Raw genomic sequence first — 135,189 nt, 5'->3', positions numbered from 1 at the left:
TAATGCAGTTCTACAGCATTCTTATGAAGAGAACTTGAGGCTTAGGGCTAAGTGGTTAGTGACATTTTATTGAAACCACTAAAAGATACTGTTTAAAGAACCTTGCAGGTTACTCGCAGTATATGATACACTTTGTAACATTTCTATTCATAACTGGGCATAAATTTCATTTTTTTCTTCATATGCAGTGTGGATATATACAGCTTAATGCAGCCCATTTGCTACCATTTGGATACTTAGACACTTTGAGCAAGATTGTGGCAGTTTTTGCACAACTTTGAAATAGAAATACCTGGTACCCTATATATCTTGTATATTGTTGCCATCTTAGAAGAAAAGTGTAAAGGTAGGTAATACTGTATACTGTATACTGACAGCACCAAATAAAATATATAAAACTGCAAAATAAAATTCCATTAGTTTATAAGTATTACAAAAAAGTCACCTTTCACTAAGGGGAAGTTTGCACCCCACTGATTCTTGGTGCCTTCAGAATAGAGTAGATTTTAAGGGCCTACTTGTTTGAGGGTTTTGCTGTATTGTTTTCCATAATGTCCTCTCTAGCCACCTTGGATTATGTAGAAAAATACAGTATAGAGAAACATAAATATGATTAACAATAACAATGCTGAAAAAGTATTAGCCTACCAAAGACACACTCAGGCTTTAGTGAATAACTTTACATAACCTCAGTTTTTAGCACATGTATATCTTCTCCAATCATGAAATCAAAGCATGGTGCAGAGTTTGTACCAAGTACTAAGGAGGGGTCTGTATATGGCTGGCTTTATTTTCCTTTGCTTTTGTTTATGGAAGATGTTCAGCTGACATAAACAGAAGTTGGCCAAAATATTGCCTATACCATTAACTTCCAGTATAATTCACTTAAATAAAACAGGCTAACCTCAGTGATAGCAGTTAAAATATTCCATCTTATGTGTTTCTTTTAAGTATTACCATTATGGTGCTACAGAGCTTTTTCTTCTGATAAAAAGAAAAATGCCATGGGCTGCAGTCTTTCATCATTTTTCTCACCAGGCCCATTAATATGCTTATAACACTAGTGCCAGTTATTTTATTTGATAATGCTTATTATGGTATTTGTATATTTGTCTGCATTCAAATTTTGTTCAATAGTGTGTAAACTGCATACATGAAATAAATGTAAATACTAATGTATCGCTGCCTATGGTTTGTGCACTGACGTTTTTATAAGAACAGGAATATTCATTTGCCATGTGACAAATTCGTAAATATTGCAAGCCACTGAGAGGATTCTGCATTCTAGTCTCAGCCTAGAGGGAAGCATCTGCTGAACTTCTCAACAAATAATGTTAGAAACTATCCTTTCCTCATGTCGAATACCTGCCTTTCCTCCAGAAAGAACATCAACATAAATTCATTTTTTTAAAGTATGTTGGTTGAAAAGTAAATAGATCTATCATTTAAATTGTGAAGAGATAAGCATTATAAATCCTCATCTTAAAAGAAAAGTAGGGTTTCCCTGGTGGTGCAGTGGTTAAGAATCCGCCTGCCAATGCAGGGGACACGGGTTTGAGCCCTGGTCCAGGAAGATCCCACATGCCGCAGAGCACCTAAGCCCGTGCACCACAACTACTGAGCCTGCACTCTAGAGCCCGTGAGCTACAACTACTGAGCCCGTGTGCCACCACTACTGAGCCCGTGCACCTAGGGCCTATGCTCTGCAACAAGAGAAGCCACTGCAATGAGAAGCCCGCACACCACAACGAAGAGTAGCCCCCGCTCGCCGCAACTAGAGAAAGCCCGTGTGCAGCAACGAAGACCCAATGCAGCCAAAAACAAATAAATAAATACATTTGTAAAAGAAAAAGATTAAAAAAAAAAAGTAAAAAGGTCTTAAAAGACTGTTTTAAGAGATTCTACTCTGGCAACATTAGATTATGAAACTAGAGCCATTTAAATTCAAGCTAATAATTGTAATGAAACGCTTTCTATTCTCATAGCCTCTATAAAATACATAGATGGTTTTTCTGTTTTCCTGTTACATAGGTAATACTTCATGAAAATAATATGTATGAATATGTTGACTGCCTTCTTGACATTTCTGTAAAAAGCTAAAGAGTAAATGGAAAGCTAAATGATCTTAGGAGGAATACAGCAAAGGCAGTGCCGAGTTAGGAGGCCTGTGCATTCAGTGCACCCCATCCCTCTCCTGGTTGTACCCCAACCAGTACTGCCTCAGTCTCACTTTAAAAATGGTCTAATCCTTTCAACTGACTTAAGAAGTTCCTTCAAACTTGGATTAATTAAGGACCAAACCAGATTCCTCTGGAGCTCAACCTTGGGCTACCATAGCGTAAGAGAATACTCCACAGTTCAAGACAGGCCTTAACACATCAAAATCTTTTAAAAGCCCTTTACACTTTGCTTTCCTTAAGGGGAAAATCGCGTAGTAGTGAGAGAAAGAATACACAGATAGTGATCATATACCCTACTGTTCATTGTGTGGGCTACCAGTTTAACTGAATTCTCTTAAATGTACAAATTTCCAGCTTCAGAGCACTGAATTAGTAAGCTTTTTATGTTAAATATATACAGTTCATCTTTCTTAACTTATTTTCACCAGAAATTGGGTTAATTTGTAAATATGTAAGATTTTCCATAGCATATTGTCTAGTTAAATACAAATTTTGGAGAACTTCCCCATGATGATGGACAAGGAAGACTCTCAACTCACCTCCTCCCACGGGCACACACCAAAATTACAGTGACGTACAGAGTAATTATCTATGAAAATGACCCGAAGACTAGCAGAGAAGATTTTCCACAGCTAAAGATATAAAGAAGGGGCCACAACAGATGCGTATAAGGGGTGGAGACTCGGTATAGTCAGGACTCACACCCCCAGGTCAGTGACCCACAAATGGGAGGAATATCACAAGCACAGAGGTCCTCCCCAAGGAGTGAGGGGTCTGAGCCCCATGTTGCGCTCCTAGCCCAGGAGTTCTGCACCAAAAGATGAGCCCCCCCAGGACATCTGGTTGTGAAAATAGGGCTTTTTAAAAACAGGCTGATTCTTAAAAGCAGAGCTTATGTTTGAGAGCTGGAGGGCTATAGGATAGAGAGACTCTGCTCTTAGAGGGCACATGCAAAGTCTCACGTGCTCAGAGTCCCCGTGCAGAGGGAGAAATTCGAAAGGAGCCCAGGTCCTAGACCCACGCGCTTTTGCACAGCAAAGGAAACCATCTATCAAGTGAAAAGGCAGCCTACTGAGTGGAAGGAGATATTTGCAAATGATATGTGATAAGAGGTTAATATTGAAAATATATAAAGAACTCATACAATTGAATATCAAAAAAAATTCCGTTAAAAAAATGGGCAGAGGAACTGAATAGACATTTTTCCAGAAAAGACATACAGGTGGCCAACAGGCACATGAAAAGATGCTCAACATCACTATCATTAGGGAAATGCAAATCAAAACCACAATGAGATAGCCCCTCACATCTGTCACAATGACTGTAATCAAAAAGACAACAAAAACAACAAGTATTGGCGAGGATGTGGAGAAAAGGGGACCATCCTGTGCTGTTGGTAGGAATGTAAATTGGTACGGCCACTATGGAGAACAGTATGGAGGCCCCTCAAGAAACAAAGTGGAATTACCAAATGATCCAGCAATTCCACTTCTGGGTGTTTTTCTGAAGAAAAACATGTTCATAGCAGCATTATTTACAATAGGCAAGATACGGAAGCAATCTAAGTGCCCATCAGTAGGTGAATGGATAGAGAAGGTGTGTGTGTGTGTGTGTGTGTGTGTGTGTACACACACACACACACACACACACACACATGTTGGATTGGCCAAAAGTTCATTCAGGTTTTTCCATGTGAATGTTAGCCATAAAGAAGAATGAAATTGTGCCATTTGCAGCAACATGGCTGGATGTATAGGGCATCATGCTAGGTGAGGTCAGTCAGAGACAAATATCATATGATCTCACTTATATGTGGGATCTGAAAAAGCAAAATGAAAACAGACTCATAGATAAAGAGAACAAATGGGTGGTTGCCAGATTCGGGGGAAGGAGGGTGCTTTGGGCAAAGTAAGTGATGAGGATTAAAAGATACAAACTTCCAGTTATAAGTGAGCCCCAGGGATGTAATATACATCATAAAGAATATGGTCAATAATATTGTAATAACTTCGGAGACAGATGGTTACTAGATTTATCATAACGATCATTTTGTAATGTATGTAAATGTCAAATCACTATGTAGTACACCTGAAACTAACATAATATTGTATGTCAACTATATTCAATTAAAAAATAAAAAAATAAACTTTGATCACCAAAGGATAAAATATATGTTGAAAACCATCAGAGCTATTAATTCATATATAACATGAGCAAAATACTTAAACTCCTACTCCTTATATCATTTTGCCAATTTTAGAGTCAATTAAGATTTTCAGCTACATTTTATATGGCTCTTTTAATGGGCTTGTTTCATTTATTTCCCTTAATTAAGTATGAGATATCATTGCTTAAAGCCAGTATTTACATACTGGTTGTTTCTGGATGCCCAAAATAGTATTCTAAACCTGGAGAGAGTTATAGCATTTTGGTAGCCATCATTTAATATATGAATAGTGAAGGAGACTTTGCAATTTATAAGTTTAGTTCAAATTTAATCACTACATTTCCTATGCCAGTGAGAATCTTTGTGATTTCTGCCAATTTATTCATTCAACAAAGAGTAAATCTGGAGATACAGCATTGTACTAAATAAACATTCTCTGGTTTCAGCAAGCTTATAGTCAAGAGAGTGACATAAATAAAACATATACACATACCTTAAAATAATGTCAGATAATGGATGCTATGAAAATACGGGATGGGGGGAAAAGTGACCAGAAGTATTGGGTAGTGCTGTTTTATACAGGGCAAACTGGAAAGATGTCTTCTTAGGTGACGTTGGTACAAAGATCTAAAGGAAGTGAGGGAGGAACTATGAAGACATACCTATTGGATGAGCATTCCAGAAAGAGATCTTCCCCCAGGTGAGTTAATGGACGAGTTAGACATCAGTCTTGGAATTTGTCTGGTATCTAGAAATATGTTGGCCACCTTGTTTTTCTTGGAGAGTGTCTTGACTGTTCTTAGCACTTTACATTTCCATAAACATTTTAGAATAACCTCGTTGCATTCCATCAATTTTGGTTGGGATTGCGTTGAACCTATAATTATTCCTCTAGAGATCTTTCACATCTTTTTTTAAGTTTTATTCCCGGGTACTTGATTTTTTAGGTATCATTTTCTGTTTGTTAGTATATAGAAATGTGGCTAATTTTTATGTAATGATTTTGCATCTGGGGAACAGTACTCTTAATTCCAAGAGTTTATCTCTAGATTCTTTGAGATTTCTCTATACACAGTCATCATCTGTGAATAATTATTTTTTTATTTAACAAACACTTTTACAGTGCTTTGTAGTGTCAGACACTTTCTATGTACTTTTAAAATATTCTCATTTACTCTTTAGAACAACCCTGTGAAGGAGGTACTCATTATCCCCATTTTACAGATGAGGAGACTGAAATACAGAGTTAGCATTTTGCCCAGAATTACATTGCTGGTTAGTGGCAGAACAGGGATTCAAATCTTCCTCTTTGATCGCCGCATCATATATTTCTTTTTCTGGCCCATTTGGACTGGCTAGGACTTGAAGTGCATAGTGCTGAATAGCAGTGGTTTTGGGGGTATTGTTAACTCGTTAATAATCTCAAAGGGAACCCTTTTAACATTTCAACCATTAATTATGATATTTATATTTCAGTTATATTTGTAGATATATTTGTAGATACACTTTATCAAAATTATTAAGTTCTTTTCTAACTCTTAGTTTGCCAAGAATGTTTACCTTGGGAAATATGCTGAATTTTATTGGCTGCTATTTTGGGGGGAGGGTCATCTATCATGTAATTGTGATTTATTCCTTTAATGTGTTAACATAGTGAATTTGATTCTTCAAATGTTAAACTAACCTCCTGGGATAAACTTCAATATCAGAGTATGTAAGACTGGAATTATGTCTTCCTTGAATGTTTGGTAGAAATTGTTATTAAGGCTGTCTGGACCTTCTGAATTTTTTTTTTTTTTTTATACCACGGAGGTCCACATTTTCAGGGTTAGTAAGCAATTCCTTTTCATTTACATAATAGGAGCAGCAAGGCATGGCTAGCTCTTTCCTCTGTGATCACAGAGTTTGCTAATCCTAGAGTGTGGCAATTTGCTGGTTGTCTGGTGCTGACATATTCCTGCTTTTATTGTTTTTCTTTGCAGCTTTTTGCCTAATAATGTTGGAGCACCTATTTCTGCTACCTTTTGGCCTGCATGAAGGAGGTAAAACTTAGATATTTCACAACCCCATGTGTACCAGGTGCCTCCAAATTCTGAGTTCAGGATACTAGGAAACCAGAAACCTTAAAAAGAAAGAAACTGTAGGCTCGGAGACAAGAACCGTATCTTTACTTTTTCCTATTTGTGTGCTTAATAAGTACTTCATCTACGGAGAGGGAATTGAGGATAAGCTTGCTATGACGGGACAGAACAACTGAGCAAAGACATGAGAATATTTGTGGACCAAGGCCTCAGAGTTGGTGACCAGTCACTTCATTACATTGTCCACTAGAATACGTTTTGAAACAAGATAGTGGCTGAAACTTTTAACAAGGTTTTATGCCAAATAGGTTAATTCATAAATATTCTAGGATGTATGACAGCCACTGGAACATCTTTTTTCAGGGTTGGAATAGCCAAGGCATTTTACTTTTGTTTCCGGGGGCTTTTTTTTCTGTTTAAGGAAAATGTAATACATTCAGCTAAATAAAGAAATCATCGTTGCTTTAGAGGTAATGTGCAAACTGATGTTTTAGAGACAAGTACTACTGAGAGTTTAAATAAACTGTGCACAAAAGACTTTCTTTCCCCCTCCCCCTTTTTCCTTTCTCTTCTTTCTTTGCTCCCCCCTTCCCTTCTCTACCCTTCTTCCCACATTACCTTCCCCCATAACCACTGCAAATGACCAAGTATGTGTGATAGCATAGCTTTCTCTACATTCATATAATCTTACACAGTGCGTACATGTATTGATTATTGTCACGATTTTCTCAATATCTCAGAAATCAGTCCAAGTCACGTGATATAGCTCCAGTTCATTCGTTTTGATGGCTGCATGTTCATGGGTATTCACTTTGTGTCTCTTTTGTTTTGTTTTCCTCTCTCCAAACACTGCAAGAAACATCCTCATACATAAGTCCTTGTTTTCTGGTGGCTTGGAGTATGGGAGATGGATTCATGGCAATCAAATAGCTACATTGAAAAGTATATGTATTTTTAATTTTAATAAGATTATCAGATTGCCTTCCCAAAAATGTTGTCACAATTTCCAATTCCACTAACAATACACGAGTCCTCTTTCCCCTGTATTCCACCAACAATAGATATTAGGAGCTTTATAGTTTTTGCAAGGCTGTTTGGTATAAAGTAATACCTACTACTTGATTTTTCATATCCCTATGAGCGAATTTGTACATCTTTTTGTGTGGTTTTCTTTTTTATGGGGGGAGGGAAATGATGGTATTTGATTTGCTGTTCTCTAAAGTGACTTTAATATTTTTTGCCTATATTTTTTTAGTTGTTTTCTCCTTGTCAGTTTGAAAGATATCTTTATTATATATTATAGCTATCATAATAGCTATATATTATATATATTACTATTAAGTTACATTTTTATTATATTTTTCTCTAAATCTAGTATTTGATTATTGACTTTAACTTTTCTTGCTGTGCATTTTTTTCTTCAACTTTATTTAGATTTTTTTTTTTTTGGCCGGGTTGGGTCTTCATTGCTGTGCGTGGGCTTTCTCTAGTTGCGGTGAGCGGGGGCTACTCTTTTTTTTTTTAACATCTTTATTGGAGTATGATTGCTTTACAATGGTGTGTTAGTTTCTGCTTTGGGGGCTACTCTTTCATTGCGGTGCGCAGGCTTCTCACTGCGGTGGCTTCTCTTGTTGCGGAGCACAGGCTCTAGGTGTGCGGACTTCAGTAGTTGTGGCACGCAGGCTCAGTAGTTGTGGCTCGCAGGCTCCAGAGCGCAGGCTCAGTAGTTGTGGCACACGGGCTTAGTTGTTCCACGGCATGTGGGATCTTCCTGACCAGGGCTCGAACCCGTGCCCCCTGCATTGGAAGGTGGATTCTTTAACACTGTGCCACTAGGGAAGCCCTAGAATATTTTTAAACTTAAAGTTGCAAAGTAATTCAGAGGCTCCCCATACACTCTTTACTCATATATGTTATTTTTTTGCCATATGAAAGCTCTAATTTTCAAATGTGTCTGATGGTATATTTCAGGCCTCTAATCGTGGTTAAGGTCTCCCTTACTCCTAAATGATACTTAGTCTCCTAGGTTTCTTGAGAGATTGTTATTTAATTTTTTACCTTTGCTTTAATCTGTATTGAATTTATGTTTAGTATGTAATATGGAGGTCCAAACTTATTTTCTTCCGTTTAGAAAGCTGTTTGTGATGACACTGTTATATAATCTATCCTTTCCCTGTGATCTGAATACTGTTTTTATACTGGAATTTCTAGATTTCTACAAAAAAGCCTGCTGGGATTTTTATTGTGATTCAGTTGAATCTATAGATCAACTGGGGGAAAATTAGCATCTTAATATTGACTCTTCTGATCCATGAATACATTGTATCTATCCATTTAGTTTTTTAAATTTCTTTAAACAGTGTTTTTTAGTTTTCAAAAAACTGTTTCTGCAGATTTTTTTTTAATCTCAATTTCTGATTTTTCATTAACAGTATACAGACATACCTTGTTTTATTGCACTTTGCTTTATTGTGCTTTGAAGATATGGTGTTTTTATAAACTGAAGTTTTGTGGCAGATGATGGTTAGCATTTTTTAGCAATGGAGTATTTTTTTTTAATTTATTTAATTTATTTTTATTTTTGGCTGCGTTGGGTCTTCGTTGTGGTGCGCGGGCTTCTCATTGCAGTGGCTTCTCTTATTGCGGAGCACTGCCTGCAGGCTTCGGTAGTTGTGGCCCACGGGCTTAGTTGCTCCGCGGCATGTGGGATCTGCCCGGGCCAGGGCTCAAACCCATGTCCCCTGCATTGGCAGGCGGATTCTTAACCACTGCACCACCAGGGAAGCCCATCAATGGAGTATTTTTTAATTACGGTGCATACAATTTTTTAGACATAATGCTACTGCATACCTAATAGACTACAGTATAGTGTAAATGTAACTTTCATATGCACTGGGAGACCCCAAAATTCATATGACTCACTTTATTGTGATATTCACAATAAACCTGCAATATCTCCAAAGTTGCCTGTATAGCAATACAATTTTTGTAGATTGATCTGGAAATCCTACAAACTTCTAAGTCACTTATTAATTCTAATAATTTTTTGGCAGATTCTCTAGGATTCTTCTACACAGACGATCATGTCTACAAATAAAGACAGCTTTATTTCTTCCTTTCCAGTCTGGAAGCCTTTAGTAACTTTTCTTTTTTTCCTTCTTTTACTGGCTTCAACCTCCAATACAGCATTAAATGGGAATGGTTAAGAGTAGACATCCTCGGGCTTCCCTGGTGGTGCAGTGGTTGAGAGCCCGCCTACCGATGCAGGGGACACGGGTTCGTGCCCCGGTCTGGGAGGATCCCACATGCCGCGGAGCGGCTGGGCCCGTGAGCCATGGCCGCCGAGCCTGTGCGTCCGGAGCCCGTGCTCCGCAACGGGAGAGGCCACAACAGTGAGAGGCCCGCGTACCCAAAAAAAAAAAAAAAAAAAGAGTAGACATCCTCGTTTCCCATTGTAGCATGGAAGTATTTAGTCTTTCACTCATCCATAGCTTTTATTCCTTCTGATAAATTAAAGGGGTGACCATGCTTAAAGGGGTGACACACTTAAAGGGGGTGACCTGTTTGAAATGATTGGAATTTGATCCTAAGTTGTTGTCTGAATTGGATGGTTTGCTTTTTTTCCCCTCAATTTAAAAAATTGAGATATAGTTCACATATAAAATAAGAAAAATAGAAAACCAAGTTTGGTTTGTAAGTATCCTGACTGGTTTCTGACCACTTTGCAGTGAAGCATGCCGACAGTGGCAGAGTTTCAAACTAAGTTTCCAGTGCACTGTGACACTGGAAATTCTACAGTAAAGTAATTCAATCAGACTGAGCTCTTTCTTCTCATCAACCCAAGTCAATTTAAAAATATGGCTTAGATTTTACCTCTTCCTGAAAATGTTCTTGATTAACTTTGGCCCTTTTAATAACTGACACTTGAACGTTATATTGATGCTTTTTTTTTTCCTACTAGAGTCTCTTGAACTTGGTTTTATTTTCCGTTTCTTCCAAATTAGTCATAAGCTCATTAAAAGCAGGTGCTATCTTTTTATTTATCCCCTACAATACTTTATTCAGAGGGTCATAAATAGTTTAGTTCACTTAGATGCTTATGCAACTCAGATATTAGTTAGTTATTACACACTCAGCTTCTAGGACAGTGGGTGTATATTCCAACTTGCGTAAGAATCACAAGAAATATTTTAAAATTTAGATTCCCAACACCTGGACTCTTAAGATTTCCAAGTGATTCTGATGCAAGTATTCCAAGAACTACTGTTTGAGAAATATTTAGAGTGTCACTGTAAAGTTCTCAGTAATAGGAACTTCTCTAATCTGAATTTTGGAAACCAGGGTACCTTTTAGGGCAGTGTTCTTTAGATTCATTCATTCAACATTTGCTAAGCACCTACCAACCTATGCCAGACTCTGAATATACATCTGTGTTGGCTCACTCTCAAAACAGTGACAGGTTGGAAAAGACACATGCTATTACAAATAGGTTGTTAAACTCAACATGTGGAGTAATCTCTTGGCTGTTGTGACCTGACTGATTTCCAGGAGATAGCACCAGACCACTTCTCTGGCTATCCCATTTCTATTGGTATGGTCTTAATGTGTGTGAGTTACCCAGTAAGTAAATATAAAGGTGTCCCTAATATTTGAAAATAGCTTTATTATCCTTTTCTAACAATATAGATGAGATCATTATACTTATGGGAAGAAAGGAGTTCTATACATAGAAGGTAAGATAAGGAACTTATGAAGTAACACCAGGCATTTTACAAGAACTACATAATCCTACAACCCTGAGTGGTAGGAAGGTATCCCTCCTCATTTTGCAGATGAGGAATCTAAAGTCTTCAAGTTTATACAGCTCCTGAGTATCAATTAAATCCTGAGTTGGGATTTAATTCCAGGTTTATCTAATGCCAAAGTCTATGCACTAAAGCAGTTTCCCAGAAAAAAAGAAGGGGCAGCTCTGTCTCCTGCTTTTTCACTGATCTTTATTATTAATTAACCTTCAACCATCTCTTTTATTTGATTTTTGGCAAAAGGTATCAAAACTGATAAACTTGACGAAATGCATTGTATTCTGGAGACAGATTTCGTGCTAACAGACGTCTTTTGTGTGGGAAATTGAGAGAGGCAGCAGCCCATGACTTCCACATCAGTCCTTAGGGGTCCTTTTGGTCTGGGTGGTGCCCACTGGCTAATAGGAGAGTAAAACAAATTCCTAATGAACCCGCTTTGCTTCACCCTGTTTCTAGATAGCAAACCCATGAAATAATAGAAAAGCAAGTATAATAAACTATCTTTGAACTCACTCTAATGTAAGTTTTGCTGTAACTCATGATTAATCCCTTTGCACACAACATAGCATCAAACCTTTTACTTCCTTCTGAGAAGGCCTTTAGTGAGGAGTCCACCATCCCTAATAGCGAGGCACCACAAACTGGTCACATGAAGGGAATTTTCACCAAGATGTATAAGTAGAAATGAACAGGCTAAACTTAAAGCTCCATGTTTTTGAAGCTTTCCTGACAAACATCAGATTCTCAAAATATTCACCACTTTGCAGTGGCAGTGTGTACAGCCCTTTGCATTTTGAGATCTTGCTCATGAAGGAGGTACTCTCTGAATATGCCTAAATAGACTAGCGCTCATTCTGAGCAATTCAGAAGTATAATAGCCAGTTTAGATTCGGTATTATGGCTGCTCTTAAAGCTTTGCTTCTTCACCTTCCAGTTTCACCTCCTTTGCCCACAAGGCTCAGCAAAAGGGCAAAACCAATGCAGTCACCACTTCTCAGCGTTTCATACTATACAATATTCTGTTGTGTTCTTATTTGGGCTTCAGTATAAATAAAGGGATTAGCTTTAGGTGAGACTATCTCTAAAAAATTTCTTTAGGCTACAAGAGTATAACACAATTCTATGACTAAGAAAAGGCAGAATTCTGGATTTGATCCAGGTTGTTGAGAGCAGTTTCAATAGTGATGGGAGGTAGAAGCCAAATTTCTTTCAAAAAAGGAAATTTAGGAGGTGGGGAAAATGGAGAAAATTATCTATTTTTGAAAACATGATGGTGTAGAAAAGGATGGAAGCTTGGATGTTGAAAGAGGGGCTCTTCTTTAGGTGGGAAGAGTTGAGTCAGTTTGTAGGCTGAGGGGGGCAGTAATAGAAAGGGACATATTGCAGATGCAAAAGAGGTTATTCTTGGGGGTGGGATAAGGATCAGCATCAGGAAGGAGAGGAATACTGCTTTCTGGGAGAGAGAAGGAGCAGGGAACATTTGGTCATAAGCCAAGAGGAAGGGAAGCTGATTGGAGCAGTCGTATGGGATGGCCTCAGTTATTTCTGCTAAGGTCAGGAGGCTGAGGGTGGCCAGGGCAGTGGACCATGGGATCATGTGGTAACAACTGCAGAGGCTGGACATTAACTGATGGGCCATAGTTAGGAGACGTAGAATCCTAGACTCAGGTTCTATACAGAGGGAGCTTTCGTATTGTCCATGAACCAGAAATAATGATAGCCTCTTGTGTCGTGTATAGCTTCAAAGGTATTTTCATAGGTTATTCCACAACAAACATGATTGTCAGCGAGACGGTAGCTACTAATCATTTAAAAATATGCAAACTTAATGATTATGATTTGCTCAGGTATATTGTCATGTATAGTTTTCAAAGCCTGTGGTTTTTTTTTCTCCTTTTCTGTTTTACTATTTTGTCCTTCACTCCCAGTCTAGAAACTGCTTAAAAAGGTCCCTAAGGCATGAGTTTAAACTTTGATGATAAATCAGCCTCACTCCAATAGAGGATTACTCTGAGACTTTTCTACTTCTGGATGCATGATTTACAGCAACCCATCAGATATAACAAGTGAAAATATTCTGCTGAAATACTTTAATATATGTACCCTAACATATAATGATAAAGTTAGCAATGCTTCTCATTCATTCCTTGCAGATTTATTGAGTCTCTACTGTGTCCGGCATTTTGCTCATCAAGATAGGCAACAGAACTAAACCAGACATTTTCTGTCATAGACAAGTCAACTCAGAACACCGCAGCAGTGCTTAGAGCTATGATAGAACTGTGCACATGGCACCGTGAGGAAACAGACAGATCATCTAACTCAGCCAAGGGAGGTGAGGAAAATCCTCTGGATTTTAAAATCCATTTGAACTGGATTTTAAAAGATGACTAAGAATTCACTCTTGTGGGTTTTTTTGGAGGGAAGAGAGAAGAGCATCGGGAGCAGGGAAACATTCCGTGCGAAAGCAGTCAGTGTTTTTTTGTTTTGTTTTTTTAAGTTATTTATTTTATTTATTTATTTTTGGCTGCGTTGGGTCTTTGTTGCTGCACGTGGGCTTTCTGTAGTTGCGGCAAGCGGGGGCTACTCTTCGTTGTGGTGCGCGGGCTTCTCATTGTGGTGGCTTCTCTTGGTTGTGGAGCACGGGCTCTAGGCACGTGGGCTTCAGTAGTTGTGGCACGTGGGCTCAGTAGTTGTGGCTCGCGGGTTCAATAGTTGTGGTGCACGGGCTTAGTCACTCCGCGGCATGTGGGATCTTCCCGGACCAGGGCTCGAACCAGTGTCCTCTGCATTGGCAGGCGGATTCTTAACCACTGTGCCACCAGGGAAGCCCTGAAAGCAGACAGTGTTGAGTGAGTGCGCCATACTGGGTAATGAAACAAGTTGCCTGGATGAAGTATTGGATTGGAGTTTGAGAGAGCAAGGAAAGTCTAGGATGAAGCCAAAGTTCCTGGCCGAGGCCAGTGTATGAATGCTGGTAACTTCCACCAAACAAGTGAAGCCTAAGTTTGAGGGAACAGAGTTTAGTTTGGGGGACATTACATTTGTAGTAATGAGACATCCAGGTGGAGATGAACCATTTGAAGTTGGCTTTACAGGCCAGGAACTCATGAAAGATTTAAGGACTTAAGGTGGAAGAGATACAGAAACAGACTGTGAGAGGTTAAGTCTTTGGATATAATTACAAACAATCCAAAATCTCAGTGGCCCAACACAGAAAAGCTTCTTTCTTGTTTATGCTCTCCGTCCAGGGCAGATTAGCAGGCCTCTGCTTCAGACCCACACTCAAAGCACCAGGCTGCTGGAGGGGTCATCATCTTGTGACCCACTAACTGGAACATGAGGCCTTCTCAGTCACTGCAGCGAGGGAAAAGGCTGAGCGTGAGGGCTCTGTGCCAGCTCGTGCATACTCTGGCCCAGGAGTGACGGACAGCTTTTACCTCTACCCCAGCGGTCCCCAACCTTTTTGGCACCAGGGACCCGTTTCGTGGAAGACAGTTTTTCCACTGACGGGGGTGGTTCGGCGGTAATGTGAGCGAACGGAGAGGATGGTCCAGGCGTGCTGAGTGCGAGTGACGGGGATTGATGGGGAGCGGCAGTGAAGCCTCACTCGCTCGCCCGCCACTCACCTCCTGCTGTGCAGCCCGGTTCCTACCAGGCGCGGACCAGCACAGGTCCACGGCCCGGGGGTTGGGGACCCCTGCTCTACCCTATTGGCAGAAAAGGTCACCTGGCTCCAACCAATCACAAAGAGGCTGAAAAGTACCGTTTTGCGTATGCCCAGAAGGGGAAGAAAACAAGGTACTGGTTAAGAGTGGTAATGCCTGGCTAGGAAAAGAACTATTTGTATAATTAAAACTCCGATATAGCTACCATTTCATGTGCAGCATGCAGCTATCTACTTTATCCAATTATAATTCCTTCAGGCTTTATCACATAGGCTCCACTAGTACTAAGATGAAATACAGTTCCCCAAACAGGTCCAGATATTTCACCCTTTCATTCAACACGCACCATCACTATGCATCTTTTTTTTTTTTTTTTTTTTTTTTTTATTAGTTTCTGCTTTATAACAAAGTGAATCAGTCATACATATACATCTGTTCCCACATCCCTTCCCTCATGCATCTCCCTCCCTCCCACCCTCCCCATCCCACCCCTCCAGGCGGTCACAAAGCACCGAGCTGATCTCCCTGTGCTCTGCGGCTGCTTCCCACTATCTATCTACCTTACGTTTGGTAGTGTATATATGTCCATGCCTCTCTTTCCCTTTGTCACAGCTTACCCTTCCCCTTCCCCATATCCTCAAGTCCATTCTCAAGTAGGTCTGTGTCTTTATTCCCATTTTACCCCTAGGTTCTTCATGACATTTTTTTTTTTAAATTCCATATATATGTGTTAGCATATGGTATTTGTCTTTCTCTTTCTGACTTACTTCACTCTGTATGACAGACTCTAGGTCTATCCACCTCATTACAAATAGCTCAGTTTCGTTTCTTTTTATGGCTGAGTAATATTCCATTGTATATATGTGCCACATCTTCTTTATCCATTCATCCGATGATGGACACTTAGGTTGTTTCCAGCTCCAGGCTATTGTGAATAGAGCTGCAATGAACATTTTGGTACATGTCTCTTTTTGAATTATGGTTTTCTCAGGGTATATGCCTAGTAGTGGGATTGCTGGGTCATATGGTAGTTCTATTTTTAGTTTTTTAAGGAACCTCCATACTGTTCTCCATAGTGGCTGTACCAATTCACATTCCCACCAGCAGTGCAAGAGTGTTCCCTTTTCTCCACACCCTCTCCAGCATTTATTGTTTCTAGATTTCTTGATGATGGCCATTCTGACTGGTGTGAGATGATATCTCATTGTCATCACTATGCATCTTGATGCTTTTTGTCTCCTATCTCCTGTGCCTGGCACATCCTTTTCTCACATCCAAATGGCAAACTCAAGCTGCAACATTAACTCCTTGATACCTCTATTTGGGTACCAAAGTTGGTAAATTTACATATCCATTGCCTCTACTAAGCTGTAACTCTTAAAGGCCAGGCACCTTACTCATTATTCCATTCATATATTTAAAATTTTCCATTACACAGCACAGTGCATATGAGTTCAAAAGAAAGACTGCCCAGGTTTGAATCTTGGACTGGCCATTTGCTGCATCTGTAATCCTTGTTAATTCATAAGGATTTAATTTAACTTAAATTTTCTGTTTTTAATTTTCTCTGTGCCATGGTTTCCTCATCGGTAACAGAGTTGTTATTAGGATTAAACTAGACAATGTATGATAAACTAGGCACAGTGCCTGGCACAAAGTGAAGCTAAAAAAAAATATCACCTGCAATTTTTTTTACATTGAAATATATTTGACATACAACATTGTATAAGTTTATAGTGTACTACATGTTACTTGATACATTTATATACTACAATATGATTGCTGTGGTACTGCTAGCTAGCACCTTTATCGCATCACATAATTATTATTTCTTCTTTGTGGTGGGACTAATTAAGGTCTAGTCTCTTAGCAAGTTTGATGTTTATAATACAATACTGTTGTCTATAATCACTACGCTGTGTTAGATCTCCAGGACTTATTTATTTATCTACTAGTTGTTAGTTTGGACCCTTAAACAACATCTCTTCTGTTCCCCCACCCCTAACCCCCTGATACGCACCATTTTACGCTGTTTTTATGAATTCAGCTTTAAGATTCCACATATAGGTGGTATCACACAGTATTTGTCTCTGACTTACATCACTTAGTATAATGCCCTCAAGGTCCATCCATGTTGTCACAAATGACAGGATTTCCTTCATTCTCATAGCTGAATAATATTCCTTTGAGTATATATATTCCATATCTTCTTTATCCATTCATCAGTTGATGGGCACTTTAAAGTATCAGGTCTTATAAGTCCTTGATCTATTTTTAGTTAATTTTTCTGAGTGGTATAAGAGGAGTCCAATTTCTTTTTTCTGCATTTGTTTACCCAGTTTTCCCAATACCATTTGTTGAAGAGACTACCCTTTCCCCATTGGGTGTTTATGGTTCCCTTGTCTAATATTAGTTGGCATATATGTGGAGGTTTAATTCTGGGGTCTCTGTTCTGTTCCATTGGTCTGTGTCTGTTTTTATGCCAGTACCATACTGTTTTAATTACTGTGGTTTATTGTACAGTTTGAAGTCAGAAAGTGTGATGCCTCCAGCTTTGCTCTTCTCGCTCATAAGTGCTTTGGTTATAGGGGTCTTTTGTGGCTCCATACAAATTTTTAGGATTTCTTTTTCTATTTCTGTGAAAAATGCCATTTGAATTTTGATAGGGATTGCACTGAATCTATAGATGGCTTTGGGTAATACGGACATTTTAACAATATTAATTCTTCCAATTCATGAGTGTGGGGTATCTTTCCATTTGTTTGAGTCATCTTTGATTTCCTTTTTTTAAAATTAATTAATTTATTTATTTTTGGCTGTTTTGGGTCTTTGTTGCCGTGCACAGGTTTTCTTTAGTTGCGGCGAGCAGGGGCTAACTTCGTTGCGGTGCGTGGGCTTCTCATTGCGGTGGCTTCTCTTGTTGCAGAACATGGGCTCTAGGCTCAGTAGTTGTGGCTCGCGGGCTCTAGAGCACAGGCTCAGTAGTTGTGGCGCATGGGCTTAGTTGCTCCACAGCATGTGGGATCTTCCTGGACCAGGGCTCAAACCCATGTCCCCTGCAGGTGGATTCTCAACCACTGCGCCACCAGGGAAGCCCATCATCTTTGATTTCTTTAAACAAAGTCTTGTAGTTTTCGTTGTACAGATCCTTCACTTCCTTGATTAAATTTATTCCTGGTATTTTGCTTTTGATGCTATTGTGAGTGGGATAGTTTTATTTTTCAGGTGTTTCATTGTTAGTGTACAGAAATGCAACTGATCTCTGTATGATGATTTTGTATCCTGCAAATTTACTAAATTTGTTGATTAGTTCTAACAGTTTTTTTGGTTGAGACTTTGGGATTTCCTATACGGTCGTCCCTTGGTATCTGTGGGGGACTGGTTTCTGGAATCCCCACCAATACCAAAGTTCACAGATGCACAAGTCCCTTATATAAACCTCTCATGGATTCTAAATCTGTAGATTCAATCAACCCCAGAATTCAAGCCATGGATACGGAGGGCTGACTGTATATAAAAGCATATCATCTATCTGCAAATAATGAAAATTTTACTTCTTCCTGTCCTATTTGGATGCCTTTTCTTTCATTGTCTTGCCTAATTGCTCTAGTGAGAACTTCTGATACTAGTATTGAATAAGAATGGTGAGAGTGTGCATCCCTGTCTTGTTCCTTAGAGGAAAAGCTTTCAATTTTTCACTCTTGAGTATGTTTGCTATGGGCTTGTCACATATGGCCTATATTATGTTGAGGTATGTTTCTTCCATATCCAATCTGTTGCGGGTTTTTATCATGAAAGGATGTTGCATTTTGCTATATGGTTTTTTTCTGCATCTGTTGAGATGATCATGTGATTTCTTTCTTTCATTCTGTTAATATGGTATATAGATTTATTAACTCACGTGTGTTGAACCATTCTTGTATCCCAAGGATAAAATCCCACTTAGTCATATATTTAGGTGTTCCTACGTTAAGCCCATACATCTTTATGATTGTTATAAATTCTTGCTTACTGACCCCCTTTATCATTACATAATGACTTTCTTTGCTTCTTGTTATTGTTTTTGGCTTAAGGTCTATTTTGTCTGATATTAGTATGGTTATCCCCACTTTTTGTGGTTTCCACTTGCATGGAATATCTTCCATCCCTTCATTTTGAACCTGTGTGTCTTTAAAGCTGAAGTGAGTCTCCTGAAGGAAACATATAGTTGGGTCTTGTTTTTTTAATCAACCCAGCCACTCTGTGCCTTTTAACTGTTGAATTCAATCCATACATTCAGAGTAATTATTGATATGTACGGACTTACTATTGCCATCTTATTGATTGCTTTCTGGTTTCTATTTCCATTGTTTCTTTCCCCTCTGTTTCTGTTTTTTCCTTATGTTTCTTTTTCCTTTTGTTTCATCTTAGTAAACTGGTGATTTTCCATGGTGATATGCTGTTTTCCCTTTTTGAAATCTTTCATGAATCTGCCCTAGACTTTTGCTTTGTGGTTACCATGAGGCTTAGCTAAAACAGCTCATAGGTGAAACAGTCCATTTTACACTGACAGCATCTTCACCTATGAAGACTCCTCCCTTCACTATCCCCCCTTTTACATTTTTGATGTCACAATCTATCTTTTTATGTTGTGTATTTAACAAATTATAGTAGCTATAGTTACTTTTAATACTCTTTTCTTTTAACCTTTATCTGTAATTGAGTGGCTAATACACCATCTTATTATAGGATTAGAATTTTCTAAATTTGAACATGTATTTTTCACCTTTACAGGCATAAAGGTGTTTTCATGTCATTGATGAGCCTCTTTTCATGTCAGCTTGAAGAACCCCTTTCAACATTTCTTGCAAGGCAGGTCTAATGGTGATAAATTCCCTCAGCTTTTGTTTGTCTTGAGAAAGTCTTTATTTTTCCTTCATATCTGAATAATAACTTTGCTAGATAGAATATTCTTGGCTGTGAGTTTTTAATCTTTCAGTGCTCTGAATATGTAATCCCACTCTCTCCTAGCCTGCAGGGGTTTTGGTGAGAAACCTGTTGATAGCCCAATGGATGTATCTTTGTAGGTTACACTTTTTTTTCCCCCCTGGCTGCCTTTAGAATTCTTTATCTTTGATTTTTGGTAGTTTCATTACAACGTGTCTTGGAGAAGGTATTTTCACATTTAGATAATAGGGTGATCTATTAGCTTTGTGAATTTGGATGTCCAAGTCTCCCCAGATCTGGGAAGTTTTCAGCTATTATTTCTTTAAGTAAACTTTCTGTCCCCTTCTCCCTCTGGATCCCCAATTCTTCTAGTATTGATATTTGCTCTCTGTCTCAAGTCCCATAGAGCGTGCATGCTTTTTTTTTTTATTAGTTTCTGTTTTATAACAAAGTGAATCAGTCATACATATATATCTGTTCCCACATCCCTTCCCTCATGCATCTCCCTCCCTCCCACCCTCCCCATCCCACCCCTCCAGGCGGTCACAAAGCACGTGCATGCTTTCTTTGCTCTTTTTTATTCTGATTTATTTCAAAATTCTCATCCCCTAAGTCATTTATTCTGTCTTCCATCTGCTCTGCGCTACTGCAGAGGCTCTCCAGTGCATTCTTCATCTCATTCATTGAATTCTTCAGCTCCAGAATTTCTGTTTAGTTCTTTTTTGTGATTTTTTGGTAAGGAGTTAATTTTGTTCATGTATTTTCCTTCCTATTGTCATTAAGCTGTCTGAGTTTTCTTGTAGCTTACTTCAGAACAGCTTCTTCAGAAGACTTTCTTCAGAACAGCTATTCTGAACTCTTTATCAGCTACATCAGAGTATTCTGTCGCTTTGAGCTCGATTGTTGGAGAATCATTGGTATTTTTTGGAGGTGACATATTTTCTTGATTTTTCATGTTCCTTGTATTTTTGTGTTGCTGTTTTTGCATTTGAAGTAGCAGACACCTCCTTAAATCTTTACTGGTTGCCTTCAGTTGGGATACTAATCATTGGTGTTGCTCTATGAGGGGTTTCCTCGGTTTCTGAATGGGTAGACCTGCTCCACTCTTCTTGTTCTGCCTTGTGGCAGAATTCTTAACCTTTTATGTTTCTCCTTATTCTTAGAACTCACCAGACTGGCTGCTGGAAACCTCTCTTTTGTCTTCCAGAAGGTAGTGTTATAGCTCCAGTTGCAATTTCTCCCTTACCCACAGACTGTGGTCCATCCTTCTGAGATACTCCAACTACTGCGCCTGCTCTCACTGCTGTAGCACTCAGGAGCATGCAGAAGGATCTGGCCACAGAATGGCAGGAGGTGTGGGTTTAGCACTTGGGGTGTTGGGGATGCCCACGGACCCAGTGGGGAGATCCCTAAGTAGGGTATTCCCAGAGGCTTGTGGGAAGACTTCCTGCTGAAGTCCTGAAGCTGTCTGCAGGAACTGTGCTCCTTTAATGCCCTTGATATTCTTATCTGCTTCCTTCACTTTCTCTTCCCTTCCTTCAGTCATGGAGGTCCCCCCTCAGGACTCTGGCTGGGGAGAAACAAGTTTCTCCAGGTGTGACCCAACAGTTGGGACAGCCCGGCACTTGCTCACTGCTTCCCACCTCCTCCACGGGAGAGGCTGCCCCGTGCAGCTAGTACTGGGTATGTAACTGTCAACAAAAGAGAACGTTCCCTTTTTATGTTTCTACTGTAAAGTTACTAACACACTCCATCATGTACTTGCACAGAAACTTAGTATCATTCAAAAGGAGAAGACTGTTTTGTTCATTTGCTTGAAGACTAGAGTTAAATAACCATCACAGCAGATTTTCATTTATGAGCTTAGGAAAGAATAGTTTTTTTAAAAAATGGCACAGTTTGAAACCATTTACCCACAATACTTTAAATATTCTTTAATTATTAAATATTAGATAACAATGGATATGGTAATAATGAATGTGAGAGTCATCTTTCCTCTGCTCTTCTAAAGAGCAAGAAAATGCTTCAGAAGAAGAAACCTGACCAAAGACTACAGGAATAAATGACAGCACACTGATAGAGACCTGAAGGTTTTATCGTAAGAAACACCTTTACTCTGACCCAGTTAACAAGGGAGCTCTCAATATAGAGTTCTTCACTTTCCCTTTTGCACGAAGGGAATAAATATGATCATGCTTAAAGGAGGGGGGAGAAAAAGAAAAAAAGTGGAAGAAGTCATTTAAAATGGGGGAAGTGTGGGAGTGACAATTCAAATAGAAATGCAGGCTTAGTTGCTTTTATATAGTGGTTGTTGTTTCATTACTGCTTATATAAGCAACACATAAGGGAAACTTGCCTTTAAAAATCTAGTAAAAAGTGTAGAATTTCGGGCAATTTTTGTTCTTAATTATTAGGCAATGCTTCCATATTAGAAAAAAATAAGTTCCTCTTATAGCTCTAAATTAATAATCACTATTTAATAATCATTTCATATTATAGACTTAAGTGTTACATTTTATCTTAGAGGCCTGTAATCCACAAGTAGTAGAAAATGGGATTTATATATATCTTAGCAGGAAATAAAAGTGATGTAATAATCACTGTTAATGATTTTCACTTTTAAAAATGAACTGTAAAGAAATACATTTCTATCAAACTTAACAGTACTCCTTCATAGCCCAAAAAAGTGTAATTTAACTCAAAATTTTAACAAGTAAGTTATTAAAAGAAAATGTATAATATAAATTAAAATGCATCTTAAGTTCCAGATATACTTATTATTAAATATAAAGATGTTAGCTCTGGTACATAAGAAAATATTTACAACTAATAAAAAGCAGATTGTAGAATATATGTGTTCTATGTATAAAAATAAGTAAAATATTTTATAGCCCAGACCAAGGAATCTTTTCTAAGCCAGGTTTTATCCATGCAACTCTATTACAATACCATCTCATTAGCATTACTGGAACACATACATGCATGGAAGAAATCTAACAATAATCTTTATTTAAAGCTCATACTGCCTTTTGAGGGCCTGCACATCTTCTAAAGTAAAATGTTTGTTTGGTGTGTCTGAGAGGTCATCAAAGAGCTGTTTAATCTGCTCCTTTTGGCCCTTGCTAATCAGTGTCAACATCATCTGAAAGAAGGAGAAAAATTATATTAGCATACAAACTGGCATTTTAAAGTTGTTATAAAAACCCTAAAAAAAAAATCAATCTCCATGAATAACATAGTTTGCCATTTACCTTAAACCTTTCTGCTTTACTCAGATATAAAAGATGCTGATATACCAAAGAAGGATCTTTATCAATAAGATTATTTTTCAGAGACTGGATGAGAAGCAGGAATGTATCCCCTTCAAGTTTGTTACTCAACAACTCTGGCAAGTCTTTCGGTTCAGTGATGGCTAACAGGTGTGCACAGGCTTCTTTATCTTTCCTAGTACTGAATGCGTTTATAACCTGGCCAAATTCATAGGCATTGTTAGGCTTGGGGATTGGTAGTTTCTCGTAGAATTCTCGTGGCCCGTTGCTTGTGTCCCCCTTCTCAGAAGCACGGGAGTCAGTGGAGACGTCCTCCGAGGTCCTTTCAGGCTCCTCTTTCTGGCCTTCATTCACCTTCAGGGGGAGACAGATTACACTGTGACACAACGGCCATTGCATACACCCCAAGTTACGTTTATTAAAACGGGAAGGGGGCTTCCCTGGTGGCACAGTGGTTGAGAGTCCGCCTGCCGATGCAGGGGACACGGGTTTGTGCCCTGGTCCGGGAGGATCCCACGTGCTGCGGAGCGGCTAGGCCCATGAGCCATGGCCGCTGAGCCTGCACGTCCGGAGCCTGTGCTCCGCAGTGGAAGAGGCCACAATAGTGAGAGGCCCGTGTACCGCAAAACAAAAAAAACAAAAAAACAAAAAACGGAAAGGAACTGAAAAACACAAGTGGACGGTAGTTTAGTCAAGTTCTAAGTGAAAATATATAACCTGTAATAATCATAAAATCTACTTTTTTTTAGGAAGAGAACTTTTAAAGTATAAGTATCCATTCATAAAAGCATTCATTTTTAAAGTTAAAAAAATGTTGACACTGAGAATATGACAGTGAAATTTTATAATTTTCCACAAGTAAAAGCTGCTGCATAAAAGAAGACCTGTAACAACTTTATATCTCTTCTTCATGATAAATTTTACGTTTACTTGTTTTGTTACATTTGATAGAGAAGTCAACTTACATTTTTCAATTCTCTTAAAACAGCTTTTTCCTTCCCTCCGTAGAGGGAAAAACTCTCTAGCTTCTTTCACATATTAGCCTCTAACTCTTAGTAGAAATGTAAGATGATAGGTAGCTGATATAGTATTCAGGAATACACAGGAATCCAAGAGCTGACATTCTTCACTAAAGGCAAAACAAAAGGCTACAGCACAAGGCATCGAGTTGTTGTCTGGAATCACAGAGGTAGGTTTGATTCTAGGGTAGTGCAGGACCCCTGATGAGGCCAGTCTTGTTTACAAGTTTACTAAAAAAGTCTAAATCAATCATGAACCCTCTATGGGGTGTGGCGTGCAGGACCACTGAAATTGAATCAGTCCTGTAGGGTTCTCTGGGTCGACCAGGAAGCAAAGCTCAGTGGCCACAGGCTCGCAGGGCAACCTGGAGTGGAAGCAATAAAACCACAGGCCACTGGTACTGGGTACTGGTACTGGGGGAGGGGAGCACAGAAAGGAAGAATGCAGACACCCAAGGGTCCTTGGACCCAAGTTGAGAAATGCAGTGGCTAATTATCACAACAAAAGAAAAACCTTATTATAATTTGTTAAAATGTCTTCATTGATCATCAGAATAAAAACACGAAAAATTTTAGTCATAAGAATATGACCTCAGAAATCCCATATGAGTATAGGATCTCCAAAAGAGTACTTTCAGAGATAATCAAATATACATACCTCTTGAATCTCAATTTTTCTTCTCTCCTTTTCTTTGTTGAATGATGCTGCATTATCCTGAACATTCAGGATTCTGGTTACCTCTTCCAGTTCCATTTTTGCCTCAATAATATTTGGGTCTAGTAGGAGAACTTTATGGAGATCGTTTAAACTTTTCTGATAATTCTGAAAGCAGGAACGCAGAGAAAATAATTTTCATACATAAAATGAGAAGGGGCACAGATGAGCCCGGGTGGGAGTGAAATTGGTGAGACGAGTACACAGAGTTTGTGCAGTGGGCTCCATTAGTACCGCAGTAGTAAAGTTAGGCCTATGAGATAAGTCTTGGGCTAAAATATTGTAGCCCACGACACAGTGGCCATCCTCTACAGAAGAGTGAGCACAGAATCTGGGGCTAGAAGGCAAGTTAAGTTCTGTACCACCACAGCTTTCATAGTCCCTGGCACACACAGGCATTTCTGGTCTGCTGAATGAATAGATGAAAGAGCGAACGGCCTCACGTCAGCACCTACTAGCATGAAAGCTTGAGCAAGATCCCACTTAACCTTTTGAGCTTCAGTTCTCTCATCTTTAAAGTAAGGATGAGAAGAGATTCTCTAGTTTTCACGAGGTTGTGCCGAGTAATCAGCACATTAATAAAATAACATGGGAGTGGCTTAGCCTTAGAAAGAGCTGGGCCAGTGTTAGCTGTTACCATGATGCCCTGTTCTGTAACACCCTTCGAGTTGCCTACTGCTCAGACAGCCTAGAGTCAACCTTTATTCCTCCATAAAGAGTCAGGCAATACACTGGAGAGGTTGAGAGGAAGGAGAAAGGATCTACGCTTAACCAGACACTGCACAGAATCTGCTGGCAGAGACGGACACCACAGAATCACAGTCTGCTGTGACAAGCCACATTCTAGAACTACAGACTAGACCCATGTTTTGATTAAGCCAAAATTAATTCTGTGAGGAGGCCAGGAATTCCAGTGACGTGTAACCTCTCAAGTATTCACGACATATAATAACAGCACGCACTGGACGCTGAAGCAGAGGTAAAATAAGCTGGTGGTTATGTGACACTCCTGGGGGACGAGCTGTAATGCCGCGGCCCTTGCCACTCCACCCAGCAACATACTAGAGCAAGAGTGATGTGTTTAAAAGGGATAACCTTACACCTGCTCTTAACTTATTTTTTAAAAAGGTAAATTATTTACAAACTGTAGTACATCAGCGCTATTAACAACAATCTCCACACAGCACTTTGTCACAACAGCGCAGTTGGAAAACCTGCTACAAAAAACAAATGACACTGTGTTTCCATCCTAGGTGTTCCAGGCACCGAATCATACTGAAAGGCAAGAAGGGTGGGGGGGGGCAGCGGGGCAAGTTGAGGGAGTAATAATAGCTCTTACCCGTCTCAACATTTTGCAAGTATTCTTATTTTAGTCCCACAATAGCCCTATAAATACTGTTACTGTCCCCATTTAAAGGTGAGGAAACAGGCATAGAAAGATAATCTTTGAGATGATGAAAGCAGCAATGAGCAGAAGGTGAATGATAAGACAGTTGTGGAGCTCAAGTGAGAGGCCTGAAAATGGAGACTTGTGAGCTGCAGCCTTGGAAATAGAAGGCCACCAGCAAGGAGTTGACATGACTATTTTTTCATCCATTCAAGGAAAGTCTGTGCCTAAAGACCAATCTGTCTGGTTGGAAGAAACCTAAGAAAGCAAGAAATACACTTTGATAAATGTTAAACAGGCAGGCAAGTGTGAAGAGAGGGCCCGACAGCAGAAGGCGCGGGGACGGCCATGGAGCAGGGAGGCGGCGGCAGAGGAGGGTCCAGGGTGCCGGGTCAACATGGCGTCAGACCCAATCCGGCCCCTCCGTGGGCCGGATGCTAGGACACCATGGGAGAAAGGACAGCCAGGGCCCCGACCCTCGTGGAAGCTTACGTCTTATGAGGGGAAACAATAAGAAAACAAGTGAACAAATGAAAAAGTAAGCGTGCACTGCCATTTATGCAATTAAGAGAAGCAAGGATGGAGACGGATGCTAACGAGGGGAAGGAGTCTCCTTTGACACGGGCGTCAGAGAACACAGGACCTGAAGGGAAGCCAGCCACGCAGAGCGGGGGGCAGAGCAGAGCTCACACAGAGAGAAAAGTGCGGCTCCAGCAAAAAGGAGGACGTTACAAGTCGCTATGACCTTATTAGGCCTCAAAAAAAAAAAAAGGTAAAGTATAATCACATGTGTTTGTGATAACATTTACTATTAATAAATGTGCTTAAACTACAATAACAGCAATTATTTTAGACGATATTACTCTTTTTGATACTTTTGGCCTGATAGCATCCCCAGTTGGCTGTGAATTCCCTAAGGCAGGCACTATGTCTTACCACCTCTATGCTCCCAAAGCCTAGCACGTGAGTGGCACTCGATAGAAGATATAAATTGTAAGTAAAAGCAGAATGTTCAATGATCTTTTCTTATGAAGAACAGCTGAACATTAAGGAAAGCCCTATATTTTTCAAACCTGGCACACAGAAAAAATAAAAGTAAAATAAAGCAAGCTAGAAAACAAACAAAATATCTGAGAAAGCACAGGCAGGGCCCCAGCTCCCTGTGAGCCCCTGTGCCACTTCCTCACCAGTCACACAGAGGAAGCCGATCCAGGTGTGAGTTCTGATGCGTTTTATAAGCAGTGGTAGCCTTTGAAGATCCTGAAATTAAATTCACTTGGCACATAACTCAAACTACAGGGTATACAGATCAAGTTACAAGAAATCAAACCAGGAAAGCTGTCAGCCTCATACTCTAGTGGGATAGCATTACTAAAAATTGGGATTATCTTTCTGCATCATAATACAATTTCTAGAATTCATTCCAAGGAAGTATAAAATTCTGGTCTTTCATTAGGTACAACTTCTGACTTTGAATCAAGTACACAAGTTCAAAGAGTCAGGCAGGCAGTATGGGATAAACCTGTTCTAAGGGTCTGGACATATATAAACTCATGAGTCATGCAGATCATGAGTACCTCACGGACCCAAATCCATTAAGTTCAAAAACAGTTGAGTAAATTTTCATGAAGCCTCTTTTAGTTCATGGTGCCACACACCACCTAGGAAATCTTTACATGAGGTTTACAAATGAGTATGTTGCTAACAAAAAAAAGGGGAGGGGACTGGTCAGGTCGCCTGGGCCCTGGGAATACAGTGAACACACTGAATACAGGACACAGTGCAGCTGTGGAGCTGCTGGGCTGGTGAGTGGGGCATCCACATGCTGGGAGGGTGACACACCCCAGTTCCATGGGGACAGAAGCTCCTGCGCTCAGGACATTTCTGGACCTTGCCCTACACAGCTCTTCACTTGCCTGTTCATCTGTGTGCCATATAACAAACAGGAGGGCGGGGGAGGGGAGGAAAGGGAGGGCAGCTGCATGGCCCTGCTGGTAAGGGGTAGAGGTGTGGCTCCACTGCAGCCTGAGGGGATCTAGGATCTAGAAAAGCCTGAGCACTCAGTGCACACAGGTCGTACTCATTTGATACAGGACACAAAAACATGACCACCCTCTCTCAACAAAACCTAGGTTTTATGGAATATATTTTTAGATATTTCCCTGTCAGTGATGGGCAGGGAATTACAAGAACTCTCTCAAACTCAATAAAGTCAACACTTCTCCCTCAAATCTCTCCCTCCTGCTGTACACCCTCCCTTATCACACTGTACTGCTCAGCCACCTGAGACAGAAACCTGTATTTATCCAAAGCAAACGAAAACACTAACTTGAAAAGATACTCCCATGCTCACGGCAGCATTATTTACAATAGCAACCTAAGTGTCCATCAGTGAATGAAGAGATAAAGAAAATGTGGTATATCTACACAATGGAATATTACTCAGCCATAAAAAAGAAGGAAGTTCTGCCATTTGTGACAACATGATAGACTTTGAAGGCATCGTGCTAAGTAAAGTTAGTCATACAGAGAAAGAATTACCTTATGATCTCACTTACATGTGGAATCCAAAAAAAACAAAACCACCACCAACAAAAAAACAACCACCTGAACTTACAGAAACAGAGAACAGATTGGTGGTTGCCAGAGGCAAGGTGGGAGTTGGGGTGTGGAGGATGGGTGGGAAAGGTTGAAGACCCTCAAAAGGTACAAAATTCCAGTTATAAAATAAATAAGTCATGGAGATGTAAACAGCATGGTGATTCGAGATAGTAATCATGTATTGTATATTGGAGAGTCTCTAAGAGAATAAATCTTAAAAGTTCTCGTCACGAAAAAAAAATTAACTGTGTGGTGAACTACACATATTGTGATCATTTCACAGTATATACAAATACCAAATCACTATGTTGTACACCTGATATGGATATAAAATGTCAATTATATCTCAATTAAAAAGTCAATGACCTGTACACTGACAATGTGTGAATTTCATTGTATTAAACCTTAATCAACTTGATTCTTTAAAAATACCATTTCAGGAAATGCCATTTCCCAGTATGTTCTGATTTTTCCTTGTCATGTTATTTTCTACAAATATGAACATTCACTCAAGTTTTCCACACAGAAGAATCATCATAAAGAAAAAATGTAATTATACAATAGTTTCCTTGAAAATAATGGTGTGGTTTTCTTGGAAAAGAATGCCATCCTATAGCCTCACACTGACCACCGGCCAGTTTAAGGCCCAAATCACAACGAACTTCCCAGCCTCTGCCATGTCTCTACCAACGTCCATGGGGTGAACACACCTTCCGTTCTGATACCTCCCTCCCACCCTACAGACAACCCCAGTCCCCTGCTAGAGGAATCCAGTGGCATTGATGGTGGCCTTCAGTAATTCAGTAACAAACCTTCCTGTCCTTTAAAGTGGACCTATTATAACTAACAACACTCCTTAGAAAATCAGGAAATAAATCATCGTTTTTGAGCTGGAAGGAATCTTAGAAATTATCTAGCTCCACATTATAGTTCGGGGGAATCTGAGGCATCTTCCAAGGTTTTGGGACTGCTGAGTACAGAACTGGGATTAAATCCCAGGATAATGTCACTGCCATTCCTTGAGCCCACAATTTATGTTCATGAAAACCACATGATCTGTTCAGAGCTGACATTTATATATTAAAATGAAGATTTCCTCACCTTGAGTCCTTTGTGAGCAAGAGCTCGTCTATAGCATGCTTTCACATTCCCGAGATCTATCTGAAGCGCCTGGTCACAGTCCTGCTTTGCCTCTTCAAACTGGCCCAGCTTCAAGTAACAGAGGGCTCTGGTATGTAATGGAACTCAGCATTATGAAAGTAAAAACAACATATCTATAAACTTGGGCAACTAACAGAAATCAGAAAATAGCTAAATAAGTCCGTTTCTATACCACAGCTGCTGCAATTGAAACCTAACATTTTCCTCCAATTATGGAATTTTCTTGCAATACTTGCAATTAGGGCCCTGGGGATACAACCGCAATCAAAACAGTCCCGGCCCTCAAGGAGGCTGCAGTCTAGGGGAAGAGACAGTCAAAAGAAGCAAACACAATAAAATCTGTAGAGGATGCTCTGGTAGCACAGAGCTGAGACACTCATCACATTTGGTGGAGCTGAAGCAAGGGGAGGAATAGTCAGGGAAGACTTCCCAGAAGAAGTGACGTTTAAGTTGAAGCCGAGTATAAAGTGAGAATTATCCAATGCGAAGGCACTGGGCTGAGATTTAATGTGTAGGGAGGACACAGCACGTGCAAAGTCCTATGGTGACAGAGAACACGGTGCTCTTGATGGACTAAGAAAAGAGCGCTATGGTAGTGATGAGGCTGGGAGAGTGGGAGGCCAGATCAGAAAGGTCCCGGCAGGAGGCTGAGCTTTATCCCAAGGTTAATGGTAGTCCAGTGATGGGTTTTTAAGCAGAGGCTGATCCGTTCACCATGTTTTAGGAAGATTGCTCCAGCTGCAGCATGGAGAATCAGAGGGAACAAGACTGTGCAGGGATACCTGGGAGGGCACTGCAGACGTCTAGGGAGAGCCGGTGTCAGCCGGAGGAGGGGCTGACGGTGAGGGTGGACAGAAAGGCTCACGCCCAAAGGAATTCAGAAGGTAGGACATCTGAGCTGCCGACAGACTGGAGAGGGAGGCGTGGGTCAGGGATGATAACCCACCGTGAGTGCAGAAGTGAGGGAGGTGCTCAGGTCCGGGGCTCAGAGACAGAGATTTGGGGGACATAATTGGAAGGTGGTAAACAGAGCTGGGGAGAGGATTAAATGGCCCAGAGAACATTAGAGCAGACAAGGGATCTATGCCTTTAGAAGCCTGAGAACACCAGGGAAAGAGAAAAGAAAAGTGAGAAGGGGAGAGCCAGGCTAGTGAGCTGTCTGCACCACAGCCAAGAGGGGAGGTGGTCTCCAGGAAAAACTGAGTGGCCACTGATGCCCAAGGCCACCAAGGCTGAACAGGAGAAGGGTAGAAAAATACCTGTTGGGTTCAGTGACAGAATTTTTCACAAAAAAGGTTGCCAAAAGAGGAAAACATGTAGAAAAACAAAGCAGTGCGAGATTAAGTTTAAAAGTTTTTTCTGAAATGGCTAAGAGAACCCATGCTGAGCCCCTATTCTTTAGGAACCATACCTTATTCTTCCTTGTCACTGCAGACCCTACCTACGCCCTAAAAATCCCCAAATCACCATATTCTAGGTAACTATCTTTTTTACCATAATGTGTTAAACATGGCACCTGAGCAGCATTCTGGAAAAATCTGCCCATTCCTACTACACATTAGAAGATGCTGGGCCCTTCCCTTAGCACTTCAAGAGAAAAGGGGCACTGAAGACACTAGTTTGAAAGGCAGCTGATTCCTGCTCCCACTCTGGAAGACCGCGCCGAGGCCTCCTCACGAGCCGCGGTGAGGCCACGCACCACGGAGAGTCAAAGCAGCACCAGCCAAGGCAGCCATGGCCATGCGGGAACCTAATGCAGCCCACGTCAGACCTCCCAGCTCCAAGACACATCATGTTTTCAATCTCTCCGATAGCCCCACCTCTTTAAAAAACACTCACTTAAAACAATTTGCTATATAGAGTCTCAGAATCATGGGTATAAATTTTGGCAATTAATTTATCTATAATTTTTTCATCAAAACTATTAACATAAGAAATATAGAAAGTTACAAAGAACTTGCCTGTTTGTATAAATGGCACATTCCTTGTTGTTAATCTTTAAGCATTCACTGTATTTACTAAGGGCATCTTTATAGTTTTTGTCCTTTACACATTGATTTCCTTCTTCTTTAAGGGTTTTAAACATTTTTTCATCTATGGGACACACACACAAAAGAGCAAGTATTCATATAAGCACCTTTACAAAACTTTAAGTATACTGTAAATTAAGTGACCACAAACCATACAGAGCTAAAGTCTAAATGGAACAAAACGTTGTATACAAATTAAGATAAATTGGCTATAAGTAAAAATGATTATACAATTATGACACTATTTTTTCAAATTAGAAAATAAAATACAAGTGATTCTATCCTTTTATCCATATTGGCACGCCTTCTTTTCTCTGCTGGAGATAGAAATATCTAGTGTTTGGTGTAGTAACTATTTCATGAAAAGTGAACAGACAAACCCATTAAAGCCTGAATTAGACATCTTCCAACAGTCCAAGTTTCCTTGGAATTACACCTCCTCCACTCTCTGTTCCTAAGGTTTAAGTAAAGCAAATCCCACCCTAGCCCTACCTTTTGGAGTAATCTTTGTTTTACTAACCAGCACACTATGTTCCCTTGGCCACAATAATCTAATTGGTCAGGAATGGACCTATGAGAGCCAATGAGCTACAATAAGATTTTAGTGGCAGCTTCTGGTAAGGTAATTCTTGCTCTTTCCCATGGAACATGAGGATAAAAGGAGGAGCTATTCTGCCATCGTGCGATGCAAGGGGAGAATCTGTCTGAGAATGGGGCCAACAGAGCAAGAGAGAGGCCAAGACAGACAGCTAACGAATAACCTCTGAGTGCCCAATCCAGCCATCCCTGCAGCTCTCCTACTTGTGGCCTTTTCCACAAGGGGTGCCGATAAACAACCTCTTTTGCTTAAGACATTAATGGCTGGGTTTTCTGTTATCTGCAATCAGTCCCAACTATTACTATTGCCTATTATGTTGCAGTGAGCATGGCTGACTCCTCAACTCAGGACCCATTTCCTTCTTCCTAAGGGTACCTCAACATTCATTCAGCTATCACTCCTCTCCTACTCAGCCCATGTGTCCAGGGGAAGCTGACCCCACTGATCAGGAACTCATGGCATGGCATTTCTTCATTACAGGGAGTGGTTCAGCAATGGGCACATGACCCATTAGAATAAATACCGACAGAGCTCAGCCAACAGAATATAACAGGCTAAAAAAGCTGGGTCTTTGGGGCAACATATCTCCTCATTCTTAAATTAATGCCACCAAAAGCAATGGTGTCTCTCTCCCTTTGGACATTGATATGTGCACACATGAAGTCTAAAACTGCTACAGTTCTATTATTTCTGGCCAGAGCCTGAGCCCTGACAAGTTGTGCCTGATTTTAGAGCCTGTCTGGGCCCTTTCAGTTACTTGAGCCAAAACTATTCCTTACAGTTATAAGTCAACAGATTTTCTGTTACTTGCAACCAGAGTTTTCTAACATACATAAAATGTTAAAATTTAAAGTTTTAAATCTATGTAATAACTTTAATCTATGGAGTATCTTGATATAAAATAAAATTGCATAACAAATTTTAAAATATGCCTTTAAGTTCTGTGATCTAAAAATCTTGATAGATGTACTGAATTTATAGTATAAACTTGGAATGTAAAAAATAATCTTATTTGTCCCTCTGCACAAATGGCATGACATATTAACTTTTCATCCTTTATTTCAAATTACAGAATATTTCTGCCTAATGTTTCATGTTTCAAAAGAACTCACACTATGTGGCCGAATGACAGTCCCCATAAATCTTGGTATATCTAAGCTCTAAAACAGAATATTACAGAGGATATTTTTTCTTCCAATTTGCTGAAAAACTTTCCTCAAGCTTTTCTTCCTACATTGTTTTTAAGTCTTTGGTATCCAGTCTCACTAATAATTAGTACACAAATATGAACAGAAAGAGCTGATTATTCTTGTGCTTATGATTCACTATCACACATCTATAGTATGGTTAGTATATGCACGTTATTAGTAATGAACAGCTACCCTTTATTGAGCAAATGCTTTGTGCCAGGCCCCATTATTAATGGATTCTAGAAGCTAGAGATCTCCATGCTGAACCATCTAAAAGCCTTGGCAGAAGTTCCCTGCATCTTCTTTCTAGGCAATGAAAAGGGTGAGCCATTGGGACATCACGGCTCAGCGTGTCTGCAAGATGAAGCTCGACACAGACACACATGGGGTTCCTAAGCAGGCAGGAGAAATGGAGCCTCAGCCAGCTTTCAAGCAGGAGGCAAGCGTGAAGCCACATTAAACACTCGGCACAAAGTTCTGAGGTAAGCACTGTGGGGATGTAGGTATGGATGTGAACAACTACGATACAGGCAGGAGGAGGTACTGCTAGATATATGTTGTAGGGCTTTTTTTTTTTTTTTTTTTGAAAACTATAGTTTATTTTATAAGAAAATTGGGATTAAATTACAAGGATCCATGTGACCCCAACTTTTGTCAGTCATTTCATGATTTGTGAGGCTCTGGCCCCTTCCCTCGGCATGGTGGCACAGCCTGAAAAAAATGTATACTTTCTTGTTATTACTTAATAGAGATCTTCCTGGGCATGTTCCCCAAAACAAACTCCACAGGATGGGAGAAAGGTGCTACTACAGAGTAACAATCCTTGTTCCTACTCCCTCTCGGCTTTGTAAAACCAAAGTCAAATGTTATATAGCCCCATCCCCAACCTTAAATGTAAACAACCAAACGATGTTTTAAATTAAAGGCTTGCATTTTTGACATTCTAGAATTTCTGTATGGTGAGATTTATAAAATTCATATGGAAGTACATAGAAGTTCTTATAATAAATGATGGCATTCCCTAAGACTTAATCTTTAGATCTCTCAATTACACTCTGTACAACCTTGGTGATCTCATCTAACCTCACAACTTGAAATATCATTTATAACCTGCCTGCTTCCAAGTTTATATGTCAATACAACCTCCCTCCCCTCTCAAACTCTAAGTTCTTTTGAATGTCTAGTAGGTTTTCTGAACTTGATGTGTCCAAAACTGAGTTCTTGATTGTTCCAAATCTAATTTTTCTGCCGTTTTCCCATCTAATAAATGGCACTTCCATCCTTCTACTTTCTCAAGATAAAAACCCTGAAATTATCTGTAGCTCTTCTCCCACATCCAACTAGTCAGCTCTACCTTTAAATTGTAACTAGAATCTAATAATTCTCACTACCTCTTCTACTACCCTCTTTATTCAAGCCACCCTTATCTCTTGACTGGATTATTATGGTAGTTTCTTAATGCCCCTATCTCTTCCTTCCTTGGCTTTCTATAACTGCATCTCATCACAGTAGCCAGGGTGATTCTGCTCAGCTGTCAGTAGCTTTCTATTTGTTGTAGGGCTTTATTTTGCTTTATTATTTCAAAAACATCAATCTCATTAAACTAGCCTTGCCACATACATGGTGTGTAGAGAACTATATGCTACTCAATTCTTTTTTCTTATTTTTAATAATAATGCTGACTTAACGTTTATTAAGAGACTGCTATAAGCTTACACAGTCAGCACATGTGCTAAGTATTTCATATGCATCTCTCCATTTATTCCTGAGAATAACTCCATGAGACAGTTACTCATATTTCCCCCTTTCATATACACTCAAACACTGGAGGTATGCGACAACTTCTTAAGACTCTGCAGTTAGAAAGAGGGAGAACAGGTTCTTAACTTAAACCCACAGCAGACGCCTGAGTTCACGCACTTATCCTTCTGCTTTACTGTGAAAATATATGCACAGCTCACGATAACCCTCAGAAGAAATAAGTGTAGACTTCCCCTACCTGTGATGCCCGGTTGGTGATGGCTGCAGGAATCTCCCACTTGGTCTGGGGGCGTCTCTGCCACAGGCCGCCAAGCTCGCAATTGTGCGGAAGTGGGCACAGCAGGAATGGGTGACAGCTTCTCCCGCCAGCTTGGTCCATCCAGGGCCATTAAAATTTTTGTTATCCTGAAAAGAAAAAGAAAAAAGTTTTCTCTGTTGATCATGCAATTTGCTTTCTACATTACTGGAGGTCATATCAGGAGTAAAATTTACAAATGCTATGCACTTCTGTACTTCCCTGTAGAAACCACACAATCAAGCTATTTGCTGTCCATATAAACAGTCTTAAAAAGGACTCTTAAAAATTGCCCCAAACTATGTAACTTTAGATCCTTTTTGCATCACAAGAAACAATTAAGACATTTCTAATTAGTTTAAAAAATTTTTTAATGTATATGCAATAAAATTTTAATTTTAAAAAAAGTGAAGTATAAAACTAAAATTTAGGAGGCCTAGAAGAAATATCCCCTGCATAACATTTCATATAATTACTAAATTGATAATGTATTACTCTTGAGAATAATCAGAAATACTTTAGAATTTCTGTGCCCAAAGTGTATATGAAAGACAGGTCTATAACAGTGGCTGCTAAAACTGATGAGGAGTAGCAGTTACATGGAATAGTGCTTCTTTTTGAAACATTTACCGATGGTTAAGATATTCTTTACCCTGTGCTTTTTTCCATCTCTAAAATTATCTACTCTTCTTGTTTTCATATGCATAAAGATGAAAGAATAGGATATTGGAGCCTACTACAAGGGCCCTTGTATTAATGACATTTGCTAATGGCTATCATAATATTGAGATAACATCCCTGATTATCACTTTCTCATCACTTTAAACTTACAAAATATCATACTTAGATTTTAAAACAAAACTGAATTATGTCAAGTATCTTTTCCAACCACAATGCTATGAGACTAGATACTAATTACAGGAAAAAATCTGTAAAAAATACAAACACATGGAGGCTAAACAATACACTTAATGACCAAGAGGTCACTGAAGAAATCAAAGAGGAAATCAAAAAATACCTAGAAACAAGTGACAATGAAAACATGACGACCCAAAACCTATGGGACGCAGCAAAAGCAGTTCTAAGAGGGAAGTTTATAGCAATACAATCCTACCTCAAGAAACAAGAAACATCTCCAACAACCTAACCTTACACCTAAAGCAATTAGAGAAAGAAGAACATAAAAACCCGCCAAGTTAGCAAAAGGAAAGAAATCATAAATATCAGATCAGAAATAAATGAAAAAGAAATGAAGGAAACAATAGCAAAGATCAATAAAACTAAAAGCTGGTTCTTTGAGAAGGTAAGCAAAAATTGTTAAAACCATTAGACAGACTCATCAAGAAAAAAAGGGAGAAGACTCAAATCAATAGAATTAGAAATGAACAAGGAGAAGTAACGACTGACACTGCAGAAATACAAAAGATCATGAGAGATTACTACAAGCAACTCTATGCCAATAAAATGGACAACCTGGAAGAAATGGACAAATTCTTAGAAAAGCACAACCTTCTGAGACTGAACCAGGAAGAAGCAGAAGATATAAACAGACCAATCACATGCACTGAAACTGAAACTGTGATTAAAACTCTTCCAACAAACAAAAGCGCAGGATCAGATGGCTTCATGGGCGAATTCTATCAAACATTTAGAGAAGAGCTAACACCTATCCTTCTCAAACTCTTCCAAAATAAAGCAGAGGGAGGAGCACTTCCAAACTCATTCTACGAGGCCACCATCACCCTGATACCAAAACCAGACAAAGATGTCACAAAGAAAGAAAACTACAGGCCAATATCACTGATGAACATAGATGCAAAAATCGTCAACAAAATACTAGCAAACAGAATCCAACAGCACATTAAAAGTATCCTACACCATGATCAAGTGGGGTTCATCCCAGGAATGCAAGGATTCTTCAATATACACAAATCAAACAATGTGATAAACCATATTAACAAACTGAAGAATAAAAACCATATGATCATCTCAATAGATGCAGAAAAAGCTTTCAAGAAAATTCAACACCCATTTATGATAAAAACCCTCTGGAAAGTAGGCATAGAGGGAACTTTCCTCAACATAATAAAGGCCATATATGACAAACCCACAGCCAACATCGTCCTCAGTAGTGAAAAACTGAAACCATTTCCACTAAGATCAGGAACAAGACAAGGTTGCCCACTCTCACCACTATTATTCAACATAGTTTTGGAAGTTTTAGCCACAGCAATCAGAGAAGAACAAGAAATAAAAGGAATCCAAACCAGAAAAGAAGTAAATCTGTCACTGTTTGCAGATGACATGATACTATACATAGAGAATCCTAAAGATGCTACCAGAAAACTACTAGAGCTAATCAATGAATTTGGTAAAGTAGCAGGATACAAAATTAATGCACAGAAATCTCTTGCATTGCTATACACTAATGATGAAAATTCTGAAAGAGAAATTAAGGAAACACTCCCATTTACCACTGCAACAAAAAGAATAAAATATCTAGGAATAAACTTACCTAAGGAGACAAAAGACTTGTATGCAGAAGACTGTAAGACACTGATGAAAGAAATTAATGATACAAACAGACGGAGAGATATACCATGTTCTTGGATTGGAAGAATCAACATTGTGAAAATGACTATACTACCCAAAGCAATCTACAGATGCAATGCAATCCCTATCAAACTACCAATGTTATTTTTCACAGAACTAGAGCAAAAAATTGCACAATTTGTATGGAAACACAAAAGACCCTGAATAGCCAAAGGAATCTTGAGAAAGAAAAACGGAGCTGGAGGAATCAGGCTCCCTGACTTCAGACTATACTACAAAGCTACAGTAATCAAAGACAGCATGGTACTGGCACAAAAACAGAAATACAGATCAATGGAACAGGATAGAAAACCCAGAGATAAAACCATGCACCTATGTGTCCTTATTTTTGATAAAGGAGGCAAGAATATACAATGGAGAAAAGACAGCCTCTTTAATAAGTGGTTCTGGGAAAACTGGACAGCTACATGTAAAAGAATGAAATTAGAACACTCCCTAACACCATACACAAAAATAAACTCAAAATGGATTAAAGAACTAAATGTAAGGCCAGGCACTATAAAACTCTTAGAGGAAAACGTAGGCAGAACACTCTATGACATAAATCACAGCAAGATCCTTTTTGAACCACCTCCTAGAGAATTGGAAAAAAAAACCAAAAATAAAAATAAAAAAACCCCAGACATTTCTCCAAAGAAGATATACAGATTGCCAACAAACACATGAAAGGATGCTCAACATCACTAATCATCAGAGAAATGCAAATCAAAACTACAATGAGGTATCACCTCACACCAGTCGGAATGGCCATCATAAAAAAATCTACAAACAATAAATGCTGGAGAGGGTTTGGAGAAAAGGGAACCCTCTTGCACTGTTGGTGGGAATGTAAATTGATAAAGCCACTATGGAGAACAGTATGGAGGTTCCTTAAAAAACTACAAATAGAACTACCATATGACCCAGCAATCCCACTACTGGGCATATATCCTGAGAAAACCATAATTCAAGAAGAGTCATGTACCACAATGTTCACTGCAGCTCTATTTACAATAGCCAGGACATGGAAGCAACCTAAGTGTCCATCGACAGATGAATGGATAAAGATGATGTGGCACATATATACAATGGAATATTACTCAGCCATAAAAAGAAATGAAATTGAGTTATTTGTAGTGAGGTGGATGGACCTAGAGTCTGTCATACAGAGTGAAGTAAGTCAGAAAGAGGAAAACAAATACTGTATGCTAACACACATATATGGAATCTAAATTAAAAAAAAAAAAAGAAAAGGTTCTGAAGAACCTGGGGGCAGGACAGGAATAAAGACACAGACATAGAGAATGGACTTGAGGACACGGGGAGAGAGAAGGGTAAGCTGGGATGAGTAAGAGTGTGGCATGGACATATATACACTACCATATGTAAAATAGCTAGCTAGTGGGAAGCAGCCGTATAGCACAGGGAGATCATCTCGGTGCTTTGTGACCACCTAGAGGGGTGGGATAGGAAGGGTGGTGGGAGGGAGACGCAAGAGGGAGGAGATATGGGGATACATGTATATGTATAGCTGATTCACTTTGTTACAAAGCAGAAACTAACACCATTGTAAAGCAATTATACTCCAATAAAGATGTTAAAAATAAATAAATAATTTTAAAAAGGTGGTCCCCAAGACTGAGAAAGTTACTGGTAATTAGTAGAATGCATTCAAATTAGTTAGCTCAGTAGTACTTTTTGTGTGAAAAAAATTTTATATTTATATAGAGGCAAATGTAATACATACATTTTTCCTGCAATTTCATAAACCGAAATTTCAATAGTGATCTTTGGTTATGATAACCACATCTCATACATTTTAGTGTAAAAAATAAATTTGAAAAAATAAATGTATAACCACCCACAATAGCAGAAGAAAAAGAAAGAACATTTTAGAAAAAAAGAATTTACAAGCAAAACTTGTATTACCAGCAGAGAGGTAAGGAAGAAGCAGCTGAAAAGAGATGATGTGTTGCCTGGGAATAAATAAGTATAGGCAGGGAAATGTAACACATAATATTCCTGGACAGGGATATGGTTAATGGAAGACACGTACAAAATAAGCACAGATGTTTACATTTAAGGGGAAAAAAAGCTGCTGTGGCTTAGGTGGCAAAGCAAGCATAAATATGGGAATCATGAAAAGGAATAGTGAAATTTTCTAAATGGATATTTTATAGAAGATATATATGGCAAAACCAGACAAAGCCTCCTCATCTTCTTATAAAACGATGTATCAGCAAGAGCCATTCAATTAAAAAAAATGAATGAGTCTTGGGCTTCCCTGGTGGCGCAGTGGTTGAGAATCTGCCTGCTAATGCAGGGGACACGGGTTCGAGCCCTGGTCGGGGAGGATCCCACATGCCGCAGAGCAACTAGGCCCGTGAGCCACAACTACTGAGCCTGCGCGTCTGGAGCCTGTGTTCCGCAACAAGAGAGGCCGCCATAGTGAGAGGCCCGCGCATCGCGATGAAGAGTGGCCCCCGCTTGCCACAACTAGAGAAAGCCCTTGCACAGAAACGAAGACAGCAAATAAATAAATAAATAAATAAATATTGTACTTTAAAAAAAAAAAAAAAAAAAAAAAAAAAATGAATGAGTCTTAAAAGTCAATTTGTGTAAAAGAACCTTCCTGAGTACATATAAAAATTACAATACAATCCTCAAAAAGCTAAACAGAATTACCATATGACCCAGCAATTCCATGCCTAGGTGTATGCCAAAAGGAACTGAAAACAGGTATGCAAATAAAACCTTGCACGTGAATGTTCACAGCAGCACTATTCACAACAGCCAAATGGTGGAAACAGCTGAAAGGTCCATCAACGGATGAATGGATAAACACAATGTGATACATCCATACAACAGAATATTATTCAGTCACAAAAAGAAGTGACGTCAACACACATGCCACACCGCGGACCAACCTTGAAAACATTATGCTAAGTGAAATAAGCCAGACACCAAAGGCACATATTGTATGATTCTATTTATATGAACTATCCAGAAAGGGTAAATCCATAGAGACAGCAGATCAGGTGCTTGGAAAGGGAGAATGAGGAGTGGATGCTTAAGGGGGACAGAGTTTCCCTTTGGGGATGAAATATTTTGGAACTAGTTAAAGGTGGTGGCTGTACAACACTGTGAGTGTACTAAAGGCCACTAAATTGTACACCTTAAAATAGTTAATTTAGCTGTTATGCGAATTTTACTTCAATTTTTTAACAAAGTATAATGCAGAAGGCTCAGAAATGTGAATGACCACAGTCTCTCAGACATAAATTCCTCCCTTCAGACCATTCAGCCTATCATTATGAACCAGATTTCCTAAAACACCGCCTCAACAGGCCCCTTGTCTCTCTGTCAGATACTTCTTTGTTTCACGAGAACCCCTAACCCTGGGAGAAGATCCTACTTTCCCCAACCATCTCGGAGACTCCCAGACAGAGGATGGGCAAATTAAGAGCAGAATTCCACAGTATGGGGTGAGCCATGCTCTGTCTGTTGGAGAATGCATTCATTCCACACAATTTTACTGAGGATGCCTACTGTACAAAGTACCGCAACTACAGAGACAGAGAAAACACAACCCCGACCTCCAGGAACTCCTAGAAGAATGAGAGAAAAAGAACTTTACAAAAAGAGAAGGCAGAGAATTTACAAACAATACAGAAAGAAGGCACAGGTGGTAGGAGAGGAGCCTGAAGGGCACGTGTGCTGGGGAGATGGTGGATCAGGGAAAGTCCTCTTCTTCGGGACAAGAAGGAACCAGACAAAAAGGGGGAAGAAGAGCCTTCAGACACATATGAGGAGGCAGCAGATGACGTGCAGCAAGGCAGCTGTGCAGCGGGAGAAAAGGCTTGGAGAGCTCTCAGTGACACGCCTGATTTTACAGGATGGAGACCAAGCCGTGAATGCCCACGGTTCCATCTGGTCCCACTCAGATCCAATAACCAATGTCTACCCTTTACTTCTGGACAGGCTGGGACCAGACAGGTCCTGAGCGACCACAGAGTAGAAGCACCAAGGAATGGCTACCCACTCTCCACACAGATCTTTCCAAGAGTTTTTCTCCAAAGTGCAGTGGGACCAGGTGGGGAGGTAAGGCAGTATCTCAAAAAAAGAATTAATCCAAAACCTGCCATTCTCATTTTCCATAGCTTTGTTCAAGGTCCCCTCGTGGTCTCTCAACGCCCTTCACCTCTCCAACAACTATGGCCCACACAGACAGAGGCAGCCTGACCTCTCTGTGATCCCCACCTCACTAATGTTCACACTTGGGGAGAATCTGTCTTATGTTGAGTTGTTCCCCCTAGCTATGTTCTAGTTTGCTTAAAGACAGAGGCTATGCCATTTTTTTTTTCCCTTTCTGTCTTTTTGTGGGGAGTGGGGCATGGTACACTAGACCAACACAAGGCTCAGTGTAATATACACATACTTGGAAGAAATTATACTTCGGACAAATGGGATCAGAAAATATTCTACATAACTAAAAATGTTATCCAAGTAGTAATTTTCAAAGTTCACCTGAAAGCAATTTATGAAGTCTGGAAATTCTTACCTTCCCATTCTCACCCAGGGTGTAAATAGGTCACAATATAAATTAGAACCAAATTCTGTGCTATTTTACCATTTTAAGTTAACACTCATCCTAGATGAGTGTCTATTTAAAGGGCACATAACCCAAATATCTAGCAGGCCCATGAAGACATCCATCAAAACCATTTGGTTTTGGGCTTCCCTGGTGGCGCAGTAGTTGAGAATCTGCCTGCTAACGCAGGGGACACGGGTTCGAGCCCTGGTCTAGGAAGATCCCACATGCCGCAGAGCAACTAAGCCCGTGAGCCACAACTACTAAGCCTGCACGTCTGGAGCCTGTGCTCCGCAACAGGAGAGGCCGCGATAGTGAGAGGCCTGTGCACCACGATGAAGAGTGGCCCCCGCTTGCCACAACTAGAGAAAGCCCTCGCACAGAAACGAAGACCAACACAGCCAAAAATAAATAAATTTTTTAAAAAACCATTTGGTTTTGAAGGAATGAAAGAAGACAATCATTCATGTAATGCCAATAACGAAGAACACGTCTACACTTTGACATCATTCTTGAAGGAGGGGAGGAAAATAAAATCTCATTCATTAGAAAACAACTAGACCTCAGGCGGCTGCCTCTGATTAGGTTACCTGTTAACACTGTCATTTGCTATCTGGATTCCGCAGTCTATTTGCAACACTGTTTTATAATCCACATAAGCTTTCTGATACTGCTCCAAAGTTTCATAGGCCTTTGCTCGTCGAAGAAGAGGCTTGATTGAGAATGGATGAAGTTCCAGAGCCCTAAAGGAGACAGAAATATTACACTGTCATTTGTTTTGAAAATTACTCCCTAACTTACACTTACTGAATGTATCCGATAGGACTGGACTCTCACATACATTCATATCTGATATTTTACTTTGGGGATCCAGCAACATACCAGAAAGGCAAACCCAGAGTAGCAGAGCAATCAAATCTGTGGTTACTTCCTTTCTTTTAAACCAGTATCTAAGCCCTTTGGCATTTACTCTTTCCCCCAGTGAGACTGAACTCCCTGACAGCAGGCGGTGCCCTCCCTCCCACTCCCCTGTGTACTAGCAGAGCCCATCATGGCACCAAGCACAGAGTAGGCTTTCAACAGGTTCTTGTTATTGACAGATTAAAAGGAAAATTTTTATTTGCACCTATGTATTTAGTAAGGCACTTAGCACAGAACCACAAAACCTACACTGCATTTTGAAAATAAGCTCTCCAAAACTTAATACAGTTGGATTATGATTTACTTGCTGCCAAAGGGCTTCAAACATAGACCCGAGGAAATCAAGGGAGTAAGTATCCAAAGATTTCTTGTAAGTCATGAATTTTCACCTTGCACTTTTTAGTCTATGAAGCATTTCCAATATCACTAGAGATGTATTTCAAGGTTATGTTCCTTGGTTTTGTCTGAAGTAACTGCTTAAAGCTACCTCACTACTTAAGGCACTTCACTGTATTCTGAAATAAAGCATACAATCAAAAGATTGTATTTATGAATGAAAACTATTGTACTCTTAGTTTTAACAAAATCAACTGAAACTGTAAAGAAGTACTCCGTGCAGAGATCCTATGAAGAGCTAATAATCCACTAACAAATCTCTGTGCCAGACTGTCCACAGTGGGGATAAAGGTTTGCTCTTCTGGTAATTCTTATGCATGAGCAGTTTATATATCAGACATTTAACTTGCTTCAGGAAAAGCACGAGTGAGGGCTTCTTGACTTTTTCCCCAACAGTCCTGGAGATCTGCTGTCTATTCCTGTCTACAGTGATCTGGAAGGAGGAAGCTCCGACAACATCTGCCGGTGCTATTCTCTGCAGACGTTCTCATCTAATGTCACAACAAGCCTGCAAGGTTAATAGTAATATGTTCATGTTGCAGGTGAGGAAACAGAGACACACAGGGAGCAGTCTGCCCACGTGCCCGTTCTTCTGAATTTAAGCTACAGGAAAGCAAGGGCGTTGCGGGAGCTGATCACCACTGTATCCCAGTGCCTAGATCACTGCCAGGCCACTGGAGGGGCTTGGCAAACCCCTCCCAAATGAACCTGAGGGCCTACACTCTTTCTACCACGAACAGAAACAAGAGCACCACAGATAAAGGAACTCGGAGTCACCTGCCATTCAGGGGTCCCCAAGCCCTGGGCCACGGACCGGTACCAGTCCACGGCCTGTTAGGAGCCGGGCTGCACAGCAGGAGGTGAGCGAGCGAAGTTTCATCTGCCGCTCCCCATCTTCCCAGTCCCTTGCATTACCTCCTGAACCATCCCCCCAATCCGAGGAAAAATTGTCTTCTGCAAAACTGGTCCCTGGTGCCAAAAAGGTTGGGGACCGCTGCTCTACATTGTACAGATACTCAACTGCACGTGCGGGTGTATTCCTCAGCTGCGTACCATAGAATTTGTTCTAGAGGGCTTCCCTGGTGGCGCAGTGGTTGAGAGCCTGCCTGCCGATGCAGGGGACACGGGTTCGTGCCCCGGTCCGGGAGGATCCCACATGCCGCGGAGCGGCCGGGAGCCATGGCCGTTGAGCCTGCGCTCCGCAACGGGAGAGGCCACAACAGCGCGAGGCCCACATACAGCAAAAAAAAAAAAAAAAAAAAAAAAAAAAAAAAAAAAAAAAAAAAAAAAAAGAATTTGTTCTAGAAATGTCATTAAACCTAATTAGCTTCATTTCTTTGAAAAATAACCAATTTTGCTCTGCCTAGGTGTTAGGATTGGGGATGATTTTAATGATCTCCTTTGCGTTGTACTGGGTTTTAAGATGTTTTTCTATAATAGGTATGTATTACTCTTGTAACCAGTAAAAGTTATTTTAAAAATAAAATTAAAGTCTATTAAAAACACTCAAACACTAGAAAACAGGTTTCTGGGCATCTGTACCAGTGCCTTAAATCTACCTTAGTTAAATGCTTAGGGGATATTAGCTACACAGTGATTATAAATATAGGTCACAACACAAGACTACCCCCATTTTACAAAGACTTCCAACACCCAAGGTGCTATTTATCCACAAGAGAGACCTGAGGTAGGCGTGGAATCTAAAACTGAATGAGATGATGCATTTGATTTTTAGCATTGCCCAGCCAAGTAAATGCAAGGCTTTTTCTCTTTAACCGCAATCCTGAAAATGAATGCGAGCTTTTTTTTTTTTGAATGTGAGCTTTTAAGTGGGAATTCCACTAGAAGAAAAAAAGAAAAAAAAAAAGCACATCCATTCATAAAAACAAACACAGAGAACTTTTAAACCAGAGTTTACAAAAGCTTAACTATTCAAGTTAACACAGTTAAGATTCTTAAATCGTCTTCTAATTTCAAGTCCGTCTGTGAGCAACAAAGATGAGAAAAAGCAGAGAATTACTAGGCAACATTCATTCGTCTTGATTCTGTCAGAATACCATCAATGGAAAATCAGTGAAAGATTTTTGATATGGTTTAGATAACCCAAAAAGATTATCTGACAGATGGGAACAGTGAAGATTTTTCTTTTAGCTGATAAGCAATTACGAGAATGACAAGTAATTTCTAGAAATAATTCTAGAAATTCTAGAATTATTTCTAGAAATTGTTTTATTGTTTAAAATCATTTGGTTTTAAACTTTTCTTAGGTGTCATAACCCTGTTTCGTGCTTCACCTGGGAGCCTAACCTAGAAACCTGGAGATGCTGAGGCGAGGAGAGGGCAGGGCTTGCAGCCACTGAGCTCCTCAAACAGCCTCATGCTCCCAGCAGCTGCTCTCCATAAGCCCCTGGGAAAGAGCTCAAGGGAAGTGCTTCAGAGTAGGCCCCAGGAGTGTAGACACTTAAAATCAAAGACTTTTCCCCCAAAATGCATACAAAGTTATTTAATAGGTTCCCCCTCTCCCTTATTTTAAACTTTGCCCTGGGGAGTTTTTCTTTTTCGCTGTTTGAATCCTGCTACCACTTGTTTTGTAATAAGCGCTCCTGCAACAGGAAACAACTCTCCAAGGAGCAAAGGTAATTAACTGAAAAACTAAAAACTAGGCTCCCTTTAAAATGTATGTAATCTTTTTGAGGTGAAGAGAAAACAGTCATCCTTCTGCTAATAATTGGTTCCTAGTTTATACAGATTTAAATACAGCCATATTTCAACATGTTCACATAAGTAAATCATGGTTTCCCTGGCACTGAAATGAGTTTGAGAATCGCTGCTTTGGAGTAAAATCACCCCATGCCCCTTATGCTAAGACTCATACACCAGGTATCAAAGAAAACATCTAAGTAGGTCAGCTTCTAGAAAGGTCAGTACTGACCAGCAGAGCCAGATTCCTTGCCCTAGAACACAGCTCTTAACTAAGGACACCTTACCTAAACCACCACCCACCTCCCTCCCTCCATCCCCTGCAGGCAATCTCCCGCTCTCCTCCAGGGCAAACCTCCGTTCTAGCGCCCACCCCCACTCTGGACCCCAGAGTCTCCTCTGTGACTTCCTCCTGGGTCTACACTGAAATACAACACATCTTAGCAAGAAAATGTCTGCCACCTTACTCTCTCTCACTTAAGGATAAAGTTGAGTCCACTGTTTTTAACTAGAGTCCTGAACTCACTCCCAGACCTAAGACAAGTCTGAAGGGTAATATATTACCATCACACACTTGAACTGAAAGGTCCTTAGCTGCAAATCACAACATGCCTGATAATCTGCAAATACACGTGGTCTTGTTAGTTATGGGCAGCGGTAAATGTTTAACAACCGGCTCTCCTGAGAAAAAAGGCCCAGATTTGGGGCATTTGCCAATTTTCATGGTATTAGTAGTACTCCAACCATGGCAGATTTCAACTACCAACTTGACTTCAACCAACTTACAAGATCCTGAAAACGTAACAATTAGCTAGTGTGAGATAGCACAGCAGTAGGTGGGGTTTAGAGTCAGACCAAAGTGAATATAAATATTATTGATTTTAAATATGAATATGTAAAATCGGCAAAAAATCCAGGCAGCTCACGGCCTTCTTTTTAAACTGCAGGCACAGATACCAGCAAGATTTTATCCATATCAATAAACAGATACTATCAGTTGAAAAAAAATTGTTTACCTTATAATCAAGGTGTCCACATATGCTACTGTCCAAACTAGGGCTTCTGAGAGTGAAAGGGGGTGATATTAACAATTATACCAGACTACAGGAGTAAACCAAAACTGTGAAGGTTAAACCAGTACATATGGCTTCTTATTTTTTAGATGCACTACTAGTAGCTTATTTCCAAAGGGCTCCTGAAGCAGGCTTATTATTTAATGGTAAAATGATACTTTTTATTCACGTAAATATATTCATCCATCTCAGCATGTAACTTGTTGAGTACCATGGGTGACTAATGTGCTTGAGGGATGCAACCCTATAATACATGATTCTTGACCTCAGGGAGCTTAAAATCCAATGCAGTGGATGACATAAGTACCTACAGGTGTGAGAGCGACAGTGCAAGCATTACAGCCATGCAGATGACCAGGGAGCCTGAGGTGACCAGGAAAGCAGAGAGGATGGGGAAGCTGAAGAGGAAGGATTTCTGAAAAGCAAAGATGTGCAGAGGACATTATAGATATGGACCAAATGGGAGCAGAAAGCTTTTTGGGGGGGCAGTGTGGTGACAGAGGCGGTTATAATTATCTAGAAGACCATACTGAGCCACTGAACACCCGCTGAAACAGTCTGCACAAAATAATGCTTCAGGAAAAGCTATTCTGATGCCACAGTGGATTGGAGGAAGCAGAGAGACTAGTTAGAAGGCTTGTCCAGTACTCTGGGGTTGATGTGAAAAAGAGTATGAATTAAGGTGATAGAAGTGGAAGTGAAAAAAGTTTGCACAATCTTCTATAATTGTCTTCATATATGTGAAAGGATTTACGAGTTTTATGTATTAACCAATTAACACATCTTAAATGTCTTAAGAAATTAGACTCTTATGCAGAAAATTCAGTATATTAAATACTGCATTCATCACAGTGAAATGATAATCTCTTGACAAAGCTGAAAACGGGCAGTTTACCTGTTACAATCTTGAATGCAGCCACTGCAATTTCCGTCTTTTAGGTAACATGCTGCTCTATTTGAATATAAGATACTTAGATCATCTGCACTTCCACTTCCTAAAATCACATTTAATTAAATACAGTTAAAATCCATTAGCGAAATCACAGTTCACCAGACGACTGAGGTCTCCCGCGGCACTGCAGTCCTACATACACCCCGCTGCTAATGCAGCTCCGAGGACCTCCCTGTGCCCGCAGTGGCCACAGAGGCCAAGCCCGTAAGGGACCGCTGCAACCCTGCCCCGCCCGGGCACACGCTACGCGTTCCACAAGGTACAGCTCCCGGAGGTGGAGTCGCTCCCGCCCTGCCCTCAGTTACTGGGAAGGAACCTACAGGGAGAGCGCCTGTCAATCGGGAGGTGGCCCGCGCCTCTCCCGCGGTGGCCCCTTTAGGTCCCGCGAGCCGCAGCCCGAGGGGCCAGGGGCCCCGCGGGCGCAGCTCACTCACCTGCAGGCTCCAGCTGCGCGATCGCCGCCGAGTACCTGAGAGCCGCCTCGGCGAACTGTCCGTTTTTAAAGAGCTCGTTGCCCTCGCTCTTCAGGCCGGCGGGGCCGACTGGGGCGGCCGGCGCCGGCGGCGCGCCAGGTCCGGGGGACGCGCCGGCCGCGGGGTCCCCGGCGCCCTGCCCGCCGCCCGGGTGCCCATTGGCGCCGCCCGCCGTCGCCGGGGCCCGCGGCCGGTTCCGCTTGTCCGCGCCGGCCTCCAGCGCCCGGCCCCGCCGCGGCGCGCCCCTCTCCGGCCGCTGGCCGCCCTCGCTCTTGCCAGTCAGTTTCTTCTGTATGTTGCCCATGGCGCGCGGCTCGGCGGCGCGCCCGGCAGGCGCCGGCTCCGCGGCCTCTGTGGGGAGTGGATGCGGGAAGTGAGTGTTTGCATCATCGCGAGCAACTACCAGGGAGGCCGCGGCTGTGCCGGCGCAGGGGCGGGGTCGCGGGAAAAGCCGGGCAGAGTGGGCCCGCCCCTCGGGCGGAATCCGGCGGTTCCGGCGCCTTTGGGGGGCCGGTCGGCCCAGACGGTTAACAGCGGAGGCCGCGCTCCGAGCCCTAGTGGCTTCCCGGGCTAGGGACGGAAGCCAACCCCGGATTTAACTCTTCAAACGCTGAAGAGCTTGGGACGTGAAAACCGGCATTTCAAAATCATAACCTTCATCAAAGCATACTTATCGAGGTAGGTCTTACAAAATATGTACTTTTCTTCCATTTACAGTTTAGAAATGAATGAATGAAGTTACTAAAACTTGAATACAATAATTGAACCCAAAGTTAGGGCACCCTTTCCTTATGTTAAGGGACTGGGAGGAGATAATTTGAAAAAAAAAAAAAAAAAGTCCAAGTGATTTTTAAGCCATTTAAAAATGATTTTAGCAAAGAACTCACATAAAACAGGCACCTAGTTTTTAAAGTGAACCTTAAAAAGACAGTAAAATTTCCAGTACAATACCTTATTCAAACTTAAAAATTCTTTTGATCTTGATTGAAAGATTTCAGGTACTTATCAGAGCTTTAATAATTGATTATTGAATTGGTATTTAAATAGGCAAATGATGCATAAATATTTCATTGATGGGTGTCTTAATGTTTAAAACAAAGCAATTCATCATTTCAAAGCACTAAATGCAGAGACTTCCCAGCTTTCTCTTGTAACAAATTCTAATCTGATTTTTAATGAATCTATTTCCCATTCTGTTTCATGAATGGTAAAGCCAGAATTTGAAGCACAAAGACAGAGGAAGTAGACAACCACTAGTACTTAAATAAAAATCAGTGGATGGATGATCACCTTAAGGCAAGCAATGAGTATAAAAACACACTAATTAATAAATAGTTTTCTATACAGCAGAATAACATCCAGTTTTGGATCACTAACCAAAAGGGGCTTAACAATAAAAAGATGATCTTATTATAGAGATAAATCCCCAAATTGGACCCAGAGCAAGGCTCCAGTACTCTTCATCTGGTTCTGCTGCTCAAGTCCCACCCACCATAAAAATGGATGGAAGCTTAAGTCAGTGTCAGTAGAAACGATGGACAGCTAGTATTATTTTCTATTCCCTTGTATGTCTGACCAATACTATTACTAAATAGCTGCCATTTATTTAGAACTTAACATGAGTCAAGACCTTTACATACATTATCATTTTTCATTATCATTAATCTTCATACCAAGTATTGTCCCCACATTACAAATGAAGCAAGAGAAACACAAGGAAGAAGTTAAGGAATTCTCTCAAGCATGAAGAGCTAGAAACCAACATAACTGAGATTCAAATGAAATGAATGCTGTACCTCTTTCCTTAAGACTGAAATGACCCTTAACATTCTCCTGCAAAGGTAAGCAGAGGCCTGAATATGAAAGACCTGTGAGTCCTGTTGGGTATTTAACTACCTGTGGGACATTCCAGAGGAGCTGTTCAGGAGGTAGCTCCAAATGTAGATCAGAGGCCTTATCTAGAGACATTGACTTGGGAGTTGCTGGCATAAAAAGGATCACTGAAGTTTGAGTGTGAATGGAGTCACTGAGATCTTCCAAAGGATCCCTAAGAAATAAACACTTAAAGGCGGGTTTCCCTGGTGGCACAGTGGTTGAGAATCCGCCTGCCGATGCAGGGGACACAGGTTCGTGTCCTAGTCTGGGAAGATCCCACATGCCGCGGAGCGGCTGGGCCCATTGAGCCATGGCCACTGAGCCTGCACGTCTGGAGCCTGTGCTCTGCAACGGGAGAGGCCACAACAGTGAGAGGCCCACGGACCGCAAAAAAAACCCCAGAAAAACACTTAAAGGATGATCAGAATCTCCAGTGGAGATGGAGGAGTACCTAGAAATGAGAGAAAACAGGAGGGTGTACTGCCTCAGAAACCAAGAAATAAGAGTATTTCAGGGAGAAAGGAGTCAACAGTGACAAATATCAAAGGAAGGAATGGCCAAGAGTTTTGACTGCATAAGAACTAAAGAAAATCATTAGATCTGAAGACCACAGAGACTTCAGTACCCTGGGGTGGGGTGGTTTGGGTAGCTGGTAGATACAAAAATCCTCAATGAAATACTAGCAAACTGTTAAAAAGATTATACATCATGACCAAGTGGGATTTATCTCAGGAATGGAAGAGTAGTTCAACAGTAGAAAATCAATCTATGCAACACATGACATTAAAGGACAAGGGGAAAAACTGACACCATCATAACTGACACTGAAAAGGAACTTGACAAAATCCAACACCCTTTCATGATAAAAACACTCAGAAAACTAAGAAGTAAAATTTCTCAACATGATAAAGTACTTTTATGAAAAATAGCTAACATCATACTCAATAGTGAAATCCTGAAAGCTTTCCCCTGAAGCTCAGGAATAAGACAAAGATGCTGTTTTCACTGCAGCTACTCAACATTGTACTGGAAGTTGTAGCCTGATCAATTAGACAGGAAAAAGAAATAAAAGACATACATATTGGAAAGGAAAAAGTAAAACTATCTCTATTCATAGATGACATGATTATCTACAGATTATCTATCTATATATACCTATATATATATATAAATGTACATATATTCCCAAAGAATACACACACACACAAACCACTACTAGAGCTAATAAGCAAATTCAGCGATTTCAGGGTACAAGATCTACAAAAATCAGTTGTTTCTATAAATTAGCAATGAAAAATCCTGAAAGGAAATTATGAAAATAATTCCATTTACAATAGCATCCAAAGGAATAAAATATTTAGGAATAAATTTAACCAAGGCAGTGAAAGACTTGTATAATAAATATTGCTGAAAGAAATTAAATAAATGGAAAAACATCTCTTGATCATGGATAGGAAGACTTAATGTTGTTAAAATATTAATACTATATAAAGCAGTCTACAGATTCAACATAATCCCTATCAAAACTCCACAGCTTTTTGGGCAGAAATGGAAAAGCTGATCCTCAAATTCATGTGGAATTTCAAGGGGCCTAGAATAGCCAAAACAATCTTGAAAAAGAGAACAAAATCAAAGGACTTACACTTCAGATTTCAAAACTTATGGAAAGCTACAGTAATCAAAACAGCGTGGTATGACATAAGGATAGACATATAAACCAATGAAATAGAGAGTCCAGAAATAAACCCATGCATCTATAGCCACGTGATTTTTTTTTAGGGTAAAATATGTTTGAATTTTTATCAAATGCAAATCAATGAAACATCTAAAAACCACAGCTTTGGACCATGTCAGTCAGTCAGGTGGTTTTTTTGTTTGTTTTTTTCAATACATCTTTATTATTATTTTTTTTGAGGTATAGTTGATTTATAAGTTTTAGGTGTACAAGATAGTGATTCACAATTTTTAAAGGTTATATTACATTTATAGTTATTATAAAATATTGGCTATATTCCCTGTGCTGTATAATATACCCTTGTAGCTTATTTATTTTATACATGGTAGTTTGTACCACTTAATCCAATACCCCTACCTTGTCCCTCCCCGCTTTCCTCTCCCTTCTGGTTTGTTCTCTATGTCTGTAAGTCTGTTTCTTTTTTGTTATATCCACTATTTTATTTTAGTTTTTAAATTCCACATATAAGTTTTATCATATAGTATTTCTCTTGCTCTGACTTATTTCACTAAGCATAATACCCTCCAACTCCATCCATGTTGTTGCAAATGGCAAAATTTCACTCTTTTTTTTAAGACTGAGTAGTAGTCCTGTGTGTGTGTGTGTGTGTGTCACATTTTCTTTATCTATTCATCTGTTGATGGACACAAGTTGCTTCCATATCCTAGCTATTGTAAATAATGCTGCTATGAACACTGGGGTGCATAGATCTTTTCGAATTAGTGGGTTTTTTTTAACATCTTTATTGGAGTATAATTGCTTTAAAATAGTGTGTTAGTTTCTGCTTTATAACAAACTGAATCAGCTATACATATACATATATCCCCATATCCCTTCCCTCTTGTGTCTCCCTCCCACCCTCCCTATCCCACCCCTCTAGGTGGTCACAAAGCACCGAGCTGATCTCCCTGTGCTATGCGGCTGCTTCCCACTAGCTATCTATTTTACATTTGGTAGTGTATATATGTCCATGCCACTCTCTCACTTCATTCCAGCTTACCCTTCTCCCTCCCCGTGTCCTCAAGTCCATTCTCTACGTCTGCATCTTTATTCCTGTCCTGCCCCTAGGTTCTTCATAACCATTATTTTTTTAGATTCCATATATATGTGTTAGCATACGGTATTTGTTTTCATTTTATTTGAATATATACCCTGGAATGGAATTGCTGGATCATATGGTAGTTCTATTTTTAGTTTTTTTGAGAAACCCGCATACCGTTTTCCACAATGGCTATACCAATTTACATTCCCGCCAACAGTGCACAAGGGTTACATTTTCTCCACATCCTTGCCGACATTTGCTCTTTGCGATCTTTTTGGTGATAGCCATTCTGACAGATGTGAGGTGATATCTCCTTGTGGTTTTGATTTGCATTTCTCTGATGATTAATGATGTTGGTCATCTTTTCATGTGTCTGTTGGCCATTTGTATATCTCCTTTGGAAAAAAGTCTATTCAGGTCTTCTGCCCATTTTTTAATTGAGTCTTTTTTTGACATGGGTTGTTGGAGCTGTTTATATATGTTGGATATTAACCCCTTATTGATCTTATCATTTGCAAATATCTTCTCCCATTCAGTAGGTTGTCTTTTTGTTTTGTTGGTGGTTTCCTTTGCTGTGCAAAAGCTTTTTAGTTTAATTAGGTCCTATTTGTTTATTTTCGCTTTTGTTTCCTTTGCCTTAGGAGACAGATCCAAAAAAATATTGCTACAACTTATGTCAAAGGATGTTTTGCCTATATTTTCTTCAGGAGTTTTATGGTTCCTGGTCTTACATTTAGGTCTTTAACCCATTCTGAGTTTATTTTTGTATATGGTGTTAAAAATGTTCTAATTTCATTCTTTTACATGGAGCTGTCCAGTTTTCCCAGTACCGCTTATTGAAGAGACTGTCTATTCTCCATTATATATTCTTGCCTCCTTTGTTGTAGATTAATTGACCATAAGTGTGTGGATATGGCCAACTGATTTTTGACAAACGTGCCAAGTCCATTCAATGAGGAAAGAACAGTTTCTTTAACAAATGGTGTTAGGACAACTAGATTTCTACATGTCAAAAAACAACAACAAGGGCTTCCCTGGTGTCGCAGTGGTTGAGAGTCCGCCTGCTGATGCAGGGGACATGGGTTTGTGCCCTGGTCCGGGAAGATCCCACATGCCGTGGAGCGGCTGGGCCCGTGAGCCATGGCAGCTGAGCCTGCACGTCCGGAGCCTGTGCTCCACAACGGGAGAGGCCACAACAGTGAGAGGCCCGCGTACCGCAAAAAAAAAAACAAAAAAAAAACAAACAAAAAAAAAATCAAAGCTAAGTTGGACTCCTTCCTACCTCAACTAATCAAAATAAATCAATGACCTAAATATAAGAGCCAAAACCATAGCACTCTTAGAAGAAGACATAGGAGTAAATCTACATGACCTTGGATTTAACAGTGGATTTTTTTTGGCCACACCACGTGGCACGCAGGATCTTAGTTCCCTGAGTAGGGATCAAACCCATGCCCCCTGCATTGGGAGCAGGGAGTCTTAACCACTGGACTGCCAGGGAAGTCCTAATAGTGGATTTTTACATATGACACCAAAGGTATAAGTAACAAAAGTAGATAAATTTGACTTCATCAAAATTAAAAACTTTTGTGCATCAGAGGATATTATCAAGAAAGTTAAAAAAACCCCACAGAATGGGAGAAATTATGTGCAAATCAAGTATCTGATAAGGGTCTAATATCCAGAATACATAAATAACGGTTACAATGCAACAATAAAAAGACAACCTAATTTTAAAATGGGCAAAGGACTTGAATAAACATTTCTCCAAAGAAGATATACAAATGGCTAATAAGCACATGGAAAGCGGTCAACATAATAAGTCATTAGAGAAATCCAAATCAAAACCATAAGGAGTTACCACTTTATAACCATTAGGATGGTTATACTCAAAGAGGCAAACCATAACAAGTGTTTGCAAGAATGTGGAGGAACTGGAATCCTTATATATTGCTGGTAAGAATATAAAATGGTGTAAATACTTCGGAAAACAGTCTTGCAGTTCTTCTGGAAGTTAAACATAGAGTTACCATATAACCCAGCATTCTGCTCTTAAGTATATATCCCCCCAAAATTAAAAACATATGTACACGCATAAACACAAACCAAAAATACTTGTACTTGAATGTTCACAAAAGCATTATTCATAATAGCCAAAAAGTGGAAACAACCCAAATGTCCATCAACAGATTAATGAATAAAGAAAATGTGATATTATCAATGTAAGAAAATTATTTTTCCGTAAAAAGGAGTGAAGTACTAAGACATTGTTCTTAGTAATATTTTTTTGGATATGTCTCCTCAGACAAGGGAAACAAAAGTAAAAACAAACAAATGGGACTACATCAAACTAAAGAGCTTTTGCACAGCAAAGGAAACTATGAAAAAATGAAATGGCCACCTACTGAATGGGAGAAGATATTTGTAAACAATATATCCGATGAGTTAGTATTCAAAATATACAAACAACTCATATAACTCATAGCAAAAAACCCCAAACAACCCAGTTAAAAAATGGGCATAGGATCTGAATAAACATTTTTCCAAAGAAGACACACAGATGGCCAACAGGCACATGAAAAGATGCTCAAAATCGTTAATCATCAGAGATTAAAACGACAATGAGCTATCACCTCACACCTGTCAGAATGGCTGTTATCAAAAAGACAACAAATAGGGGGCTTCCCTGGTGGCGCAGTGGTTGAGAGTCTGCCTGCCGATGCAGGGGACACGGGTTCGTGCCCCGGTCCGGGAGGATCCCACGTGCCGCGGAGCGGCTGGGCCCGTGAGCCATGGCTGCTGAGCCTGCACGTCCGGAGCCTGTGCTCCGCAACGGGAGAGGCCACAGCAGTGAGAGGCCCGAGTACTGCAAAAAAAAAAAAAAGACAACAAATAATAAGTGTTAGTGAGGACGTGGAGAAAGTGTAACCCTTGTACACTCTTGGTGGGAATGTGAGTTGGTACAGCCAATATGGAAAACAGTATGGAGATTCCTCAAAAAATTAAAAACAGAACTACCATACAATCCAACAATTCCACTCCTGGGTGTTTATCTGAAGAAAACAAAAACACTAATTAGAAAAGATATTCAGACCTCTATGTCCATTGCAGCATTATTTACAATAGCCAAAATATGGAAGCAACCTAAGTGCCCACTAATAGATGAATGCATAAAGAAGATGTAGCATACATATATAAATAAATGTACATAAAATATATAATAGAATATTACTCAGCCATAAAAAAGAATGAAATCTTGCCATTTGTGACAACATGGATAGATGTAGAGGGTATTATGCTTAGTGAAATAAGTCAGACAGAGAATAACAAATACTGTATGATTTCACTTATATGTGGAATATAAAAACAAAACAAATGAACAAACATAAAACAGAAACAGAGTCATAGATACAGAGAACAAACAGATGGTTGCTGGAGGGGAAGGGGCTGAGGGAAAGAGAGAAAAAGGTGAGGGACATTAAGAAGTAAAAAATTCCACTTGCAAAAATAAATGAGTCACAGGTATGAAATGTACAGTATGGAGAATATAGTCAATAATTACGTAATATCTTCATATGGTGACAGATCATAGCTAGACTTACTGTGGTGATCATTTTGAAATGTATAGAAATACAAAATCACTAAGTTGTGTAGCAGGAACTAACATGTTATCAGTCAATTATACTTTGAAACCAAATAAACAAGCTCATAGAAAAAAAGATCAGATTTGTGGTTACTAGAGGTGGGGAATGAGGGGAGGGGGAAATGGATGAAGGCAGTCAAAAGGTACAAATTTCCAGTTATAAGGTAAATAAGTACTAAGGATGTAGTGTACAACATGATAAACATAATTAACACTTTTATATATGAAAGGATAAATCCTGAGTTCTCATCATAAGGGAATTTTTTTTTCTATTTTAAAAATGTTGCATCTATATGAGATGATGGATGCTTTCTAAACTTACTGTGATAATCATTTCATGATGTATGTAAGGAAAATCATTATGCTGTATGCCTTAAACTTTATACAGTGCTAATGTCAATTATATATTAATAAAACTGGAAGAAGAAGAAAAAAAAGGAACGAAGTACTGATACATACTTCAACATGGATAAACCTTGAAAACATTATGCTGAGTGAGAGAAGCCAGACACAAAAGGCCACATATTGTATGATTCCATGTACATGAGATATTCAGAATAAGCAAATCCGTAGAGACTGAAAGTGGATTAGTAGTTGCCAGGGGAAAGGGAGATGGGAGTGACTGCTAATGGGAATGGGATTTCTTTTTGTGATGATAAAAATGTTCTGGAATTAGACAGTTGTGATGATTGTACAACCTTGTAAGTATACTAAAATCTACTGAATTTGTAAAGGATGAATTTTATGATATATGAATTATATCTCAAGTTTTTAAAAAGAATGCTTATTTTACCTTACCCTTGACAACAAAGAATATTTTTTTTCCATCTCAGTCAATTTGATGGGAGAAAAAAAATCTATATTTAACTTTCATCTTTTTATTAGCAATACAAAAATGTATTGATCATTTAATTTCTTCATTAGTGATTTCTCTGTTCCTATGCTTTGTTCATTTTGGTACTAGGCTCTTTAACTTGGTCTTATTGTTCTGTAAAAGTTCTTCATATTTAAGGTCATAAACCCTTTGCCATTTTACTAACTTGTCATTTGCCTTTTATCTTTTTATGGCATCTGTCTTATACAAGTTTTTAATTTTTACATAATCAAAATAATTAATCTTTCTCTTTATGATTTTGTCTGTTGTTTTAACTCTTTGAAATCCCCACCCTTCCACCCTCCTGATCCCACCAATACTAGGACAAGAGAAATATTTACATTTTATTCTTCTGTTTGTCAATGACTGTTTAATTTTCTTATATTTCATTTTTAAGTGGAGAATAAGCAACAACACTACAAGGGAGTCTAGAGGCTTACTTTCCTCTGACGGCCACTTCTAAATATTCTCTACTAGGGAAAGAAAACACAAATAGGGAAGTTTCCGAGCAAGCCCATGAACTCAAATCCCAGATCCAATCAGCCTGGCGAGGACAGGTATTTCTTCATAGCAGTCCTCAAAAGGACAGGTGAAGAAAGCCTATCAATTGTCTTATCTCAGTACCTGACACAGAGTAGGTGCTCAGTAACTGTCAGCTGTTAAATTAAACCCGTTGGTTATGTTGTACCTCAGTCTGGGTGAACTGGGCCTGGCCAACCCAGGTGGAGCCCGCAGGGGAGCAGCATTATCAGCCGAGGATAGAACACACTAATTGCTGCATTTTCCCATGGTCTTCAGGGCTCCCTGCATCATACCCCATAATGACTAAGAATTCTTTCTTGGAATGTGGTGGGAGCGGAACCACAGACAAAGATTCCAGTTTGATAACCTCCCTCTGGGCTTTCACATTATTTTCCTAAAAGTGACTTGGATTTCTCCTGTCTTGTCCAAGGCTCCGGGACCTCTTGTTACATATTACCTAACAATGGAACTTGGTAAAAATGAACATAATATAGTCCCATTGTTCTTACTTCATCTTAAAAGCACTACTTCTGGGCTCAGCCATTTAACCTACCTAATCTTGACTTGCTTCTGATAAAAGGGAACTAACTGGTCTTAAAATTTATATCCTTCCTAATCAAGACATTTTTGTTTTCTGAATCTTGCATACTTTTATATATTCCCTAATCTACAAAATAATTATGGGGGAGCGGGCATGAATGACAGGATCAGAAATGGTTCTCTTAAAGCTCTGCCTGCTTGGAAATCTGAATGGGAATATTGCTTCCCTATGGGACTTACCTTAGGGATAACCACCTAATTCAGAGAGAAACATATCAATCTGTTAAGTGACATTACACTACAGTAATCCTAACCCAGATTTTTAATCATGGAACCATATGTATTACTAATTTTTGATTAGCCCTTTACTGTTTATCTCTATTTGTGAAGAGGGCATTTTAGTATGTTTATTGAGATGCAGTTGACACATAACATTGTTTAAGTTGTACAACATGGTGATGTGATACACATATATACTGCAGAATGATTACCACAATAAGGTTACTTAATGCATCCATCACAGAACTACTATTATTTTTGTAATAAAAATATTTAAGATCTACTCTCTTAGCACCTTTCAAGTATATAATACAGTATTGTTAACTATAGTCATCATGCTATACTGAATCCCCAGAACTTATTCATCTTATAACTGGAAGTTTATACCCTTTGACCAACTTCTCCCCAATACCTCCAACCCCTCAGCCCCTGGAAACCACCATTCTACTCTCTATTATTATGAATTTGGCTTTTTTAAGATTCCACACCATAAGTGGGATCATAGAGTATTTGTCTTTCTCTGTCTGACTTATTTCACTTAGTACAATACCCTCAAGTTCCCTCCATGTTGTCACAAATGTCAGGATTTTCTTCTTTATGATGGCTGAATAATGTTCGTGTGTGTGTGTGTTGTGTGTGTGTGTTTGTATCACACTTTCTTTACTTATTCATCCTTTGGTGGACACTTAGATTGTTTCCATATCTTGGTTATTGGGAATAATGCTGCAATGAACAATGGATATCTCTTCAAGATAGTGATTTCATTTCTTTTGGACATATACTCAGAAGTGGGATGGCTGGATCATATGGTAGTTCTATTTTTTAATTTTTTGAGGAACCTCCATACTGTTTTCCATAGTGGTTATATTCCCACCAACAGTGTACAACAGTTCCCTTTTCTCCATATCCTTGCTGACACTTGTGATCTCTTGTCTTCTTGTTGATGGCCATTCAAATAGGTGTGAGGTGATATCTCATTGTGGTTTTGCTTTGCATTTCCCTGATGATTAGTGATGTTGTGCACCTTTTCATGTACCTGTTGGCCATATAAATGTCTTCACTGGAAAAATGTCTATTGAGTTCCTCTGCCCATTCTTTAATCAAAAATGATCATATTAGTCATTAACCCACTTGTTTCTCAACATACGTTCAACATCTGATAAGAGTTCTTAGTACAGCGTCAGCACAAGAGTGGATAAACACCAAATTATATCTGTTTCTTTGACAGTGTAGCCCGGTGATATTCGGCCTGGGTTTTATAGAACCTGTACTTCCTTAGTTGGTATCTAATAACCATGTTTAAGAGATAGACTTTGGAATCTCACAGATTTGGGGCCATATCCTAACCATATGACTTATAACCTGTGCAAATGTGGCAAATAACCTTTCTAAGCTTCTGTTTCCTAATCTATAAAAGTATGGATATTATAGCTTCCTTGAGGATTAAGTGAAATAATATAAGTAAAGCACTTTCACAGTTCTTCAAGTGTGCTAATTGTTCAAAAAAAAAAAAGTAATGAGAAGAGCAATTCCTGTCAAGATGGAGTAAACATAATCCACCCTGTCTCTCACACTGAATACAACTAAAAACCTGGGACAGAATTCATGTAGCAGTTGTATGAGGACACTGAAAAGTAAATGGTAGCAGGCTGATTGGGGAAAGGAACTAGAATTGGAAATACCCCCCAAACAGCAGTGAGTTTCTCATTTTCCTTTCCTCTGATATCTCCTAGCCTCTGTCAAAGTCAGTTTAAAACCCAAAACAGGGGCTTCCCTGGTGGCGCAGTGGTTGAGAGTCCGCCTGCCGATGCAGGGGACGCGGGTTCATGCCCCGGTCTGGGAGGATCCCACATGCCGCGGAGCGGCTGGGCCCGTGAGCCATGGCCGCTGAGCCTGTGCGTCCGGAGCCTGTGCTCCGCAACGGGAGAGGCCACAGCAGTGAGAGGCCTGCGTACCGCAAAAAAAAAAACAAAAACCAACAACCCCAAAACAGTGCACTGGGTATGGAGAAAAAGAGCTTTAGGAGATCCCCTTTATTATTTATCTTAAGAAAAAAAAAAAAAGTTGGCCCCTATGGGGAAATTCCCTATTTCTGTTTGTTTGTTTGTTTTGTTTTTCCTTTCTCTCCAATTCCAGCTCCCAGGCAATCCTTCAGCAGCTGCAGTAGCAATAGCAGCCAAGTAGATAGCTAAAACTTTGAGGGAGAGGAACTCTTATCTCTGGTCAGAGAAACTGTGGTCCCAAGGATATCCTCATTGCTTTCTTTTTTCTCTTTCCTCTTGCTGCTCAGTACTGGAGGCACATAGTCATGGGAAGTGTACAGTAGAATTAAAGTGTGCTTTCTAGCCAAAGGAAGAGGAAGGAAAACCTCTGGGATCCAGAAAGAGTAGGGAAGAATCACAGAGAGGAGGGAACTTAAGAAAACAATTGCATAAAATTGTAACTGAAATGAGCTTACCCACCAGGTGATCCATATGCATAAATGTGACCTTAAACATCCTACCAAAAATTTTGAGAAGTGAATTCCGGGGGAAACCATTACCCAGGCCCCAGTTGGTCATGGGGTGGTGCACAAGTGGGACAGATCCAAATAGTGCTGCAAAGGTTTTGAAACTAAACTGACATTAGAACCATAGTCCATGGAAGTCAGGTAGGAGAACTGTTACCCAAAACTAAGCAGATTGATTAACTGCTTTAAAATAAAAGTTCCCCATCAGATTTAAACAAAACTAAAAATCACATATAATAATATTAAAAATTGCTAATATACAGTACAAAATTCCTTACAAGTGAAGAAGAAAATCTCAACATGTGCCAAAGAAAAAGGCAATTAAGTAATACTAAACCCTGGATAACCAGATGTTATGAATTCTCAAACAAAGACTTTAAAGTGGCAATACTAACCATGCTCCAAGAAATATAGGCAAACATTCTTAAAACTAATAGAAAGATTAAAAAGTTTTGCTGCAAAATAGAAGATTAAAAAAAAAAAAACAAGAACCAAATGGAAACATTACAATGGAAAAATACAATAACCAAGATAAAAAAATTCACCAAATGGCTACAATAATACAATTGAGATGAGAGGAAAAGGTCAGTGAACTTGAATATATAGATCAAGAGAAATTTCTCAATCTTAACAAGAGAGAGGAAAAGTAACTGAGGGAAAAAAAGAACAGAGCCTCAAAGTCTTGTAGGACAATACCAAATGGTCTAACAATTGTGTCATAATAGTCCCAGTAGGAAAGGAAAAATAGTGTTGTCCAGAAAAAAATTTGAAGAAATTAGGGCTGACAACTTCACAAATGTGGCAATGACATGAACTTATAGATTCAAGAATCTCAGCATGCCCCAAAAGGATAAATTCAAAGAAATGCACATCAAGACATATCATAATCAAACTGCTAAAAAAAAAAAAAAAAAAAAAAAGGAAAAAGTCTTGAAAGCATCCAGAGGAAAACAATGCATCAAATATAGGGGAAAAACAATTTGAATAACAATGGAATTCTCATCAGAATCATGAAGGATAGAAGGCAGCAGGGCAAAATGTTTAAAACGCTGAAAGAAAGAACTGTCAAACCATAATTCTATATCCCTCAAAAATATCCTTCAGAAATGAAGGTGAAATAAAGACATCCTCAGTGAAGGAAAACTAAGAGAATTCATCTCTAGCAGACATTCCTTAAAAGAAATGCTAAGGGAAATACTTCATATGTAAAGGAAATGATAGCAGGAAGAAACTTGTACCACTAGGAATGAAGGAAGAACAATAGAAATGATAAATATCTGAGTAAATAAAAGACTGTTTTTTTCTCCTCTTAAATTCTTTAAAAAAAATGTAGAGAGGTTGAAAGCAGAAAGCATAACATTGTCTAATGAGATTTCCAATGAACGTAGATATAACACATATGATAACTACAATATAAAGACAGTGGATAAAGGGACTGATTTGGTGGTAAGATTTTTTTTTTTTTTACATTCCAGTGGAAGTGGTAAAATATTAATTCTAAGTAAAATGTGGAAAGTTAAGTATGTATATATAACTTCCTAGTGGGACCATTAAAAGAATGTACAAAGAAATACAGTAAAAAACATAATCAATATATTAAAATGTAAAACTAAACAATATTTAAATAACCCAAAAGAAGGTATAAAAGAAAAAAAGTTGAACAAAAAACAGAGGGAAGAAACAGAAAAACAAATAATACAATGTTAGACCTACTACAAACAGCAATAATTAATTGTAACTGGTGTACATATACCAGTTATAAGACAAGAGTTAGTAAGATTAAAAACAAGACCCAGGGGCTTCCCTGGTGGCGCAGTGGTTGAGAGTCCGCCTGCCGACGCAGGGGACACGGGTTCGTGCCCCGGTCTGGGAAGATCCCACATGCCACAGAGCGGCTGGGCCCGTGAGCCATGGCCGTTGAGCCTGCACGTCCGGAGCCTGTGCTCCGCAACGGGAGAGGCCACAACAGTGAGAGGCCCACATACCACAAAAAAAAAAAAAAAAGAAAAACAAGACCCAACTATTTACTGTCTAATAGAAAACCACCTTAATTATATAGGTAGGTTAAAGTAAAAGCCTAGGAAAATATATACTGTGAAAATATTAATCCAAAGAGAGCTGAAATAGTTATATTACTGTCAGACAAAGCAGACTTAAAAGCAAGTAAAATTACCAAAGATAAATATTATATAATGATAAAAGGATCAACTGACCAACAAGTCACAGAAATCCTAAACGTGAATATTTCTAACAACAGAGCCTCAAGACACATGGAGCAAAAACTGGTAGAACTAAAAAGAGAAATGGACAAATCCACAACTGTAGACAACAATACTCCTCAATAAGGAATATAAAAGTAAGGAATATAACAAGTAAACAAAATCAGCAAGGATAAAGAACTAAGCAGCACCATCAACCAACTTAATTTAAATGACATTTATAAAACACTCCACCAAAAAACAGCAGAATAACATTCTTTTCAAGTGCACATGGAATATTCATCAAGAAATAATATATCCTATATCATAAAAAAAAGCCTCAACAAATTTGAAAGTAATAATGTAACACAAGTGTATTCTCTGACCTTAACGGAGGTAAACTTTATGTTTATTTATTTATTTATTTTATTTCCATTCTTTAAAAAATATTTTTATTTAAAAAAAAATTTAACATCTTTATTGGAGTATAACTGCCTTACAATGGTGTGTTAATTTCTACTGTATAACACTGAGGTAAACTTTAAATCAATAACAGAAAGATTACTGATATCTCAAAAAAATTGGAAATTAAATATGCCATATGGGTCAAAGAGGGAGCCTTGAAGGAAATTAGAAATTATTTCCAATTGAATGACAATGAAAATACAACATGTCAAAATGTATGGGATGCAGCTAATGCCACACTTAGAAGAAAGCATAGCATCAAATGCTTATGTTAGGGGAAAAAGGTTCAAATCAACATTCTAAGCTTCCATTTGAGAAACTATCTTAGAGAAAGAGGAGAAAAATAAACCCATAACAAACAAAAAGAAGGAAATAATAAAGAGCAGAAATTCATGAAACTGAAAAAGATAAAAAAGCAGAAAAGTGAGGAGAGCTTCAAGATGGTGAAAAACTAAGATGTGGAGATCACCTTCCTCCCCACAAATACATCAGAAATACATCTACATGTGGAACAACTCCTACAGAACACCTACTGAATGCTGGCAGAAGAGCTTAGACCTCGCAAAAGGCAAGAAACTTCCACATACCTGGGTAGGGCAAAAGAAAAAAGAAAAAACAGAGACAAAAAATAGGGATGGGACCTGCACCAGTGGGAGGGAGCTGTGGAGGAGGAAAGGTTTCCACACACTAGGAAGCTCCTTCACAGTCAAAGACAGGGGTGGCGAGGGGGAAGCTTCAGAGCCATGGAGCAGAGCGCAGGAACAGGGGTTCAGAGGGCAAAGCAGACAGATTACCGCACACAGGATCAGTGCCAACCAGCTCTCACCACCCCAAGAGGCTTGTCTCCTCACCCGACGGGACGGGTGGGGGCTGGGAGCTGAGGATCCTCCTTCGTAGGTCAGATCCCAGGGAGAGGACTGGGGTTGGCAGCGTGAACACAGCCGGAAGGGGGCTAGTGTGCCACAGCTAGCTAGGAAGGAGTCTGGGGGGAAAAGTCTGGAACTGCCGAAGAGGCAAGAGACTTCTTCTTGCCTTGTTGTTTCACAGTGCCCAAGGAGAGGGGATTCAGAGCACCACTGAAACAAGCTCCAGAGATGGGCATGAGCCATGGCTATCAGTGCAGACCCCAGAGATGGGCATGAGACACTAAGGCTGCTGCTGCAGCCACCAAGAAGCCTGTGTGCAAGCACAGGTCACTATCCACACCTGCCCTCCCAGGAGCCTGTGCAGCCCGCCACTGCCAGGGTCCCATGATCCAGGGACAACTTCCCTGGGGGAACACACGGCATGACTCAGGCTGTTGCAACGTCACGCCGGCCTCTGCTGCCACAGGGTCGCCCCACATTCTGTACCCCTCTATTCCCCTGGCCTGAGTGAGCCAGAGCCTCCGAATCAGCTGCTCCTTTAACCCCGTCTGGTCTGAGCGAAGAACAGATGCCCACAGGCAACCTACACGCAGAGGCGGGGCCAAATCCAAAGATGAACCCCAGGAGCTCTGCAAACAAAGAAGAGAAAGGGAAATCTCTCCCAGCAGCCTCAGGAGCAGCGGATTAAATTTCCACAATCAACCTGGTGTACCCTGCATCTGTGGAATACCTGAAAAGACAACAGATCATCCCAAATTGAGGCAGTGGATTTTGGGAGCAATGATGTATATATATATAGATATATTTCCTTTTTCTCTTTTTGTGAGTGTGTATGTGTATGCTTCTTTGTGTGATTTTGTCTACACAGTTTTGCTTTTACCATTTGTCCTAGGGCTCCGTCTGCCCCTTTTTTTCTTCAGCATGGTTTTTAGTGCTTCTTATCATTGGTGGATTTGTTTTCTGGTTTGGTTGCTCTCTTCTTTCTTTCTTTGCTTTTTAATTTTTTAAATTTTAATAATAATTTTTTATTTTAACAACTTTATTTTATTTTACTTTAATTCTTTATTTCCTTTATTCTCTGTTTTATTCTGAGTCGTTTGGATGACAGGATCATGGTGCTCCGGCTGTGTGTCAGGCCTGTGCTTCTGAGGTGGGAGAGCCAAGTTCAGGACATTGGTCCACCAGAGACCTTGCAGTTCCATGTAATATGAAATGGCAAAAATCACCCAGAGATCTCCATCTCAGCACCAAGACCCAGCTCCACTCAACAACCAGCAAGCTCCAGTGCTGGACACCCTATGCCAAGAAACTAGCAAGATGTAACACAACCACACCCACTAGCAAAAAGGCTGCCTAAAATCATAATAAGGTCACAGACACCCCAAAAAAACACACCACTAGACGCAGAGCTGCCCACTAGAAAGACAAGATCCAGTCTCATCCACCAGAACAAAGGAACCAGTCCCCTCCACCAGGAAGCCTACACAACCCAATGAACCAACCTTAGCCACTGAGGGCAGACACCAAAAACAATGGGAATTATGAACCAGCAGCCTGTGAAAAGGAGACCACAAACACAATAAGTTAAGCAAAATGAAAAGACAGAGAAACACACAGCACATGAAGGAGCAAGGTAAAAAAACCCACCAGACCAAACAAATGAAGAAGAAATAGGCAGTCTACCTGAAAAAGAATTCAGAGTAATGATACTAAAGATGATCCAAAATATTGGAAATGGAATGGAGAAAATACAAGAAATGTTTAACAAGGACCTAGAAGAACTAAAGAGCAAACAATGATGAACAACACAATAAATGAAATTAAAAATTCTCTAGAAGGAATCAATAGCAGAATAACTGAGGAAGAAGAATGGATAAGTAACATGGAAGATAACATAGTGGAAATAAGTACTTCAGAGCAGAATAAAGAAAAAGAAAAGAATTGAGGACAGTCTCAGAGACCTGTGGGACAACATTAAACACACAAACATTCGAATTATAGGGGTCCCAGAAGAACAAGAGAAAAAGAAAGGGACTGAGAAAATACCTGAAGACATTATAGTTGAAAATTTCCCTAACATGGGAAAGGAAATAGTTAATCAAGTCCAGAGAGCACAGAGAGTCCCATACAGGATAAATCCAAGGAGAAACATGCCAAGACACATATTAATCAAACTATCAAAAATTAAATACAAAGCAAAATATTAAAAGCAGCAAGGGAAAAGCAACAAATAACATACAAGGGAATCCCCATAAGGTTAACAGCTGATCTTTCAGCAGAAACTGTGCAAGCCAGAAGGGAGTGACCGGACATATTTAAAGTGATGAAAAGGAAAAACCTACAATCAAGATTACTCTACCCAGCAAGGATGTCATTTAGATTTGATGACGAAATTAAAACCTTTACAGACAAACAAAAGCTAAGAGAATTCAGCACCACCAAAGGACCTTTAAAACAAACGCCCAAGGAACTTCTCTAGGCAGGAAACAGAAGAGAAGGAAAAGACCTACAATAACAAACGCAAAATTTAGAAAATGGTAATAGGAACATACATATCGCTACTTACCTTAAATGTAAATGGATTAAATGCTCCAACCAAAAGACATAGACTGGCTGAATGGATAAAAAAGAAAACCCGTATATATGCTGTCTACAAGAGACCCACTTCAGACCTAGGGACACATACAGACTGAAAGTGAGGGGATGGAAAAATATCTTCCATGCAAATGGAAATCAAAAGTAAGCTGGAGTAGCAATTCTGATATCAGACAAAATAGACTTTAAAATAAAGACTATTACAAGAGACAAAGAAGGACACTACATAATGATCAAAGGCTCAATCCAAGAAGAAGATATAACAATTGTAAATATTTATGCACCCAAGATAGGAGCACCTCAATATATAAGGCAAATGCTAACAGCCATATAAGGGGAAATCGACAGTAACACAATCATAGTAGGGGACTTTAACACCCCACTTTCGCCAATGGACAGATCATCCAAGATGAAAATAAATAAGGAAACACAAGCTTTAAATGATACATTAAACAAGATGGACTTAATTGATATCTATAGGACATTCCATTCAAAAACAAGAGAATAAACTTTCTTCTCAAGTGCTCATGGAACATTCTCCAGGATAGATCATATCTTGGGTCACAAATCAAGCCTTGGTAAATTTAAGAAAATTGAAATCATATCAAGTAACTTTTCCGACCAAAACGCTATGAGACTAGATATCAATTACAGGAAAAAATCTGTCAAAAATACAAACACATGGAGGCTAAACAATACACTGCTTAATAACCATGAGATCACTGAAGAAATCAAAGTGGAAATCAAAAAATACCTAGAAACAAATGACAATGAAAACACGATGACACTAAAACTATGGGATGCAGCAAAATCAGTACTAAGAGGGAAGATTATAGTAATACAATACTACCCTAAGAAACAAGAAACATCTCAAGTAAACAACGTAACTTTACACCTAAAGTGATTAGAGAAAGAAGAACAAAAAAACCCCAAAGTTAGCAGAAGGAAATAAATCATAAAGATCAGATCAGAAATAAATGAAAAAAATGAAACTATAGCAAAGATCAATAAAACTAAAAGCTGGTTCTTTGAGAAGATAAACAAAATTGATAAACCATTAGTCAGACTCATCAAGAAAAAAAGGAAGAAGACTCAAATCGATAGAATTAGAAATGAAAAAGGAGAAGTAACAACTGACACTGCAGAAATACAAAGGATCATGAGAGATTACCACAGGGAAATATATGCCAATAAAATGGAGAACCTGGAAGAAATGGACAAATTCTTAGAAAAGCACAACCTTCTGGGACTGAACCAGGCAGAAATAGAAAATATAAACAGACCAATCATGCACTGAAATTGAAATTGTGATTAAAAATCTTCCAACAAACAAAAGCCCAGGAGCAGATGGCTTCACAAGAAAACTCTATCAAACATTTATAGAAGAGGTAACACCAATCCTTCTCAAACTCTTCCAAAATATAGCAGAGGGAGGAACACTCCCAAACTCATTCTATGAGGCCACCATCACCCTGATACCAAAACCAGACAAAGATGTCACAAAGAAAGAAAACTATAGGCCAATATCACTGATGAACATAGATGCAAAATCCTCAACAAAATACTAGCAAACAGAATCCAACAGCACATTAAAAGGATAATACAACATGATCAAGTGGAGTTATCCCAGGAATGCAAGGATTCTTCAATATATGCAAATCAATGTGATACACCATATTAACAAATTGAAGGAGAAAAACCATAGGACCATTTCAACAAATGCAGAAAAAGCTATCGACAAAATTCAACAACCATTTGTGATAAAAACCCTCCAGAAAGTAGGCATAGAGGGAACTTATCTCAATATAATAAAGGCCATACATGACAAACCCACTGCCAATGTTGTCCTCAATGGTGAAAAATTGAAACCATTTCCACCAAGATCCGGAATAAGACATGGTTGCCCACCCTCATGACTATTATTCAACATAGTTTTGGAAGTTTTAGCCACAGCAATCAGAGAAGAAAAAGAAATAAAAGGAATCCAGATCGGAAAAGAAGAAGTAAAGCTGTCACTGTTTGCAGATGACATGATACTATACATAGAGAATCCTAAAGATGCTACCAGAAAACTGCTAGAGCTAATCGATGAATTTGGTAAGGTAGCAGGATATAAAACTAATGCACAGAAATCTCTTGCATTCCTATACACTAATGATGAAAAATCTAAGGAAACACTCCCATTTACCATGGCAACAAAAGAATAAAATACCTAGGGATAAACCTACTTAAGGAAACAAAAGACCTGTGTGCAGAAAACTATAAGACACTGATGAAAGAAATTAAAGATGATACAAATAGATGGAGAGATATACCATGTTCTTGGATTGGAAGAATCAACATTGTGAAAGTGACTATGCTACGAAAGCAATCTACGGATTCCATGCAATCCCTATCAAACTACCACTGGCAGTTTTCACAGAACTTGAACAAAAAATTTGTATGGAAACACAAAAGACCTCGAATAGCCAAAGCAATTTTGAGAAAGAAAAACGGAGCTGGAGGAATCAGGCTCCCTGACTTCACACTATACTACAAAGCTACAGTAATCAAGACAGTATGGTAGTGGCACAAAAACAGAAATATAGATCAATGGAACAGGACAGAAAGCCCAGAGATAAACCCATGCACATATGGTGACCTTATCTTTCATAAAGGAGGCAAGAATATACGATGGAGAAAAGACAGCCTCTTCAATAAGTGGTGCTGGGAAACTGGACAGCTACATGTAAAATGAAATCAGAACACTCCCTAACACCATACACAAAAATAAACTCGAAATGGATTAAAGACCTAAATGTAAGGCTACACACTATCAAACTCTTAGAGGAAAACATAGGCAGAACACTCTATGATATAAATCACAACAAGATCCTTTTTGACCCACCTCCTAAAGAAATGGAAATAAAAACAAAAATAAACAAATGGGACCTAATGAAACTTAAAAGCTTCTGCACAGCAAAGGAAACCATAAACAAGATGAAAAGACAACCCTCAGAATGGGAGAAAATATTTGCTAATGAAGCAAATGACAAAGGATTAATCTCTAAAATTTATAAGCAGCTCATGCAGCTGAATATGAGAAATCAAACAACCCAATCCAAAACTGGGCAGGACCTAAATAGACATTTCTCCAGAGAAGATATACAGATTGCCAACAAACACATGAAAGAATGCTCAACATCAGTAATCATCAGAGAAATGCAAATCAAAACTACCATGAGATATCACCTCCCACCAGTCAGAATGGCCATCATTAAAAAATCTACAAACAATAAATGCTGGAGAGGGTGTGGAGAAAAGGGAACCCTCTTGCACTGTTGGTGGGAATGTAAATTGATACAGCCACTATGCAGAACAGTATGGAGTTTCCTTAAAAAACTAAAAATAGAACTACCATACGACCCAGCAATCCCACTACTGGGCATATACCCTGAGAAAACCATAATTCAAAAAGAGTCATGTACCACAATGTTCATTGCAGCTCTATTTACAATAGCCAGGACATGGAAGCAATCTAAGTGTCCATCGACAGATGAATGGATAAAGAAGATGTGGCACATATATACAATGGAATATTACTCAGCCATAAAAAGAAACAAAATTGAGTTACTTGTAGTGAGGTGGATGGACCTAGAGTCTGTCATACAGAGTGAAGTAAATCAGAAAGAGAAAAACAAATACCATATGCTAACACATATATATGGAATCTTAAAAAAAAAAAAAAAGGTTATGAAGAACCTAGTGGCAGGACAGGAATAAAGACGCAGCCCTACTAGAGAATGCATTTGAGGACATGGGGAGGGGGAAGGGTAAGCTGGGACAAAGTGAGAGAGTGGCATGGACATATATACACTACCAAATATAAAATCAATAGCTAGTGGGAAGCAGCCGCATAGCACAGGGAGATCAACTCGGTGGTTTGTGACCACATAGAGGGGTGGGATAGGGAGGGTGTGAGGGAGATGCAAGAGGGAAGAGATATGGGGACATACGTATATGTATAGCTGATTCACTTTGTTATAAAGCAGAGACTAACACAGTATTGTAAAGCAATTATACTCCAATAACGATATTAAAAAAGAAGTAAAGAAAAATCAGTGAAACACTTGAAAAAATCAGTAACATTGATAAACCTTGAACCAGACTGACAAAAAAAAAGAGAGAAAACACAAATCGCCACTCTCAGGAAGAGAGGATATCACTACAGATCAATCAGACATTAAAGCTATAATAAGGGAGTACTATGAACTGTGCTTATAAATTCAACATCTTGGATGAAATGGACCAATTTCTTGAAACTACTAAACTCAGGATTCACCCAAGAAAAAAACAGATAACCTAAACAGTTGTATGTCTATTAAAGAAATTAAATTTGTAATTTTAAATCTTTCACAAAAGAACCTCCAGGCCCAGATGATTTCACTGGCAAGTTCTACCGAATTTTTAAAGAAGTAATATCAATTCTACACAATCTCTTCCAGAAAATAGAAGTGGTGGAAGCACATTCCAGCTCCCAACTTTTCTGACGTTGCCATTATCATGATACCAAAACCAGACATGGACAGTACAAAAAAAAAGAAAAACTATAGTCCAATTTCTCTTATGAACATAGACGCAAAAATCCTCAACAAGATAATAACAGACAAAATACAGTAATATATGAGAAGAATAATACATGATGATTGATGAGGTTTATCCCAAGAATTCAAGGCTAGCTCAACTTTTGAAAATCAATCAACATAATCAATATACTAACAGATTACAGAAGAAAAACCACATGATCAAATCAATTTCTGCAGAAGAAGTATCTGAAAAGTTCACATCAATTTGAGATAAAAAGTCACAGTCATGTAGAAATAGAAAGTTACTTCCTTAATTTGATGAAGCCCATCTCTCAAAAACCCACAGTTAACAGAAAGCTTAATGATGGAAGACTGAATGCTTGCCCTCTAAGATTAAGAACAAAGCTCATGGATGTTCACTCTCACCATGTTTATTCAACACTGTAGCCCTTAGCCAGTTCAATAAAGTAAGAAAAAGAAAGAAAAGAGGTATAGATTGGAAATAAAAAAATAAAACTGTTCTTATCTGCAGACCATGTAATTTATGAAAAAAATTCCAAGGAGTCTACAAAAACAATCCTGGAACTTATCAGTGAGTTAGCAAGACTGCAAGATACAAGGTCAACATTTTTTAAAATAAATGATATTTTCATATTCTAGCAATGAAGAATTCAATTTTCAATTTTCTGAAATAAAAAAAAATTCTTTACAGTAGCTCCAAAAAATTTAAATACTTAAGTATAAATTGGTCAAAGTATGTGCAGTATCTGTGTGCTGAAAATGTAAAAAACACTAATGAAACAAATCAAAGAAAACCTAAATAAGTGGAGAGATATACCATGTTCATGGATTGGAAAAATCCATATAGTTACAATGTCATTTCTTCCCTAAATTGATCTATAAATTCAATGCAGTTCCAATGAAATTCCCAGCATGACTTTTTTTTAGGTACAAAAGAATTGATTTAACTACCTCATATTTGCTGTCCAATTATACTCTACTATATACTATAGTGATATACAGTGGGAAATTCCTTGTGTTTTGCAGTGAGTAGAAATATAGATTTTAGTAATATAACAAACAGGCTTGTGGTAAAACAGTCATCAAATATATGTGACTATTAAGTGATTTTATGTAATAAAGGAATATACTTGAACATTAAGAGAAGTTGGAGGAATGCAACCTGTGAAAAATAAAATATAATTGAAAAATATCTGATTTTAAAACTATGTGAAAGGCAAAGACTGGAATAGCCAAACTATTTTGAAAAAGAAAAATAAAGCTGAAGGAATCAGACTACCTGATTTTAAGACTTACTATAAAACTACAGCACTCGAGACAGTGTGGTACTGACAAAGGGACAGACACATAGGTCAGTGGAAAAGAACTGAACCCAGAGTTAGATTCTATTGGCTACACAAATATGGCCAATTGATTTTCTTTTTACAAAGGTGCAAAGGCAGTTCAAAGGAGTAAGGATAGTTTTCATCAAATGGTTTTGGAACAATTGCACATCCATATGCAAAAAAGTGAAACTCAATCTAATCCTCACACTTCATAGAAAAATTAACTCAGTATGGCTAAGTGAAATAAGTCAGACAGAGAAAGACAAACACCACATGATCTCATTTATATGTGGAATCTAAAAAGAAAAACCAAACTGAGCTCATAGAGAACAGACTGATAGTTGCCAGAGACGTATCTGTGTGTGTGTGTGTGTTTCTGTGTGTGTATGTGTACATGTGCACACGTGTGCAATGGGTGAAGGGAGTCAAAAGGCACAAACTTCCAGTTATAAAATAAGTAAGTCATAGGGATATAATGTACAGCATAGTGACTAGAGTTAATAATACTCTATTGTATATTTGAAAGTTGCTAAAAGAGATCTTAAAAGTTCTCATCACAAGAAAAAAATTTTTGTAACTATGTATGCTGATGGTTGTTAACTAGACTTATTGTGGTGATTACTTCACAATATATACAACTATTGAATCATGCTGTTCACCTGAAACTAATAGAATATTATATGTCAATTATATCTCAATTAAAAAATTAACTCAGAATGGTACATAAGTGTAAAACATAAAACTATGGAACTTTTAAAGGAAAACATAGGAGAAAATCCTCATGATTTTAGCTTAGTCAAAGCATTAAGATATGACACCAAATCACCAGCCCATTAAAAATTTTGATAAACTGGACTCTAACCAAACTAATACCCTTTTTTTCTGTGAAAGACACTGATAAAAGAATGAGAAAAAACAAGCTACAAATAGGGAAAAAATATTTGTAGATCTCATATCTAACAAAGGACTTGTGTCAAAAATATGAAAAGAACTCTCAAAATTCAACAGTAAGAAAGCAACAACCCAACTTTAAAAACTGGTGGAATAATTTCAACAGATACTTTACCAAAAGTGATATAGACCTGGCAAATAAGCACATGAAAAAATGTTCAACATCACTAGCCATTAGTAAAATGCAAATTAAAACCACAGTGAGAAACCACTATACACCTAATAAAATGGCTAAAAAATTTTTTTAAATAAATTACCAAATGCTGGCAAGAATGTGAAACAGCTAGAACTCTCATGCTAATGGGAATGAAAAATGGTACCACCATTCTGGAAAAACAGTCTGGAGATTTTTTATATAGTTAAACATACACTTGCTATATGACCCAGCAGTCCCACTCTTGGTATTTACCCCAGAGAAATGAAAACGTACATTCACCCAAAAACCTGTGCATGAATATTAATAGCAGCTCTATTCATAAATACCAAATACTGGAAAAAACCCAAATGTCCTTGGACAAATGAAAGGATAAACAAGCTGCAGTATATCCATATAATGGTGTATTAGTAATAAAAAAGAATAAATCAAAGATACATGCAACTACATGAAGGAATCTCAGTGACATTACGCTAAGTGAAGGAAGCTAGTCTCAAAAGGTTATATACTCTCTGATTCCATTTATATGACATTCTGGAAAAGGTGAAACTACAGGAACAGAGAATAGATCAATGGCTATCAAGACTTGGGGTGATGGAAGGGTTTGGCTAAAGGGAAAGCAAAAAGGAGGTGTTCTTTTTTGCTTTCCTTTTAGCCAACAATTTGTGATAAAATTGTTCTGGATCCTGATGGCGGTGGCTGTTACATGAAATTATACACGTGTTAGAACTGTATACCAAAAAGTCCATTTTTACTATATGTAAATTTAAAAAAATAATTTAAAAATAGTGGCAATTGATACAGTTTATATTATATCTTGTTCCAGATAAGATTTTAAATGATTTCCTTTAATTGTAAGATGCTTGGCTAATTATCTTAAGTTAAATATAAACATAAGAAAAACATTTGCTCCCAGAACTTGCTTAAAGGTGAGCCTCAATCGGGACTTCCCTGGGTGGCGCAGGTGGTTAAGAATCCGCCTGCCAATGCAGGGGACACAGGCTCAATCCCTGGTCCGGGAAGATCCCACATGCCATGGAGCAGCTAAACCCGTGCGCGGCAACTACTGAGCCTGCGCTCTGGAGCCTGCGAGCCACAATTACTGAGCCCATGTGGCATAACTACTGAAGCCCGCGTGCCTCGAGCCCGTGCTCGGCAACAAGAGAAGCCGCCGCAACGAGAAGCCCGCACACCGCAATGAAGAGGAGCCCATGCTCGCCGCAACTAAAGAAAGCCTGCATGCAGCAACGAAGACCCAACACAGCCAAAAATAAAGAAATAAACAAATTTATTTAAGAAAAAAAAGGTGAGCCTAAATCCTTGAAAAGCTGCTTACCTTAAATTCTCCTTTTTATCCCTTTGATGCTTTCACTTTCTTTTCCATCTTTCTTGGGTGCTCTACTCTGCCTCCTCATCTCTCTCCCCCTTCTTTTCTGTGCTTTTGTCTTTATCCGAGCTTAACTGATCATATTTTAAGCTGATGTATATATTTTACACTATATATTTTGCCATGAAAAAATAAAAACTTATACTCCTTGTTCTTTCTTTAAAGTTGAATGACTTGAACCTTTTATATTTCTCTAAAATAAAATATTCTAATTACTTAAAGTTGATTTTTACCTGTGCATGATTTTCAGAGCTGACATTTCCCCCTCAGTTGCTCAGGGACTCTCAAGAAAAAAGAAAAACTTTTCCCCCCTGGTCAAATGAAAAGGCAGATTTCTTTCCCCTTAAAATTGATGTAATTTTCATTGTCTTATATTATGAATATTAAGCTTTATATAGTCTAGATTCTTTTTTTTAATTACATCAAAAGTGAAATTGCATATTTTAAAAAAATTTGAGAGGCACACATAGCTACAGGGCATTCCAACAGTGCATTCATTTTTAGGCAAACAACCCCTTTGAAGCCAACATATTTGTTTGCAACCAAGTAGCTATATATAAAACAATCATCTAAGAGATGGACATAAGGTTAACTTGCAAATGGTTGGTGTCACAGAGGCAGCCATTTGTATTTAAAGGTGATAATCAGGAATTAAATTGAGCACAAGAAAAGATGTCAGATTATGAAAAAAAAATGGGTTTGGGAGATTGTATTAAGAAAAAGATTTTAACTAGACTTATCGTGGTGATAATTTCACAATATATACAAATAGTGAATCATTATGTTATACAGCTGAAACTAACATAATGTTATAAGTCAATTATACCGCAATAAGAAAAGAAAAGAAAAAGAAATGAGTTGTATTAAGAAAAAGATGAAGGAAAAACCTGCTTGTGGACTTACAAGGTAAAGGCCAGAAAAATCTGGTAGACGAAGAATTTCTGTACAAATAGAAAATTTGAGCCAGCTCATCATATAACAAGATAGGGTTTTTTTGCATAAACCAAAGAGAAAAGATGTCTTACTCTTATCTTCAATGCCATCTTCATGTTTTCTTCTACTGTCTTTTTCATTTTCATCTTCTGAGTTTTCTACTTCCTGAATAACCATCCTTTTCCCTTTGGTTTGAGTCTCAGATGTAGGTTCAGAATTTTTCAGATCTCTTTCAACCTCTAACAAGGTTTTCTGAAACATAATCGCCACATTAAAGAAAAATTTTTCCTTTAGTAAAAAATATAATCATTCTTGCAGGTAAGAATATGAAGATTTAAAAAGTGAATAAAGATAACTAAGATAAAGCTTCTTATGGTGGTCTTTATTTTTCCTTTCAAACAACTTGACTGCTTTGTCTGATTAGAACTATACATGTCCACTGTAAAAAACTTAAAGCATAGCAAGTATAAAAGAAAAAAATCATCTGAAATCCTGCCACTCAGATAAACTATTGATATTCTGATGATCATCTTCCTAGATGTATTTGTATGCATATACACACACAGAGATGTCCAGTTTTATACAAATTAAACCATACTATACATGTTTTTTAAGAGTCATGTTGAAAGTTCTTTAATATTTTATGCCAACTAGAAATTTTAAAAAATATATCAAACCATTTTGCTTCATTCCTCATGTTTAACACCTTACTGAGGCATAATTGACATAAACTGCACATACTTAAGGAGCACAAGTTTTAATAGATTTTGATGTAATAATAAACATATCCATCATTCACAAAACGTTTCTTCCTATCTTTTTGTTATGCTTCCCTTTTGCTCATCCCTGCAACCACTGTTCTTTCTGTTACTATAGATTAGTTTGCATTTTCTAGTTTTTTATGTAAGTAGAATCATAATACACGTACTTTTTGTCTGGCTTCTTTCACTTAGAATAATTATTTTGAAATTTATCCATGTCATCTTAGGAACCTATTAGTTCATTCCCTTTTATTGTTCAGTATTATTCTATTATATGCTTATAAAACGATTTGTTTATCCATTCACCTATTGATGGACATTTTAGGCTGTTATCAGTTTTTGGCAATTACAAATGAAGCCAAAGATTCGTGCTTAAATCTTTGTATGGACATATGCTTGTATTTTTCTTGGTGAATACTCAGAGTGGTATGACTGGGTCATGAAGTAGGCGTATGATTGTTTTGTTTAACTTTTTACCTGTATTCCAAAGCAGTGGGATCATTTTATATTCCCCAAAGTTTCAGTTCTCCCACATGCCCACAACACTTGGTATGGTCAGTCATTTTCATTTTAGCTGTCTAACAGGTTTATAGTGGTATCTCTTGTGGTTTTATGTTTCTCTAGTGACTAATGACATTGAGCATCTCTTCATGTGCTTATTTTCCATTCACATAACTTTTGGTGACGTGTCTGATCAAATACCTTATTTTTCATCAACCTGTGTTTTCTTATTATTGAGTTTTTAGAGTGCTGTATATATTCAGGATCCAAGCCCTTTGTTGGATACATGATTTGCAAATATTTTCCCCCAGTCTATGGCTTGTCTTTTTATTCTTCTGATAGAATAAATAAAAACTTTTTAATTTTGATGAAGCCCAATTATCAACTTTTTATAGATTATGCCTCTGTGTCATACCTAAGAAATATTTGTCTCATCCAAGGTCATAAAGATTTTCTCTTGTTTTCTTCTAGAACTTTCATACTTCAAGTTTTATATTAAGGTATATGATCCACTTTGAGTTAATCTTTACATATGGTTAAGGTAAAAATGCATTTGGTTAAAGCCCAAAGTTAATATGTAAACATGAACTTATGTTGGATAGTAAAATTAAAGGTGGTTTTCCCTGTTTCAATTTTTTTCTTTTAGAATATTAAAATGCTAACTTTTAAAAGAACATACCATTATAAAAAGGAAATACTATGGGGTCAAGATGTGTTCCTAAGCTGCACCCTAAACCTAATCCACTGAAATGCTGACTTGATAAATGCAGCTGATACAGTAGGGACATCAGCTGCCTCTCAGAGAGAGTTAGATAACCTGAAAGGTATGTGGGAACAGTGACAACTTATTGGTGGAAGACAGTTCTCCATGGGTTTCCCATATTTCTGAATATATTGTAAGCAGAGTAACTAAACCACCTTTGTTCTAGACTTTTTTTTTCTTTGATTTATAACAACAGGAATTTATTTCTCAGTTCTGAAGGCTGGGAAGTCCAAGTTTAAGGTGCTAGCAGATTTGGTTTCTGGTGAGGGCCTGCTTTCTGGTTCACAGACAGCTGTCTTCTGCTGTGTCTGCACTTGGTGAAAGGGACTAGATTATCTTTTTAAGGATGTTTGTACTGAGAACAGCCCTGGGAAATAGAGAATGTCCTATCTGGGCATTCTGATGCCCACATGGAACTTGGGGGCCAGGGTAACAGACATGAGCTTCAATCTCATCGGCTTGCCATGCCATGAGTAGCAAAGTCTTTTGTGCCTGACCCAGGAGTCTTGTATATTCTTCTAGGCCACCTTGCTAATTTTCATGTAGGGTAACTCTCAAGCCTTTCACAGCTCTTGACACTTACCTCTACTTTTTAGGCTTGAATACAGATCCCCAAGTGCATACCTGAGTCAGTTTACTGTTAGGGATGCTATGCTTACCATGCAAATTAAGAAGTAAACACTCTTTTATGGCCATCAAGCTTATGCTTAACCCTACCTAGGAAAGTTCTACACCATTTGCATAATAAATTGAACTTGGCTCAAAGAAAAGAATTGCCTACAAAGCTTCAGGAAAGAAAATTATTTGTCCTTCAGGAATAGGTTTATGATTTTGGACAATTTAAGAGCCTGCTTTCTTCCACTTCAAATACATGTTAACATTGGGAATGTCTGAGATGTACATCTTTTTTAAAAAAAATCTTTATTGGAGTATAATTGCTTTACAATGGTGTGTTAGTTGCTGCTTTAAAACAAAGTGAATCAGCTATACATATAAATATATCCACATATCTCTCCCCTCTTGCGAATCCCTCCCACCCTCCCTATCCCACTTCTCTAGGTGGTCACAAAGCACTGAGCTGATCTGCCTGTACTATGCAGCTGCTTCCCACAAGCGGTTTTACATTTGGTAGTGTATATATGTCCATGCCACTCTCTCACTTTGTCCCAGCTTACCCTTCCCGTGTCCTCAAGTCCATTCTCCAGTAGGTCTGGGTCTTTATTCCCATCCTGCCCCTAGGTTCTTCATGACTTTTTTTTTTTTTAGATTCCATATATGTGTTAGCATACGGTATTTGTTTTTCTCTTTCTGATTTACTTCACTCTGTATGACAGACTCAAGGTGCATCCACCTCACTACAAATAACTCAATTTCGTTTCTTTTTATGGCTGGGTAATATTCCATTGTATATATGTGCCACATCTTCTTTATCCATTCATCTGTCAATGGACACTTAGGTTGCTTCCATGTCCTAGCTATTGTAAATAGAGCTGCAATGAACATTGTGGTGCATGACTGTTTTTTGAATTATGGTTTTCTCAGGGTATATGCCCAGTAGTGGGATTGCTGGGTTGTATGGTAGTTCTATTTTTAGTTTTTTAAGGAACCTCCTTACTGTTCTCCATAGTGGCTGTATCAGTTTCCATTCCCACCAACAGTGCAAGAGGGTTCCCTTTTCTCCACAGCCACTCCAGTATTTGTTGTTTGTAGATTTTTTGATGAAGCCCATTCTAACTGGTGTGAGGTGATACCTCACTGTAGTTTTGATTTGCATTTCTCTAATAATTAGTGATGTTGAGCAGCTTCTCATGTGCTTCTTGGCCATCTGTATGTCTTCTTAGGAGAAATGTCTATTTAGGTCTTCTGCCCATTTTTGGATTGGGTTGTACGTTTTTTTGATATTGAGCTGCATGAGCTGCTTGTAAATTTTGGAGATTAATCCTTTGTCAGTTACTTCATTTGCAAATATTTTCTCCCATTCTGAGGGTTCTCTTTTGGTCTTGTTTATGGTTTCCTTTGCTGTGCAAAAGCTTTTAAGTTTCATTAGGTCCCATTTGTTTATTTTTGTTTTTATTTCCATTTCTCTAGGAGGTGGGTCAAAAAGGATCTTGCTGTGATTTATGTCATAGAGTGTTCTGCCTATGTTTTCCTCTAGTTTTATAGTGTCCGGCCTTACATTTAGGTCTTTAATCCATTTTGAGTTTATTTTTGTGGTGTTAGGGAGTGTCCTAATTTCATCCTTTTACATGTAGCTGTCCAGTTTTCCCAGCACCATTTATTGAAGAGGCTGTCTTTTCTCCACTGTATATTCTTGCCTCCTTTATCAAAAATAAGGTGACCATATGTGCTTGGGTTTATCTCTGGGCTTTCTATCCTGTTCCATCGATCTATATTTCTGTTTTTGTGCCAGTACCATACTGTCTTGATTACTGTAGTGTTGTAGTATAGTCTGAAGTCAGGGAGCCTGATTCCTCCAGCTCCATTTTTCTTTCTCAAGATTGCTTTAGCTATACGGGATCTTTTGTGTTTCCATACAAATTGTGCAATTTTTTGTTCCATTTCTGTGAAAAATGCCAGTGGTAGTGTATAGGGATTGCACTGAATCCGTAGATTGCTTTGGGTAGTATAGTCATTTTCACAATGTTGATTCTTCCAATCCAAGAACATGGTATAGCTCTCCACCTATTTGTATCATCTTTAATTTCTTTCATCAGTGTCTTATAGTTTTCTGCATACAGGTCTTTTGTCTTCTTAGGTAGGTTTATTCCTAGGTGTGTTATTCTTTTTGTTGCAATGGTAAGTGGGAGTGTTTCCATAATTTCACTTTCAAATTTTTCATCATTAGTGTAAAGGAATGCAAGAGATTTCTGTGCATTAATTTTATATCCTGCTACTTTACCATATTCATTGATTAGCTCTAGTAGTTTTCTGGTAGCATCTTTAGGATTCTCTATGTATAGTATCATATCATCTGCAAACAGTGACAGCTTTACTTCTTTTCCGACATGGATTCCTTTTATTTCATTTTCTTCTCTGATTGCTGTGCCTAAAACTTCCAAAACTATGTTGAATAATAGTGGTGAGAGTGGGCATCCTTGTCTTGTTCCTGATCTTAGTGGAAATGGTTAGTTTTTCACCATTGAGTACGATGTTGGCTGTGGGTTTGTCATATATGGCCTTTATTATGCTAAGTTCCATCTATGCCTACTTTCTGGAGGGTTTTTATCATAAATTGGTGTTGAATCTTGTTGAAAGCTTTTTCTACATCTATTGAGATGATCATATGGTTTTTATTCTTCAATTTGTTAATATGGTGGATCACATTGATTAATTTGAATATATTGAAGGATCCTTGCATTCCTGAGATAAACCCCACTTGATCATGGTGTATGACACTTTTAATGTGCTGTTGGATTCTGTTTGCTAGTATTTTGTTGATCATTTTTGAATCTATGTTCATCAGTGATATTGGCCTGTAGTTTTCTTTGTGACATCTTTGTCTGGTTTTGGTATCAGGGTGATGGTGGCCTCATAGAATGAGTTTGGGAGTGTTCCTCCCTCTGCTGTATTTTGGAAGAGTTTGAGAAGGATAGGAGTTAGCTCTTCTATAAATATTTGATAGAATTTTCTTGTGAAGCCATGTGGTCCTGGGCTTTTGTTTGTTGGAAGATTTTTAATCACAGTTTCAACTTCAGTGCTTGTGATTGGTCTGTTTATATTTTCTATTTCTTCCTGTTTCAGTCTCAGAAGGTTGTGCTTTTCTAAGAATTTGTCCAGTTCTTCCAGGTTGTCCATTTTATTGGCATACAGTTTCTTGCAGTAATCTCCCATGATCCTTTGTATTTCTGCAGCATCAGTTGTTACTTCTCCTTTTTCATTTCTAATTCTATTGATTTGAGTCTTCTGCCTTTTTTTCTTGATGAGTCTGCCTAATGGTTTATCAATTTTGTTTATCTTCTCAAAGAACCAGCTTTTAGTTTTATTGATCTTTGCTATTTTTTCCTTCATTTATTTCTGATTTATTTCTGATATGATCTTTATGATTTCTTTCCTTCTGCTATCTTTGAGGGTTTTTGGTTTTTCTTTCTCTAATTGCTTTAGGTGTAAAGTTAGGTTGTTCCTTTGAGATGTTTCTTGTTTCTTACGGTAGTACTGTATTGTTATAAACTTCCCTCTTAGTACTGATTTTGCTGCATCCCATTGGTTTAGTGTCGTTGTGTTTTCATTGTCATTTGTTTCTAGGTATTTTTTGCTTTCCACTTTGATTTCTTCAGTGATCTCTTGGTTAAGAAGTGTATTGTTTAGCCTCTATGTGTTTGTATTTTTTACAGATTTTTTCCTGTAATTGATATCTAGTCTCATAGCGTTGTGGTCAGAAAAGTTACTTGATATGATTTCAATTTTCTTAAATTTACCAAGACTTGATTTGTGACCCAAGATATGATCTATCCTGGAGAATCTTACATGAGCACTTGACAAGAAAGTGTAATCTGTTGTTTTTGAATAGAATGTACTATAAATATCAATTAAGTCCATCTTGTTTAATGTATCATTTAAATAGTTTATTTTCATTTTGGATGATCTGTCCATTGGTGAAAGTGGGGTGTCAAAGTCCCCTACTATGATTTGTTACTGTCAATTTCCCCTTTTATGGCTGTTAGCATTTGCCTTATGTATTGAGGTGCTCCTATGTTGGGTGCATAAATATTTACAATTGTTATATCTTCTTGGATTGAGCACTTGATCATTATGTAGTGTCCTTCTTTGTCTCTGGTAATAGTCTTTATTTTAAATTCTATTTTGTCTGATACGAGAATTGCTACTCCAGCTTTCTTTTGATTTCCATTTTCATGGAAGATATTTTTCCATCTCCTTTCAGTCTGTATGCGTCCCTAGGTCTGATATGCATCTCCTGTAGACAGCATATGTACAGGTCTTGTTTTTGTATGCATTCAGCCTATGTCTTTTGGTGGGAGTTTTTAATCCATTTACATTTAAGGTAATTATTGATATGTACATTCCTATTACCATTTTCTAAGTTTTTGTTGTTTGTTATTGTAGGTCTTTTCCTTCTCCTGTGTTTCCTGCCTAGAGAAGTTCCTTGAGCATTTGTAGTAAAGCTGGTTTGGTGGTGCTGTATTCTCTTAGGTCCTGCTTGTCTGTAAAGGTTTTAATTTCTCCGTCGAATCTGAATGAGATCCTTGCTGGGTAATCTTGGGTGTAGGTTTTTCCCTTTCATCACTTTAAATATGTCCTGCCACTCCCTTCTGGCTTGCAGTTTCTGCTGAAAGATCAGCTGTTAACCTTATGGGGAGTCCCTTGTATGTTATTTGTTGTTTTTCCTTTGATGCCTTTAATATTTTTTCTCTGTATTTAATTTTTGATAGTTTGATTAATATGTGTCTTGGCATGTTTCTCCTTGGATTTATCCTGTATGGGACTCTCTGCACTTCCTGGAGTTGATTGACTATTTCCTTTCCCATTTTAGGGAAGTTTTCAACTATAATCTCTTCAAATATTTTCTCAGACCCTTTCTTTTTCTCTTCCTCTTCAGAGACCCGTATAATTCGAATGTTGGTGCATTTAGTGTTGTCCCAGAGGTCTCTGAGACTATCCTCAATTCTTTCCATTCTTTTTTCTTTATTCTGCTCTGCAGTAGTTATTTCCATTATTTTATTTTCCAGGTCACTTCTCTGTTCTTTTTCCTCCGTTATTCTGCTATTGATTCCTTGTAGAGAATTTTAATTTCATTGTGTTGTTCATCGTTTGCTCTTTAGTTCTTCTAGGTCCTTGTTAAACGTTTGTTGTATTTTCTCCATTCTATTTCCAAGATTTTGGATCACGTTTACTGTCATCATTCTGAATTCTTTTTCAGGTAGACTGCCTATTTCCTTTTCATTTGTTTGGTCTGGTGGGTTTTTACCTTGCTCCTTCATCTGCTGTGTTTCTCTGCCTTCTTTTGCTTAACTTACTGTGTTTGGGGTCTCCAATTCGCAGGCTGCAGGTTCATAGTTTCCATTGTTTTTGGTTTCTACCCTCACTGGCTATGTTTGGCTCAGTGGGTTGTGTAGGCTTCCTGGTGGAGGGGACTGGTTCCTGTGTTTTGGTGGATGAGGCTGGATCTTGTCTTTCTGGTGGGCAGGTCTGCATCTGGTGATGTGTTTTGGAGTGTCTGTGATCCGATTATGATTTTAGGCAGCCGTTCTGCTAATGGGTGGGGTTGTGTTCCTGCCTTGCTAGTTGTTTGGCATAGGGTATACTGCACTGTTGCTTGCTGGTCGTTGAGTGGAGCTGGGTCTTGGCGTTGAGATGGAGATCTCTGGGAGATTTTCGCTGTTTGTTATTACATGGAGCTGGGAGGTCTGTGGTGGACCAATGTCCTGAATTCAGCTCTCCCACCTCAGAGGCACAGGACTGACTCCCGGCCAGATCACCAAGACCCTGTCATCCACAAGGCTCAGAATAAAAAGGGAGTAAAAAAGAAAGAAGGGAAGAAAAAAATAAATAAAATAAAATAAAGTTATTAAAATAAAGATTTTTTTTTTTTTTTTTTTTTTGCTGTACGCGGGCCTCTGCACTGTTGTGGCCTCTCCCGTTGTGGAGCACAGGCTCCAGACGCGCAGGCTCAGCGGCCATGGCTCACGGGCCTAGCCGCTCCGTGGCATGTGGGATCTTCCCAGACCAGGGCATGAACCCGTGTCCCGTGCACCGGCAGGTGGACTCTCAACCACTGCGCCACCAGGGAAGCCCAATAAAGAATAATTTTTAAAAAGAAAAACAAAATTTAAAAAGTAATAATAAAAAGAAATAAAGAAGAGAGCAATCAAACCAAAAAAACAATTCAACCAATCATAACAGGTGCTAAAAACTATGCTTAAAAAAAAAAAAAAAAAAAAACGGACAGACATAACACTAGGACAAATGGTAAAAGCAAAGCTATACAGACAAAATCACAGAAGCATACACATACACACTCACAAAAAGAGAAAAAGGAAAAAATATATATATACATATATATCATTGCTTCCAAAGTCCACCCCCTCAATTTGGGATGATTCGTTGTCTATTCAGGTATTCCAGAGATGCAAGGTACATCAAATTGATTGTGGAGATTTAATCCACTGCTCCTGAGGCTGCTGGGTGAGATTTTCTTTTCTCTTCTTTTTTCGTACAGCTCCTGGGGTTCAGCTTCGGATTTGGCCCTGCCTGTGTATGTCGCCTGAGGGCATCTGTTCCTGCTCAGACAGGATGGGGTTAAAGGAGCATCTGATTGGGGGGCTCTGGCTCACTAAGGCCGGGGGTGGGCCAGGTACAGAATGTGGGGCGAGCCTGCAGTGGCAGAGGCCGGCATGATGTTGCAACAGTCTGAGGCATGGTGTGTGTTCTCCCAGGGAAGTTGTCCCTGGATCACGGGACCCTGGCAGTGGCGGGCTGCACAGGCTCCTGGGAGGGGAGGTGTGGATAGTCACCTGTGCTTGCACACAGGCTTCTTGGTGGCTGCAGTGGCAGCCTTAGCGTCTCATGCCCGTCTCTGCAGTCCGCGCTGATAGCCGCGGCTCATGCCTATCTCTGGAGCTTGTTTCGGTGGTGCTCTGAATCCCCTCTCCTTGCGCACCACAGAACAATGAGGCAAGAAAAAGTCTCTTGCCTCTTCGGCAGTTCCAGACATTTCCCCCCGGACTCCCTCCCAGCCTGCTCTGGTGCACTAGCCCCCTTCAGGCTGTGTTCACACAGCCAACCCCAGTCCTCTCCCTGGGATCTGACCTCCGAAGCCAGAGCCTCAGTTCCCAGCCCCCTCCTGCCCCAGCAGGTGAGCAGACAAGCCTCTCAGGCTGGTGAATGCTGGTCAGCACCGATCCTGTGTGGGAATCTCTCTGCTTTGCCCTCTGCACCCCTGTTGCTGTGCTCTCCTCCATGGCCCCGAAGCTTCCCCCCTCCGCCACTTGCAGTCTCCGCCCATGAAGGGGCTTCCTAGTGTGTGGAAACCTTTCCTACTTCACAGCTCCCTCCTACTGGTGCAGGTCCCTTCCCTATTCTTTTGTCTCTGCTTTTTTTTTTCTCTTTTGCCCTACCCAGGTTATGTGGGGAGTTTCTTGCCTTTTGGGAGGTCTGGGTTCTTCTGCCAGCATTCAGTAGGTGTTCTGTAGGAGTTGTGCCACACGTAGATGTATTTCTGATGTATTTGTGGGAAGGAAGGTGATCTCCGCGTCTTACTCTTCCGCCATCTTGAAGCTCCTCATACCTACCTCTTAAAGCTGTGTTCTAATCCTCAACATCATTTTTCCAGCAAGACTGTTATGATTTTAACATAAATACAGAAATAGCAAACTATAGAATTAGGTGAGGTATCACTTTCTATACTTACTTTGGCCAACTCATTATCAGGTTCAACAGCCAGTACTTTATTCAAATCTTTTATAGCTTCCTGGAGCTTGTTTTGATGTTTATACGTAGTGGCACGGCGCAGAAGAGCTGAAAATTTACCAAAATAAAAGACATACTTTAACATATGGCATTATTGTTATAACACACTTTTCAAGTGTAAGAATATATGTAGCACAGAACAGTTTAGAATGCAATTGTGCAAACTACACCAACTTCCAACGACCTGGCCCTCTGGGCGCTCCAGTCCCTACCAGCTCCTCCAAGGGCTGAGAGACTCGGTACCTCACCCCTCAGAGGCATGATATGCTGTGCTACAATACTGGGAAGGTCTTCACTAAACAGTAACATGCTCCTCCTTATAATCATCACTAGTATTATTTCCACTTTATGAAAATTTAGAAAACCCTTCCTTTAAATTTAGTACATTACTGACCAGCACCTGACTGAGAATCTGGGTTGTTAGTGAAATCTCTATAGCACAGGGAACTGAAGGAATCCTGGTGATTAAGTCAACTAGGTTCAGAAATTGAATACTTTAGCAATTTGTATCAGGGTTTCTTTTTTTTTGGTAGGTTACAATATCCAATTTGATCATTTTTTAATACTGAAATGAATGCCTTCCTAGTCCGATTGTTATTAATTATATAATGAGAGAATTTTGTGTAGTTAGACATGACTTTGAAAAGAATCAGTCTTGGTAATTCTGAAAAGTGAGATATTTATATCTGATTTAATCCACTATTTTATTTGTTTTAGATTTTTTTTTTGATGTGGACCATTTTTAAAGTCTTTATTGAATTTGTTACAGTATTACTTCTGTTTTATGTTTTGGTTTTTTGGCCACAGGCATGTAGGATCTTACCTTCCCAACCAGGCATTGAACCCACACCCCCTGCATTGGAAGGTGAAGTCTTAACCACTGGACTGCCAGGGAAGTCCCAATATGCTATTTTAAAACATAAATTTCACTAGTTTGATTTTAGTCCTAGAATGAGCCATGAAAATCTAGAGGATAAATCATTTTATCATAAGTGTAATCAAAATTGTAGCATAAGTACAAGTTTAGCTTTTACTATTACTACTCAGATTTCAGAAGGGACTGTCCATAAAGAAATATTCATGATATAACAATTACCATTTTTAAAGACTTTTTACTTTGGAAAATACTTTAGATTTACAGAAAGTTGCAAAGCTAATACAGATAGTTCTCATATACCTTCACCCAGCTTTCACTAATGCTAACATCTTATAGAACTATGGTATTTTTGCCAAAACTAAGAAAATAACATTGGTACAATACTGTTAACTAAACTACAGGCCCTCTTTGGATTTTACCAATTTCTCCACTAATGTCCCTTTTCTGTTCCAGGATGTAATCAAATACCACATTGCATTCAGAGCAATTATTTTTTGAGTAAAAAATAAAGTTTTGAACAGGAAGATATTTACCCACTTAAGAAAACCTAAGACTTTTCAATGCTTTATGGACATAGTGATGGCCATAGTGGCTCTGTCAAATTTTTTTTTAAATAGTGAAGATTCTGGTGCTTAAGGAATTATTCAATCAAGGAAGAATGAAAACAGAAGGCCATTCTACTGGCAGAAGAGTAGCACAGTGGTTGAATGTGGGATCCTGATGTCTCATCCAGTGTTGAGTCCTGGCTCTGTCACTTACTAGCAGTGTGATCTTAGGTGAGTTGTTCAATCTCTCTATGCCTCAGTGTCCTTTTGTAAAATGAGTGTGCTAATAATAGTACCTGCACATTTACTGAGCTGTTGTGAAAATTAATGGAGTTAATACATGTAATACATGGCACAGGGCCTGGCACAGTGAAGGTGTGGGCCCATCAGGAGATCGTAAAACCTTTACCAGGCACCTGCCTAAAGCTGGGAGCCCACTGGTACTCTGTGATAGAGACAACATACAGGCACGGGAGAACTCTACTGGGGAAAGGAGAGCAATCCATTATGATGACAGTCAGTCTGATGCACCGGGATCCACCCTCAGCACAACCATGGTTTCTGCCCACCCATGTTTGTAGGCATGTGAAGAAAAATTAAGTGGTTATATTTATCTGAATCCGTAAGTGTTTAAAGAAATAGAATGAGTCTGTTATAATTTATGCCACTTCCTTTTGGAATGACTCCCTGATAACAGAAAAGGAGAGTGGAGTCTGACTTGCATACTTCAGGCTTGGACCACAGCAAGGTGGTGCAGTCACTGAGACAGGAAATCAGAACAGAGGACAGGTGTTGGTGGAAAGATGTAGTCAGTTTTAGACACATTTAATTTAAAATGTCTATGGACATCTAGGTGGAAAAGCCCACAAAGCAGCTGGTAGAAAGTTCTAGAGCTCTGGTGTGGACTTATTGTATTATATTAATAAATATTTTTAGATCTATATTCAATTATAGTTAAATTTATTTTTGAATAAAAGGATACAATTCAATAAGCCAGTCACAAAAAGATAAATACTGTATGATTTCATTCATACGATGTACCTAAAATAATAAAATCATAGAGACAGAAAGTAGACTGGTGGTTGCCAGAGGCTGGGGTGGGTGGAGAGAATAGAGAGTTGCTGTTTAATGGGTGCACTTTCATATTTAAAAAGTTCTGGAGATGGATGGTAGTGATGACTGCACAACAATATGAATGTATTTAATACCACCGAACTATTCACTTAAAAATGATTAAGGTGGTAAATTTTATGTTATGGCAATTTTATCACAATAAAAAAAATTGAAAGAAAAAAACAGAAACCACAATTCAAATGCAAGCGTGAGATATTTCTTTTAAAACACATGTACACTTTATTCAATCAATCATCTGGGATTATTAGCTACTTCAATGCAAATAATTAGGAACTTATATTCTGAGTTAAACTTGAAATTAAAAGTAACTTGAGGAAGGTAATGATTCACATATAGAAATTTGAGTTTATTTGAAATATTTTTAGTGTAAATATAAGTGTCTACAAATGGACTTTAACAGATCCTGTTGAAAATTTGAAGGTACTCTATGAACACTTTTACCCTTTAAGTTCCCAGGTTCTAACTCCAAGACCTTTTCACAATCCTGAAAAGCACTGTTCCAGTTCTGTAATTTGAGTTCCGCTTGAGCGCGATTGTTATAGGCTGCTACCGTGGGAAGCACTGATATGCTCCTGTAAAAGAGACACTTAATGGCAACAAGCAGATGACAGGAAAACATAAGATAGAGAAACTCATCTAAAGTTGTAAGTAAAACAATCACAGCTCGTGTTATGGGTGCAATTATGTCCCCGCAAATGCATATGTTGAAGTCCTAACCCCCAGCACCTCAGAATGTAACTATACTTGGAGATAGTCCTTAAAGAGATAAGTAAGTTAAAGTGAGGTCATGAGGGTGTTCCCTAATCCAATACGACTGGTGTCATTATAAGAAGACGAGATTAGGACACAGACATGCACAGAGGAAAGCTCACTTGAAGACACAGAGAGAAGATGACCATCTACAAGCCAAGGAGAGAGGCATCAGAAGAAACCAACCCTACAGACACCTTGATCTCAGACTTCTAACCTCCAGAGCTGTGAGAAAATACATTTCTGTTGTTTAAGCCACTCAGTCTGTGACAGTTTGTATGGCAGCTCTAGCAAATGAATATGGCTTGCATCATCAAAAATAATAACATATAATTCTATAAACATATTAAATCAATGTTTGGACAGATGCTTAAATATCCAGTTAAGAGATTTAAAGTTGACTCTGGCTTTAGAAGTGACATGATCACTTAAATACCCACAGGTCTCTTAAAAACCCAGTTTAGTTAACATCAAATATCAAATACATTTTTTTTTTTACTCTTTAGGGACAAGTTTCTAGCACAAAATAAAAGGAGCAATCAACTACAACTAATATCCTTTATCAAGCTGTTATTGTGTTAACAGATACAAATTAGTCTGTAATCTAAAAGTAAATTTAAATCTAAGGAAATGATCATAATTTTATCACAGGAATATAATTGAAGGAAACAAGAGAGTAGTAGTAATTGAGGAATACAGACCTTAAGAGAGTAAATTTTGCTACATTAAGGGTATGAATGCAAAATAATTAATGAAAAGAAGAATTTAAAACCTACCTGGCTGTTGCTTAAAAAACTGATTTGGAATGCTGTAAAATAATGTATTCCTAGATATAGGAAACATAAGGGTATCGGTGCACTAAATTTTCTAAATCCAGAAAAACAAAATGGGAAAGTCACAAAAAGTGTCAATTTAGTAAGACCATTAAAGATGAATATAAAGAAATTACACAGTTGGGTAGCGACCAAACATGGAAAATATATGTAAGAATAAATAACACGAGTACCTGACACTGAGTACTTCCCACATGCCAGGCACTAAAGAGTCAACTCATTTAATCCTCATTATAATCCACAGAGGAGGCATTACTGCTCTTACGATTTTACAGATGAGAAAATAGATGTAATGGAAAGGTTAAGTAACATGCCCAAGGCCACAAGCTTGGAAATGGTAGAGTCAGGATTTAAATCCCAACTGTCTACTCCAGCACCTGTTCTCTTTACCATCATGTAACCCTGCTTTTCAGCATGTTGTTTTATTTAATCCTCACAGCTGCTCTGAGGTAGGCACTGTTATAGTCTCATCGCAGTGAGAAGACTGAGGTAAGAGAGGTGAAGAATCTACCCAAGGCCAGAAAAGTGGTTATTTGAGTTCCCTTAACCATTGCAATATGCTGCTTTAATTCTGCACCTCTATGATTTCTTCAAAGAGGAAGAGAAGAAAAAGTTTGTTCCCTGTAATAGGCAAGAGATTCTCCACTGGTGGAAATCTACAAAAAGACAAATAACAATACCAGAGCTGACATCCACCTGCCTGAACAGGGGAGGCTGTACTGAATGAACGATACCTCAATATCCTCTTTACTTTGTATGTTCACTTAAAAACAGTTGAGCAAACTTCTTTATAGACACCAACAACATGAAAAAAAATTTTTCTTTCCAAAGGTGGAAGCAAGATTGTACAGAGTTTAGCTCTAAGATAGCATTAGTGGTTGTATAAGCACAGTTTGTCTCTAACAATATTTTAGGAAATTAGTTTACTTTTCACAGACTGTAAGAGCTTCATAAGTTCATGCAAGCATACAATGAACATCTACTATGAACCAGGTACTCTGCTGGGTATTAGGGATACAATGATATTAAAAAAATGACAAGTGAGCTTTGCTCTTATAGAGCTTACAGTCCAGTTAGTGCCAAATCACACACACTTGAATTGTACCTCCAACAAAGTAGAGTTAAGATTACTATATGGGTATGTAAATTGGGGGAGGTGGTTAAACTGAGTAGGGTGGAGGTTTAACCTAGTCTGAAAAGTAAAGGCAGACTTCCCCAAAGAAGTGAGACATGGGCTGAGATCTGAAGAATAGGTCAGAATTAACTAAATCATGAGAAGAGGGGAGAGTATTCTAGATGGAGGACCCATCATATGCAAAGGCCCTGTGGTGGAAAGTAGCACCATAAGTACTAGGATCCAGGCAGTCTGACTATAGAACCTGAGTTCTTAACCTCTATGCTATATGAACTTTCTGTCGAGTTCCATTCAGACAGCTTCTATTTTCTCTGTAAAACAGTAAAGTTAGAACCTCTGTCAAAAGTGGGGATGAAGTGGGAGCTTGGAGGTTTAAGGAAATTATTGAAAAAACAAGGCAAACGCAAGTGAATTTATGATAAATCACAAGTACAATATCTTAAGTGGTTCTGACACTGATTATTTAGCTTATTTACATCATTTCAACAATTAAATTTAAACATTATCATTTTTTTAAATGGCAAGTTTTGGGCTTTCCTGATGGCGCAGTGGTTAAGACTCCGCCTGCCAATGCAGGGGACATGGGTTTGAGCCCTGGTCCGGGAAGATCCCACATGCCGCGGAGCAACTAAACCTGTGCGCCACAACTACTGAGCCTGCTCTCAAGAGCCTGCAAGCCACAACTACTGAGCCCATGTGCCACAACTACTGAAGCCCGTGTGCCTAGAACCCGTACTCCACAACAAGAGAAGCCACTGCAATGAGAAGCCCGTGCACCGCAACGAAGAGTAGGCCCCACTTGCCACAACTAGAGAAAGCCCACGCACAGCAATTAAGACCCAACACAGCCAAAAAAATAAAATAAATAAATTAAAACATAAATAAATAAATAAACGGCAAGTTTAAACCACAACGAAAATCTGCTCACCGAGTATAATACATCACAGCCTCTTCATAATCTCCTGCGTTAAAAGCTTCATTACCTTTCTCCTTTTCACGAGTAGCAAGAAAATCCTTTTCCTTCTCAGTTAGACCTAGAAATAAATGTTATCTGCTATAAGTAAAAATATAACTTAGTATAACTTTAACAAATTTAAATCCAAGAATGCTTATTTTAAAAGAAGCAGAAAATTATAAAATAAATAAAAGATAAAAGTTTCCTAAGTTTAGAGATATTTCTTTTCTTTTTTTTAATTTATCAGAATTTTTGAAGGTTTAGATTTTTTGAATAATTGTTTTGTTTTACTTTAATGGTACTATACGCCTGTGGACTTCAAGTGAAAACAACCTGCTCCACCTTTTTGTTTTGAGGCAAAAAGAAAAAAATTTGAGGGATTTGGAGGAAAAAGAAGATTTGAAAAAGGGAATGAAAAATGAATTACAGTAAAAAAAAAAAATAGGTTTATATATATATTTTTAAGTCTTACTAAATTTAAATATTGTAACTCTTACTCATAAAATTAAGAAGTTAAAGGATAGAATGGAATTTGTTAGAGGTGGTAAGCTCTAGGAGAAAATCCATAAACTTTTCATGGAAATCTGCAGCACTTAAAGAGAATGTCTTTGGGTCAACAGCTTTTATTATATTTCAAAAAATTTAGAGACTACTAAATTATTCTTATTTTCCCCCAATTACCTGCTGTATCTAGTCTTGTCTCAATTTTAGACAAATGCAACTTGTTGTTTACTACAGTTTTTTCTTTGTAATCTTCATCAATTTTCGCACATTCCTTTTCCACGTCAAATCTTAAATGAAAGAATAATAAAACTAGAAAAAAAAAGCTCAATACAAACAAGAGAGTAAAATTTATTATTGATATTCTTTTACTTGTATCACTGTGCCTTTAGAAATAATATTCCAAAAATATATGATAGGTTTGTATTAGAAGTCATCTCTATTCATTCCTAGAAAACATGGAATTTAGTGAGGACTTAAATATTCATCAGACCTAAACTGTGAGGAACTTTGGTATTAAAATTGTGACCGATTTCTCTTAATTTAAAAATGTGTTATTTTTTATTTTGGATGGGTATAAGTATTACATTAGTTATTTTTGGTTACTCTTATAAATAAAAGGATGCAGTAGTTTTCTATTTAATGAAAAAACAAAATCAAGAGTGCTTAATCCAAATACTCTTAGTACTCTACTGACATAACTTGATATTTGATATGTTCAGGTTTAAAACAATAAAGAATTTATTACAGTATTTTATGGTAGAGAATTTTTATATACAGAAATATAAAACATACTTATCCCACTCTGCATAATCCCTCGGAATTTTCTTTTTAGCTGGTCTACTTTTAGAATTTTTTTCCTGAAAGAAAAAATTATATTTTATGAGATATTTAATATAAGATTAACAGAGTTTCCTATAAATATGTAGTACTGGATTAAGGTACACAAATTGAATGGGTAAGAAAAATAGGTACCCTTGAAGTTACAACAACTCCAGTATTATAATTTTTTTTAACATAATAATATACAGCAGGCTAAAAAGTAATTTTAAATTTGTAGTTAATTATGAGAGTGATGGGCAGGACTTTAAGTACATATATAAAATTTTAAAACATATGTGTGAAATGTGATTATTATTGATTTTTCTTATAATAGAAAAGTACTAAACTATCATTCATTCTTTTAAAATCTAGGCATTGAAGAAATAAGAATAACTACTTTGCTGTGTTAGACAGAGCTGTTTTGCTTGCAATGACAGACACCCAACTTGAACTAATTTTAGTTAAAAAGAATAAATTATTGGTTTATGTAACCAAACTGATGAAAGGGCAGGGGTATTGCTGGATAAAGGATTCATATACCCTCTTTCTACAGCTCTCCCTCTCTCCCCTTTTCTCCTTCTCTCCCCCAGAAGTCTCTGCTTCTCTCTCCCTGATTTTGTTTTCCCTGCTGTCTGCTTGCTTTTTCTATGTAGTTGGAAATGTGGCCACACACAGTCTGGGATTATAACCTCACAGGCCTCCCAATCAGAAAGGAAAAGGAGAGTGACTCTTTTCTCCATCTTTAGTTAGAGAAAACCCAGGGAAGGACTCTGATTGGCTAGCTTGGGTTATGGGCCCATCACTGACCAAGCACTAGCTTGGTGCTATTAAGTGGCTCAACCCAGGTCACATGTCCACTGCAAGCACCTTGAAGGGAATGGGAGGAAAGCAAACAACAGCTCACAAATAGTTTCTTAAATGGTTTCTTAAAAGTCATAATTTGAAGCCATTTGAATGGGTCATTTATACAAGCACGATTTTGTATCATTGGTCATTAGGAGTTACACAGATCTTCCAAATATTCCTACATTTCATTATACAATTAAAAAATCATATCTGTTAAAATCCTCATGGGGTTCACCGACAGGCACATGCAAAGATGCTCAACATCACTAATCATCAGGGAAATGCAAATTAAAACCACGAGATATCACCTCACACCTGTCAGAATGGCTATCATCAAAAAGACCATAAATAACAAATATTAGAGAGGATGTGAAGAAAAGGGAACCCTTGTACACTGTTGGTGCATCCACTGTGGAAAACAGTATGGCGGTTTCTCAAAAAAAACTAAAAATAGAACTACCCTACAATCCAGCAGTTCCACTCCAGGGTATATATTTGAATAAAATGCAAACACTAATTCAAAGAGATGCATGCACCTTGATGTATACAGCAGCATTATTTACAATTGCCAAGATCTGGAAGCAAATTGTCTATCAACAGATGAATGGATAAAGAAGAAGTAGTGTATACAAACATAAAAAAGAATGAAATTTTGCCATTTGCAACAACATGGATAGACTTGGAGGGTATTATGCTAGGTGAAATAAGTCAGACAGAGAAAGACAAATACTATATGATATCACTTATATGTGGAATCTAAAAAATAAAACAAACTAGTGAATATAACAAAAAGGAAACAGACTCACAGATACAGAGAACAAACTAGTGGTTATGAATGGGGAGAGGGGAGGGGGAGGGGCAAAACCAGAGTAGGAGATAAGAGGTACAAAGTATTATGTATAAAATAAATTAGCTACAAGGATATACTGTACAACACAGTGAATATGGCCAATATTTTATAATAACTATAGATGGAGTATAACCTTTAAAAACTGTGAATCACTGTTATAACACCTGTAACTTGTATAATATTGTACATCAACTATATCTCAACTGTTTAAAAGTAAAAAAAAAAAAATCCTCATGGAGCTCATCATAAAAGTCATTAAGCGTCTCCCTTAAGGGGAAATTTTTTTGTCACAAGTAGGTATTTGAGAGCCCCTAATAATATGAAATACTCTGAATTCTAACTGAAAGCTCAGGTTTTAGCACTGGCAACAAATACTGCTCATTGATTTCTTTGAAGTGATAGACCGTTTCACTATTTCCAAGAAAATGTCTGCCAAAAACTCAACTCTGAATAACTATACTTGTCTGTCAGTCATTTCTTCAAGTAAAAATTGTTCCAGGAAAAAGTTGCTAATTCGGCTGGCAGTCAATCACACAAGTGCTTTTTCTTATGATAACCATCATATTTCATTTCACAGTGAAGTGCCTTCTGTGTACTCCTCATTTAGTCACACAGAATATTTTTTTAACATCTTTATTGGAGTATAGTTGCTTTACAATGGTGTGTTAGTTTCTGCTGTATAACAAAGTGAAGCAGCTATACACATACATATATCCCCATACCTCCTCCCTCTTGCGTCTCCCTCCCACCCTCCCTATCCCACCCCTCTAGGTGGACACAAAGCACGGAGCTGATCTCCCTGTGCTATGTCGCTGCTTCCCACTAGCTATCTATTTTACATTTGGCACACACAGAATGTTAAAAAGATATGTCCTCAAGCTTCAAGATTTAATGACAAAAAAAGTTTTATTGTTTCATCAAAGACACTTTTAAGTTAAATTGGAATTTTTTACTATGAGTGCACAGCAGTGGAGAAAACAATGACCGCTAGTCCAGTTGGTGCCACTGCCTTGATTCATGGTAAGGCACCAGCAGTTTTACCCTCAGTGCAAATGTCAACCCAGTGAAAGAGACAAAAGCATCAGCATTATTTTTTAAAATAACATTGACTTTCTGGATCTCCTAGAAGAATCTCTGGGACAATCAGCATCCACAGGCCATACTTTGAGAACCACTGTACCACTATTCTGTCTATCAATAATGGACTATAAGCTCTTTAAGGACAGAGACCAAATGTTTTTTGTTGTTATAGTTTCAGGACACAGACTTAACACATAATGAGTGTCAATAAATACAAATTCACTGATTACAGACGGTGGTATCCTTCCTATACTTACTTACTTTGTACCTCAGTTACTGAGTAATTCCTAATGAGGAGTAAAAAGACCCAAGAAGGTAAATTACCAAGGAGCAGAGTGATGAAAAGGCTACGGATGTTTTTCAAATAAAACTGGGGACTCAAAGAAGAGACGAGAAAAACAAGAATGATTCAACCCAAAATGAAGAGACTTAGGTAAACATCCTCTTAAAGATGACAGGAATAAAAGGAAAAAAAAAAAAAAAGGAGGGCAGAGGGAATGGAATGTGTGATCCAAGCGAAAGCCCACTGGAGACAAGGGCTGGGTTCTATAATATCAGGGTCAGGTGGATGCCAAGAAGCTCAATTTTTAACTTGAAGTTAAGTGAACCTGGAACTCCAACAGGCCCCTTCTCTATAGAAGCCATGCGTTACCAAGGAGAGATCTGCATGGCAAAATAGGGACCAATCTCAGAGAAATAAAAATGAGGGGCTGGAGATGGGGGGAGAAATGCACTAAACAGAGAAATGACATCTATAACTGCTTGAAATCCATGTTTAATGGGTTAATTAAATAGATTAATCCATCTGTTTAATGCTTTAAATCCATACTTAATTTGTGTAATAAACTACTCCTTCTATACCTCTATTGGATACATGAAATTACTTCCTGAAACTCTTACACACTGAATTGGATCTTAAGTACTCATCAAAACTTTTCAGAGTAGAAGAGACAGAACAGCAAAAGAAAAAAGGAGGAAGGTGGTAAACCCAAGATGCAAGTCTTCAAATGAAAATACTGTTTGATCTTGATCTCCGGGTGAGGCCTACTCCAGAAGGTGATAACACACGATCACCTGAAAAAAATCCCCAGCTGCCTACAGGACATCACACTTCAACTACATTGATTAAACAAAGATAATGTTCTTAATAAACAACAACTTTCTCCCCCTACCACCCATACCCCACACCAAAAAGGCTTACCTTGGCAACATGAAGATGGCTGTTTGAACCACGAACTGGAGGCAAATTATCTTGCATTGCTGGAAGTGTTTCAGTTTCTTGAAAGTGTATTTTATCATCTTCTTTTTTAATTTCTGATACCCAACTCTGAGAAGAGGAGAGGAAAAAAGAAGATAAATATACAGTTTGAAATAACTAACCAGGCATTAGAAAGGACTGTACATCATCATAGTTTACTGTGGGTCAATTTTTAGGTGACAATTTGATCATGCCATTTTCCCTACCTGAAATGCCCTTCTTACTCTTTTTTTTTTTTTTTTTTCAATTGTAGGAAAATACACAATAACATAAAATGTATCATCTTAACTTTTTAAGTGTACAGTTCAGTATTGTTCAGTATATTCAATGGTGCCCTTCCTACATTCATTGGTGCCCTTCCTACTTTATTTATCTTACAAGATCTTTTTCATCATCCCTTCCAGCAAGCTTTCTCTGAACTCCCTGGTTGGGCTAAAAGTGTTCCTCCTTTGTGTTTAGCATAGAGATTTTAAATCCTCTATTTATTGTTTGTCCCTCTTACCACACTGTAAGTTCCTTGAGGGCAGAGCCTATGTCTTAATCTCAAGAACCTTAGCACATCAGCTGCAACTTAACATACTGATTAGATTGACCCAGTCTCCAACTCTAGCAGTTTGACAGAAGGAACATGCTCCTTTCTGTAGGTAAATATTAATTGCTTCAGATTCCACTGATTTTTTTAATATACAGTGGTCAGTATAAAATATACAAATAACAAGAAAGACAAAGAAGCAGAAAAAACATTACCCACAGTCAATAGAAGCAGACACATAGAGTGGATGGATGTTGGAAGTAACAAATAAGGACTTAAAAACAGCTACAGTAAATATGTGAGGAGGGTGGACAACATGCATGAACAATTGAGAACTTTGGGAGAAGAAAGGAAACTTTAAAAAGATTTAATGGAAATCCTGAAAATGAAAAACTCAGTATCCAAAATGAATCTATTTGATTAACAGTAGAATGGACACAGGGAAAACGTGACAAAAAGAGAATCAGGGGCTTCCCTGGTGGCGCAGTGGTTGAGAGTCCGCCTGCCGATGCAGGGGACATGGGTTCGTGCCCCGGTCCGGGAAGATCCCACATGCCGCGGAGCGGCTGGGCCCGTGAGCCAGGGCCGCTGAGCCTGCGCGTCCGGAGCCTGTGTTCCGCAATGGGAGAGGCCACAGCAATGAGAGGCCCGCGTACCACAAAAAAAAAAAAAAAAAAAAAAAAAAAAAAGAGAATCAGTAATGTTATAGCAGATGTGAACATTAACCAACTTGACCTAATCAATATTAAAGACTTCTATGTTATTTTCAAGAGCACAGGGAACATAGGCCAAAAAAAGTCTCAATAAATTTGATAGGGGTGAAATTATACAAAGTATGGTATCTGACCACAACAGACCTAAACTAGAATTCAGTAATAAGTATTTAGATTATCCCCAAGTAATTGGAAATTAAACAATACACTTATAAAGAGATCATGGGTTAAAAAAGGAAATCAGATGGGAAATTGGAAAATAATTTGAACTAAGTGATAATGAAGACATATAATTTGTAGGATTCAGATAAATTATTAGAGGGAAATATACAGCTTTAAACAAGAAGAAAGGCTTAAGATCCAATTATTTAAGCTTCTATCTTAAAAAACTAATGAAGAGAGAGAAAACACATTAAAGCCAAAGTAGGTAGAAGGAAATAAAAATATTAAAAAATAAAAGTAGGAATCTGTAAAACAGATAATAGAAAAATAAAGAAAATCAACATTCAAAACTAGTTTTTTTGGAAATAAGTTAATACAACTGACAAACACTTAGCAAGACTAGTCAAAAGAAAGCGAAAGGAAAAAATACAAATTACCAGTATCAGGGATAAAAGAGGTACATCACTAATAATTCTACAGATATTAAAAAAATGATAAGGGGATGTTTTAGACAAATTTATACCAATAACTTTATAAGTTAGATAAAATAAACAAATTCCCTGAAAAACTTAACTTAGATACAAGAGAAGGTGAAGTACTTAAAACAAACAAACAAAAAAACCTAGCACAGTGTCTGGCATATACTAGGTTCACAATAATGTTTATTAAACTGAATAGTCACAGAGACCAGAAAAATTGAGTAAGATATTTCCTTATTATATGTGAAATTCTATTATTTATTATTCAGCAGATATATAGTGAGGGTCTAATATTTGTCAGACACTCTTCAAATAGGGGCTAGGATAAACTATATTAACTGTCCTACCCACATAGGAGGCGGGGAGGATGAAAAGGAGGCAAACAGGAGAAACAGGAAGAGAAAAAGAAAAACAGGGGAAGAAAGGTAAAAGGAGAGAGGAAGGATTATAGAGAAGGAAAGGGAGAGAGAGAACTGGGAACGAGGGAGAAGTGGCAAGAAAAGTATGAAGGAAGGGAGATGAGAAGGAAACTAACTTAAGAATTGACCGAGAAAGAACACAGCTGGGGGAAAAGCAGGCCCTGCAATTAAAACGGCTGTTTACCCCTCAGAAAAGAAAGCCAAAGAATGCTGGACAAGAACAGCTATTTTAACCTGTAGATTAATTACCAAATTTTCAAACTCAAGTCAATAAAATGACAAAATGAGAAAGCTGAAAGTTTTTAAAAATTAGCATTCTGAGTTAGAGAATACACATACCTCAAAATTGTTTTCAAGTGTATGACTTACCTCAGAAAAAATACACTGAATAAAATAAAGTAAAACCAAAAAAATTTGTTTTTCCAGAGTCTGTTTAAAAAAAATATATTTCTTAAGCAAAATGAAACCACAAAGGAACTATGAGATGATATAGGTAAATATATATCTGGTGGAGACAGAGTTTTCCTAAGTATAAAACAAATGTAAAGATCATAAAGGATAAAATCAAGAGGTGTGGTTACATAAAAATAAATAAATGAATAAACATCACACACAAAACTTACAAGGCAAATTAACAAATTGAGGGAAAAATTAAAATATGTAGGAAAGAACTCTTACAAATAAATAAGAAACATATCAATAGAAAAGTCAATAAAGGGGCTTCTGGCTCTGACAAAGTAACAGGGACTAGATTTACCCTCCTGCCTAAACTTTAGAAAACCTGATAAAATATATGAAACAATAGTTTTCAGACACTGGACAACAGGTAGCACAGGACAATAATTCTTGAAAGAAGGAAAACAAATGAGGTAAACCCTACATTTGCTCCAAAATGAGTGCCTAGTGTTTCCAGGCTACAGCACAGGGAAAGGAAACAGTCTTAGGTCTCAATGAATTTAGAAGGATGGAGGTCAGACTTTGGGGAGACCAAGATTGCAAGAATTGAGGAGGCAAGATTTCTGAGAGGAGAGAGCTGGACAGAGAGAAAGCTCTGAAGATAACCTGAATAGCCCTGAGTCTACTAAAGAAATTGAATTAATAGTTAAAACCTTATCAATAAAGAAAACTTGAGGCCCAGATGGCATCGATGGTAAATTCTAGAAAACATTTAAGGAAGAAATAATATCAATTATACATAAGCTTTTCTAGGAAACAGAAGAAGAGAGAATACTTTCCAACTCACTCTGAGGTCAACAGTACTCTGCTACAAAAACCAGACAATGACATTACAAGAAAACTACAGACCAATATCTCTCATGATCCATAGACACAAAAAGTCCTTAACAAAATTTTAGCAATCCAATCCATATAAAAAAGATACATCATGATGAGTAGAGTTTATCCTGGAATGCAAGGTTACTATAACACTCAAAAACAGTGTACATAAATTACCTTATTAACAGACTACTAAGAAAACCATATGTTCATCTCAATAAATGCAGGAAAAGCATTTCACAAAATTCAATATGCAGTCATGATAAAAATTCTCCATCCATCAAACATGGAACAGAAGGGAGCTTCCTCAACCTGATACAGGACATCTATACAAATCTAAAAGTAACATAATGAAAGGCTGAATGATTTCCCCTAAGATTGGGAAGAAGACAAAGATATCTGCTCTCATTTCAACATTGTACTAGAGGTCCAAGCCAATGGAATAAGGCAAGTAAAAGGAATAAAAGGCAGCCAGTCTGGAAAAGAAGAAAATCTTTCAATATTCACAGATGCCATAATCTTCCATAAAGAAAATCCAAGGAATCTACAAAAAAAGCTACTAGAACGAATGTGTTAGTTTGAATTAAACAAGACACAGGATACACAGTCAATATAAAAAGGCCAATTTTAGATAACTATAAGCTTGCAATGTACAAGTAGAAATTGAAATTAAAATTCTACTGATATGAGGTATCTAGATTAGCCAAACTCAAAGAAACAGAAAGTAGAATGGTCAATAGATGCAGAAAAAGCTTTTGATAAAATTCAACATCCATTTATGATAAAAACTCTCCGGAAAGTGGGCAAAGAGGGAACATACCTCCACATAACAAAGGCCATAAATGACAAACTCACAGCTAACATCATACTCAACGGTGAACAGCTGAAAGCATTTCCTCTAAGATCAGGAACAAGACAAGGATATCCAATCTCACCGCTTTTATTCAACAAAGTTTTGGAAGTCCTGGCCACAGCAATCAGAGAAGAAAAAGAAATAAAAGGCATCCAAACTGGAAAAGATGTTGTTAAACTGTCACAATTTGCAGATGACATGATACTTATTATACATAGAAGATCCTAAAGATGCTACCAGAAAACTATTAAAGCTCATCGATGAATCTGGTAAAGTCGCAGGATACAAAATTAATACATAGAATTGTGTTGCATTTCTATACATTAACAACAAAAGATCAGAAAGAAAAATTAAGGAAACAATCCCATTTATCATCACATAAAAAAGAATAAAATATCTAGGAATAAACCTACCCAAGGAGGCAAAAGCTCTGTACTCCAAAATCTATAAGATGCTGATGAAAGAAATCAATGATGACACAAAGAGATGGAAAGATATACCATGTTCTTGGATTAGAAGAATCAATATTGTCAAAATGACTATATTACCCAAGGCAATTTACAGATTCAATGCAATCCCTATCAAATTACCAATGGCATTTTTCACAGAACTAGAACAAAAAATTTTACATTTGTATGGAAACACAAAAGACCCCAAAGAGCCAAAAGCAATCTTGAGAAAGAAAAATGAAGCTGGAGGAATCAGGCTTCCTGACTTCAGACTATACTATAAAGCTACAATAATCAAAACAATATTGTACTGGCACAAAAAAACAGAAATATAGATTAATGGAACAGGATAGAGAACTGAGAAATAAACCCACACACCTATGGTCATTAATCTATGACAAAGGAGGCAAGAATATACAATGGAGAAAAGACAGACTCTTCAATAAGTGGTGCTGGGAAAACTGGACAGCCACATGTAAAAGAATGAAATTAGAACATTCTCTACCACCACATACAAAAATAAATTAAAAATGGATTAAAGACCTAAATGTAAGACTGGATACTTTAAAACTCCTAGAGGAAAACATAGGCAGAACACTCTTTGACATAAATTGCAGCAGTATCTTTTAAGATCCATCTCCTAGAATAATGGAAATAAAGACAAAAATAAACAAATGGTACTTAATTAAACTTAAAAGCTTTTGCACAGCAAAGGAAACCACAAACAAAATGAAAAGACAACCTACAGAATAGGAGAAAATATTTGCAAATGATGCAAATGACAAAAGATTAATCTCCAAAATATACAAACAGCTAATACAGTTATATATATATATATATATATATATACCAATCAAAAAAATGGGCAGAAGATCTAAAGAGACATTTCTCCAAAGAAGACATACAGATGGCCAAAAGGCACATGAAAAGATGCTCAACATCACTAATTATTAGAGAAATGCAAATCAAAACTACAATGAAATATCACCTCACATTGGTCAGAATGGCCATCGTCAAAAAGTCTACAAATAATAAATGTTGGAGAGGGTGTGGAGAAAAAGGAACTCTCCTATACTGTTGGTGGGAATGTAAATTGGTGCAGCCATTATGGAGAAGAGTATAGAGGTTCCTTATAAAACTAAAACTAGAGTTACCATATGATACTGCAATCTCACTCCTGAGCATACATCTGGATAAAACCATAATTGGAAAAGATACATGCACCCCAATGTTCATTGCAGCACTGTTTACAATAGCCAAGACATGCAAGCAACCTAAATGTCTATCAACAGGTGAATGGATAAGGAAGATGTGGTATATTTATTCAGTAGAATATTACTCAGCCATAAAACAGAATGAAATGATGCCATCTGCAGCAACATGGATGGACTAGAGATGTTCATACTAAGTGAAAAGCCAGACAGAGAAAGAGAAACATCATATGATACTGTTTATATATGGAATCCAAAAACAAACAATATAACTGAACTTATAAACAAAACAGAAACAGGCCCACAGACATAGAAAACAAACTTATGGTTACCAAAAGGGAAAGGTGGTGGGGGCGGATAAATTAGGAGTTTGGGATTAATATATACACACTACTATATATAAAATAATCAACAAGGACCTACTGTATAGCACAGGGAACTATACTCAATATTTTGTAATAACCTGTAAGGGAAAAGAATCTGAAAAAAAATAGATATATATGTATGTATAACTGAATCACTGTGCTGTACACCTGATACTGACACAACACTGTAAATCAACTATACTTCAATAAAAAGATAAAAATAAAAAAGAATATAAACAGATCAGATAATAAATAAAAAAGAAAGTAGAATGGTGGTTGCCAGGGGCTGGTGGTAGGGGTGGGATTGGAGAGTTGTTATTTAATGGGTAGAGAACTTCAGTTTTGGAAGATGAAAACGTTTTTGAGATTGGTTGCACAACAATATGAATATACTTAACACTAATGAACTGTACACTTAAAAATGGTTAAGATAGGGGCTTCCCTGGTGGTACAGTGGTTGAGAGTCCGCCTGCCGATGCAGGGGACACGGGTTCGTGCCCCGGTCCGGGAAGATCCCACATGCTGCAGAGCGGCTGGGCCCGTGAGCCATGGCCGCTGAGCCTGCACGTCCGGAGCCTGTGCTCCACAAGGGGAGAGGCCACAACAGTGAGACTCCCGCGTACCACAAAAAAAAAAAAAAAAAAAGGTTAAGATGATAAATTTTATATAAACCAATAAAATTTCATAACTGAAGTGACTTAGAATGAGCAAAAAAATTTAAATTAAAAACATTAACTTTTACAGTAGCATAAAATATATTAGATACTTAGAAATAAATTTCATTAAAAATAAGCAAGTATACACTGAAAACTATGAGCCACTGCTTCATTAAAGACCTATATGAACAGAAAAAATACATGTTCATGGATTAGAAATCTCAATATTGTTAAGATGTCAGTTCTTCCAAAATTGATCCACAAATTCAACACAATCCCAACTCAAATACAAGCAAGCTATTTTGTAGAAATTGGCAAACAAAGGACCTGGAACACCCAAAACAACTCTGAAAATGAAGAACAGAGTTGGAGGACTTGCACTATCTGATTTCAAGACTTAGTGCATATATGGGAAAAGAATCTGAAAAAGAATAGATATATATAAAAATGTATAACTGAATCACTTTGCTGTACACCTGATACTAACACAACACTGTAAATCAACTATACTCCAATATATTGATAAAATTAAAATTAAAAAATAGACTTACTGTAATCAAGACAATGAAGTACTGGTGTAAAGACAGACATTTAGATTGATGAACAGAATAGAGAGAGTTCAGAAATAGACTTACACACACATGGTCAGTTGATTTTTGACAATGGTACCAAGAATTTCAATGAGGAAAGGATAATCTTTCATTAAATGACACTTGAACTTTTGGATATCCATATTAGTATGTACAAATATATGTATGTGTGTGTATGTATATATTTGTGTGTGTGTCTAAAAAATGAAACAGATCTTATATATTTAAGAGCTAAAACTATAAACTTTCTAGAAGAATCATAGGAGAAAATTTAGGGATCTTGAATTAGACAAAGATTTCTTAATAGGACACAAAAGCACAAACTATAAAAAGAAAACTCGGTTTCATCAAAAGTAAAAACTTTTGCTCTTTCAAAGGTACTGTTAAAAAAATGAAAAGGCAAGCCACACAGTATCAGAAAATATTTGCAAAGATGTATCTTTGTGTGTAAAATACATGAAAGACATGTATTTTACAACTCAATAAGAACACAAAAAATCTAATTTTTTTAATGGGCAAAGGATTTAAAGACACTCTACAAAAGAAGATATATGGATAACAAATAAGTACATGAAAAGACATTCAACACCATTAGTTATTAGAGAAATGCAAATGAAAGCCACAATGAGATACCACTATATACTTAATAGAATAGCTAAAATTAACAAAACTGACGATACTAAGTATGGACCACAATATAGAGCAGCTGGAACTTTTATCCATTATTGGCAGGATTGATTGCCACTTTGGAAAACATTTTGGCATTTGTTCATCAATGGGTAAATGGTTAAACTGTGAGATATCCATACAATTCACTACTACTCAGCAATTAAAAGGAATGAACTGTGGACACATGCAACAACATAGATGAATCTCAAAAGCATCATGCTAAGTGAAAGAAGCCAGACATGAAAGAAGATATACTATATAATTATATTTATATGAAAGTCTAGAAAAGGCAAATGTATAATGATAGAAGCAGTTCAGCGGTTGCCAGGAGCCAGGGTGTGGGGTCAGCACTGACTGCAAAGGGGCAAAACAAAACTTTTAGGGATAACGGAAATATTCCACAGCAAATGCAGTTTGTCAAAACTCAGTGAAACTACCATAAAATCCCTAATTTTTAAAAAATTGAAGTATAGTTAATATACAATATTATGTTAGTTTCAGGTATATAACATAGTGATTAAATATTTTTATAGATTATACTTCATTTAAAGTTATTACAAAAGAATGGCTCTGTTTCCCTGTGCTGTACACCCTTGTTGCTTATTTATTGTATGCACAGTAGTTTGTATCTCTTAATCCCTTACCCCTGTCCTGCCCCTCCTTCCTCCCTCTCCCCACTGGTAGCCACTATTTTGTTCTCTATGTCTGTGAGTCTGTTTCTGCTTTGTTGCATACATTTGTTTGTTTTATAAAATAGCTAATTTTTATTGAATGTAAATAATAACAATAAAGCTGATTAAAAGAAATCAGTAAAGACACAAACAGGTCATTAACAAAAGAAGAACTTCAAGTGACAGATTTTTAAAAATTTAACGTTACTAGTAAACAAAGAACACACTACGTACTATCATTTTTTAACTGTTTAATTGACTTTAAAATGTAAAAAATGATTACAGTTTCCAGTGAAGAGTACCTGAAGTGAGCATTCTTACACACTGCTGGTGGGGGAGTACAAAGGTACAACTTCCTGAGAACATAGAAATGTGTTTCAACAGCCTTAAAAATATTTAGATCCTTTGATCAAGTAATCTGAATTCTAATAATTTATCCTTAGGAAACAACCAGGATGGTACAAAAAATTATGAACAAACATAACACTATTTATAGATGCTGACTGAATTATGTTCCTTTCATAGGATGGGATATTATTCAGTCATTTAAAATACATGTGCACGGCTTCCCTGGTGGCGCAGTGGTTAAGGATCCGCCTGCCAATGCAGGGGAGTCGGGTTCAAGCCCTGGTCCAGGAAGATCCCACATGCCGCGGAGCAACTAAGCCCGTGCTGCACAACTACTGAGCCTGCGCTCTAGAGCCCGTGAGCCACAACTACTGACTGAGCCCATGTGCCACAACTACTAAAGCCCGCATGCCTGGAGTCGCCGCACCGCAACAAGAGAAGCCACTGCAATAAGAAGCTCACTCATCGCAACGAAGAGTAGCCCCAGCTCGCTGCAACTAGAGGAAGCCCGCGCGCAGAAACAAAGATCCAACTCAGCCAAAAACAAACAAATAAATAAATAAATTTATTTTAAAAATAAATAAAAAACAAAAAATAAAATACATGAGCATGCCCTCCCCACCCCCCACCAACAAATCCAGACACACACACACACACACACACATTCACAATATTCTCCTGGGTGTACGAAGCAACCAGTACCACCTAAGTAATTACCACTAAAAGCCCTTTACTGACAAAAAAGGAAGCCTAGGATTTCAGATAAGTAAAGTAGATATATATCCACGACAATGTCACAAAAAGTGATGTTACTCTATACCTTTATATCACCGTCAATTTTTTCCCATTCTTCTGCTGTGAAACTGGCTGCTGTCGCCGCAGGTTTCTCTCTCCTCAAAGCTCTACTTCCAGAAGCCAAGCCTGAAAGGCGCTTTTCACAAAATTCAGTAAGTTCAGGATAATATCCTTCCTCACCAGACCTTTTAAAAAATTCAGAATTTTAGAGTTACCACTTCTTTCAGAGATCATATAGACCAGTGTTTTGCAAGCTGGGTTCCATGGAGCCCAGGGGTTCCACAGAGATCTCACGGTCTGCCCCGAACGAGCATGAAGGCTGAGCTGCTGCCTTCCCCTCACCGTCCTCAATTAGAGCAACCTCCACTTTCACATGCTAATCTATGGAGTGCTGCGATGAAGGGGGAAAAAAAGGAGTTCCAAAGACATCAATTTCCATCACACACTTTAAAAGTTGAATAGATAACATTTTCTCTCCTCTTTAACACACATATGTTCATTTTGTACATAAGGTAATTTTAAACTTATAAATGAAAATTCATTATTAGAGACAGGCAAAGAGTGAGACTTTGGACTTATTTTCTAATGAGGAGTTACTGTTCTAGCTCATTTTTTCCCCCGCAAAGGGATAGGAAGAAAATGGCAGAGGAACAGTTTAGAACAACACACCTCTAAATTCAACCACTCAAGGAACAGAATTCCTTCCTTAGAGAGTTAAACAGAGACATGTGTTCTTTTTTGCTTTTTTTTTTTTTTAAGGAAAATCAGCCTTTTCCCCGTTTCTTGTAAATCTGTTTACTTCTAAATTTTTAGAAAAATAAAAATAAATCCCATTTTCAAATTAAATAAAAAAAATAATCCCAAGTCAATACAATTTAATTAGGCTATTCATAAAATGTCTTTCAAACTCTTTCATCCCATAAACTTTGCATTTTCTTTTAGTCTTTAATCAAATAAAAATGAAAACGTTCTTATATGCTGAGAAAAACAAGAGGGAAAACAATGATATGATGAGGCTATTACATCAACACTGGCTGGGGACAAGCAGGGATGCTTAGGAAGGACAGGAGGCTAAAGGTGATAAGGAAGAAAAAGGAAAAAAAAGAGAAAGAAAAAGGAAAGGACACAGCAGTAAGGAAGGGCATCAGAGGAAAGAAGAGAGAGAACAACTGCTGAGCAAATGGAATACTACTGATGTCCCGGAAATGGGCAGTTTGTGCTCACAAGTGTTTCTGCAGTAATGAGGCTACCCTCCAAATGAAAAACCCTCAAGAAACCCGAAACAGGTGGCACAGGTTGGTAGGCCACAGGGCAATGTTTCTTGTAGAGTTCCTTTGACCACCCGCATGTTGATCAGCCAGTGTGCTTGTTAAAAACACATGTTCCTGGGCTCCACTCCTGATTTCCTGAAGCAGAATCTCTAGGTGTGGTGCCCTCAAATTTGCATTTTCTAACCACCGTGTTTGCCAAATATTAAAGTTTGACAATCACACCCACAGGGCTCTTACCCAGAAAAGGCCTTGATTCCCTGACTTCTGGTCCTACTTCCTCCCCCACCACCCCATCCCCCATGCGACGGCTCCCAGTGAGTCACCCACCTTTGCTGGCAGATAGTGTGAAGTGGGAGAGTGCCAAAGCACTTTATCAGCATAAGCAGGTGCCTCCTAATGGCTGCTTTACTGGTTCCTAGAAAGTGCCAGGAAGCAAGAAAAATGCCCTCTTGGATACTAATTAGCCTAAGTCTCGTGATGGAAGTAGATCTAGCCAGAACCCGCCAAACTAACCACAGGATCAAAACCACTATTTTGGAACCTAACATGGACAAAAACAACAATTTCAATATTAGAAAATCTGCTCCAAAATTTCTAATGTAGCTTTGAATTTTAGAAGTCAATAATATAATTAAAATTGGCAAACTGAAACATGATATGATTTTTAAACGCTTACCTGAGCACACAAAGAATTTTTTCCAAGTGTTTAATGTCTGAACATTTTTCAATATACTTGAAATCCAAATGTTCAACAGGTATTTTAAATGTTTTTGTTGTTCCAAAGCCCCACAATGATGGATAATCTTTGGCAGTCATGGCTGAAATATAGTGTAGGAAAATAGTTATGAATCTAATATATACATTAATAGTCAATTTGGATAGTAGTAACCATCTAGGTACTTCTGTAATATTTATTTTTCATTTCTATAGAAAAGGAGATGGAGTATTTCTTCTAAGGAGGAAGCTACTCATTGTAAATTCTCTCTCCCTGATAAGAACAGTTAACATTCATGGGGCTAATTACTATATACCGACTTCCCTGGTGGCGTGGTGGTTAAGAATCCGCCTGCCAATGCAGGGGACATGGGTTCGAGCCCTGGTCCAGGAAGACCCCACACGCCACAGACCAACTAAGCCCATGAGCCACAACTGCTGAGCTTCTGCTCTAGAGCCCATGAGCCACAACTACTGAGTCTGCGTGCTACAACTACTGAAGCCCATGCACCTACGCCTGTGCTCTGCAACAAAGAGAAGCCACTGCGATGAGAAGCCTGTGCACCACAACAAAGAGTAGCCCCCGCTCGCTGCAACTAGAGAAAGCCCGTGCACAGCAACGAAGACCCAACGCAGCCAAAAATAACTAAATAAATAGATAAAAATAAATAAATTACTATATACCACAGATGGGTTATTTTACTTAATCTTCACTTAAGCAAAACTGAAATACAACAACAAAGCAGGTTTTGGTGCTGTAGAGGAAAAAAATTTTTTCTTGTATCCATTTGGGTTCAGTAGCTGAGGCCTGTAAATTAAACTGACAAAAGATATCAATGGGAGAAAAGGTGCATTTTATATACGCCTGGGGCTTCACAGAAAAGTGAAAACTCAAAGAAACTGTTAGGCCTGGGGAACTATATACCATTTTAACAAAGGGTGATAAACTGTGTAGAAATGATTAGACAAAGGAAAAGGGGTTTTGGCTTCTAGAAGGTAAATCTATGGAAGAAACTAATGGAAGATAAGGGTTATTTTAATAAGGTTTGTTTATGCAGACTCACCTCACTGCTGATTGTCCATCTACTGTGATAAAGGTTGTTTTCTTCATCTTGGTATGAGAAAGGAGAGGAGGGAACACCTTCATAAAGGGAAATTTATGCCCTGCTTTTAGGCAGAAAAGGGGAAGGCCAAGAGTTCTTCCTGTGTCTGCTGTTTCCTAATTGCCTTCAGCTCAAAATAATCTTCATGTCAAAGTGGTCTACTTGGAGTGGAATATTCTGATCCTCTTCAGTGCTCAAACTGCTTTTTAAGATATCTTTTAATGTTGATTGTGGTATCTTCTACTTTAGCTGTTTGTTAATATCCCAACCATCCTTTCGTGATTCAGCACAAACATAAATAACATCTTTTCTGTAACTCTCCTTAATATCACCCTCTTCCCCATTCCTTGCCTCCTTACATTCTCAGTTGCCCACTCCCATAATGAACAGCTGCCAAAGCTGTGTTCTAAAGGCACTCTGTACATACCTCTCTCATATCACATAGCATATATCCAAATTCTGTTTCTTTATCTTCCCTTCTAGATCATGAGAGATCTTACTTCATTCATCTCAAGAGCTTCAGGTCTAACATAGTAAATACTGTCTTATACCCCTTAAAAAATACATGCTAAATTCAACTGAATTGGGAATAAGACAGCCCTGGATAGTTTCACTCTATTGATATGCTGCTAATGATGGTGACAATAACAGCAACAAATACATAGTTCTTAATGTACTTTACTTATATTATTACTTCATTTAATCCTTCAACTATATCAAGTAGGTTTTATTTTAAGTAGAGAACAGTAATAACAGTTAACATTTATGGAGCTAAATTTCTATATGCCATGAATTATTTCAATCTTCAAAACCACTTTCATGAAAGATATTAATAATTACTCCCTTTTTACAGATGAGAAAGGTGACGTTTCAAGTATATAAGTTGCTGAAGGTCATATAACTCTTAAGTAGTGAACTGAAGAGTTGAATCTCAGTAGGCCACTACAGAGCTCACATACTTAACCATCATATTTAATGGTGCTTTTCAAATTGCAGGTGGCAACCGAAGAAATCAATTTAGTGAGCTGCAATCAGCATTGTTTTATGAGATAGAATAGCAATAAAATCAGACTACCTGACACATACCATTAAATACTGTTTTATAGAAAATTTTATTTCATGTCTATATAAAAAAATTATGTGTATATAAATGCACACACGAATGTTGTGTACATAAATGTTGCAAAGAAAAATATATTTATTATGAATTATTGTCAAAGTATTTAAAAAAAAACACTGCACTAAAACACACTGGGTGATAAATTTTAAAACAAGTAGCAATGGGTCTAATTCATTAGCAGTATTCCCTTCAGCATGCCTGCCCTCTGGGAGTCTGGTCATATATCAGATCTCTGCAGAAAAAAAAGATGCTCTGTCAGTTTCTCTGTATTCCTGCTGGCTTTGGCTTGGGTATAGAATATAGATGACAGTTTGCCAGTTTTCAAATGAGATCCAGCTGAGAAGTGAGAATATGGCTTTCACACCATGCTAGCAGGGCCCAGTATGATGAATGTCTCCCATCACAAGGATAGCCTTAGGGGTGGAAGTCACATGAAAGCCAGTGAAGAACTTTAAAATTATTGATGCTGCCCAGAATAGAATGAGTTGTCTTTAGGAGAATTTTTCCAAAGAGCTGGAGGATCTTTGATGGGAGTGACTTAAGCATCTAATAGGATTAAAATAGATGCGCTCGAATTAAAGGAATCTTGAAACCCCTGAGATTTTATGATTTGACTAAAGTATGGTGAAAAACATTTGAAATGATAAAGGCACCTCTTACCTAATCAAGCGAATTTTATTCTGAACACTGTTTCAACGTTTCTGAGAATCCTTTTTGAAAACTCCCACTTGGGGGGTGGGGTGGGTAGGAGAGACATTCTCAAGACCACTAAACGTTAACTCTCAAACTCCAAAAAACAACTCATACAATACTTTGTTTGCTCTATTTAGAACTCTTCCACTTCTGTTTGCAATTTGTCTCTGATTAGAAAAAACTTTGGTCCTAATTGGCGTTAATTTCTTCTCCACCATCCTAATCCACATCCATTTCCCATATTTCCTAATCAGTTTATCAGTAATACCTCCAGCACAAACTGCAACGGGCTAGTAACACGAAAAATGGTTTTCTTCCACCTAGGCACGTTCTTTCCAGCATCCACAGGGCTGGGCGCCACCTGCAGCCGGAGACGGAAAGGAAACGGCATCCTCCAGCCGTAGCAACGGTTTCTATGTACAGCGCGGGTCAGGGACTGCCTGAGATCCGGGAGCTCTACAGCCAACTCGCAACGGTCAACGGGCACTTTAGGACTCTACGAAACTGCTCCCCATTCCCCTGCTTTGTTCACAAGGACCGGTGGCCGCCGCCAGAGCCCGGGAACCTCTCCGCCGCACCACCCCCTCCGCGTTGCCGCTCTGCCCCAACATCCGCCACCGTCAGCCCCGAGAAACAGAAGGCCCCCAGGTTGCTGGCCCGGCCGACAAGGTTGTTCAACCCTCCAACTGCAGCCCGACGGTGCATTTGCTCCTCCGGGTCCGTCTTTCACCCCGGCTCCCGGAGGAAGGGATTGCGATGGAGAGACGTAGTTTACTCCTGGCCGGCAGATACTCACCTGGTTCAGACCCCAAGCCTTGGGGAGGCCGCAGCCACACTTCACCAGCCGCGCGTCTCGTACCCAGGGAGGGGCGTGTCGCCCCGCCCCACTCCCCCCACTCCCCCCACTCCGGCACCCAAGGGCTTCCGGCTGACCGCCGGGGGCGGGAATTAGGGCCTCTGCGTGATGACTGGCTAGTCTCCGGTTTGCCATCCGGCTGATTGGCCTTGCAGACCCAGCTTCACCCGGACAGAAGGTTAGCCGAGAAATAAGAAGAGTTGCAATTCCACGTGCCCTGTAATTTTCTCTTCACACACACTTTGTTTTTTTTCTGGTTACAATTATGTACATATACAATTATGCTGAATAAACAAGCAGGATAAAAACTAACTCAAAGGAAATGGACTATGCAGGCAAATGAAAATTACCACTTCATAAAGACATTGCGTCCAATAATTAATAGATGGATTAGAAAGTAAAGTTGAAGAAATCTTTCACAGAGCAGATAAAGAAAAAAAAGGAAATCGAAAAAGATGATAAAGTTAGGTCTAATATTAGATTTAAAAGATCTAGAGAGAATACTGAGGGTAGGAAGTTATCAATTCAAGAAAATTTTCCAGAATTGAAGAGCTTGAGTTTTCAGACTGAAAGCACCCACCAAGTGACCAAAACAGGGAAGGAAAACAGACCCATACCAAGGCACAAACTGCAAAATTTCAGGACACTAGCAAAGAAAATTCTAAGTTTCTAGAGCGAAAACAGGTCACATACAAAGCATTAGGAAGAAGAATAGTTTTGGACTTCTCCACAATACAGAAAACTAGATGACATTCTGACACTGGGGAAGAACACAAGACAGGTCATTTCAGGCAGAGAGAAAAGCAGGAGCACAGGCAAAAAGGTCCGTTATCTGCTTAAGGAACTGCAAACATCCCCTTAAAACCAAGACTGAGCGGTGGGTTGAAGTGGTGACAGAGGCAGGAAAGGAGTCTATACTATTCCCAAGAGTTTTCGTTTTATCAAAATGGGAAGCTACTAAGAATTTTCAGCAAGACAGTGCTGTGCAATTCCTATTTTACAATGAGCAAGCTGGGAAATCCCTGGTGGTCCAGTGGTTAGGACTCTACAATGAGCAAGCTAAAGAGTATGGAAAACAGCAAGACCGGTAACTGAGACTAATCCTAAGGCTGATACAAGCACCTGTGCAGAAAATGCTAATACTTCCTGTAATGGTGTTAAAAGTTAACATTTATTAGATTAAGAGTTTTCATGGAGTATTTAATTTTATCTTGCAGCAAACCTTTGACATAGGTGCTATTATTTCATGCCCATTTTACAAATAAGGAAAGTGAATCTTGGTAGTCACTGGCATCGAGCAAAGGACACTCTGGGAATACGGACCCAAAGCCTTTTGCCAAAGTCCATACAGTTTATTGTGCTCCTAAGTACTAACCAATTCACAAGTAAGTCCTATTCAACTTCAAAACATATCTCACAACCAGCTACTTCTCACTCCCTCTACGCCTAACCTGGCCCAGCCACCATTGCTCTTAGCCTGAACTTTTACAGGTGGCCCCTAACTGGCTTCCCACCATCCCGTCCCTATATTGTCCGTTTCCACAGAACAGACCCAGTAATCTTTTAAGTCTGGGCAGAGGGTGGAGGGTGGAGGGTGGATGGATGTGCATGTATTTGTACATGTAAGGAGGCAACTTGTTTTTACGTGTTCTCAGTTTACACTTTCTCACTTTATGTGATATTTTAATCTTCTTAAAATTGGTCATTTATGATTTCACCTACTAGTTTTGAATGTCATTAACTTCAATCTCTGGAGATAGCTTCAGAGTCTAAAAGCACTGAACTATCATTAATTCCTTGACTTTGACAAGCTGAAGTCAAAAGAAATAAACTGGCCAGTAATTGAGTAGCAGTGCTGGATTTGAACCAATTTCCATGTATTGATATTTTTGATGGACCTGCATGTCTACAGTCATTGGTAAGCAGTTTAGTAGGGGACAAGTTATGTATTAGCTTCAAGCTCAGATTTACTGATTTTTATATTTATAGAGCACTATTCAAAAGGATCTTTTAAAAGCAATTTTATATCTGTTTTACCTTTTCTTAAAACTGTCCAGGTAGGCAAGAGGTAAAATTACTTCCATTTTATAGATGATGGGGACACGAAGAGGTAACTGACTGAAACGATGGTCTTGAGTTCCAGTGGTTAACACTTTCCCCATTAAACCACTGTCTAGTTAACCAAATAACAGTATTCAATTAAACTACTGATACACAAAGGACCTATGATGAAATTAGAATAGTTAAGAGCAACATTACCCAATGAGTTGTGGTTTAGGAGGCTGTCATAAAGAGATATTTATTGGGACTCTTGTACAAAAAGGACAAGCTCAAGAAGGAACGTGGCAGAATTACAAAATTATGAAAGCCACAGTCCAGGAAAACCTGGACCAAGGAAGCACTCTTTAAAAATCTTGAGTATGGTAGTGCTTTGTATAGCACATAATAAATTTACAGAACTTAATATGTGAGGATGGTAGTAGAAACAATGCTTTGTTTTCTTTTTTAAGTGGCACAGTTGCACAGTTAATACTTTGAATGTGCGAGACACACAAAACTATTAAAAAGTTGAAATATATCTAATCGAATCCTGGAACAGATGCAGTATCTGAGCATCCATATCCCTAAGATCAAGGCAAAAGCTTTAAACATTCATCCAATTTAGTGTAAACCAACTCCTATTTTTTCTATATCCTGAAAGCAGAGTTTTTTACCTTAATGAATGATTACACCTGGAAAACTGCACCTGCCTTAATAGTCTGCTTCATCCACTTTACTTGGGGTTGATTTTGCCTTAGATAAAGCAACCATTAAAGTTTCTTTTCCCTTGCCGAAGATTTAAAAAACAGTCAAGGGCTTCCTTGGTGGCGCAGTGGTTGAGAGTCTGCCTGCCGTTGCAGGGGACACGGGTTCGTGCCCCGGTCTGGGAAGATCCCACATGCCGCGAAGCGGCTGGGCCCCGTGAGCCATGGCCGCTGAGCCTGTGCGTCCAGAGCCTGTGCTCCGCAACGGGAGAGGCCACAACAGTGAGAGGCCCGCGTACCGCAAAAAAAAAAAAAAAAAAAAAAGTCAAGCATTATATACAAATACAGAAAGGCCTATGCCAAGTTAACAAATAAATTATAACTCAAAATGAGGTATGCACACTGACAGTAAGTGCATTGGTATACCCTATACAAAATGAGGCTGGAGAGTTTACAAACAATTGGTGATGTAAAACAGTGGTTTCCTAGGAACTTACTTAATCAGACCTTTAAAGGGCCCTAGCAAACCTCATTTTTAACAAGGGCCCCAGATGATTCTAGGTTTTGATTAAAGTGTAGTTTGGGGAAGCACTTTTAACCTTCATTGTGTGTCAGATTACATATATGATAAAATTAAATTACAAACCATGTAACTGAACAAAAATATCTTTATATAAGCTATTGATACCTAAATACAATATGGTTTTTAAAACGAAATCATTTGTATATAGTTGTATTCATAAAGTACACTAATCAAAAGCTATACGACAACATTAATAGCAAATCCAAATCCAAATGAAGACATTCCTCTGAATTTCATCTTTCATCGAGCATCAAAAACCACCACTATCAAAAACTGAGTTAAGGACAAAAAAAGTACTTCAAAATTATATTAAAAATGTAATACTTCCAAGTCACTTTCTCTTTGCAATAAGCTAGTTATTTAATCTAAAATGCACAAAAGAATGACGTTCACTATTTACTATGATAATTAGAAATGAACTAAAAAAATAAACTATTTTATTAGCCCCCCCCATGATACAAAAGACCAATGCACCAAGAAACACTAAAGCAGTGTTAAAAGTGATAATTTAGTGATCTAAAAAACACTGGTAGTTATTACATAACAATTTACTCTCAGTCTTTCAGCTAATTTGTAAGCCTCACTTATTCCATTAGGTAGCATACAAACTCAATATTTGTATTTCTCCTTGTATCATTTAGTTTGCCCATAAACTGAAGCTCAAGAATGAGTACTTATATACAGAATCCCTGAAAAAATACACTTATGAAAGCCAAAATCAACTAGTATTTAGATTATTTAGTATATGTCTATACACTGGAGTACTGGTCCATGAAAATGCTAATCATGCTTTTTGTTTTTTTGGTAAGTAATCCAAGTTGTTACCATTTTTACCAGAAATTAGCCTTTGACTATCAAAGCATGCATTATTTTTCACTTCCTCTTATCTCATATGCAGAAAGCTTAGTTAGAAGGATACATCTTTTAGTCCTTTTCTTGTACATTATTCTGTATCCACATTCTCTGCAACGGATTGGATCCCTTGATTTTATTTCATTTTCTGTGTGACATTCTAGAAACAAAACACGTTTATTCAATGCCTAAAAGGGAAATATTACAGACGAGCAAATTATCTTAACCATACTTTTCACCCAAAGCAGTAAAATACAGTATACTCAATCTCAAGGGTATGTTGCCATTACCAACATATTAAGGGAGAAAGAAAAAAAGAGTGGAGGGCAATGCATTTTTCCTAGGAAAGAAAATGAAATCTTAATAAGAGGATTTTTTTTTTTAAGATTGTTAAAGTTGTTCTGCTTTCTAACTTTAAAGATGAATGACTCATTTAAGCCAAAGACAAATGCAATAAATGCAAAACTGAGGTGAAATACTCTTACTTTTGTAAATGTTACTCTTACCTCCACAGATATATATCATTGGCTGCTGCTTTGGGGGTTGAACGTCCTTCTGGGTGTCCATTGTTGTCCCTGAAATCACAGACAAATATTTAATATCTCAGATGGGGTCCTCACAAATCTAACCAGGCCTCATTTTTCTCGGAGAAAGCTAAAAAGGTCCCAATTCCTAATCTGTGCTTTTTTCAAATCCTATAGGTGGGTCTAAAGAACGAAACAAAAAAACAACGTATTGTGCATTTACCCCCACACTGGACACAATAATAAACACTTTACATATGTCATTTCAATTATGCATGCTATTTCATTATAAGTTTTACAATTCTAGGAGGTATTACTTTTATTTTACAGATGAAGGAACTGGGGTTTTAAGGAAGTTAATTTGGGCAGAATTATTCATGTGTTAAGAATCAGAGATTTAGATCTGACTGCAAAGCTCGCGTCTTCATTTAACACAAGTTCCATTTTTCTTAACTTTAGCAAGAGATTGCCAAAAAACTGTATCCCTCAACAGGAGAACATGCGAACCGAAGATAACGGAAGAACAAAGAAATAACTCCCAACGGCTAAAAAGCCAACAGCTAAACAGGCAAACAACCCAACAGCTAAACAGGCAAAGGCCTAACAGCATCGACTCTATCCCCAGCCTCTCCCGACTGTAACCCCACACCAGACCTGTTTAGCCCCTAGCGTCTTTCCAGTTTTGGCCCAAATACCCACCCGCCAATCCCCCAATTCCTTACCCACGTAACACGGAGAAACTTCTCTTCTTTTCCGAACAGATTCCGCCTCGCCGCTGTACTGCAGCCAACTTCCGGCGCTGGCTTATGACGTAAGCGGAGTCTCCGCCCCTTCCGGCCCAGGTGCGGCAGAGAAAGCCGGATTGAGCGCAGCTGGTAAAGCTGGTTCTATTTTTGTGTTTCAGACCCTGGACAAAAGTGCTTGTTTCGGTCTCACCTGTTTTCATTTTTCAGGGAAGTAAAGCGTTTTAGAAGCTCCTCAAGTCGAAGGAGGTTTGTTTTTATGACATATGAAGTCGGTAGAAAGTAACACTTTTCCAGGAGGGCAGAGGGTTAGAAGAGAAACCCAAGTGAAGTGCTCGTGGAATCCTAGGCTGACCGTTACTCCGAGGAACGTAGAAGAATCGGCTCCACCGCTGATTTCCACGTAGCAAAGCACTTTTCAGATTATGCATTTCAAGTCGTTTGATACCTGTGCCGGGGCAGTGGAGCAGCCGCCCCTATCCTTAGCATAATTTCGTTTTTGCTTTTCGCCCCTTTCTCTCCTAGGCTCCCGTCATCCCTGTAAACCCCTCCTTTTACTCGTTTTAAAGCACAGGTGAGCTTGCGGGCAGCTACGTCAATTACTCCCACTTAAAGCTAAGGGATTTAGGTAGTGGTAGCTGTCCATTGACCCTCCTTTCATCCCATGTATTCATTCCTCCCCAGAAAAACAAAACGACTTGCCCAGTGGAGGCGTGTTCTTTCAAAGATCAAAATTTTAGTGAGACTAGTAACAGTTGGGTTCACAACATTTGCATTCGTTTGCTTCTTTCACAGCAGGTATTTATATCACGAGGGAGAAGAAAATGAAGTTACTAAAATTTAGAAAATAACCAGTTGTTAATAACTATTTTAGTTAATCTGAGAAGCAGGTTTCTTTCTCCCCAACATGCACTACTTTGGTTTTTATTAAGCAGGCTATACTGCTTTTCGGTCTTCCATCCAGCAACTTGAGAACCTTGAGCCTCACCTTTCACTTCCAGAAGGACACTGGTTGCACCTCCACAGACCAGCCTGAGAGATTTAACTCGATTTTCTCAGTCTTCCTAGCTTCCGAGTTTTAAATTTCCAGGAAACACAGTGGACTGTCCTGCTTCTTTCTCCATAGATAGGCTAAGATAGAACATAAATATTTTGATCATCAGCTCTCTTATGAAATACCCCTCCTCTTAGCCAAAGGGAAGAGGTAATCCAATAGAACAGTCAAAATTAGCTTCACTCAAGAAATATTAGGTAAAACCATTGTCATGATGAGAGAGATTATGGAGTGATCCAGAAAGTGTAACTTTAATCATTGCAAACTGACCTGGGTTCTGACTATGCAGCTTGAGGTTATCAAGATGATGCTGGCACATAACACAGTTTGTGGAGATCAGAATGGATCAACACATGTAGAATACAGATGGGTCCTGGAACCCTACAGAGGGTTAGGGTAAAGACAAGTTATAGCAAGGAGATCCAGAATTTCAACAGGAGTTCATCTCGAGGCTAGTTCCCAATGCAACATTCTTTTTCCTATCAGGAGGAACCAGTAACTTTAGGATCATTTTGGAGCAGGGTCTGTGGAAGCTGTTATCAATGGTGACAGCTAACTTTTCTTGAGCATTTGCTATGTGCCAGACATCATCGCATTGCTCTCTCTTAATGAGGGCATTTGTTTTGCCAACTTGGATACTAGTGTTTTTAAATGCTTACATTGCAATAATATGGTTATAGAGATGCAAGTTACTATTTTTTCCCCTGAGTATCTGTTTTCCTTTTTCTTGATCATACTCATTTAAGTATACCTGCATAGCATGACTATCATGGTGATGGAAAACCCTTTCATTATGTTTTCCTGGATGGTCTCCAAAAGAAGCGTTAGATCTGTGGAAAACAAATGGGTTTTAGAATTCTGAGGTCAGTAATGAGATTACACCCAATCCAGAAAGGGAAGGGAAAAGGCCAAAGACTGTGATGGGTAAAGAATAGGAAAATGTAGCTCAGTGGCTTAAATTTGCAGTATATGAGTAAAGCTAGGGCAAGCTACATGTAACTAGGTGTCTTTTTGCCATTTTTTGGGTGGGGAGACGTGTAAAATTATTCTTCGAGTGAATAGAAGGGAGTTATGATACATTCTTTTACTCTTTAGTTGTAACAAAATATCTAAAGAAAAATTACTAGAGAAAGAGAAAAGGGCAATGTTTAATGGTGTTTTGGGGTCGTGTGGCTTTTACTTAATCATAGGAAAAATCCCCTGTCCTGTTTACATTACAGTGGAGTGGGGAGCAGACCTTACACAAAGTAAGTAAATAATACGGTATTTTATAAGGTGATAAATTATATGGAGAAAATTCAGGAGAGGAGGATTGCAAGTGCTGGGCAGGGAGTGGCAAAATAGAGGCTTGATTGTAATAGAGACTGGTTTGAGGACCTAGAAAGGACACTACTCACTCTATCCGACCGACCGTGTGAGGGAGGCTTCAGGGAGGTGCCATCTTGAAGAATGTGTAGTTCACCAATTCCTTACCTTAAGTCCTACGGGTACCACAAACGTAACAACCTCGCACTAAATTCATCTTATTTTCTCCCAAACCTGTACTCTTCGTTCCTCACCCCCTGCTGCATGCAGTTGATTCTGCCAACTGAATCAGGTGTAGGTTCTTCTCCACCCCCATTATCTTCCAGAGTAATGCAGTAGCTTCCTAAGCCACCCTCACCTCTCTTCCTTCTGTCTTCCATTCTGCCACCAGAGTGGTCCTGCTAAAATGTCCTACATTGCCTGGGACTTCCTTGGGGGGGGGGTGCAGAGGTTAATAATCTGCCTGCCAGTGGGGGACAGGTGTTCAAGCCCTCGTCCGGGAAGATCCCACATGTTGCGGAGCAATGAAGCCCATGCGCCACAACTACTGAGTCTGCGCTCTAGAGCCCAGGAGCCACAACTACTGAGCCCGCGTGCCACAACTACTGAAGCCCGCGTGTCTAGAGCCTGTGCTCTGCAACAAGAGAAGCCACCGCAATGAGAAGCCTGCGCACTGCAACGAAAAGTAGCCCCCGCTCACCGCAACTAGAGAAAGCTCACGCGTGGATAAACTTCAGACTCTTAACGTGCATCCAAAACTCTCCACGGCTTGGCTTCTTCCCCTCGTCAAGAATTTTCTTTGCCCTTTCCTCAAACCAGTCTTAGTTTCCAGCTGTAACAAATTATTTGTAGTTTCTCTAATGTGCCCAACTGTTTCAATTTTCCTGCCGGTACATTTAGTTTCAAGTTTAGAATCACCTGTTATCTGTCTTTAAAGATGCTACCCTTCCTTCAAAATCCACCTCATATCACAGTCTATATAAAGGTAGCTCTGCCCACTCTCCCGCTGTAGATTTAGTTGATCCCTTTTCTTTTGTGTCACAACCATTCCTCTACTAAAGCACTTACACCAGTGAGCCCTTCAGGGCAGTAACTGTGCCATTCTATCTTTGTATTACCAGTACCTAGCCCAATAACTGGCACATAGTCAGAGCTTAATCATTGTTAGTGAGTTTGATTTTGGATATATGGCATTTAGGATAACTGTGGGGCATCCAGATGGAGAAATGTTCTGTCGGAGGAGAGTGGTAGCAGTGGCTGTTACTGGCTTTAAAGTAATGCTTTTAACTCTGAATGAGAATTATGTAAGCACAGAATGGTAAAGTAAGAAAAATGTTGGGTAGGACGCCCATTTAGGGAGTAAGCAGAGGAAAAGAAGCCAGAAAAAAGAGATTAGGAAGAAGTTGCCAAGAGCAGAAGGATGGGCCTGACACATAAAACATCCCTTTTTAGATGCCTAAAAAAACAAGCATAATGATGTCTAGAAATGCTGTAACCAAGTTAGTCAAACCTTTCAGACCTTATCCTGTGTATAGCTGTACTTCTAACCTAAAATGTGTCATTCGGTTTGTAACCTGCTTTTCACGCTTGATTTCATCTTCGGAAACATTTTCAAGTGAATGTTTTCCTACATTATTTTTAATAGTATCCCACTGTAGGACCTATTAACCTTTCTATACAGTGTTCCCCAAAGTTAAAATGGGGAGGGGAAGAGCCTATCAAATTAGGAAGCCCTCACGGAGCCTCGTAGGGGTGTGGGCATGGAGGGATGGGAAAGCGAGTACAGACTTCCTCGGGCGGAGGCTGGGCCGGGGGCCTGCGGGTTGCGGGGCCGCCGGCGGGGGCGCCGCGGAGCGAGAGGAAGGGGCGGCGCGGGGCGGCGCGCGGCGGTTACTCTGGGCGGGCCGTTCAAACCGAAGGAGGGAAACGCGGCGGCCCCACGCGAAGCTAGCGTGGGGGTTGCCATAGCCTGGCGTCGCTGGAGGCGAGGCCGCGGCTCTCCCCTGCGCTCCAGCGGCAGCCGCCTCGGTCCTCGCCCGCTCGTCGACCCCGTGGGTGCGGCCGCCCCGCGTCTCCAGGTGGGCGGGAGCGGGGGACGCCAGGTGTGTGCGGGGTGGCCGGCCTCCGGGCGTCCGCGGCCCCGCGCCCGCTCTCGTTCTGCTTCCCGGGTGCCGGGACTAAAGAGGCGCCCCGACGCCGTTCACTTTCCCCTCGCTCTGCTCCAGGAGACGCCCACCCACCCTCAGCCCGTGGGTGGCTTCCTGGGCCCTGGGGCCAGGCTGGGCCTCCCTCCGACAGCCTGGCCTGGGGAGGGTCCGCGGAGGGATGAGAGGCCCAATTGACGCCTTGCGGAGACCGTTAACCACCCACCCGCCAACTGCTCGTGGGGGAGGAGATGACCGCGCGGCAGCTTACACTGCGTCTCAGAAACCCCAATTTGGGAAGTTTCCTCCGTTCCAAGGCTAGCTGGAGAAAACAAAGATATTAAAATTACTGTTGTCCGGAAAGCTGGAGGAAATTCAAAATGATTTAGGCCTTTTCAAGTGTTAGGACTAATCCCTGTAGCATGTACTTCACGACTCCAAATTTTAGCCGGTATCGTGCTACTGCACGTTTCAATGAATTGTTCAAATTAAAATTTTCTCTTTAAGTGATATTACTTTGGCACGAATTTTAAATGCAAAGTGAGAAATTTCCTTTTTTGGAAGCCTATACATAACGTTGACGTCTAAGAACTCAAGCTTTACTGATGGTAAGATTTTACACTTTAACAAATGAAGGAAATTTGGTTCGAATTTGTTATCATATTGTAAGTACTTCATTGAGTTAATCAGTGCTTTTTTTTTTTTTTTTAAGAGCGCTATAGAGATGTGTTCTCAATCCTTATCAGTAGTCTGGTTTTAAAAAACGAATATTGAAGAGGCTTGTTTAATTCATCAGTGAACTGTTGAATCAGTAAAATTGAACAAGTCAACAGGCGTTCTACGATTTTACATAAATAATTTTAAATTTAAAGTTTGAATAACCACATTTTGTTTGAGACCAGTGTCTTGGGTTGAAAATGATGAAAGATGAAAAAAATGATGACATTAGAGAAAGCACGGTGGAAGCAACTTCAAATGTGTAGATGAACAGAAAAAACTAGGAAGTTTTTGTATGTTTAAAGCAACCGGTTTGTGGTTTTTAGCAGGGAGAGGATGATCTCTGCACCCCTACTTTTGTTTCTAACAATTTGCCTCTCAGATTCCCAAATTCTAGGATGGTGAGACACCTAGTGGTGAAGTAGCAGAATAGTTACATTTGTTGTAACTAAAAAAAAGGCTGGGACCTAACTTTACCAAACGATATGAGTGAAAACTGTCACTTAATAGAGTGATTCTCAGAGAGGGGGAAATATTCGTGGATGGAGGTGTAATTTGAAAACACATTATATCTTATTAATATTTTGAAAACAAAAACTTTTAAAATATAATATGAATTATAGAAAGCAAAGTTTGATAATTTTGGCTGGTAAGCATGTACAGAAGAGAGCAATGATTATCACAATCTGATGGAATCTAAATCAGAAGAGAACATGTGTGAGATTTACCAAAACGGAATATATAAAGACTGAAAAACACTTAGATACTTTGCCCAGTAATAATGATCTCCTAATGATCATTACACCATAAAGAAACTATTTGGTTTTGGGGTTATTGTAGCAATTTTTTTAAGCTCATTCATTTACATATTTAACTGATGTAGCTTAAGCATAAATAAATTACTTTCCCATTATACTCAACTAAAACACATCTTCCCAGGATCTTCTTAATAGAGAAGAATCGTGTACTTGGCCTGGAGAAAACTTCGAAAGAATGACAGTTTTTTTAGTGTCCCTTGAATAGTCTGCAGAAATATATGCTATGATAACTTTCTTATCTTTTCTTCTTATACTTTGAGCTAAGATGTAATTCAACTTTCCATAAAGAAGGAATGCAATGATAGCGTTGAAAAGGTGAAAGAGTAAAGTATTTCCTAGTGTTATTCCTTACGAATATAATTACTGAATCACATTTCTTCTTTAAGGAACGTACCTGAATTCTTTATTTGCAATTTCAGGAATATTACAGGGCTTCCCTGGTGGCGCAGTGGTTGAGAGTCAGCCTGCCGATGCAGGGGACACGGGTTCGTGCCCCGGTCCGGGAAGATCCCACATGCCGCGGAGCGGCTAGGCCCGTGAGCCATGGCCGCTGAGCCTGAGCGTCTGGAGCCTGTGCTCCGCAACGGGAGAGGCCACAACGGTGAGAGGCCCGCGTACCGCAAAAAAAAAAAAAGAATATTATAAAGGGTGGGTTTCCCCCAAATAGAAACTACTTAGAAGATGAGGCATGAATGAGTATAACTTGCCAGGTTTGAGATGGCCATGTATCTGTGGGGCAGGGGTTCATTTTTAGCTAACTCAAGAATGTGTTAGTAATTTATTAGTGAGCCAAAGAGTCTTTGCAAAAGTGAAGGTGTGGCAATTTAGACCTTGTGAATGGTCAGGAGGACTGAGTTTCTGAGACAGGCCCGTGTTACAAGTATAAATGACATTATCCTAGAGTTCTTTAGCCATATTGCAGTTTAGTCTAGTGGCAGCACTTACTTGACACATTTCCCAAAGGCATATTTAAAAATCAGCGTATAGGGCTTCCCTGGTGGCGCAGTGGTTGAGAGTCTGCCTGCCAACGCAGGGGACGCGGGTTCGTGCCCCGGTCCGGGAAGATCCCACATGCTGCAAAGCGGCTGGGCCCGTGAGCCATGGCAGCTGAGCCTGCGCGTCCTGAGCCTGTGCTCCGCAATGGGAGAGGCCACAACAGTAAGGGGCCCACGTACCGCAAAAAAAAAAATAAATAAAAATCAGCATATAGTTTTTTTTTTAAGCAACTTTATTTACATCGCAAAACCTCGAAAGGAAATATCCAACTGATGAAACATAGGTCAGCACAAATAAGCTAGAATATTAAAACTACAGTAATGTACTTTCGTGCTGTAAAAGTCATAAAGTAATAACATCATCTAAAAACGATGCCATGATATATTTTTTTTCTCAAGTGTAGTTCAAGAAAATATTTGTGCATGGTGCCTAGACTATGCTTAGTCAGGTAATCTGTGAATATTTCCTGGAAATTTTGGTCTTCATGATGTTAAAACATTGTTTTAAATAAGAGACACATGAGTATAGTGTAGAGTAGATTTGTTTTTTAAAGTAACTTTTTTATTGCCATACAATTTTCCATTATTATTTGTGCTCATAACAAGTAATGTATTTTGGTGTAAGCTGCCAGACTGTTCATTTCAAAGGAAGAATAAAATTTGTTTTCACTTTGTAGAAACAGAGATTTTGAAGATGTCAGAAAGGCATTCAGGTCAAGCTGGCACTGGAACAGGAAATGAAGTGTACTCTCCTATTGTCAATGTCAAGTCGTCCAGCTTTGGAGACTTTTGTTCCACATCATCATTTCAAGATAGTGGCTACAGTGAGCTGTTAAAATCTTGCAGCTTTGATAATACAGATAAAGAATCATTTGGAAAGAAAGAAAGAGGCTCAACATTAATCCATGAACGTCCTGAAACTTCAAGTCTGGCCTTAACACATAGTTTAGAGTCTCCCACTCAAGGAAAGAGATTTGTCTTCCCCAGGAAGGAAAAGGATAAAACCCCAGACCTTTGTGAAACTCCTAAAGTCAGTGGAAAAAAATTTTTACTGCGCAGAAGACTGGACGTATCTTTCTCTCTTCTAAAGGGGGACTTTGAATCACAAAATAGTTCTCTCGAAAGTAGTACAAGCCAAGTTCCCAATTTAGAAAAAAATATTCCAAGCAGTGCTTCAGGTTCCCCAAGGCAAAATAATTTTAGTTCTTTAGTTACTAGCACTTTGAACACAGAAGAAGTGACTTCCAGCAGTCAAAAATTGAGACTTAATTTTTCTCAACAGAAGACATCCACAGTTGATGATTCCAAAGATAACTGTAGCCTATTTGAAGTTGAATGTATATCTCCAATTCAAGGCAATAGTTTTAAAGACTCTATCACACATGACTTTAGCGACAGCAGTCTATGTATTAATGATGAGAATACATATCCTGAACTTCTGGGCTCTTCAGTCAGTGGAACAACTTGCGGAGCAGATGAGGACATATTTGTGACTCCGATAAGTAATCTTGTAGCAAATGTTAAATTTAATGCAAGTCAAAGGCTTTCTCCTTTAGGTGAAGTGAGACGCAATATTTCAACACCTGAAGACAGTGGTTTTAACTCACTTTGCTTGGATAAATCCGAAGATTCCCTCACTGACCAAGAGGGCTCTTTCCAAGAACTGCTTCAGAAACATAAGGGAACTCTCAAAGTCAGGGACACGGTAAAAAGGTCAAGGCGTCTTGGAAGATTAAGAAGACTGTCCACCCTTAGGGAGCAAGGCTCACAATCTGAGACAGAAGAAGAAAAGCAGCCCAACCTCTCTGGCTCTGAATCAACACCAGTGGCCACTTCAGACACCTCAGAGAGTCAGCCAAGCAGTGACAATAAGAGTGGGGATTTGAGTTTAAGCTTTAAGAATTTATCAAAAACCCCAGCCTTGCAGTTAGTGCATGAGCTCTTTATGAAGAGCAAAAGGAAAAGATTCCAGCAAAGCGGTGCATGTGAATTGTTAGAAGAAGGGGACGGGGGGAAGATAGCTGTACTACAGCGTGTACTTGCAGGACTGATTGGCAAGAAAATGGGTATAGAAAAACTGGACATCTTAACAGAATTAAAATACAGAAATTTAAAGCATGTTCTTGCTATGGTTTTAGATTCCTTGGCTGCAGAAAGCCTATGCAGGTAAGAAATATTTTTTTTTCTGAAATAAAACTGCCTTTTATCACTTGTTTTTTAAGTTGGAAAGCTTTTCTGTTAGTTGAGTACTTTTTTTGAAATTTTGTTTTATCATCTCTATCTTGGTTACTTTATATTTTATCAAAGGTGGTTTAGTGAAATTCTTCAGTGTCTCAGAAATTTCAGTATATTGAATGTTGCTTCATAAGTAAAGAGAAACTAAGTCACATATATAGGAGTATTGAGGGTAGGAACTAGAGTTACAAGACTAAAGAGAGACTATGTTTATACTGGCAATTTTGCAAAGTGCAGGACTATCAGAAGACAAGCCCCTTGGGAATGCTGTGACCAGGAAGGAGGGAAGCCATGTGGAACAGGATTTTTGCAAGGTCATGGTTGGGGGAGGACATGCAAGAGAGTTAGTGAGCCTCTTTTTCCATAGGTATATGTGAAGAGTTGGGTTCATAGAATCCTTACTCTTTTATGGCCCCTGCTTCTATTAAAAACCCTTCTTCACCTTTTCCCCATAAATTAAGTGTAGGCTATTGTAGAGAATTGTAGAATCTCATAGCTGGAAGTCTTCTGAAATGTCTAGTCCTATCATGTATTTTGCAGATGAGAAAACTGAGTTCCAGAGAAGTGATCTGCCAGTAGTCACTCAAGGAGACAGAAACAGATCCAGGTCTACAGCTGAGCCCTCTGATTTCTAAGCCCATATTTTCCCAAAACTCTTATTAAGGTTTAAGTCCTTTCAGAATAGCCTTGATCAGGAATGTCTTTGGTGTAACCCAAGTAGGATGATAAGCAGATTAATGCCCTACATACATGTGCCTTTAAAAAAATGTTCAAATGAGATAAATTATTTGTTTAAAAAAGTAAGGAGATGGCTGTGATATAGGAATTTTATTTTTATATGCTGGAGTATTTGGATACAGACCAGTTAAAATTAAAACTTGGGTGACCCTTTTGGGTGCTCGCTTGTAGGAACAAATGATATTCAGTCATATTTCAATAATTGCCTTTGCTGCCATCCCTCTAGATTTATAGTATTTGTATTGCAGAGTGCATGTATAATCTTGGCAGTGCTTATTCTTGGTAATATGAGAAATTATGGTCAGTTGAAATAGCTGAGGCAAATACCCAAACGTGTATTTCATTTCTTCCCCATTAATGAGTAACTTTCTGCCTATATCTCTCCATCTATCTGATATAAGGCACATGTATCGGCTTAAGGAGAGGCAATGGCAATTGAAGTGGCCATGGTAACTGGAAGAATAGTAGTGTTGACAACTCAGCTATAACCTGGGGCCCTCCATAACCTTCTCCTGACCTCATTCACTTTGAGTGATTTGTTAAGTTAAAGTAATAAGAAAGGCCACATTAACAGTTGCAGGATTAGCTTTTCTTTAATAATTAATATAGTCAAAGTTATTGATAAATAAGCAATCACTAGACATAAATTGTGTTTTTCTTTAGCTGCCTTAGTCTCATAAACTTTGGTTTATAAAATAGGAACTTTGTAGTGCTACCCATAATAATGTTTATTACAGCTGACCCTTGAACAGCCAGAGATTAGGGGCACTGACCCTCTGCCATGCAGTCTAAAATCTTTGTATAATTTATAGTCAACTCTCCATATCCGAGTTTCCTCCGTATCCGCGGTTCGGCATCCCTGGATTCAACGAACCAGTCTGTGTAGTATTTACTATTGAAAAAATCCACCTGTAAGTGGATCCACAGAATTCAAACCCATGTTGTTCAGAGATCAACTGTATTTGGCACTTAGTACTTCCAATAAAGGATTGATTGCTTTTGTGTTTATTTAATCAAAGTGACAGAAATTTGTTAAATACAATAATAGGAGAAATTTATAGAATCTCTTGCACTACAGGTGATAATCATTTGCTGCATGTCATATTCCAAATATTTAATCTTAGTGCCATGTTTAAGTTAAATCCTCTTAATTAGCCTCGCAGTGGACTCATTTGGGTTTATATGAAACTTTGTTTTTTCCTTAACCATTTATGAGATAGTAATCTGTCAATATGATGCTGGCATATTTTAATAGGTATTCTTTCACAACTATGCAGATCAAGTCATATTTTTAATGTAAAATTTTAGCTTTAAATAAACTATCCAAAATCTTTAAAATGAATTTTTCTTATTGTCATGTGTGAAAAATATTAATTCTGTGGAATATATACAATATAAGGACTGATCTTCTTATTACAGTATTTGGAAAGTGAGCAGAAATTGGCGTGAAATTATTATTCAAGATAAAAAAGCAAATCAGAGGAGGAAATTTCATATCACACAACTGAAAACAGATTCTGAGGTAATGTATATAATACTATTCTAAAATGGATTTGTATAAATATCTAATAATCCCATATGGCTGGACAACCTCATTTGGTTTCCTGCTATCTTGCTATCTTTTAACCTTTCCATTTACCAACATTGACTCATAAACTCTTTTTTTTTGTTGTTTTTGGCCGTGCCGTGTGGCTTGTGGAATCTCAGGGATTGAGCCTGGGCCACGGCAGTGAAAGCCTGGAATCCTAACCACTAGGCCACCAGGGAACTCATGCACTCATAAACTCTTTATTTTTCCCAAACTCCATCTCTGCCCAGTGAATCAGTGGAGTAGACTAACTGACATCAAGAACATCTTATTGGGTTTTGTTGTTAAGTGTGTATGCTGTTAGCCGTATTTGAATACCATTTGAATAGGATATGCTGGATCCTATTCATAGTTAGACATCCTTATAGCATTTTCCCATCCAGTCTTTTGAGTAGATACTACATGCAGTTGCTCAGATTACAATGTGAACATCTGTGACATGATCCCTTGCTTTCTTGGTGCTCATACCCTGTGGGTGATACTGTTATAAACAGGTGATTACAGTACAGCTGTGTTAGAGGAAGCCCAGAGTTCTCTCTATTGAACATTTAAAAGGAGTGGGGATCAAGAGGAGGAAAAAATGCATCTCAGCTGAGAGCTGAATAATGAGTTAGGGAAGGTGTTTCAGCAGAGGGAATAGCATATATGGAGCCTGGAGGTGAGTGAGCATGGCAGATTAGTACTTGTGAAACATCATAAACTTGTGCTCTCTTGAAGATTTGAGGTCCAGCTTTGAAGTAACAAGAAAAGTTTGACAGAAGCTGATTAATTCTTTCTGGGGATACTACTTTGTAAAACAGGCATCTGATGACTCTGGCACCCATATTTACTGTATATTCAACTTTTAGACCTTTCTTAGGCACCAAAAGAAACGCTGAGAATTAACTTTCTTATTCTTGTTCTAGTAAAAAGTGTTTAATAACATAAGTAAATTTATAATTTGGTGAAATATAATAACTGAGATGAAGCATGGCATAAACTAATATGAACACCTAGATACAGATTGGGGGGTTTCTCATTCCAAGGAAATATTAGGGACTGCTATTAACTAAAGTATTGACTTTCTATTTTATTTGAAGAAACGTTTTACCTTCTCACCTATTATAATCCTTCACGACTGACTCACGGCTCTTGGCTACTGCTGCAGCTGCTGGCTCTGGGAGCTTATAATACTGAAGATATAAATTTCCTTCTTAACGTATCTTTTTAGAGTGGCTCCCTACATGCTAAAGACAGACCAAAAACACATTTTTAAGCAAGTACCCATTAATATTAAACTTTTAGCTCCATGTACTCTTTACATCCTATGTGGAAGAAACATGTTGTATTGGTAAGCCTTCGGGTAGTTCTAGATAAAGCATTCTACCCTCATATCCTAGCCACCATTTTTTTTTTTAACTTGGTTTGTTAAAGGACTGTACTTTTTTCCTTACTTGAGTATTTTCCTTTGCTTTGGTGCTCACGAATGCATGCCTTTGTTGACTGCTTGACCTTATACTGTTCAGAGATAGTAGCACACATTTTAAGCTCCAAGAGGGCAGGGATTAGACTGTTTTATTCACTTGACACCTAGTAGATGTTTTATGAATATTTGTTAAATGAATGAATGTTTCTTCTGTGGATGCAATTTGCTTCAACAACATATCTCTATTCATTTTTTGGTGCATGCAGCATCACTGTGTTTGCCAACTGCATCGAAATCCAATGGGTGTCTTCTTTTAGTATGCTCTTGTGTCATACGCTTCTAGCTTAGGCTGCAAATCGTTTATAAAGTGTAACATAAAGAGATGTATTGAGTCCTTGAATAAGTTCAACTGTATTCATTCTAATTTCTGAAAACCAATATTCATCCATTACACTTATGCATATGTTGTTAAGCTGTTAATAGCATAATTTTTCATGGCCAGCTAACTTCATTCCTATACTTATCCTACTGTCATTTCTCATGTTTTTAACTCTCCCCATTTAGGAGCCAACTCTGGCAAAAGGAGACTATCAAGGGAGAGGAAACACAATTATAGTTGGACACTTGAGGAAATTCACCTGTAGTACATTTTATTTTGATAATTGGTTACGAATGCCAATTTGTTAAAAAAAAAAAAAACTTACTATTTTTTCTCATTCCCAACCTTAACAAACTAGA

General features: G+C 38.6%; 3 protein-coding genes across 3 annotated transcripts in view; 1 reads left to right on the top strand and 2 right to left on the bottom strand.

Moving 5' to 3' along the window:
* Positions 1-22,809: 22,809 nt before the first annotated feature.
* Positions 22,810-112,336, bottom strand: SPAG1 (sperm associated antigen 1; the record flags this gene model as incomplete). Its single annotated transcript, XM_079722233.1, has 18 exons — positions 22,810-22,966; positions 23,076-23,447; positions 24,771-24,935; positions 29,917-30,043; positions 31,938-32,070; positions 35,794-35,960; positions 43,624-43,776; positions 49,019-49,118; positions 49,510-49,899; positions 78,120-78,279; positions 88,418-88,524; positions 91,474-91,604; positions 94,679-94,784; positions 95,387-95,496; positions 96,002-96,066; positions 100,006-100,131; positions 110,275-110,434; positions 112,197-112,336. 18 exons carry the CDS (start codon positions 112,334-112,336, stop codon positions 22,835-22,837), a joined length of 2,844 nt encoding a protein of 947 aa, XP_079578359.1. The 3' UTR covers positions 22,810-22,834.
* Positions 112,337-119,400: 7,064 nt separating this feature from the next.
* Positions 119,401-121,479, bottom strand: POLR2K (RNA polymerase II, I and III subunit K). The gene is made up of 4 exons (XM_079722261.1): positions 121,432-121,479; positions 120,692-120,760; positions 120,253-120,345; positions 119,401-119,596 (listed from the first exon to the last, which is right to left on the bottom strand). Exons 2-4 carry the CDS (start codon positions 120,750-120,752, stop codon positions 119,574-119,576), a joined length of 177 nt encoding a protein of 58 aa, XP_079578387.1. The 5' UTR covers positions 120,753-120,760; positions 121,432-121,479; the 3' UTR covers positions 119,401-119,573.
* Positions 121,480-129,164: 7,685 nt separating this feature from the next.
* Positions 129,165-135,189, top strand: part of FBXO43 (F-box protein 43) — a gene marked incomplete at its 3' end in the record, with an annotated part of 7,343 nt that continues 1,318 nt past the window's right edge. Inside the window, exons 1-2 of the mRNA XM_079722825.1 lie at positions 129,165-130,651; positions 132,878-132,980. Coding sequence (XP_079578951.1) covers positions 129,180-130,651; positions 132,878-132,980 — 1,575 coding nt within the window. The 5' untranslated portion in view covers positions 129,165-129,179. The remainder of the gene's footprint in view (positions 130,652-132,877; positions 132,981-135,189) is intronic.

The sequence above is a fragment of the Hyperoodon ampullatus genome (genome assembly GCF_949752795.1).
Source record: "Hyperoodon ampullatus genome assembly, chromosome: 17".
NCBI lineage: Eukaryota > Metazoa > Chordata > Mammalia > Artiodactyla > Ziphiidae > Hyperoodon > Hyperoodon ampullatus.
Note: the sequence above shows the minus strand (reverse complement) of the source record. Positions and strands in the feature narration are given on the sequence as shown.

Excerpts from the sequence above, each read along its gene's own strand:
- POLR2K (XM_079722261.1), bottom strand. The coding sequence starts at position 120,752 with ATGGACACCCAGAAGGACGTTCAACCCCCAAAGCAGCAGCCAATGATA. Across the intron at positions 120,346-120,691 it reads AATGATATATATCTGTGGAG|AATGTCACACAGAAAATGAA; the intron begins GTAAGAGTAACA and ends TTTTGTTTCTAG. Across the intron at positions 119,597-120,252 it reads CAAGAAAAGGACTAAAAGAT|TGGTGGTTTTTGATGCTCGA; the intron begins GTATCCTTCTAA and ends AGTTTTTGATAG.